This window comes from Pituophis catenifer, unplaced genomic scaffold, assembly GCF_029215685.1.
Source record: "Pituophis catenifer annectens isolate HBS135680 unplaced genomic scaffold, rPitCat1.0.hap2 SCAF_16, whole genome shotgun sequence".
NCBI classification, from domain to species: Eukaryota; Metazoa; Chordata; class Lepidosauria; order Squamata; family Colubridae; genus Pituophis; species Pituophis catenifer.
The window spans coordinates 20,107,366-20,245,792 of NW_027256896.1; the positions used below are offsets into that span (position 1 = coordinate 20,107,366).

Below are 138,427 nucleotides of genomic sequence, written 5' to 3' on the forward strand. Positions count from 1 at the left end.
TCTTGTACAAGTTGGCTAAGATAGATAGATAGATAGATAGATAGATAGATAGATAGATAGATAGATAGATAGATAGATCAATGTAACCGTGGAACAGTTTGCAAGCATTTTCTCAGCTGGAGGGAAAAGCTTCTCAGAAATTTTCTGTATAATAATTTCTGAGCTGGGGGTTGTTTTTTCCCCCCTGAAGAACTGGGTGTTTTTTGGTTCTCTTCTCGCATGACTTATTTCTGTTCCAAAGCACTTCGTCTATGTTTTGCATTAATTTGTGTCTTTCAACCCTTGAGAGCACGGTGGCTCCCTTGCCCCCCCCCCTCGTCCCCCCCCCAGTCCATCAGCCCTTGCAAATAAATCATATCGAAATTAAAGGTCTGCGGTTTTCAGGAAAGAAAATAAGGGCCGTTAATCTCAGCGACATGCCTCCAAGTATGAATCAGTGCTCCTTAAATCAATGGGGTTTAAATTAACATTTGCTATATTGGGCGAATCGGCCGTATTAATTAGGAACATTTTGATCAACTATAAAAAGATGTTGCCAATTAATCACTGGGTCCGTGTATTAAAAGCCCCCCCTTTAATGCATGATTGGGGTTTTTCTTTTTTTTTTAGAAAAGGAGTTCGATTGAATGGTTCTGTTTTGGGGAAGGCCCACTTCCCCATTCAGGGACGCCACCCCCTCCCCAGATTGGTTACGTATGGATGGAAGCGGTGGAAGGACGGAGATTTAAACCCACAAGCTGCATGCACACAATCCATAAACCAGAATGTGGTTTTGCTTGTTTCTCCCTTAGCCTAAAGCAGGCTCTCTCAACCTTGGCAACTTGAAGGTGCAGCAGACTAAAGTGCTGTTAAGTAGCACCAGCTGCCTGCAATTACTGCAAGTTCGAATCTCACCAGGCTCCAGGTTTGATTCAGCCTTCCATCCTTCCGAGGTAGGTAAAATGAGGATTCGGATTGTGGGGGCAATAAGCTGACTTTGTATAAAAAAGAACACCGCTTAGGGGAGGCCGAAAGCCCTACTAAGCAGGGATATACAAAAGTATGAAGGCTATTGGTTAACGCATTGTAAGCCGCCCTGAGTCTCCGGAGAAGGGCGGCATATAAATCGAACCAATAAATAAATAAATAAATAAATAAATAAATAAATAAATAAATAAATAAATAAATAAATAAATAAATAAATAAATAAATAAATAAATAAACTCCCAGAATTCCCCAGCCAGAATAGATGGACTTCAACTCCCAGAATTCCCCAGCCAGCCTTGCTAGAGAATTCTGGGAATTGAAGTCCGCACATCTTAAAGCTGCCAAGGTTGAGAAACACCGGCATAATATATCAACCCAGCCATTCTGGTTTAATGTTTAGCATGTTGTTTGATTCCGGCTTAGTCAATAAACCATGGCTAAGATCTTCCTGCTCCTTAGTGCAGCTCCCTCCGCCCTTCTCCAGCCCGCTGCCCCTCTTCTCTCTTTGGCATCCAGGTTTGCAATGCCAACTTTCGCTTTGGGGCAGCGAGGCGGCCGACGTCTCCCGCTTCGCTTCGACCCAAGGTCCGCTTCCCTCGGGGCCGCGCGGAGTCAAACCGAAGAGGCTCTGCACACGCCCAGAGACTCCAGGGCTTCGGGGAAGCGCTCCGCCCAGCTTGGCGCTCCGCCCGGGAGGAGGGGACGCGAGCAGAAGCTGCTCAGACCGGCGGAGGCGGAGGAAACGATCGCTTGGAAAGTAAGCAGGCAAGGCAGGGCGAGCGAGCGAGCGAGGTCGGAGGAAGCGGGCTGCAAGCGGAGATCCGGGCCGGCCGTAGACAACCGAACCCAGGCGAGCCACGCGCCCTGGAGAGCCGCAGCTGCACCCGCCCGCATCCTGCGCGCACGCCCGGCTGGCTGGAGAGGCGGAGGCCGGGTGAGCGCTGCGCGTTCCCGCTTCTCTCCTCCGGGCAAGGGGGCCCTAACGCCGGACCACCCGCCCACCCCCCCGACCCCTTGGACGGCGCGGCTTGGGAGGGTTTTGCATTCCGGCCTTCTGGCGCGCCTCCGCCGCTTCCACCGGAGAGGGCAGCCTGGCAGCTAAGGCGTCCTCCCTCCCACCCGCCAGCCCTCCAGGCTTGGCACGCGGGTTCCGGGGTTGGCACGAGGCGCCGGTGGTGGTTTGGGGCTGGGGCAGCGAAGCCGAGTCCGTTGGAAAAAGCTTCGCAGGAGAGAAAGTGAACGCAGAGATTTGGGACCCAGGCAAGGGCGACATAAGCGATAGTGAAAGTGGTTTTACCCATTCATTGTTTTTTGCTTTGTGGTTGAGAGAAGGGAGGGAGGGAGGGAGGGAGGGAAGAAACAAAAGAGGGAAGGAAGGAGGGAGGGAGGAAGAAAGGAGGGAGGGAGGAATAGAGGGAAGAATGAAACAAAAGAGGGAAGGAGGAGGGAGGGAGGAAAGGAAGAAGGGAGGAACAGAGGGAGGAAAGAAACAAAAGACGGAAGGAAGGAGGAAGGAAAGGAAAGGAAGGAAGGAATAGAGGGAGGAAAGAAACAAAAGAGGGAAGGAGGAGGGAGGGAGGAAAGGAAGGAAGGAGGGAGGGAGGAATAGAGGGAGGAAAGAAACAAAAGAGGGGAGGAGGAAGGAAGGAAAGGAAGGAAGAAGGGAGGAATAGAGGGAGGAAAGAAACAAAAGAGGGAAGGAGGAGGAAGGAAGGAAAGGAAAGAAGGAAGGAGGGAGGGAGGAATAGAGGGAGGAAAGAAACAAAGGAGGAAGGGAGAAAGGAAGGAAGGTGGGAGGAATAGAGGGAGGAAAGAAACAAAAGAGGGAAGGAAAGAGGGAGGGAGGGAGGAGGAAGGAAGGAAAGGAAGGAAGAAGGGAGGAATAGAGGGAGGAAAGAAACAAAAGACGGAAGGAAGGAGGAAGGAAAGGAAAGGAAGGAAGGAATAGAGGGAGGAAAGAAACAAAAGAGGGAAGGAGGAGGAAGGAAGGAAAGGAAGGAAGGAAGGAGGGAGGGAGGAATAGAGGGAGGAAAGAAACAAAAGAGGGAAGGAAGGAGGAAGGAAAGGAAAGGAAGGAAGGAAGGAGAGGTAGGTGATAGGTGGAAGCAGGAAGGAAGGAAATCCAGATAGACAGACATACTGTGCCACTTAGAGATGGATGCTTGGAACAGTTGGGGCTTAAGGTTAAGATTTCTTTGCCAAGCAAACTTTTCTCTTGGTCTCCTTACTGACAAGTTAACTGTGAAGATCCAGGGTCCAAATCAAGGACCGTCTGCCCAAGGAGCAGGAGCGTAGCCTTCTCTCACGGAGAGAAGTTGGCTTGAAAGCATCTGGAGATGTTGCGTTGTCCTCCTTACTGATGGTTTCCTTTAGGGCAAAGGGCCGATTCCTGCTATGGCGACCGAGCCCATCCCAGTCTCAAAGCAGAGCAGAGAAATCGTGGGTGGCATCCCGACGGAGGTGGTCTGCACCGCCTTTGGAGCCACGATCTTGGTGGTGGTGACCCAGTATGGAAAGATGGGGACGCTGGTCTCGGTGGAGCCTGACGCAGTGCCTGATGGGATCAACAGACCTTTGTGGACCACCAAGGTTCTCCTCGGCAAAGATGAGGTATTCTTCCTCCCATCCCTATCTCAGTTACCGCCAAGTATCTGCCTTGACTTCCTTTCTCCTTTTTTCCTTCCTTTGTTTTCTTGGGAGTCCACCAGCTAGCTTTCTTTCTTTCTTTCTTTCTTTCTTTCTTTCTTTCTTTCTTTCTTTCTTTCTTTCTTTCTTTCTTTCTTTCTTTCTTTCCTTTCTTTCTTTCCTTTCTTTCTTTCTTTCTTGAAAAAGTTTTTTATTTTTATCTCTTATACACATATTGTAAATGTGCATTCTCTTATCCATAATCGATCGTGTATATACATATTTTTTCTAACGAAAGCATAAAAATAAAGACATTTTAATCACATTTGGGGCTGCTCTTCTACCTTCTCTTTTCCCTCTTTTCACAACAAACCTTCTTTTCCTTCTTTCTTTCCCCTCCCTCCCTCTCCTTTCCTCTTCTACTTTCTTCCTCCTCTCCTCCCCTACTTCCCCTTCCTCTTTTTTTTTTTTTAAATTTGATTTATATGCCGCCCTTCTCCGGAGACTCAGGGCGGCTTACAGTGTGTTAAGCAATAGCCTTCATCCTTTTGTATATTTATACAAAGTCAGCTTATTGCCCCCACAAACTGGGTCCTCAATTTACCTACCTTAGAAAGGATGGAAGGCTGAGTCGACCTTGAGCCTTGGTGAGATTCAAACTTACAGTAATTGCAGACAGCTGGTGTTAATCACAATGCTATTAGTCTGCTGAGCCACCAGGCTCTTCCCCACTCCTCCCGTCTTTTCCCCCTTTCTCACCTTCTCTCCTGCTCTTGTCCCCTATCCTTTCTTCCTCTCCTTCCCCTTTCTTCCATTCCTTTCTCTCCCTCTCCTCCTCTATCCCTTTACTCCTCTCTCCTTTCTTTCTCCTTTGTGCAATATTTCCCTTATTTGGTATCCGAGCAACTCCAATTTTCTGATAATATATACTTTCTTTTCAATTTCTTTCCCGTTTTACCCAATCTATCATTTCATATTTGTACATTTATAATCTTCTTTCATAAATGGAAAAGGAGGATGGGGGAAAAAAAAGGACACCAGCTTTCTTGATGGCTTAGCCAGATGACCACACCATGGAGGGAAGAGGTGGAGAAGGCGAAGTTGGGGGAGAAATGTTCTCTTAAGATCTTCTTGGCTTGGTTTCAGCCTCTCGTCCACATCTCCGCCAAGCATCTGGTCAGCTCGGTGTCTCAGGAAGCTGGCAACAAGACTGTTCTACTAGCCATGGCCCTGAAGGACAAAAGCATTGAAGGCATCCGGGCGTTGAAGGAACTCATCCACCAATGCCGAGTGTGGTGATGATGGGCTGGAAGAATTCTTTGGATGCCAGAGATGTCTGGCTGAGGTTAATGTTGGTTTGGATGCAGACTTGATTGTGTACATTGGGGTGTCCAACCTTGGCAACCTTAAGTCTTGTGGACTTCAACTCCCAGAATTCCCCAGCCAGCTGTGCTGGCTGGGGAATTCTGGGAGTTGAAGTCCACAGGTCTCAAAATCAGGTCTTTAAGTCCACAGGTCTTAAAGTTGCCAAGATTGGACTCTCGATGTACGTGTTCACTTTTTTCTTATTTTGAACCTTGATAATGAACATTTGTGGGTAAGCTGACACAACGGGTGTCCATTCAAGTTACACAAACATTCACAAATACCTGTTCCAAAACTTGCTGTAACCATTAAAAACTTTGATGTTGCACCTACCTAGAAATTAGCCTCAGCAAATTTTACATCAGGTTTTCCTTGTAGTTAATTGGATTTTTCTGCGGAAACCCATGGAAGTTTCAAGAGTTGAACAGGAGGCAGCTTTTTCCCAGCTGTAGTATTTAACAAACGCACACACTTCATTTTTTTCCCCTTACATTTCAGTTTTATAGCACATCGGAAGTAGTTCAGATCACATCTTCCTATTGAGAGTTTCCTCTCCATCCTTTCTCATTCCGAAAACAGCCCGAATAAATTCAGAATAGCTTTGCTGCCATCTTCGGAAACTACGGTTATTTTGTTTTTGTTTGAGTAAAACAATAAAGGAATTGCAATATGTTTCCAGTAATGTTGGTCTGTCTAATTGACTCCTTAAAAAAGAAAGTTAAAAAGCATTGTTTCCACCCTAACTTGCTGATGATCATGTCTGGCTGGGAAATTCTGGGAGTTGAAGTCCAAACGTCTTAAAGGGGCCAAGACTGAGAAAGTCTGGAACGGACCGTGAAAGGTGGAAAACATAATAAACTGAAATTTATTTCAGGTGGCGCAGTGGTTAGGGTGCAGTACTGCAGCTACTTCAGCTGACTGCTAGTTCAGCAGATCAGCGGATCAAATCTCACCGGCTCAAGGTTGACTCAGCCTTCCATCCTTCCGAGGTGGGTAAAATGAGGACCCAGATTGTTAGGGGGCAATAGGCTATTTAGTATACTGCCTTTGGTGTAAGCCGCCCAGAGTCCTCGGAGAGTGGGCGGCATAGAAATATGAATAATAAAATAAAAAATAAATGATGACTTTGGTTTCAGAAATTAACACGGGAAGGGGAGGTGACTTAGCTGGGCAAATCCCCGCAGTTTTTCTTGGCAAGATTTCCCAAATGGTTGGTCCTTGCCTGCTTCCTAGGGCTGAGAGAGGGACTGACCAAAGTCACCTAGCTAGTTTCTAGCCTCTGCCCTTAATCGCTACGCTACCTCTAGGTTTTAAATCTTTCAGTCCTATAAGCTTCTATTCCCGGGGCAGGCAATTATGGCAATTTGATGACCTGTGGACTTCAACTCCCAGAATTCCTGAGCCAGCCTGGGAATTCTGGGAGTTGAAGTCCACAGGTTGTAAAGTGGTCACAGTTGCTCTCCCTTGCTCTATTCCTCGCCCCCCCCCCCATAAAGGAATTTGTGGCTTTCTTGGTTATGAGTGACATGATAACTATTTGAGGAGCTGTCACAGAGAAGACGGGTGAACCAGTTGTGGAATTCACATTTTTTTTTACTACCGGTTCTGAGGGCATGGCAGGGGAAAGGATACTGCAAAACTTCCATTCCCACCCCACTCCAGGGGAAGGATACTGCAAAATCCCCATTCCCTCCCCACTCCTGGGGGAAAGATATTGCAAAATCTCCATTCCCACCCCACTCCAGGGGAAGGATATTGCAGAATATCCATTCCCACCCCACTCTGGGGCCAGCCAGAGGTGACATTTGCCAGTTCTCCGAACTGCTCAAAATGTCCGCTACCGGTTCTCCGGAATCTGTCAGAACCTGCTGAAAAGCACCCCTGGGGTGAACCTATTCTCCAAAGCACCAGAAGGCAGGACAAGAAGTAATAGATGGAAAGGAATCAAGCAACCTAGAATTAAGCAGAACTCTCCTGACAGTGAGAACAATTAACCAGTGGAACAGCTTGCCACCAGAAGTTGTGGCTGCTCCAACACTGGAGGTTTTCAAAAAGAGATCGGACAGCCATTTGCCCGAAATGATGTACGATCTCCTGCTCGAGCAGGGTGGGGTTGGACTAGAAGACCTCCAAGGTCCCTTCCGACTCTCTTATTCTGAGCACAAACTCTAGCTTGCAAACGAGATGGGTCGGATTCACACCAGGGTGGAAGTCCTCGAAACCTTAACGCCGAGCCACAGAGCGCAGATTCGGCAGGAGAACGGCGCAAATCCTCCCCGCCCTGTCAGAGATCGCCTGGCACGAGTCCCGGTGCCCGAGAAGGGGCGGGTAAGGTAAGCCTGGCCGCCTCTCCACCCCACTGAGCTGGGCAGGGAGCGGGAAGAGGAGGAGTCTCCGGGGAAGGTGCTGCCGGGCAGCCGGCTGAGAAAGCCAGGAGGAAGCGGCCGGGCGGCGCGCCAGGTGGGACGGCCGCTTCCTGGGCCGGAGATCGGGCAGGTAGCGCAGGTAGGTAGGTAGCCAAGTGGGGGCAGGGAGGAGAAGTTGGCATTGCGAGGCGCTCCGGCCCGAGGGAAGCACGGGAACTCGCGCAAAACCTCCCGGCGCAGATCTCGGGGTTCCCCCCGCCCAGTGAAGAAGAGGAATCGACGGCCGCAACTTTCGCACCCTTCGCCGGCCGGCTTCGGGATGCCAGGCAGGTGAGTTCCAGGCTTGGTTTGGGACCGGGACGTCCGGTGGGGTCGGTGGAGGGAGCGAAGCCGGGAAACGGGGCGAGGTTGGCGGCGGGTTGGGTTGGGTTGGGTCAGGCGAGCAAGAGCCTTAAATCGAATTTGTATCGGTCTGGCAGCAACCGCGTAGGAAGTGTAAGGTAACTTCGCCCACCCAGCGAAGACTCCCACCAGCCTGATCTGCTTTTCAGAACCACGGAGGTCAACGGAGCTCCAGGACCGAGGTAAGCAGGTCTGCGTTCCGATTTTCCAAGGTTTGTTTGAAAGTTTGAATGGATCTTTTTATTTTTAGCTTCTCTGGTTGATTACTAGAGGGTGGGCGTTGACCACGAAGAGAGAAGCGGGTCTTCTTAACACGGAGGACAGAATGAGGCCGTTTGAAAAAGTACTGCAGGCTCTTTTAAGGAAGAGAGAGAGAAAGATACATAGATAGATAGATAGATAGATAGATAGATAGATAGATGATTGATAGATGAGAGATAGATAGATAGATAGATGAGATAGATAGATAGATGAGAGATAGATGATTGATAGATAGATAAGAGATAGATGATTGATAGATAGATGATTGATAGATGAGAGATAGATAGATGAGATAGATAGATAGATAGATAGATAGATAGATAGATAGATAGATAGATAGATAGATAGGATTGAGAGATAGATGATAGATAGATAGATAGATAGATAGATAGATAGATAGATAGATAGATGATAGATAGATAGATAGATAGATGATTGATAGATAGATGAGAGATAGATGATTGATAGATAGATGAGAGATAGATGATTGAGAGATAGAGATAGATAGATGATTGAGAGATAGATAAGATGATTGAGAGATAGATGATAGATGATTGAGAGATAGATGAGAGATAGATATAGATAGATGATTGAGAGATAGATAAATGATTGAGAGATAGATGATAGCTAGATAGCTAGATAGATACTGTAGACAGACAGACAGACAGACAGACAGACAGACAGACAGTGATAGATGATACAGAGATAGAAAAAGAGAGAGAGAGAGATTTAACATTTTAAGCTGCCTATCTTGCTACCAAGAGGGCAAGTAAGGCACAGTAATTTTTTTTTTTTAAAAAAAGTATTATTCCTTACAAAAAAAGCCAAGGACTTTTAATACGGACAGATGTGAGACTCAGGTAGAAGTCACCCATCCAGCCGAGCTCAATCCAGTTTATAGATTGGGTGTCACTCCTGTTTCAGACCTACAGTTGTTTTGAAGCACAGTCTGTGGACCAAGTCACATAAAGGGTTGTTGCAACTTTAAAATCTCAGATGCCAACATAAACAGAGGACAGGCTTCGCATCCCATTTTTAACTCAATTTTTTTTGTTATATGGGTTGCCCAGAGTCACTATATATATATTTAAAAAACTGTACCATGTAGACATGCATAAGAATATGGTGTTAAGGACCCTGGCCAAGTTTTTACAATTAAAGAATGGCCTACGGAATGAATCTAGCAGCAGATCAGTCTGAAAGATAAAATAATCCCAGCGTCTGCCTTCTCACAATAGACTTGAGTCAAGTAAATTACTCTGAGTTTGATAAGGGATGTCCCAAACAAGGACTGAGGATTATGGCATTAGACTGAATCCCAATATTCTGAATTCAGACTTCTGATTCTGTGCCCTCTGGACAAAAGAGCAAATATTTACATTAAGTGACGTCTGTCCACCTCTGCATTCCTGTAGATTTAATTTAATTCTGATACGGTCAAATGAAAAAAAAAAAAAAGCATTGTTTTGAAGTTCCACAGAAAGGCTTTGGAAAATTCAATCAAAGGGAAAATTTCATGCACCTTCGGCTGCCCTTACCTGAGCGCAAGCCCAGTGGGGACTGATAGCAGTTACTTCTGTGTAACTGTGATGTTGGAGATCATGTTGCAAAGTCTCCTGAGGCACCTGGTCTACCCCAGCATGTGGGAGGGAGCATACTGCTTCCCTTTCGCCTTTCAGCTCCAATCCAGGAGCCCTCAAGCAGTCGCATTCACGACAAAGCATTTTATACCAAATTTATATTTATATTTATATTATATATATGGCTAGCTGATGAGAGCTAAATAGCTTGAAATAGATCTATACTAGTCTCCCTTTATTTCTTTCTTTATTATTTCTTTATTTATTTATTAATCAAATTTCTATACCGCCCTACTCCCAAAGGACTCAGGGCAGTGAACAGCCAACATAAAATACAGATAATACAAATATTAAAAAATCCCTTAAAATTATTAAATATTTTGGCCGAAACACAGATTAAAACACCCAATTTATAAAATCACGAATTAAAAATTTAAAAGAGGAGAGTTAGGCCAGGCCAGCCTGCTGAAATAAAAAAGTTTTGAGAACACGATGAAACGTGCGCAGGTCCGGGATCCTCCATATCTCCGTATCAGTGAATTATATATATATAATTTTAGCCAGCCTGATTTTGCCCAAAAGGTTTTGTCCTTGCAATCCTAATGGGCTTAATTCAAATGTTAAACCCCAACTATTTCAAACAGAGCTTTTTTCCCCCAAGGACCTCGGCATTAGCAAAGTAGTTTGAAATCCAGCAAAGAAATCCCAAAATTTTTGTGTAGTTGTGTAGTTAAAGAGGAAGGGCCCTGAAATCTGGAGCTTAGCAGGCACTTGTTTGATTTTAGAAGTCAAACCAGATTGGACCGAGTTAACACTTGAAAGGGAGGCCTCTAGAATATCTTAGAATTTTGTTTGTTTATATCCCGCCTTCATTATTATTTTACAAGTAACTCAGGCAGCAAACATATCAAACACTTCCTCCTCTACAACAACAATCTTGTGAGGTGGGTTGGGCTGAGAGAGAGTGGCTGGCCCAAAGTCACCTAGCCGGCTTTCCTGCCCAAGGTGGGACTAGAATTCCCCGTCTCCTGCTGATTGGCCCAAAGTCACCCAGCTGGGTTTCATGCCTATGGTGGGACTAGAACTTACCATCTCATGGTGATCAGTCTCTAAGGTCATCAAGTGGCTTCATTGCTTAAGACAGGACTAGAACTCACTGTCTCCTGGTGATTGGTCTACGGTTATCTTGCTGGCTTCATTGCTTAAGATAGGACTAGAACTCACTGTCTGCTGGTGATTAGTCTAAGGTTACCTCGCTGGCTTCATTGCTTAAGACAGGACTAGAACTCACCCTCTCCTGTTATCTAGGATGGGAAATACAGATTCCCAGCAACAGTCCCTGCAAATTATATCGTGCTGCTGTTGATCCAAGAAAACCACAGGACCCATTTGAGCCAACCGGAAGGAGGGTTTTTATATTAGCCTACAGGAATCCGGGTTAAGGGCTCCGAGAGGCCAGCCAGTCTCTTGCCCGCCCCACAGAAAACCCTTGAAGAGTTTGCTTGCCGCTGATTAAGCAAGGAGGGGCTAAAACATCAGCCCTGCCCCAGGCTAAAGCAAGTTGAGCTGAGCTGGCTTGTCTGGCCAGTAAGCTCAGCCCATCGCTCCGAATAAACAGAGGCCCTGGGTGGAGTTCAGCCCCACCTGCTTTGCTCACGGGGGAAGAATCCGGCTGACAGTAGGTGAGAAGCGGTTGCTGGGCTTCCAAGGCTCAGCACCGGCTGAGCGGGCTCTCGTGTCGGGCCACGCAGGTTGGCGAAAAGCAACACAACAGGTTTGGTGGGGCCACGAGAGCCAAGGCGAGCGATGCACGCTCCTCCGAAATTCCTCCCCGCCTTGGCACAGGCGGCGTGGCTACCTTGGCGGCGAGAATAATGTCCAGAATACAGGAAGTCCTCGAGTTACGGCCACAACTGAGATCGTGGGTAAGCAAAGCGGTTGCGAATGAGTGAGCCGGCGCCCGGTTGTGATTTAAGAAAAATATTACAGGGAAGTTTGTAGAGGCTGCTTTTGAGCTGCTAGGCTGAAGCTTGCTGGACCGTTTTTTGTTCTTCCAAAGGGAACTCCTGAGATCCAGTTGACACGTTCAAGAATTGCTCGTGTTTCTCCCAGGCAAATTTGATAAGTTCTCTTTATCCAGATGGGTTTCGTGGTCTGGGCTCCCTTAGAATCTCCTGGATTCAGGGGAACAGATAAGAATCCTTTTTAATAGCAGAAAAGGCAGAGGATCTTCTGGGGACTTCACAACTTATAATTTCATTGTATGGGTATACTGTGTATACACGTACAATGACAATAAAGTTATTACTATATTTAAAAGCTTCGATCTTTCTCCGTCCACTTCTTCTAGCGTGGGTCTCTTTGGGTTATTTATTCTTTTAAAGTAGCTTTCAGGTCTTTCCCAGCTGGGTAGGACTACTCTGTGTTCTTGGAAAGCAAACAAGGAAGAAGGGAACGCTATCTGGGCCTCTTGCGACTTCCTTTCCTTGCCTACCAGCTTCTTCACAGGCTGGTTAATGTTTGATGTTGTGATAGTACCAGCGTGTACCTTGCTCCAAAGCTCCCTCCTTGGCAGGCTCTCCAATGGTCAGAGAAGAGCCAAGTGTTGACTGAACAGGGACATCTGAGCCTGGGGAGGACTCTGGTGGTCAGCTGATGGCTGGAATAATCTGCATAAACTCATTGCATCGTCCAATGTTGTGGTTACCGGGGTTGAGCTCCTCTTTTGGTTGAGGAACTGCTCAACCAACCAATCAACCACCCACCTATCAGCTGGAGTTGCTCCTCAGATCCTTGAATCCCTCCACCCTCTGCTTCTCCTTCCCTCCTCCTAGGAGTAGGGAGAGGTGTATTTTTAGGCTCCTGTGTACTTGTAAGCACAAGACCACTGAAACGCTTGCATCGTCTACCACACGGGGGTGAGTAAGCATGTATCCGGCCCTGGAGAGTTTTCTCCCAGCAGCTGAAAAGGACATCAATAAAGCTGGTGGACTCATAACAAAGATTTGTGTGTCTGGAAAGCTCACGAGAGTGCCAATTTATCAACCTGTTCTTCGGTTTGGCAAGAACGCTAGAAGCCTGGATCCATCGAATAGGTAACGGAACATCTAAAAACTTGGGTTAATTGGCAAAGCAAAAAGGGAGAAGGTTGTAAGTAAGGGAGGTGATGGATATTTCAACTGGCCCAGAAAAGGCCTTTCTCTTTTTTTAAGACAAGCGATTGCTTTCATCGGTTGAAATGACAAAGTTTACTAGGGTCATCATGTCACTTGCATTGAAGCCAAATTAAATGTTGGGAATTAAATTTAAAAAAAGAATAATATGAAAAAGAATAAAAAGGATGGCTAGCAGAGATGGCAAAACGAACTGTTTTAATCGGAGATAATCTATCTACTTTTGTTTCTACCTGGAAATCACTTTGAAATTTGTGCTTGAAACATTCAAAAATATTGACTCTAGGATCTGCTGATTAATATGTTGGTACAGAAATACTAAGTATGTAAAAGTAAAAAGTTGAAGCTGTAATTTTATTTTGTACTTTACTGCATTGAAAAAAAAGTTGGAAGTCAATGCTTTTTTTCTTTCCCCCCTTTATCCTACACTTACTTTTTTTCTTTCTTTCTTTCTCTTTCTTTCTTTCCTTCTCTATCTTTCTCTTCATTTGTATTTATGATAATCTTAATTAAGGAAGAAACTATGAAGAGATTTGAGTAGTGGTGATGTCATCAGGTTAACTCAATAGCCCCTTACTCAGTCATGGGCTGATCCATCTTTATAGTATATATTCAGACAGAAGCTGGACTGGGATGTTTTAATTGTTTCCTGCCTTGAGTTGAGAATGGGGCTCCTTTTGTCTTTTAGATTCTAGGATGAATAAATGAATCTTAACCAAAGCATTTCTTAATTACAGATACGCCATAATTGGCTCCTAACAGCTTGATCTCATCACTCTTATGCTGTAGGGAAATGAGGCAACTTTTTAATTAAAAAAGTTGCCTTTGCCCCTTTATTAAAAATGTAATTATTTTTAATAGAAGCCCTTAAAATGGGGCAGGTGACTTAAAACAGTAGTAGTACTGGCGTGTCTTTTCAGGAAGAAATTTGCCATCCTTGCAACGAGAAGAAAATTAGGTTGAGGTTTTCCAAGGGAATAAGGGAAGCGGTGGCTCAGTGGCTAAGATGCTGAGCTTGTCGATCGAAAGGTTGGCAGTTCAGCGGTTCAAATCCCTGGTGCCGAGTAACGGGGTTAGCTCCTGTTACTTGTCCCAGCTTCTGCCAACCTAGTAGTTTGAAAGCATGTAAAAAATGCAAGTAGAAAAATAGGGACCACCTTTGGTGGGAAGGGAATAGTGTTCCTTGGGCCTTTGGCGTTGAGTCATGCCGGCCACATGACCATGGAGACATCTTTGGACAGCGCTGGCTCTTTGGCTTTGAAATGGAGATGAGCACCGTCCCCTAGAGTCAGGAACGACTAGCACATATGTGCGAGGGGAATCTTTACATTTATCTTTTCCAAGGGAATATCTTAGAGCAGGGGTCTCCAACCTTGGCAACTTTAAGACTTGTGGACTTCAACTCCCGAGTTGAAGTCCACAAGTCTTAAAGTTGCCAAGGTTGGAGACCCCTGTCTTAGTGTCCTTTTCTTTTCAAAATACTTTTAGTCACACAAATCTTTCCAGATTTATAGTGCAATCACTGGATGGGGAAATGTCCTAATGGTGCAACTTTTTCTAGATCTGTGCAAGATTGCAGCCTCAAAACTCAAGTGATCCAGTTTGTTTTTCTTACAGAATCGTTATAAAAAGCTATTCTATTCTAATGCTTTCCTAAAGTGAAATGTAGGGACAGTTGACACTGGGAAAGGTTAGAAAAAAATAGGATTGTTTGGGGAGAAGGAGTGATACCTTGGGGCTGTGTTTGGGCTGAAAAAAGCAGATGGCGTAGTAACCCTAAGCCTCTTGCGAAAAGATTTATTCAGATTTACAGAATGTCTATATAGGGGGCTGATGTCATTGGCCAGCTAAGATGGGGGGCAGAATTTACTACAGCTCAACTAAGCAAAGATTAATAAAATGAAGCAGCTGGTCTTTATCCTTAGTTGCTTAGTTGTCTATCATAAAAGTTATTTTTGTAATGAATGCCTTTCTTGGGGGAAAAAAATTGAGTGTGTGTATATGTATGTCTTAATGCCTAGAATAGAAGGTGGGAGAAATGCAAGGCATGGATAGCTAAAGAGGGAAACGTGACAACTCAGGGGGCCCTCTGGACACCCTCCCTAAAAATACAAGTATATTATTAGTTGGATGCTAGGAAAGAGGTCCAGAATATCCCAGAATGTACAAAGCTCCACCCCCATTTAGTCCTGGAAGCTTGGACACATTATTATTTTGCTTTGCTTGGAGTTTGCAAACAAAGAGTTCCCAGCATTAAGAAGAGAAATGAGAGGTGCAGAGTTGAAAAGACTCTGGTGCTTCTAATAGTCACTGGATTATCTTTGTGTGGGTTCTCTCAAGTCAAAAAAAATAAATAAATTGTAGTTTCTATTCTGTCGAATAGAAACTAGGAAGAGGAGGTTTCTCCCTCCCACCCCCTTTTAACCTCAACAATTAGGAAATATAACAGCAATTACTAAACTTTTGAGCAACGTATGACTTTCTAATTTAAAATACATGGTGTACTGTTAATGTAACTGTCAAGGCTCTGCAATGCTTTGGAGTCTTTGTCTGTGGCTCTTTAAAGCAGCTGCATCATCGGTAGCTACAGTAGGCTGTGTGTAAAATATTCGCTGTGTTTTGCTCAGAGTATTAAAGGTAGATACTGTATGTTAAAGCCCTCTCCACAGAGAGAAAAACAGGATGCAAATAGGAGTGTTTCAGCTAAAGCAAATATAATCCAGCACTTGCTAATCAGATGGGCGAAGTATTCTAACAAGGCAAAGATGTCGGATTCTTCAAATCTTTGCCAGACATGTTTTTTTCTTGGATGACAGGATAATTTTAAAGCTTCCAGCTGTTACTTCTGCAATCGTGAGGGCTATCCATATCCGTCACTCAAAGCCAAGAAATTCGCTATATGTAGGAGGGTGATCAAAGTCACTTAGCATCCAGTTTGAGTGGGCTTTCATTTGTTGGGATGTGAATTCTTTCTTGCTGGCGAAGTTTGCTTGTTGAATCTCTTTTGGACCAGCCTGCCCCCCGTAGGCTGGAACTGCCCCATGGAACTCCTTGGAGAAGGGAGAGGACGCTAGCAGGTGGGGGTCAAAAGAGATGAAAAAAAGGATGTAGGAGATGAGCAGGCTGGGCCCGAGGGCGGGGTAAAACACGTCATCAGTTTGGAGGTCTTGCGCAGCCACAAGAGATCGACTCCTTGTCCCTGATCACTTGAGCCTGACAGAAGAACGTACAAGGATATGATGAATAATCTGCTTCTCTTCAGCAATTCACCTTGATCTTTCCTCCCAATCAGGACAGTTTTCCTCGTGCGGTTCTCCTCCCTAATACATTCACCTTTGCTCCCTCCTCTCCAGCAGATGAATACCACGATACACGCCAACCAGTCTTCTCCCGCCCCGGAAAAGCTCCTGACTTCCAGCATGGTGGCTACCTCATTCCATTTCTTCTCTTCGCCGATGGTCTCCAGCCATTTAATTGTTGAGGACGGTTCCCAGCTGAGGGCTGATCAGAATCACTCCCAGGAGACCCAACCCCTCTTTTTGACCACTTCCACGGCAAAAGCCATCTCAGGACTCTTTGTCTGGACGGCCCTGATCCTTACTTTCCACCAGGTGGGTGGTAGCGCTGCACGGGCCTGTTGGGACTCCGTCTTTCCAGGTGGCTGTGCAAGATGGGAGAGGGGGATAGTCCAGATGTGCAGGGCATCAATTTGGGGGAAGATTGTCAGAAGCCATGGCTGTTTGATCAGGTTATGTGGAGTCTTGCTTCCTGTGCCATCGGACAAGGCTATTGTGGTAGAACTTCTCTGTAGCTTCTTACCAAGTGAGGCAGCTCAGCCTTCTGAGTTTAGTAGGGTTTTCTCTGGAGAGAAGTCTTTATAGGCCTGCCAATATTAGCCTAGGATATTTTATTGTTTTTCAATTCTGATTATTTTATAGAAAAATGGGGGAAGTCATTTCCATCGCCCCCCTGGCAAGATCTAATCCTCTTATCATTGCTGGCTGCTTGTTCACTTGTGGTTTCCACCCAGAGAGGAAGGAAGTTACAGAACGGTCACTCCTAGTATCTCACCACCGACCGTACTGGCTGAAGCATTTTTGGAAGGCCAGATTTCCCATGGCTCCTTAGAAGCCAGCAGCTTTGGGAGACCTGAAGCTTCACCTAATGCCAGGTTGTGTCTATGGAGATTCTCAGTCCTTCTTCAGAACTTCTTCAAGGTCTATGGAGATTCTCAGTCATCTAGGTCATGGTTGTCCCAAAGGTGTTTTTTTCAAGAGGCAACTGGATTTTCTGGTTTTTCTTTGAAGACATTTCACTTCTCATCCAAGAAGCTTCTTCAGCTCTGCTTCAGCAAACATCTCTGAAGAAAAACCAGAAAGTCCAGTTGCCTCTTGAAAAAGCACCTTTGGGATTAATTCCAGGTTGAAGGCCACACAAGCAGATATGTGTGGTATTTATGTCCTCCAGCTCCAAAAACTCTCTTTGGCTGGTCTTAAGATGGTCTTTGGACGAGACAAATACAGGCAGCCACATCCCCACAAAAATAGCTACAGCACATTGATCCTTACTGGCTCTGTAGGTTTTTCTGGCTGGAAACGCTGCCTCTGATCCTGTGTTGTGCGTCTTCCCTTCTTTTTCTCTCTCCTTTCAGATCTTCTTGCACCTGAAAAATTACACCATTCCCAATGAGCAGCGTTACATCATCCGGATTCTTTTTATTGTCCCCATTTATGCCTTCGATTCATGGCTTAGCCTCCTGCTAATCGGCAGCCATCAGTACTATGTTTACTTTGACTCGGTGCGGGACTGTTACGAAGGTGAGCTGGGATTCGCGGCTGTCTCTGGAGAACTTAGTACCCCGGATATGTGGGCGTGGTGCGGAGGTTGGCATTCAGTCATAAACTGAGCCGAAGGGTCCAAGTTCAAAGGCAACGTTTTACACAATCCTTCTTCCAGTGTGTGGCTAGGAAGGACAGCCTATTTGCAGGGACTTAAGACACGCATGGATGAAAGGCAGTCCTATTTAAAATCTGGTGGAAATTGGTCACGATTTCCGCCTTCGTATTGAGTTCTGTGTATGTTTGAGAGCCAGTTTGGTGTGGTGGTTAAGGTGCTGGTCTAGAAGCCAGGAGGCTGTGAGTTCTAGTCCCGCCTAAGGTATGGAAGCCAACTGGGTGACTTTGGGCCAATCACTAGGAGACAGTGAATTCTAGTCCCACTTTAGCCATGAAAGCCAGCTGGATGAGACTTTCTAATAAATTATCTCTCCCCTCCCCCCCTTTTTTTGAAGCCTTTGTGATTTACAGCTTCCTCAGCCTCTGCTTTGAATATCTTGGAGGAGAAAGTACCATCATGGCGGAAATCCGAGGGAAGCCCATTGTGTAAGTTGACCATAGCTAATGTATATCTCACTTTTGTTTACAGTTGGGAGTATTTCACACCCAGCATATAGCCCCGTGATGGCGAACTTATGGCATGCGTGTCACAGGTGGCACGTAGAGCCATATCAGTAGGCACGCAACTGTTGCCCTAGTTCAGTTCTGGAGGATTTTCGGGCTGTTTCCGGCCTCCGGAGGGCCTCCGGGGGTGGGATAGGGAAGGCTGTTTTTGCCCTCCCCAGGCTCCTAGAAAGACTCTGGAGCCTGGGGATGATGAAAATCAGGCCTACCGGGCCCACCGTGTGCCAAAAGCGGGGGGAACGCGGTGGTTACGCACACATGGGCGGGGTGGGGTGCATTGAATTATGGGTGTGGGCACACACGCACACGACCCCCTCACACTCCGCCTGCTTTTGGCACACGACGGCAAAAAGGTTAGCCATCACTGATATAGCCTTAAGGCCCCATGCTTGGGCTGATTGATGGATCCGCTTTTTCTTAGTTCTAGTTGTCTCTACGGAACTTGCTGTCTCCGAGGGATGTCTTACTCCATCGGGTTTCTTCGCTTCTGCAAGCAGGTGAGGAACATTTCATAGAATAAGAGCTGCAGCTGATCAGTTCTCCGTCATTCATGGTACTTCCAGGGAGGCCATTATCTTTATTTATTCCTCCCCCAAAACTTGTTTCAGTTAATTTTTCCCAGACAAAAACGTTGCAGGTTCTCTGTTGTGTGAAATATCTGCATTTCTCCTGCCTTTATAGGCATAGAGGGAAATTGGAGACAGTCGTTGCCCAGACGCTCAGGCTGTGGAAATGCGATCTTAGCATGGGAGAATCTGTTGCTTTCCTGGTTGCTGGACACCCAACCAGATTTCATCACTCCTAGTGACAGCCATGGGTGATGAGGGTGTTTGTGGAAGCCGTGGTAGATTGGAGTGTTTGTGGGGGGATCTCAGGTTGCCCATCCTAGATTGGACCCAAACCCTGAAGTCTGGATTAAGGGATTAGGTGACAACGGAGGCACAGAAGCTGGGTGGTTTCAATGGAGCCGTTTCTTGGCTTCCTTCTAGGCCACCCTGCAGTTCTGCATCATCAAACCAGTCATGGCCATCCTCACCATCGTTCTCCAAGCATTTGGGAAGTACCACGATGGCGATTTCAAGTGAGAATGGAAGGGACGGGGAGGAAAAAGGGGAAACTGTGACAGGCTTGGAAAGGGAATGCTTCCTAACGAGGAATTCTGCCTCTTTCGACGCTTTGTTTCCCAGCATCCACAGTGGATACCTCTACATCTCCATCATCTACAACTTCTCGGTCAGCCTGGCCCTCTACGCCCTCTTCCTCTTCTACTTCGCCACCATGGATTTCCTGAGACCTTTTGAGCCAGTCCTGAAGTTTCTCACCATCAAGGCGGTCATCTTCCTCTCCTTTTGGCAAGGCGAGTCGCTCTACTTCCTGTCATGCGGGTGGGGAGGGCTGAAGGCCTGGAATAGGAGACCTAAGTTCTCTATTAATTCTTTCACCCTCCCGGGCAAACTCAATTTGTCAGTATTAAACCCCCCCCGAAAACCTCTCGGTGGGATCTTGTAATTCTGATGAATTCTGGCATGGGACAATTACGTAGGTTCCTTCAGACATTTCCTGGAAACGGTGGGAAATCCACTTGGGAACCCTTGCTCATGTTTTGCAACCACTCCTATTTTGCAGGGATGCTCCTGGCCATCTTGGAGAAATGTGGGGTCATCCCAGAAGTTCAGATCATTGACGGGAAAGCGGTGGGAGCCGGCACTGTTGCGGCCGGCTACCAGAACTTCATCATCTGCATTGAAATGCTGTTTGCTTCCATTGCTCTCCGTTACGCTTTCACCTGCCAGGTGTACCAAGAGAAAAAGGAAAGCGCCACAGGTAACTTGATTCAAGGGAACCTGCTCCTTTCAGTTATACAGAAGGTAGGCAGGGGGGTCTAGGACTTTTCGTCTCGGTCTCTTCGCCTTGCCTGTTTCACCTTAAGGTTTTCGCCTCTGCGTTATTTGCCACTAACTTTTCTCCTCGGCTGACATGCCCCGTCTTTCTCCCCGGCACATTGGCCCGGCCCCTCTGTCCCAGTCCCTTAGCCGGGTCCCATTCGTCGAAGTTCAGTTCACGTCGGGCTTTTGGCCTCCCAGGACAATTCGCATCCAGCCAATCGGTGCAGGGACTCAGGGGCTTTGGAAGTGGAAGAGCAGGGGCTGCAGTTCAGAGGGAGGCTCAGGAGGGGGTGAGCAAGCAGAAAGGTCACCTGGTGTCTTGTTCCTAGGGCCAATGAGCAAGAATTCTGTGTTTATTTCCCTTCCATTTCTCAAATTCGATTAAAAAACATTTTCCCCCCCAGTATCTTTCCAAGTAAAGTAGTAAAAACGAACAATGTTGGGAGTATGTTCTAGCTTATTTAGGGAGAAGACCCTCAAAGCATGGGGCTGGGAATGGCCTGCTTCTATTATAAGATTCTCTCCCCAACAGCCAAGGGCCTCCTTAGTTTCCTACACATCCGTTAAAGTGGGGCGTTCTCTCTTATGAGGCCTGGCCATTCTGGGGCATGATGCAGTTAGGGATATTTCAGTACAATGAAAAATAGTAGCCATGGACCTCAGGCCACCTGCAGAGACAAGTTCAGCTCCAAACAAACTCAAGAGAAACGAGAAAGTTTCAAAGAGTTGGGAGATGACCCTTCAGCAAGAAAATAACTGACCTGTTGAAAATCGTCAAGGCAAATTTATTTTTCTTCTCCCTGGTGCCTTCAATCACTATTGGGTTCCACCTCCCTGGCAGACTGGTTTGTGCAGGTAAACTGACTTCTTAGTGGCTTGCTTGAAGGACGACAACAACAACAACAAAAGTCTGCTGGTCCATTGATTCTCTTCTGGTCTCTTCCCTTTATCTTCTAGCACGCCTGGCCCCATTGCAAAGCATTTCCAGCGGGCTGAAGGAAACGATGAGCCCTCAAGATATTGTCCAAGACGCCATCCACAATTTTTCCCCAACCTACCAACAATACACACAGCAATCCATGCAGGAGACGGAAGGCGGGCTTGGACAGAATGGCCACGTGAGTCCTCCGGCGGAGGCCTCGCAGAGCAAGAAGACAAAGAGTCTTGAGAAACGGATGCTCATTGTCTCCGACGACGAGTTGTGAAGAGGCGCCTGGAAGGAAGGAAGGGTTAGCGGTTTCGAGAGGTCTTCTCGCCTCTCTCCAGCCCAGCAGCTGCCAATTGAATCAGACTGCATTGTCCAACGAAGCAACGGAGGCGTCTCATTCTTGTTCTCGGTGGGCTATTGGGGGAAGAACCCCCCCCCCAGATGTAGGGTTGACTTCCTAAATACAGCCAGATCTGCCCTTCTTATTTGTTGTGGTGGGTGGCAAAAACACCAGGTGCAACACCAGGTGTGGTGGGTGCAAGTTGACACCAGGAGTTTCTGATGCACTTATTGTTGGTCCTGGGTGCAGCCTGAGAAAAACAAAATTTCTCAATGGACGCAGCTCCTCCCATTCCCAATGCATGGAGATAATACTGATTATTGGCAGAGAAGGAACAAGGCAATGTAGGAATGGACGAAATCAGATGAAATCAACATTTTCACTCAGCAATTGCAGCTCAATCCCATTGAAACCGGATTCCCATTATCTTTTTTTTTTTTTGGATCCAATCCACTGGGATGGGAATCAATAGCTCAGAGCCCCAGAGAAATAAAAACACTTTTCTTCTTTCCAACAAGAGGTGCTGCAGCAGGGTGAGGAATTATAGCATCAGGTTCCTTTATGAAATTGCACCGAGGCTGTCAAAGGTGATCTGATCCTAGAACTCACCTTGGATGCCAGAGAAGTTGTGACTTCATCTTGGAAGAAGAGGCATTGCATTACGTTGAAAGTGTGAATGTGTCGATATAATGTACTTCTTCCTTTCTGGAGGGTCCTTTGGGATGGCTATGAATCGCATGTCAATCTGTACATTTCAAAAAAATTTAAATTATAAAAACATTTGTAATACTTTTTCCCAGTGCTGTCTAACGCTGACAAATTTACTTTTGAGAGTATTCCAAGAGTCTTGGCGGCAGTCAGAGAACGCATCAATTCAATGGCCGTTTGGGTTGAATCTGGGATGGCCTGTGGTTCATCATTGGTGCTATAGTTCATAACTGAAAAGAAAGAAAGTAGCACATCGTTGATATAATAAGGTAGAGGATTTTATGGCTTGTCAAATGCTAAAAAGCAGTGAAAAACTTTGGTCTATGCAGCTCCTATTTGTAATTCAGCCTTCCTGATGCAAGGAATGTCATGTTTCTCTCGTCTTCTGCAACCTTGAGATTTGTTTTGCACAACTCAGAATTTGTGGCTGCCTTTCATCTTCAGACAGACAGCAAAATTTTTACTTCCCTTCTGCAAATGGTTGCCTGGATGTTGACCAATTTGATAATCACCCTATGATACTTTTTAAATGGCAGATACAGTGATGTGACACTTATTGCTGCCTGCAAAATTGTATTAAAATGCTCCCTCTATGTCACCCTCCAGAGAGGGTGCAAACTACTGCTAGATTTGGGCCATCTTAAGAAGGTGTGGACTTCAACTCCCAGAATTCCCTTGCTACCATGAAGTCCACTCATCATAAAGCATGCTGGCTGGGGGATGCTGGGAATTGGAGTCCGCTCCTCTTAAAATCTGCCAAGTTAGAAAAAAGAAATACTGTACTAGATCAGGGGTCTCCAAACCTAGCAACTTTGTGGGCTATACTGGCTGAGGAATTCTGGGAGCTGAAGTCCACCAGTCTTAAAAGTTGCCATGTTTGGAAACCCCCGTACTAGATCAAGCTTTGAAATACTACTAATAATAAACTGAATTTATATGACCCCTGACTATCAAAGACTCTGATCAGACAAGATCCAATCTGAAACCAGAAGATGCTTTATTGGAGAGGTTACCAAAAAGCCACAACGGTTGCAGCTCCAAATTTACAGCAATAAATTAACATTGGGGGGAGGGGGGGAAGAGGGTATCAAATGAAAATAGATTGGACAAACACACGGACGGACGGACGGACATCATAGGCCTCATGGGACAGGCACCCCACATTACTTGATATGTCAATAATTTATTTCATAATAAAAAAGCAACACAAAAATAAATACTGAAACAAAATTAAGTTTGCAGAAACCACAGAGTGGAACTGTCTCGTGATTAAAGCTTTTGGATCTGAGCTGCAAAAATCCAGAGGAGAGGGAAAAAAAGAGATAAATAAAACTCTTTTCTGCCATCTGAGGGTTTTTTTTTTTTTTTTGGCAGTCCAGATCTGCAGCCATATATGTGATTTTTTTTAAAAGTATAATTTTATGATGCAAGGAGAGAAATACTAGGATCAGTCAACAGCAACAAAAACATGCTAAATTTCCAAAGCATGTAGTAACGCAAAAAGAAAAGAAAAAGAAAAGAAAAAAAGAGGGGTGGTAGAGAAAAGAAAGCCATCTTACAAGAAAACTTTTCTTTAAAAAAAAATTAAATTCCTCTGATTTTTATATAGGCGAGTGCTTTGCTTTGGTTTTTACATACACCATTAAGATGCAATCCCTTATTTGATTTGACAGAGGCAATTCCAAATCAACTCTGGACAGCTTGCAACTTAAAACAAAAAAATACAATCGGAATAAAAACAAGGAAAGAATTCCCTCCGTCAGGGAGAGTTAAATCACTTGTGTGCTGTGCATTTTTGGTATCCAAATGCATCCTTCCAGGCTAATGTGTAAGCCAGGTTAATCAGCTTTCAATTATCCAAGGATGATCACGTGTCTTGTGAGACAAGAGGCTGAACCAACCGAAGAATTTTCAGTTGTATCATCCATGGGAGAGAGATTTTTTTTTTTTAAAAAAAGAAAAATTAAATCTCTGCTTATAAATAAAAAAAGAAACCCTAGCATCTAAGAGAAGTGCCAAACATTGTTTGCATCTAATATGCTAGTTTATGGTACGCCAGGAAGCTTTCCTTTATCCCCACATTAGCATCGTTTAAATCAGTGTTTTTCAAATTCGGCCGCTTTAAGATGGGTGGACTTCAACTCCCAGAATTCCCCAGCATAGCATGGCTGACTGGGAGATTCTGGGAGGTGAAGTCCCCCCCCCATCTTAAAACAGTCAACTTTGAAAAACGCTAATTTGAAGCCACAGTATTGGGATCCCGCAAAAAACCCCACCCCAAAAAACTTCCCAGGGATTTAAGAAGCAGGAAAGGGAGAAGTGGCAGCTGAACGAAAATGGCATTAAAAAAAACAAACAAACAGAAAAATGTGCATTTTTAACAGGAGGCAGTGGTTTTGCACACAACACGGAGTTGTGTTTCTTCCCAAAGCTTTGTGGTGAGAGGAGTCCCTAAAGACAGGGGGGAAAAAAAAAGGAGGAGGGTGAAAGAAAGGAGATTATCTGCTCTCTGGCTTTCTTGGGGTGATGGACAGGGCGTTCTACTCCCTTTCCGGTCCTTCCATCCTTCTGGAAGGGGAATTGTGGAGAGAAAAACACTTCCAGGCTCCAAGCGTCCATCAACGCAAGCATCTCCAACCTGGGCCAGTTTATGACTTCAACTCCCAGAAGCCCACAAGTCTTAAAAGTGGCCATGGCTGGAGACCTCTGCACAGAAAACAAGCACCAATTCTTAAGTCCCTCCTGTCCCTTTTTTTTTTTTTTTTTTTTGGAAACTGGTAGATAGATTTAAATAAGATAACCAACAATATTACACGTATCTCTTACAAAAAGAACCTGTATGGTAAAATGTATATAATTATTTTATATATATTTATATATATATGTATGTATGTATATATAACCATATATACACGCACACTCACACACACATATATCTGTATCTATATGCATATGTCTCTCAAACATTTCCAAGTGGCCCTTAAATTGATATCCAATATGGATTACCTACCATGACTATGGTATCAACAGCTTTTAATTCTGATTTAAGCCTTCTGATGCCTGATTGCAAGGGAAATGGACACCAACCCAAGGGGGGGGAGGGGGGAGATGCTTTTACCCCACAGAAGCGACTCTCCGTTCTCCAAAAAAAGCAGCAAAGATGGCTACACTTGGAGGTCCAGAGGACTCCTTGCTTTAGAGGTGTTTTCCCCTACCAGAGGGTTAGGTCAACTATCATCTCGTCCTGTGCAACGGCCTCATCGTCCCATGATCAGCCATTGGCTTCCCCTTCCAACGCGCCACCCACATGACAAGGGCGGCCGAGGAGTCCGCAGCTGCTAGGAAGAAAGTGCAGAGAGATTGGTCAATGTGTGAGGGGTCCTAACCGCAGTAGAAAAAAAAATATGGTGCAACTCTCTAGGGCAGAGGTCTTCAAACTTGGCAGCTTTAAGACTTGTGGACTTCAACTCCCAGAATTCTCTGGCTGGAGAATTCTGGGAGTTGAAGTCCACAAGTCTTAAAGTTGCCAAGTTTGAAGACCTCTGCCCTAGGGATAAGCCCACGTGTAGCTTTTACCAACTCAAGGCCACCATAATGGTGTTAACTGGTGCTCTGGTTGGAGCTCCCTTGGATACACTCAAGAATTTCAGTGGGTCTACAGTTGCCAGAATACCTCCCATCGAATTCTTTCTAGGTCCATTATTGCTTGTCCATCTCCTAAAACTATGGGCAAGCTAGGGGAAGACTTCTCAGAAGACTTCTGGAGCTGACCAAGGGTTGCCCATCCAACACCAGAGAGAAGGGGAAACCTCAGCTCGGCGTAGCAAGGGGTGGAACAAAGCTAGAGTCAAGAGGTGCAGGGCAATCAACACACAGCCAATCCAGAAAGAGCATCGTTATAATTTAAGATGGGCGGGGCAGTTTCCTTCATCAATAGTCCATGTCTTCCTCAGCTTTCAACCAGGAGCTAGGAACATCGTGGCCCTTGTTGAAGAAGGGCCAAGGAGAGCTGTAGTGAGATGTATTTGGGGGGACATCAGGTTGGGGAAGGCACCTCTAAACATTTATTCCATCTTTGTGGAGCCCAGTTAACTCGGCCCTCGTTTTCCAGAGCTCAGCTTCCAGCTGGCCGCGGAGGGGAGAGGAGAGGATCCGACATTTCCGACATTCTTATGCCCACTTGGGCCACTGGCATTTATTTTCTGAAACTCAGACAGTGCAATCTAACCCCTTCCTCTGCTTTTAAGGATTCAGGAAGCTTGCAGAGAACCCAGGGTGTTCCAAAGGACATTTTCAGAGAAAAACAACATAAAGCAACTCAATTCGTTTTCTTCCTCAAACTTTTTGTGAGGGAGTCTAAAGTAGCAGGGATAAACGCCAGACGTTAACTGGTCTTCAAGAGGGCTACGGAGACCCTCACATGTGAGTTAATCTGAAGCCAACGAAGTGGACACACAGCCATTAGCTTTGCTCGTTCTTCCTGATCTGGCAGTCAAAATTAGCCCCCTCCTCACCACGAAACTACTAAATGGCACAGAAGAGCATTAAGTGCCAAGAAGTTGGCATATGCTGACGGTGTGACACAAGATCATGCACCCAACTACCACTAGTGCTATATTCACAGTGTTAGTAACTCCACTCAGGATGCAGTTACCCCCAACACCTACACTGAGGTTAAGGGCCTTCGTACTCTTCCTTATTTACTTTCAATTACGTATGCACCCACAGAAGAGAGGTCACAATCTACCTGCAGTATTAGCTGCAAGGGAACGTAAGTGGGAATTTTAAGACACCCCAAGAAAACACCACAAAAGCTAGCATTTGCGGAAGCAAAGACTCCAATTCAAATCCAACCCCAACAGAGGGGATGCGTTTGACAAGACAGAGGATGCAAACATGTAAGGGCGCCTGGGCAACAGGAATCAGTCCTGGATCGCCACATGATGTGGGTGAGGCAGAACAACTGGACGGTGCCACCATGTAAATGTTGCATCCCCGGCTTCCAATAGAAAATTGGAATTTTATCTCTGGTGGGTTGGCTTCAGCTAAGCAGAAGGGGGCAGCAATTTTATTACTGACCCATCTGAAGGGACCTTTATCTGAGGCTTCGGTTCTCAGATTGGAAGTCTGAAACCCCTTTGCTCTAGAAACCTTACAAAACGACACATAAAGGGACTTTGAAAGGGCAACTTACTCGCCTCGCAACTCCAAGTTCCAAGCCTTCTTTCCCTTCTCTTTGTCAGCCCTCACTGGCGACCCAACTCTAACCATCCTTCATTCCTCTGCCTTCTCCGTAAATCCAAAACCCGCTTTCTCTCTTCTCTGCTCTCCATACGGACAACCTTCTCACGTCTGAGCAAACTCAGTACACCTGCACTTCTCATTCTTTGCACATACACACAAACAGCAGCCTACGTCCCTCCTTCTCGCCCTGGTGACGAGCTCTGATTTTCTCCCTATTTCTCAGAACCACGTCCCAATTTAACTTGTCTCCAAAACACCCCCTTCCCCCAAAGTACCAACTTTTAAACCTTCCCGTGTTCCTCTCTGAAATTCGTTATCTTTGAGCTTGCTGAGCGTTATCTTGAGGAGCCCAATTCCCTGTGGGTGTTTAGACCTAATTCTTTCTGCTTTTTACTGCGTGTTCACTTTTGACATCTCTTGATGTTACAGAGCACCAAAACAAGAGAGCAGCGGCAGCAGAAATATTACGGATAAGGCTGTGGCTTGAATTCATATTTCTTTTTGAATCTTCCTTGTCCAAAAAAAATCCCCCCCACTTTTTTTCCCCGGCATGTCTTTGATTTGCAAACCTTTCATGTTTCTAAGTCATGCTGATTCAAAGGCATCATTTTATAGCGCTATCCTTTCCCATAAGTTCCTCTTCTGGCAAATTATCTTTTTTTCTCTCTCACAACCTAGCCACCAAGTCCAGCCCCACACTGCCTGCTCTCCGTATGTTTCCCATTTCCTCCCCCCACCTACGATACTGTAGAACCTGGATGATGACACAGACCAAAATGTATTGTTTGGAAGCCACACCAACACATCAAAAAGGAGACCCAATTCACAGGCACATCATGGGAAGCAGTTTCAGTGACATCTTTGCATTGTAGACGCTGTTCCGTTTTGCTGGACCCCTGACCAAAAGGACCTCCAGCGGGGACGGAGCAGCACCAGGGACTGGACGGCGAGGTGAACATTCCCTCACCAGGGCTTTCTGAATGTGGAGAGAAAAAACCTGGGGCTATGAAAATGTGGATGCAGTAACTGTTCCAAAATCGTGATCACCCGTAGCTATGGAGGAGCTGCTTTTTCCGTTTCTTTTTCCTAACTAGAGGAAGAGAGATATTTTTTTTCCTATGGCTCGATGATTCTACCATGTTATCCACTTGAAATTTTCATTTAGCACACACATCCTTCGATACCTCGTGTCGATTGGGACTTAAAAAGGAGACCACAAGGAAGAGCTGTGCAAGGCGCCTCCTTCGGATTTCTGCAGGGCTAGATACGGAATTTCAATTTCAGCCCCGAAGGGCTTACTGAACGAGGTAAAAGCAGCCGGGTTCAATTTGCCTTCGAAGAGTCTGCCGCTACGTGGCTGGCTGGCTCCTTTTTTGGGGGGAAAAGACGGACGTCTGATTCGAGAGAGAAAGCGGGCTCTGCAAAGTCCTCTCTTCTAGCCAGGCAGGCAGTTCTCTCTCCTCCTTGGACATTACGATGCTGCCGAAAACGGCACGGAGCTGGAGGAGATTTCGGTGGACTTCACAATGGTGATCACGCTGGTGGTGGCTACTTTGGTGGGGGTGATGGGGCCGCGGGCCACGGTGCGGGCAAAGGTCTGCAGGGCTTCGTACTTGGAGCGCAAGGCGTCCAGCTCCAATTTCATGCTGCTGTTCTCCCGAGCCAGCTTCTCCACCTCCTGCTGCAGCTCCACCCGCTGCCTCTCCAGTTCCTCCTTCTGGGTCACCCGCTTGATCCGGCAGCTGGCCGCGTAGCCCCGGTTCTTGAGTGTCCGCCGCCGTTGCTTCAAGCGAATCACCTCCTCTTTGGTGAGACCTCGCAGGTGCTGGTTCAACTCCCGCACAGACATCGACACGAGTTCATCGTCGCTCAGCACCGGGGCGTTTTCTCCTGACTCCTCCTTGACCTAAGAACACCAACAGGACAAAACTCGTGATTATGTCACACTAGGTCAGAGCATGCGCTGGCTGAGGAATTCTGGGACTTGAAGTCCATAAGTCTTCAAGTGGCCAAGGTTGGAGGCCCCTGCTCTACCGATCATGGTTGCCCCTTCGTGACCACCAGATCATCTACTAGGAAGCATTTCGTGTGGGCAGCCCCAAAGCATCTCCAAAAACTCCATGGTGTTCAGCTGTTCAAGGTGCTCACTGTCAAGACCAACCTGTAGGAACGAATTCTGCTATTTTGGGAATTCTGAGTTGGAATCCAAAGGAAACAAAAACCGAACTTAACATTTTTATGTCCGTGAGATGTAGTAACCGTCTTTGACTCAAAACTGCTGTTTTGTGCCTGTAATTACCCTCTTAGCCTCCGTTCGGAATATTTATTTATTTATTTATTTATTTATTTATTTATTTATTTATTTATTTATTATTATTTATTGGTTCGATTTATATGCCGCCCTTCTCCGGAGACTCAGGGCGGCTTACAATGCAATAGCCTTCATACTTTTGTATATACCTGCTTAGTAGGGCTTTCGGGCCCCCCCCTAAGCGGTGTTCTTTTTTTTTTTTTAATACAAAGTCAGCTTATTGCCCCCACAATCTGGGTCCTCATTTTACCTACCTTGGAAGGATGGAAGGCTGAGTCAACCTTAAGCCTGGTGAGATTTGAACTCGCAGTAATTGTAGGCAGCTGGTGCTACTTTAACAGCTGCGCCACCAAGGCTCTTCCTCCTCACTTATAAAGATATTACTCAACGTTACAGTTATTATGACTTTGAAGAAGTTAATGTTATTCCGTAACTGACTTGCTTCTGTAATTAGCACAAGTAGCCAACTGTCAACCCTCTGTAGACCAGACAGGAAACATGACCCCATGAGCTAATTTTAATTTATTAGAAGGCTACGTTAACAGAATCTTGAAAGTAAGAAAGTACGAATCTCCCGCCATCTCTTTTTCAGCCGGAAAAGTTAGGGAGATTCTTTTCTGAGTCTCTTTCCCCGCACGTTATGCAACTCTGGGCTCTGCGCTCTCTTATCCAATTGTTTTCTTAGGTAGCATCTCTTTCTCCCCCTCCTGGGTCTCCAAGGTAATTCCCATGTAACATTACAATACCCCAACTCTCTGATGAGGAATTTGTGTTTAGAGTATTTGTATAACCAAGCCAGAGTTAGAGACATCTTGATTTTGTTAAAAGTGAAGGAGGTTTCTGGTGGCCAAATAAAGCTTTTCATCTTCATGATAGACACCCTCATATTTTACTTTTGAGGCACAGACTGACTTTTGGAAAAGGGATAGACAAGGGCAGCGAGGACCCAAGAGTTGGCATCTTGAACAGTTCACTGAAGATGCCACTTTAAATATATATATATATATATATATATATATATATATATATATATATATATATATATATATATATATATATATATATATATCTCCCCATCTGAGCCTTACCTTAAATGCTTTGTTTGGTTTTGGATTAGTCGTCATAACCTGGACACAGTCACCTGGACAGAATTGCTCAGAAATTGCAACTGGAGAAAAAAGAGGGAAAAGAAGGAGAGAAAAAACAGGCTAAGGATCAGCTCAAGAGAAAAGAATGATGCATTTTCGTTCAAACGGAGACAGGCACCTGTCCTGGCAGTGCTATTTCACACAAGGTTTATTAGAGGTTGCTGTTTTAAAAAATCTGCCTTCTAAACTTTACCTCCCCAGCCACTTAATCCACCACCAATGTCTCAGGATCCTGGACTTCCATAGGAACGTTCTCATCCATTAGGACTACCAGTAGTCCTCAACTTACGACCAGAATGGAGCCCAAAATTTAGGTTGCTGAGTTGTGCCCCATGCTACGACTTCTCTTGCCACCATCGTTAAGTTGTAGTTGTTAAGTTAGTCACCCAGTTTGCTAAGCGAATCTGGCTTCCCCATCAACTTTGTCAGGAGGTCGCAAAAGGGGATCACGTGACACTGCGACCGTCATAAATATGAGTCCTTTGCCAAGGGTCTGAATTGTGATCACGTGACCATGGGGATGCTGCAGTGGTCGCTATGTGGGAAAAACAGTCATAAGTCACTTTTTTCAGCGACATTGTGACTTTGAGTGGTCACTAAATGAACTGTTGTATTACAAGATGCAAACAAGCAAGAGACTTCATCAACCAACTCATAATAATGACGGCGTTTCTTTCTTTCAAAAGCAGCTTCTATGAGAATAACGCTTCTTCCCAGTCTTCCTTATCTCCCATCTGGGGTGCCGTAATGAAGAGAGAAAGGAGGAATGATGGCAGCAGGAGTTTAATGAGATTTCTGCCAAGCTTTCCCCATATCCTCCAGAATTATTCGGCCAGTCTTTCCTGACTTTCACACCGCAAGCTAGGCTAGACTTTCCACACTGTTGAACCTAGAGTCCTCAGATGACTTCCCAGCGTAACGGCACATTTTAACCACCAGCCACCCAGAAAGGCTCTTTCCTCATCCTGGCTTTGAAAACAGATGGCCGTTTGAATCTTGATCCCTCGCCCGGACCCGGAGTTTTAAGAGATGGAATTCCTGGATCCAGAAGAATTCAGTTCATCCAGAGATTTCGGTTCGTTCTGAGCGGCCCCTCCAAAAAGCCAATTTCCCTTTTTTCCAAACCTCTATAAAGCTAGCCCCAAGTTTGCTTTCTGTGCTTTTTTTCTCCAAAGCAGGAGAATGCCACCTCCAAAACCCAACCCCAACTTCACCCTCATCCCATGCCGTCGTTAAAAAAAAGCAAAAACAAACAACCCACCAACATCATTCTCTTCCTGGCTCCTCAAAGACCGAAAAGTCCCCTACCTCTTCCCAGGCCCACCTGTTAAGCTGCTGAGCGACCCGTTCTTTGCAAGGCAGCACGAATCGACAGATGAGAAGGCGAGGATGAAGCGGAGGGGGGGGAGGTTCTCATGAGCAGAGAAAACAAGGCACCCCTTTCCTTACTGGGCTGGCATCGTCTCAGCCCACTGGCTGAAGGAAGGAGCCCCCTCTGGTCTTCCAGCACGGGGAGAAGTGACCCAGCAGCAATGCCCCTCCACGCTCTCCGGCTGCCCTTCACTCTCGCCTCAGGTACTCTCAACTACTTCCGAGACCGACTGTCTAGACTTCAGCGCAGAGCCTTCACCTGCATCACACCGCACGGAGGAGGAGGAGGAGGAAGAGAAGGATGACACCCTTGGAGCAGCTTCAGAGAGCCCTCACCGATGGAGAGGGCAATGCAGCTGTGACATCACAGTGGCTTCCTTCTCCCCGCCAGCTTAGGCCACACCAGCCAGGCTCGAACATGAAAAGCTGACGTGCCTAGGAAGCACAGGCTCCGGGAGGCTGCAGTGCCAGACATGGGAGACCGTCGGACAGGAGGGTCTTCCCTCCCCGGGCTGCCACCCACCCGTCCAAGAAGCAAACAAGGCTGGGCTGGTGGCAATGAAAACCCTGGTTCTCCATGCACGTCTACGGAATGTCACGCGTTCTAATCATTACCAAAAATAAAAAATAAAAAAAAATTAAAAAAAGGAGAAGACGACATCTAGCCAAAGCATCCCAAGCATGATTTCCTTCCGATAGTTGCTATGGTGACCTTGGGAAAGTAGCCAACCCTGAGATGGTAACCATGGAAACAAGAGAAGCCCAAAAGCAAATCATGACTTGGGGTCATCTCTGTGCAAAGGCATTGGGGAGGGGGAGGAGGGGGGGAGACAGAGAGAGACAACAAATCCATGCCTTTTAGGATGCATGGGGGGAGAAAGAGAAAGGGGGGGGAGAGGATGGGGGAGTGGGGTTGTTGTTGGCTGGCTCAGCCCGAGTGGCTCCTGGCTTGACTTGTGGCAATCAGCACCAGTCACCATCCTCATCCTCAAACGATGAGCGCAAAACTGGAACGGGGGGTGTGTGTGTGTCTGTGGCTCTTGCCTTGGGAGGTGGAGGGGCAAGTTTTCTAACGGGCACCGGACATCCCCTCGGCCAGCCCTTCCTCCTCGGCCCCTCAGAGCTGCCCCACCACGCCTCTGCAACGCCCCCCCCCCCCACTTTTTTTAAAAAAGAAACAGAGAAACAATACAACCATCCGAGAAGGGAGAACCTGCCTCCTTTCTGCTTACTAAGCAAAGGAAACCTTGTCCCCACACATTCCCCACACACCAAACCAAGCCAAAGGATCTCAGGGCAGCGTTCTACCATCGTGGCTTGTTTCACTTTCAAAGCTTAACTGTACAGAAACAGAACTAGCAGAAGCTTCCCCCCCCCCCACCCAGCCCCCCACCCCAGATTCTTAACCAAGGTTTGGAGCAGGCAGGCAGAGCGAAGTGAGAATGCAGCAGAAACCCTGTGCGAAGAGAGAGAAGGAAGGCAAAGCAGGACAAGAGAGGTGTGTTGTTGTTTTTTGTTCACCGAAAACTGTCAGGATGCCCACGGCTCCCTGGAGCTGCTCAGCACTTCCTAGAATGCAAACAGCCTGAACTTCACACGTGGAAGGACCACGGCAGGGTGTCATTCAGGGCAAGCACAGCCTGGGAGCATGGGGAGGGTGAAAGGGGGGGGGGGCAAAGGTGGCCACGCCATGCTTGGCTTCCTGCAAAGGAGCCGAGGGCCCTGGGGCCAGGGGCACCAGGTGCGAAAGTTGCAAGGTAGCCACGTAACGGGGAAAAGACGATGAAGCAAGGCAGAGGAGGAGGAGGAGGAGGAGGAGGAGTGGGGGGTGGGCAGCAAGAGAAGGATTACCTTGGACTTGCAAAGCTTTTCCCAGACCCTTGTTCATTCCTTTACAGCTGTCCTCTCCTGCCCTCATGTTTGGAGGCGATTGCCGGGCGTCCCAGGGGCCCGCTCAAGGTTGGGACCCCTCCTCGGGGGGGTGGGGGGAAGGAGGCACCTGCAGGCAGCCGAGGCCAGGGTGCAGGGCAGGGGGGTGGACGGGCAGGGGTCTCTCCGGGAATCCTTTCCAAGAGCCAGGCGGGTGGACACCGTTCTTCCCTATCCTGGGGTAGGCGCACACACGCAGCATGGCTTAGCATACGCATCGCTCCAGTGCCATAGCTATGCAATGAGTCACCAGCTGTTTACAGAGTGGGGGAACAGCTCGCATTCCCAGAGAGCCAGCAACACTTCCTTCTCCTCCCCCTGGTCGGCCTGCCCGCCCCGGCCCTCCCCCCTCCCCAACCCCTAGAAGGCAAAAGGCAAGACGCTCCTCCACCCTCCTCCACCGGACTTGGCGGTTGTGCCAGAAAAGGGAACTTCAAAAACACGTTGAAAAATAAATAAGTTAAAAGGGGGGGGGGAGAAAATGAAGCAAAATTCGGGCCCTATCCCATCCCCAAGCATTAAAACAAAACAAAAAAAATTCCTCCTGATCTTTGACCAGGGAAATCTTCAAAGGCCTGGCTCTCCCCGCAATGTAACCACCCAACCAATGGGAAAAGATGGTGTGTAAACACACTCGGTGTCCGGGAGAAAAGTGCCACTAATGCAGATTGAGTTCCTGTGCTTCCCCCCCCTCCCACGATCCCACCCCATTTGTTCACATTTCTAGGGTCTTTGGACAACGGTCTCCTGCCTTGGGTCCCACCTGTTGCAATTTTAACACACTGAGCTTGATGGATGCTTTTTTGCTCTACCTGCTAGCAAAATCTACTCAAAATTTTGCCCCGAAATAGAAATATCTACAGGTAGCATTCAATAAGGCCAGTCTGAAAGAATGTGATTGCCTTCGGGACAACACAAAGCATTAGCTCTCCTTTGTATTATTTATTTCTATTCCACTTAACAAATATTTCTATAGTATTCTATAGTGCAGGGGTCTCCAACCTTGGCAACTTGAAGCCTGGCTGACTTCAACTCCCAGAATTCTTCAAGTTGCCAAGGTTGGAGACCCCTGCTATAGTGTTCTTGTTTCTGAGCTTCTTTTCTTTAAATTGCTTTGACCTGTTTCCATCTGATTTTAAGCATGCCAGAGAGGTTTTGGACTCAACTGAGGTCATAAGCCAAGGACTACCTGTATATGCATAAACAGGAGCGGGGAAATTCGAACAGCAGGCGAGTCACAGAGGGTGAAAGTGGATTCATCCGGACAGCCTGTGTCCTCCCTGTGATCAGAGCCAGCAGGGGAAGAAACCCACCACAGAGGGAGGGTCAGGGACCACCAGACTGAAAGGGACTTTTGCCAAGGCGCAGTTCTCTCTCTTGTGATTTCTGGACAATGATCGGAGAGCCTTCCGTGGGGAAAAGCTATGCCGATGCTGCAGCCACTTTGGATAACAAGGACGGCGAAGCAGTGAAGGAAGGAAGGAGGAACGGCTGTGCTTCAGGCAAACGGAGATCGGGGAAGGCTACTGCACAACCGTCGTTTAGGCAATTAACCTGACTACCTGGATTCACAGGTGATGCATTAGCCACACAAGGCGCACCACCAACAGAGGTGTTTCGAAGCTCCCTTTGCCAAAGGGGAAACAAGCTGCAGATTCTACAAATATCCAAATGAAATCCTGCTGGCTAATGTGTCCTTAGTAACGCAGGCTCCCATTAACTCCACCTCTCATAACCTCTTGTGTCAGGAGCGAGGGGCTATTTCTTCTCTCTCAATCCTCGACCGAGATTGCAAAAGGATGAAAACCTAAAGCACGTTTTATGCATTGGAGACCTTTCCGGCATTCCCGCTTTAAATGAGCTTTCCTGGATCTTTCACATGTAAAAACTAACTTGAACCAACTCTCGCTCCCAGCAGGGGCCAATGGAAACTGTAGTCCCAAATGAGTACGAAACACATTGAGCTGGGAAAGGATGAGCAAGAACCTGTACCAAGATCCACCTTGCCCTGCCCCCAAGTAGCCTTCCCAAAACATCTTTTTTCCAAAGCTTCCATCTATGGTAAAGGCAAGTGTATTATTATTATTATTATTATTATTATTATTATTATTATTATTATTATTATTTCATTAAACATGAAACTCAACTGAACATTTACAAATGTATCACACTGACTGGTGCTGATGGTTGGATACGGGTTGCTGCCAGCGTCCTAGGTATCAACCAAGTATCTTCTTAAAATATGCGATCTTCCAAGTAGCACAGTTTTTTGCAGTTCCGCTGGTGTTATTGCACGAAGCTGCAATTTCTTGAAGTGTTTTATAAAATTCTTGAATAAAGATTATATTATTATTATTGTTGTTGTTGTTGTTATTATTATTATTATTTTATTCATTAAACATGAAACTCACTCAATTGAACATTTAAAAATGTACCCATTGTCATCGGGGCACTTGGTACCATGTCCAAGAATTTTACAAAACACATCAAGAAATCGCAGCTTCCTGCAATAACACCAGCGGAACTGCAAAAAATTGCGCTACTTGGAACATCGTATATTTTAAGAAAATACTTGGTTGATACCTCGGACGCTGGCAGCAACCCTTATCAACCATTAGAACCAGTCAATGGTATTATTATTATATACTTTATTCATTAAACATGAAACTCAAGTCAACTGAACATTCAAAAATGCATTGCAAATACCATTGACTGGTAGTATTATTATTGTTGTTTCTGTTCCAAGCAGAGCTCCACTTTTCTCTGCTCAGGCTCTCTCCAAAGTACAAAACAGGGTTAATTATAATTTGCGCAAAGCCCTGCTGATACCGCCAGCTGCCGCTGGGTAACATCCGGTCCATCATGTTTAGGAAGTGACTGCAAGGAGGAAGATTTCTCGGGCGTTGAGAAAACACAGGGAACAAAACAAGCAAGCTGCAGCTTTCACCAGTGCCGAGGCAGAAAGGTAAATGAATTCAATATTACATCCCAGCAGGCTGGCTGGGGTCAGTCGTTTGAACGGGACTGCAGAGGACCTTAAAATTTTCTTTTTTCACGTAAAAGAAAAAAGGAAGCTGTTCCAAACTTCCCACCCCGAGAGGTTGTGAAATGCTCGATAGTTGTGTTTCTATCTTCTTCTGAGCCCCCCCCCTTTATTTTGATAAGGCAGCAAAAACACAGTTTTCCTCTCTGGTATCTACTGCTTGTCCTTGCCATAGAGAAGTTTGGGCTAATTATATATTCAAACAGTCTCTACTGGGCCCCTTTCTTAGCTTTGAAAGGAGAGAGACAAGAGGAGGAGGAGGGAGAAGGTAAAGACATCAGAACTGAGATGATTTCATCTTTGGAAGCGATTCATCTCACAAGCTGGGGAATTCCTCCCTCTCAGGGCGCCTGATCTCTCAGAATTCATGGCATTGTGTTTTTTTTGCACCGTGTGGATTTAGCTCCCTTCCCCCCCCCCAAATTGTGCTGCAGACACACACACGGTCTCAATTCCTTATAGAGAGCAACCCCCTCCCAATTGCTGAGGGTCTTCAATGGGAAGCCAGATTGACAACCGGGATACTAACTGAACTGCAATGATTCACTTAACAACCGTGGCGAGAAAAGTCGTAATATGGGGCAAAGCTCACTTAACGGATGTCTCGTTTAGCAACATCGATTTTGGTCTCAACTGCGATCGTATGTTGAGGACTTCCTATACTTTATTTCCATTCAATCTGGAGAAAGTAGAAGGGGAGCCTTTGGCTTAATTGGCCTGTAAGGAGGTTACGAGAAGTAACTTGGTTTGAGCAAAAACATCAAAGAAGCAGGCAAGTTTCTCTCTGAGCAAACTAGGCATTGACGGGTCTCTTGTGGGGGCCACTAAGATGCCCACCTCTAGCCCAGTCTAACCAGTGAGCCCATCTCCCAGTTTGGAGAAGCATCTTTCATCGTTAACCATGAAATCAAGACCTTGTGAGAACTTGGATAGCCTCATAGGTGGCCACACGGAAGCCGAGAATTAAGCATCGGTTCCTCCGTTAGAATTCAGAGTTGAGCTGTTTTTTGTGAAAGTACCTCCAGTTGCTAATATCGAGAGTGACGAATTCCTTTGGAGAACAGGAAAGGCCCTGCTATTTTTGCAACCGGCCACTCCGCTGCAGCATCCAGTTCAAGCAACTGCCCCCCCCACCCACAACCCCATACCTGCTGCATGTCTTCTCCGAATGCCCGATGCCTGCTGATGCATGTTGGTAGGGAGCATGGAGGTAGAATGCACTGAATGGCTTCTTGAAGCAGTTGGGTGGAATAGAGACAGAAGCGTGCATGTATGTGCCAAACGAAAAGTAAAAATACAATGACTCAGAAGCGTCTCCTACCACGAATATGATGCTCTGCTGATTCATTCAACATGTGTAAAATTCCCTTCTGAGGGCAACCCCTCAAACTTTCCAAATCAATTCCTAATCGTTCAAATCTTGCCAGCCAATTACGCACTAGAAAACCACCAATTTTACAACTTCTAGAATAGATCTATCTACGTCTATCTGGAGACGTAAGACCTTTCTTAGCTCAGGCGGCCACTGGTCAACACAGACTTTGCAGTGTTGCAACCATCACAGCCTTATGCAATCTAGCCCCCTTCCCTTACAGATTGGGAGGGGGGACCAACTTCCCAGAAGCCTCAGGAATGGTGGTATTTTGGGAGCCAGTACAGGTAGCCCTCGACTTACAATGGTCCATTTAATAATCGTTCAAAGTTACAACAGCACCGAAAAAAGTGACTTAGGCTATGACCTTTGCAGCATTCCCATGATCATGCCATCAAAATTCAGGTGCTTGGCAACAGGTTCCTATTTATGATGGTTGCAATGTCCCCTTTTGTGACCTCCTGACAAGCAAGGTCAACGGGGAAGCCGGATTCACTTAACAACAGTGGCAAGAAAGGTCGTAAAATGGAGCAAAACACACTTAAGAGCAGAAATTTTAGTCTCAATTATGGTCGTAAGTCACTATCTTATAAGGACTATCTGTCCACACAAATGGAAAGGTTGAAAAATCCCATTGCAACCCCAGCCACCCAGACCCCTTCTTTGTGGGAAGGTGGTTATTCCCCCCCCCCTCTTCATATTACGGCAGTTCTTTAAGGTGGTTTTATTGGGTGTTATTTTTGCAGGACGGAGGTGAGGTTTGAAGCCAGGGGCTTCCCAGGTTTTAACTGATTTTGTCCCGAGGAGAGGGAAATTCCAGTAGCAACAGATAAGGGCAAAAAAGCATAAATTAAGTTTATGGCTCTTAAATGCAGGCCTAGGCTTGCTCTGGAAAATAATACCAGCAGTCTAGATTCATGTGCTACAAAAGGAGTGACAGTTAAGTGTTTGTTTATGGAAGCAGGTAGCATCCTGACACAAAGTAGTATTAGTGTATATCATTGTAGATAAACACAGACTGTTACAAGAAAAACACAGATCTGGCTGCCAATTCAGCCATGCTTTTACTGGAGGGGAAATCCTTCTCTCAGACCAACCAAATTTGCAAGCCGACTGCATTTCCCTCCAGAATTTATGTTGCTAAGGGAAAAATTTGTTAAGCGGGTTTTGCCCCATTTAACCACCATCCTTGTCACATTTCCTACGGGAATCACTGCAGTCGGTAAATTAGTTAACCCGGTTATGAAGTGAACCTGGCTTCCCCATTGGCTGTGCTTGTCAAAAGGTCGCAAAAGGTGATCACATGACCCCGGGACACGGCCACCGTCCTAAATGTGAGTCAAGCAGCCAAATGCAAATCACATGACCATGGGGATGCCGCAAAGGTCACAAGTGTGAAAACGGTCATCAGTCACTTTTTTCAGTGACGCCGTTACTTTGAATGTCACTAAATGAGCGGATGTAAATCGAGAACTACCTGTAATTAATCATTAGGTGCTTAAGGATGCATTTTCCTGCATGTACAATGTCCCGAGACAAAGCAGGGTTGCATATATTTATATATAAATGAAGAAATACCCTCTAGATGTCAGGTAGATACCGAAGGAGGGGGGAAAGTGCCTCTAACGCTCGGTAAGGTGCAGGGCTGGCCTGGCCCTTTGGGAAGGGGCGGGGGGGAGAGGGGTCGCTTTTGGAAAGTTATTAAAGCAGGGGTCTTCAACCAGGAGTTGAAGCCCACAAGTCTTAAAGTTGCCAAGTATAAAGACCCCTGTATTAAAGAAAAGAGCAGTTTCCTCGCCCCTCCTTGTCCAAAGAAACTTCCTTTCCAAGGAGGGACCCTGACCCGCAGGAGCCCCGTTCACACAACACCCCTCCCCCACTTCGCCGGAAAAGCTGCTCCCCCCACCCACCAGTGACGCCCCCAAAGTCCCCCTCACAGATACCAGGTCACCCAAACCGGCTCCCCACATATTATTATTATTATTATTAGTTCAATTTATATGCCGCCCTCCTCCGAAGACTCAGGGCAGCTTACAATGCACTTATAGCAATAGCCTTCATTCTTTTGTATATACCTGTTTATTAGGGCTTTTGCCCGCCCCCTAAGCAGTGTTTCTACAAAGTCAGCTTATTGCCCCCACAATCCGGGTCCTCAATTTATCTACCTCGGAAGGATGGGAAGGCTGAGTCAACCTTGAGCCTGGTGAGATTTGAACTCGCACTAATTGCAGGCAGCTAAGTGCTACTTAATAGCACTTAGTCCGCTGCACCACCAAGGCTCTATATCTATACACACCCGCAAACGACACAAGCCCCCCCCCCGCACAGGGTCGCAACTGCCCCTCCCCCCCCGCCTGCTTCTGACACGCGAGAGCCGTATTCCCACCACCCTTCCTCCAGCAGGTCGGACACGCCAAGCCCGGTTAGGCTCGGGGCTCCGCTTTCCCCGCGGGGGCTGACCAGGTGGCTGGGAGGGGGGGGCTCCGTCCACCCCCCAGGTCTCCACTAGGTGCCCAGATGCCCCGCAGGGGATTGACATCAAAAAGGAGGCTCATCTTTTGCTTCCCCCCCCCCCCCTGGAAGCCGCTTCCAAAATAGGTTTAATTCGATTCCATGGGGGGGGGGGAGAAAAAGTGATGCGGAAATAAGACTAGCAAATTCGACTTCGCCTCCGCCACGTGCGGGACAAGAAAACCCCGCCCCCTCCGCTCCGCCCACCCTTAGGCCCCGCCCTCGCGTGTCTGCGCAAGCGCGCGCGTCCAAAGAGGAGGCGGCGCCGCCCAGGCCGCTTTGCTTCCCCTCAGCGGAGAGTGTTCGCTTTCCTTCCTTCCCTCACACTCTTTTCCCTCCCCTCCACCCCGCCCCGTTTCCTCTTCGGCTTTCCCTCCCCCGTTCCCGCCGTCGCCTCACCTGGAGCGCTCGGGCCCTCAGCCGGCGACCAGCCGTTGCCCGGCGGGGCTTCTGAGGCGACGGAGGCGGGAAAGCCCCGCCAACGGGCGAGTCAGCGGGGTGGGGGTGGGGCAATGAGGGGGGAACTGCGCGCGCCGCCTCCTCCTCCTCCTTTTCCCCCCTCCCTTTCGGGCAGCAGCCTCGCCTCCCGCCGCCTCCTTGGCGCGCGTGCGGCGAATGAGCGGAGGAACCACAACAGGAGGGAAAAAAAAAAAAAGTGAGGGGGAGAAAAGAACCAATCACACACGCGCGCGCGAAACCCCTCCTCCTCCACCCCCTCGGTTTTTTTTCCCTTTTTTCCCGCCCAGACTTTTGATTTTGAACGCTCCCAACCAATCGGAGCTCTCCGTCTGGTTTCGGGGTGGGAGCTTCCTCACGTCCGAGGTGGAGAGAGAGAGAGAGAGAGGAGGCCACGCCTCCATCGCGAGTCGTTCTCTTTTAGCCACGCCCCTGGCCACGCCCACAGCATTTCATTCTTAGGGGGGGAAAGAGAAAGCGTGGGAATGCGTGGTCGAAAGGCATGAATGAACTCGGGAGGGTCTCCCTGGTTTAAAAAATTAAAAAAAAGGGAGGGGGATTCTTTCTCTTGCTTGGATGCCCATGTTGCCTGGAGCCCTAAATTCCACCCTCCCCAGGGAGTTTTGCCCAGCCTATCTGAAGATCCTTGCAGATTTTAATTGATGGCAAGTGTCTAATTGCAGTTATTATTTTTAAAATAATTATATATGTATATATTTAGTGGTCTGTATAACAATCCGAGGATATGACAATGTACAAGCAATAATATAGCAGTGCAAATAAAGTCAGAAAAAAAACAGGTAGAATAATGAATAGATAAGTACTAAAAATATACCCTTAAAAGAACAGTTAATAAAGATCAGTTTCTGGAACTTTTAAGAAGTCTGCACTCCCCCAATTTACAGAATTCCAGTTTCGGAGGTTGAAAAACACAGAGATAGACACTAACTCAATCCTTTTAACATATTAAATCTAGTCCAATAGACCTTCTGTTGCTCCATCTTCTCAGTTTTGGTGCAATGTGTTATTTTGGTATTGCACTTACCAATACCAAATGTATGTGCATCTTCTATGTGCATCACAGATTTTTAAAAAAATAAAAAAAGACACCCCCCCTCATACCTTGTAAGAAAACAGTCTCCAGAAGGGGAAAGACACATAAAGAAATGACAATTGTGCCAGTTTCCAATTCAAACCATAACAAGCAGTCCGGTATTTCTTGTTGCAACATAGAAGTGATGTGACTATTACTTCAATGTATCATTTCCTCATTCAATTTTCATTTCAATGTATTTATGTGTGTGTGTGTGTGTGTATGCATGTAAAGATTCCCCTCGCACATACGTGCTAGTCGTTCCCGACTGCAGGGGGCGGTGCTTATCTCCGTTTCAAAGCCAAAGAGCCAGCGCTGTCCGAAGACGTCTCTGTGGTCATGTGGCCGGCATGACTCAATGCCAAAGGCGCACCGAACGCTCTTACCTTCCCACCAAAGGTGGTCCCTATTTTTCTACTTGCATTTTTTACCTGCTTTCGAACTGCTGGGTTGGCAGAAGCTGGGACAAGTCATGGGAGCTCACCCCCTTATGCGGCACTAGGGATTCGAACCGCTGAACTGCCGACCTTTCCATCGACAAGGTCAGCATCTTAGCCAATGAGCCACCGTGTATATGTATGTACATATGTGTGTGTGTGTGCGTGTGTGTGTATGTGTCTGGGGATTGTCATATGTGTTGGGCTTGGTCTCTGGGTGTTACGTGAATTTCATTGTATGAGTATTCTGTGTATATACGTACAATGACAAACTTTATATATATATATATATATATATATATATATATATATATATATATATATATATATATATATATATGGGTCTTTGGTTATTCGGGTCTTCTCCCACGTAAAATTGGAAGTGTCTTGGCGATGTTTCGACGAAGTCTCATTCGTCATCTTCAGGCTGGTGGAAGCACGAAGCTGAGAACACCAGCCTGAAGATGACGAATGAGATTTCGTCGAAACGTCGCCAAGACACTTCCAATTTTACGTGGGAGAAGACCCGAATAACCAAAGACCTACATACAAACACCCGCGAAAACCTGAGAAAACAAATACATATACATATACATATACATATACATATACATATACATATACTTACATACATACATACATTATATATATATATATATATATATATATATAAAACTTTAAGCTCTACCTATGCCTGAACTGTTGCAGTATTAAAATGTAGGGAAAGTGATAAATACACCAAAACAAAAACCGGTGGCCAAAGATTTTGAACCTCAAGCTTCCCTTATATTTCTGACCTTCTAAAATACAGACCCCGAAATCCCCAGGGGCCAGTTGCGAATGTCCTTTATATATACCTTTTTCATGTGAGATCTCTCGGCTCCTTTCCTACATGTGAAATGAAGGGGACCCTCTGCCAATCTTGAGGAAAAAAAAAACCCCTCAAGATTAATCGGCCCGTGTTGGGTAAGGCCAGGTACGGAAGGGAAGGGAAGGGGTTGGAGTAGAATGTTGTTTAAAAACAAGAACAAGAACCCCAGAGTTTAAGAATGATGGCCATGCTCTGTTGGGAGGGCAAGAAGAATTCCTTTTAAGCGGGCGCTTATTGTAGAAGGTTTACTGTTGTCTTTTGCAAGTAATGCTCGCTGGGCGGCTCTCTTCCCCTTCCCCTTCCCGGCTGTTGCTCTATCAAGAGGAGAGACACACACACACACAGAGGTATGATTTGTTTTGCTTCTTTTTTTTTTTAGTTCTGGCCTGGCCTTCCTCTTGACCTCACCCAGGTAACTTAGTAAGCCCTGAAGGGGGGACTTGTCCAGTGTCAGAAACCCTTAAAAAGGTTTGTTTGTGGCTTGAATAAACTTTCCTTTCTGCACCCGCTCTCTCCCAGGGTTCTCTCCTCTTCCTTGATTTCTTAACCATTGTGACCCTAAGGGCTTCTTAGACGCTCCAAGGATTGTGCGTTGTGGTTGTGTCCACCCACGGCGCAGCCTGATCCAGTGACTGCATATCGCAGGGAGAGTTGGGATTTCTATGATCCCTCCTCACGAGCAACATGGCTAGCAGGAGTCAAGTAGAAAGCGGGGCTGGCCAGAGAGCAGAAAACAGCTGACCATGATCTCAGATATAAGGCCCTTGGTGACTCTGCTTCAAAGCCTCCAGGCTCCTGAATTAAAATGTTTTCATGTTCTAATCTTGGGGTTTGGAGCCAAACTAGTAGGCAGTTGAGGCATTGAAGCCATGATGGGATCTTCTCCGTCGCTTCAATCAGTTGAGTTCACTCAGTTGGAGCCCCTTTCAGATCAACTTCAGAGGGTGCCGTTATCGCCCTACCTTGCAGGAATGTGATCTGGAGATCCCTGCAGTGTAAATAACTTTGCTCGTTCTCACTCCCTGTCATTGAGTCTGTCATCTGCACCTCCATAACTGTCTGGATTGGCTCTGCAACCCAACAAGACAGACACAGACTTCGGAGGATGATTAGAACTGCAGAGAAAACAATGGCTACCAGCCTGCCTTCCATGGAGGACCTGCATACTGCACGAGTCAAAAAGAGGGCTGTGGAAATATTTACAGACCCCTCGCATCCTGGACATAAACTGTTTCAACTCCTACCCTCAAAACAAGGCTGCACACCAGAACAACTAGACACAAGGACAGTTTTTTTCCCCGAACGCCATCACTCTGCTAAACAAATAATTCCCTCAACACTGTCAAACTATTTACTAAATCTGCACTACTATTAATCTCATTCTTCCTATCACCCATCTCCTCCCACTTATAACTGCACGGCCGAAACTTTGTTGCTTGTATCCTTATGATTTATATTGATATTGATATTGTTTCCTAGTATGATTTGATTGCTTATTTGTACCCTTTGACTATCATTAAGTGTTGTACTTTATGATTCTTGACGAATGTATCTTTTCTTTTATGTACACTGAGAGCGTATGCACCAAGACTAATTCCTTGTGTGTCCAATCACACTTGGCCAATAAAATTCTATTCTATTCTATTCTATTCTATTCTATTCTATTCTATTCTATTCTATTCTATTCCCGAGAACCACGGATAAAGTCACATTTCTTTTATTTTCCTTCCGCAGCGGCCACCATGAAGTCCTATCAGAAGCTGAGCACGGATGTCTCTCGGATCAGCGAGGCGGAGGAGGAAGGTGCCGATGGAAAACCATTGTGCCATCAGAAGTTGTCGGCTTGGTGGCTAGGTGGGGGCCTCTTGACGGTAGCCGCCCTCCTGAGCGGGGTGACCGTTTGGGTTCTCGGCCAGATTTGGTGGGATCAGCACGGGATTTCCTACTGGTCCAAATGCACCTCCGTGCCAGAGAACCGTCGTTTTGACTGTTACCCAGAGAAAAATGTGGTTGTGACGCGAGAACTTTGTGAGAGCCGGGGGTGCTGTTTTGCGGACGGCGAGACGCCCCTCGATAGAATCAACGGGGTTCCCTGGTGCTTTTATCCCCCTGATTTCCCCAGCTACACCTTGGGGAGCACGAATGAGACCGACCTGGGGCTGGTGGGTTTTCTAACCAGAGAAACAAAGACTTATTATCCGAAAGATCTTGAGAAGCTGCAGCTCAGGGTGGAGTTTGAAACAGATTCTCGGTTGCACGTCAAGGTGAGGCATCTGTTAAATGTTCTTGCTGCCCCTTCAGATTGTTGTGGCCCGCTGGCAGCAGAGTTGGACAGTGAGGAGGTTGGGGAGGAACTTGGGCCAGTCCTGGGGGCTGGAGAAAGCTCCGACGAGGGCTCTGCGTTGGAGGCAGAGAGGGAGCTAGACAGCAGTGAGGCAGAGGAACAGCTGGAGCCTGTTCCCAGTGTGCGCATGCACAGAGCTGCCAGAACACAAGAACAACTCAGAAAGCAGGGTCAACTTGGGAGTAAAGCCACACCTTGGAGGTGATTGGCCCCTCCCATAGAAAACAAAAGAGGAGCGAACGGGGAGGGGGCTTTAGTGGGGAAGATCTGTCCGTGAATCCCAGAGACTCTGTGCCAAGTTTGGCCTTGCCCTGTGTTTGGAAACTACTGACATGGCAGCTTTCCAAGCGAGATAAGGTCTGTGTTGATAAGTATTCCTCTGAAAGACTGTTTGCCAGGCCTTGCTGACTGTGAATGAAAGGAATTCACAGTCGTGCAAATAAAAACGGGGTTTGCCAAGACCAAGACTCTGCTTCGTGCTTTTTAGGGAAGCCTAGGCCAGAACAGCGATGTAGTCTTTGTTTCCATGCGATGCGTGTTTGTGCTTCTCTTGCTCTGTGCAGATCACCGATGCCACCGATCCCCGGTACGAGGTGCCTCTTGACGTTCCCCAAGCTACCAAGAGGGCAGAGAACCCTCTCTATTCCGTTGAGTTCTGCAAGGAGCCTTTTGGCCTGATCGTGAAGCGAAGACTCTCAGGGACAGTTCTGTAAGCATTTTTGTCTCCTCTAGGTTGGTGGTTTTCTCCTGCTGCCTCGCCAGAAAAATGATGTTGCCTGATTGCCCCCCCCGCCCCCCCGTCCGATCAGTAAGAGCCAAGAGGTTGCGCAACAGCTCCGTACTCTGAAATCAGCATTTTTTTTTTTAAAAAAAAAGAGGAATCCAGATATCATGATTGCCACATGGCTGCGTTTCCTGCATTGCCCTCCAGTCGTTTCGATTTATTTATTTATTTATTTATTTATTTATTTATTTATTTATTTATTTATTTATTTATTTATTTATTTATTGGTTCGATTTATATGCCGCCCCTTTTCCAGAGACTCAGGGTGGCTTACAATGCGTTAAGCAATAGCCTTCATACTTTTGTATATACCTGCTTAGTAGGGCTTTCGGGGCCCCCCCAAGCGGTGTTCTATTTTATACAAAGTCAGCTTATTGCCCCCACAAACCGGGTCCTCATTTTACCTACCTCGGAAGGATGGAAGGCTGAGTCAACCTTGAGCCTGGTGAGATTTGAACTCGCAGTAATTGCAGGCAGCTGGTGTTACTTAACAGTGCTTTAGTCTGCTGCGCCACCAAGGCTCTTTCAATGCCCTCATGAAGGACAGCTAGTCAGGGACCATAGATGATCTGAATGCCTCCTGCTCAACATTTAAAGGTTTTTTTTAAGAAAAGGCAGGAAGCTTTCCCTGGGGGTCCCCTCTGCTTCATCTCACATTAGTGGTCTTTAGGATATGTCACCGTAGGATATGTAGCATCCGTTCGTTGTTTCTCAGCCTGGACCAAGATGCTTGGCAGAATTTCGGGGCTTCATACTAATTTCCTCAAATTGAGGAAATTCTTTTCAGTTCACAAGCCTTCACGTTTACTGATGTATTTTCCTGGGCTCATCAGCCACTTCGGTCATGAACGATTAGGGATCCAGTTGCTAGCTGAATGATCCGTTGCTGCTGTTGATTTCCAATATTTCTTTGCTGTCACCCTAAAATGCTCTTCTTAAGTCACAAAAATTTATAAAACAAGAAAAGAAAATATGTTATCTTTCCCAAGAGACGAGGTGGCGCAGTGGTTAGAGTGCAGTATTGCAGGCTACTTCAGCTGACTGCTAGCTGCAGTTTGGCAGTTCAAATATCTCTGGCTCAAGGCTGACTCAGCTTTCCGTCCTTCCGAGGTCGGTAAAATGAGGACCCAGATTGTTGGGGACCAAAGGCTGACTCTGTAAATCGCTTAGAGAGGGCTGGAAAGCAGTGTGAAGCGGTATATAAGTCTAAGTCTATTAATCGGGATGTTTCCTCTCGTAGGTTGAACACAACAGTGGCTCCCTTGTTTTTCGCGGATCAGTTTCTCCAGATTTCCACCGTTCTGCCTTCTACGTTTCTTTACGGGTTGGGGGAACATCAGAGCAACTTCCTACATAACCTGGAGTGGAACACGCTGCCTCTCTGGGCCCGAGACGTCCCTCCTATGGTAGGTTTTTATGTTGGGTTTACGAGTCAGTTTTGAGTTGAACTGATTTATTTTCAGTGGGGTTACATTTTTTTTTCTTGGTCCCCTCCAGTGGTGGGATTCAAATAATTTAACAACCGGTTCTCTGCCCTAATGACTGGCTGGGTGGGCGTGGCCATGGTGGGTGTAGCCAGGAGGTGTGACAGGCGGCACTTGGCTTTCTGCAACCACCTGGGAACAAAAATGGGCCGTGGGGCGGGGGGGGGGACACGTGCCATCCCCCTGCGCCCCATTTTGGGCCTACGAGGCCTCTTTGCACTTACCTGGGAGCCAAAATGGCATGTGTGGGGACTCCTGGAAGGGGCGAGGAGGGGAGGGGCCAGCCAGCAATTTAACTATCGGTTCGCTCAAATCGGCCCGAACCGGCTGAATCCCACCTCTGCTCCTTCTCTGGATATCCATGTGCCAGAATGGACACTCTGGGTGGTAACGACTTATGATGTCTTGTAACAGTGATTGTATACTTGTTCGGTTCAAACTATCATGTCTCTGTACATAATGAAACGGCAGTAAGAAACTGGGCTTCCTCCACGTTTGGTCAGTAGCCTTCCTGGAGGCCTCTGGTCCACAGCTGTGAAACCCAAGGGGCTGGGCTGGATGCAAGAGAGTTCCCCTCTGTTCTTCTGTGTCTCTGTCTCAGTTTCAAATCACCCCGATGATTGGCTGTGGAAAGAAAAAAACCCGATACAGGTTTTTTTCCTCTCTATTATTGTTTTCAGGAGTCCTACAATCTCTACGGCGTCCACCCGTTCTATCTTCTCATGGAGAAAGGCGGAGCTTCCCACGGGGTTTTCCTCCTGAACAGCAACTTGATGGGTGTGTGTGTGTTTCCTTTATTCCCTTCTGGAGGTGTTTAATACGGAACCCAAATATCTTGGGTGAACAAACGTAGCTACTGTGAGAGCCTATTTTGGGCCATTCCTTTATTTTCATGTACAGTTCAAGTCCCACAGGCTGAACGTTGACTCAGCTTTCCGTCTTTCCGAGGTGGGTAAAATGAGGACCCAGATTGTTGGAGCAATTTGCTGACTCTGTAAACCGCTTAGAGAGGGCTGTAAAAGGACTATGAAGCGGTATATAAGTCTAAGTGCTATTGCTAAGTAGGGAAGGAAGGAAGGAGGGAGGGAGGGCCATGGTGGCGCAGTGGTTAGAATGCAGCACTGCAGGCAAATTCTGCCCACTGCCAGAAGTTTGATCCTGACCATCTCAGCCTTCCCTCCTTCCAAGGTCGGTAAAATGAGGACCCAGATTGTTGGGGGACAATATGCTGACTCTACAGACTGCTCAGAGAGGTCTGTAAAAAACCCTGTGAAGCGGTATATAAGTCTTAAGGGCTACGGCTATTGCTATTTACTCCGTTCATGAGCATCCGTAGGACCGCTGCTTTCTAATGTCTAGTCTGAGAAGCCAAGTCAAAGTCAACTTCATCTCCTTGGGAAAAGAAAACTTACAGTTGTTCCTCGATTTACGACCCCAATCGAGGCCAGATTATCCATTCCCAAGCAAGTTAGTTGTTAAATGAGCCATGCCCGATTTTGCACCATTGTGCAGGTGCTACAACATGCAAGGATTAGTTGTGAGTCACCCTTTTCAGCACCATTGTAAATTCAGACATTCCCTAATTGGGTGATTGTAAGTCAAAGGCTCCCATTCCTCTTCCTTTTTAATTACTTGAACGGATGTACAATTCTGCCAGAGGACGCTTTGAGACGGTACTTCAGGATCGAGACGTAACGAGGGGAAAATGCGGTCATGAAGGCGTTTTCTGGAGCCAAGACATCTGTTTCCTGGCTCAGGATGGCCTCTTTAGCAACTGCTGAGCGTTTAACCGCACCTTTGTCAGCTGCAGGCCTCTCTCTCACAGCTGCCTCTTCTGAACTTCTGTCCTTGGCCCTTTGCATGCAGAGCCCGGCTAATGAAAGATGGATCCGATGACCTGAATTACCTGAGATTGCAGGCAAAACTGGCTTCCTTTCTATTTAGGTCGAAGTGGGCAAACTTTTTTGACTTTTGTCTGTTCCCGAGGGCAAGGAAGAAGGAGAGCAGTAGAGTTTTGTCTTGACCTCCTCTAGGATGCTTCTGAAGGCCAGGGCTTCTGTGAAGACAGGCTGTTGGGGACTGAGGTTTTTTTCTCTGCATCAGTTTTGTTTTGTCCAGAACTGCTAGGTAAAGGTAAAGGTTCCCCTCGCACATAGGTGCTAGTCGTTCCCGACTCTAGGGGGCAGTGCTCATCTCTGTTTCAAAGCCGAAGAGCCAGCACTGTCCGAAGACGTCTCCGTGGTCATGTGGCCGGCATGACTCAACGCCAAAGGCGCACAGAACGCTGTTCCCTTCCCACCAAAGGTGGTCCCTATTTTTTTCTACTTGCATTTTTTACGGGCTTTCGAACTGCTAGGTTGGCAGAAGCTGGGACAAGTCACAGGAGCTCACCCCGTTATGCGGCACGAGGGATTCGAACCGCTGAACTGCCGACCATTCGAACGACAAGCTCGGCGTCTTAGCCACTGAGCCACCCCATCCTGTCCCAGAACTGCTAGACAAAAATAAATGAGCATCAAACACAACTCATGTGGAAAAGTATGAACAACTGTAGCCCCCAACCCTCCCTATGCCCTTTCTTTCTTCAGAAATCCTCCCAAATCACAGCTTGCTAGCGAATTTATGCTGAAGTTAAGCCAAAAGTCATTCATAAGGGAATGGAGCAGAAAGGCACAGGAGTTGATTGAAACTTACCGTTCAGTTATTGATTCTATTCTTGCATCTTCAAGAGAAATCAAAGACACAGTAGATAGAGTTGAAGGCTGTTTGCCTGGCTAATTTTTTTTTTCTTGGTATGTATGAAAATGGAAAAGGTTTTGAAAGTCGTAAGGGTGCACTTCAGTGGTGAAATCTAAAATTTATTACTACCGGTTCTGTGGGCGTGGCTTGGTGGCGGTGGTGGGATAATGTGACTGGGTGGGCGTGGCCAATTTTTTTTTACTTTTAAAACCATTTTTTCTACAACCTCTTCCGGGGAAGAGGTTGTAAAAAAATGCTTTCAAAAGTCTCTGACGATCCCAGCTGAGTTGCCTGATCTGCAGAGGCTTTTTTTCTTTTAAATGCCTTTGCCGATCAGGCAACTCAGCTTGGATCGTTAGAGGCATTTAAAAGAAAAAAAAGGTTTTTTTTTCTTTTAAAAGCCTTTGACGATCCCAGCTGAGCCGCGCGATCATCAGAGGCTTTTTTTTTTTTACTTTTAAAAGCATTTTTTGCCCGAAGAGGTTGTAGAAAAAAAAAGGCTCTGATGATTGTGCAGCTCGGCTGGGCATGGTGGGGGTCGGGGGGGCCCGCAGGGATTTTTACTACCGATACTCCGAACCACCTGCCTCCATCGCTTCATAAAAACGTGGACAACTTTTGCATGTGGGAATGGTGGTCCCCCAAGCAGAAGTGCTGGGATAGCAAGTCCTTTTGAGAACGCGTAGAGTTGTAGAAAAAAAATATATTGATGCTTTTGAAGTGAGTAAGCATTTCCCTCTTCATGGTGCCACAGCCCAGCCTGTCTAACTCAAAGGCTTGATTTGATATTCCCTTCTTTTCTTCTTTCTTTTTTTTCCCGTGGACCAGAGGTGGCCCTTCAGCCTGCTCCTGCCCTAACATGGAGGACCACCGGGGGAATTTTAGATTTTTACATCTTTTTAGGACCGGATCCCAACTTGGTGGTCCAGCAATACCAGCAAGTGATCGGTGAGTATCTCAAGAATCAGAAGCACCGTGGGAAAAGCTTTTTCATCTCTTCAGAACTGGCTGGAAACTTCCGACAGGAGCCAAGAAAGTTTGGCTGATTGGGGGGGGCGGGGGGCAGAGGGAGTGGTGCAAGCATCAGTGGTGGGTTTCAAATTTTTTTACTACTAGTTCTGTGGGTGTGGCTTGGTGGGCGTGCCAGGGGAAGGATACTGTAAAATCTCCATTCCCACCTCTCTCCAGGGGAAGGATACTGTAAAATCTCCATTCCCTCCCCAATTCAGGGGAAGGATATTGTAAAATCTCCATTCCCACCCCACTCCAGGGGAAGGATACTGCAAAATCCCCATTCCCTCCCGATCAGCTGGGACTTGTGAGGCAGAGAATAGATGGGGGTGGGGCCAGTCAGAATTTTTACTACCGGTTCTCCAAACTACTCAAAATTTCCGCTACCGGTTCTCCAGAACTGGTCAAAACCTGCTGAAACCCACCTCTGAAGCATACAGTATGTAGGTTGCCTAGTTGGGGAAGGCTGTGGCCCAGAGACTTACCCACGGGCACCTGGTGCCCATAAGGAGAAGTTTATTTACTCATGCTTGGAGCCTAAGCCTGCCTTCCAGTTTTGACTTCATTTGTGTTTTGGGTTCTTATCTGAGAAACCTTCCAAAGCAAAATGCAATTCAGAGATCATCGTTCAGGAACATCTGCGCTGTTTTTGTTGGCTTTTCTTTTTTCTCTGCCAAGAGAACCTTCATAAATGACATTTCTTCTTTTGTCACTTTTAAAATAACGACAGAGAAACGGGGGGGGGAAGCCCCACCACGATAAAAAATACATGCCGCGTCAAAGAAAAAAACACACAGAAAGAAAACGACATTAATTTATGACAAAAGAGATAGTCACGTAGGCCCAGCAGAATCCGGTCCGACTAGAGAGGCTGATGTGTCGAATTTCCACCACTTCCGTTTCAGGGTTTCCGGCCATGCCCCCCTTTTGGGGACTGGGGTTCCATCTCTGCCGTTGGGGGTACGGGACCAGCAACAAGACGTGGGAGACAGTCAAGGCGATGCGGAATTTTCAGATCCCTCAGGTAAGAAACAACAGGAGCCTACCAAAAAAGGAAGAGAAGAGAAATCCAGCCTGCCCTCTCCTTGCTCTGCCCTACTACTACTTGGGGTGACGGCAATTGTAGCCCCACAAAATTGTCTCCTCTGTCTTGCAATGAAGCCTCAAATCTACCGTGTAACAAACGAGGCCCACGGAATGGTTCTTCGCGTCCTTCAGAGGAGCCATCTCCTGTTCTGACCCAGCTCCCCAAACACGACAAACCCTCTGATGTGAACTCAAAAGATTCCTTTAATTAGGAATGCCGGCAGCCCCGGCAAAAAGTTTATCTCGCAGGCTAACAAGTCCGTCCGGCAGGGAGATGAATAGTTGTCTGCCACACCTATTCATCTCTGCCCCCTGCCTTTGATCCCCAGAGCTAGGGTGGAGCCTTGCTAGCAGCGGTGGCTCTTTCATCCCAAGGACCGGCCCATAGATTTCCGCTGCTCTCCTCTCCTCTGCCTTCTGTGCATCCGTGCATCAGGCACTGGACCCAGCTGTTCCTTCTCAGAGCTCTCAGGTTGCCTTGATGCTGACTCTGACTCCCACCCCTCCGCCTCCTCTGATTTGGCTGCTGGAGAGACTGGCAGCTGACAAACCACAACATCTCCAAACTGGTTTGTTCTGTACCAGATTTGGATTCCTCCACCAGCTTGGAGAGGCTTCCCTTGAATCCTCTCTTGTGTTCCGCTTGCAGGATGTTCAGTGGAATGACATCGATTATATGAACGGCTCTCGAGACTTCGCTGTGGACTCTGAGAAATTTGCCAGCCTCCCCCAAATGGTGGAAGATCTTCATAAGCACGGACAATACTACGTGCCCATTCTGGTAGGAACCTTTCTTCTGCGAATGCTTCGGTGGAGGTTGTGTGAGCGTGTGTTTGTATGCAAGATGGATTTCTCTTTCCAGCCAACATGTCTCTATGCTGTGTATAAATACAAACACGTGGAGAAACAATCTTTTTAGGTCAGGGGTGGGCAAATATGGCCCCTTTATGACCTGTGGACTTCAACTCCCAGAATTCTTGGGAATTCTTGGCTGTCTCAGGAATTCTGGGAGTTGAAGTCCACAGGTTGTAAAAGGGACACATTCGCCCACCCCTGTTTTAGGTGGTTAGAACAAGCAGTGGCAATTCTAGCAAACTGCAGTTGAAATAGCTTAGAATAACAGAGTTGGAAGGGACCTTGGAGGTCTTCTAGTCCAACCCCCTGCTTAGGCAGGAAACCCTACATCACTTCAGACAAATGGTTATCCAACATCTTCTTTCTTTTCTTTTCTTTTTTTTTTTGAAATTTTTTTTTATTTAAAACAAAACAAAACATAAAACCACCATCATTCAATACAATCACAGAAAGTGTGTCAATCGGTTAAGATTCTTTTGTGCATAATCCCCTATCCAAAATTACAAATTATTTAGTTTCTCTTATTTGACAGTTTTTATATATCCCTTGATATTTTAATTCTCATTTAGCAATTATTTAACAAAGAAAGGCTTAACTCTCATAAGAAAACACTTCATATATTTTATCATTACCTTAATTTCATATTTCATATTTCATATTTCATACTTCATGCTTTGTTATCTAGCCATTGGTAAAACAAATCCCATATCAAATAATATTGCTTGTCTTCCTGTTCTCTAATTTCAAATGTCAATTTACTCATTATTATTGATGTTATGAATATTATTATTGTTATTATTATTATTACTATTTCTCAAAAATCAACTGTACTCAAAGAACACACTGTTTATATAGACATCGAATTTTTATATTTAATATTTAAAAAATAATAATAAAAGAAAGAAAGGATTCTTTGGAGCCGGTCCTGGAAAGCTGGCCTTCAAAATGTTTGTTCTCCAGATGTGTAGACTTTAACGTGCAGATTTTGCCAGCTGCTGTGGCCATTTCTGAGAATTCTAGCCCCACATCTGGAAGTTGCCCAGCTGGGGAAAACTTGTATAAAACAGCTGGTTCTCATGTTATTTTCTCTCAGGATCCCGGAATCAGTAGCGTTCAGCCTCTGGGCTCTTACTGGCCTTACGACGAAGGGCTGAAGCGTGGCGTGTTCATCAACAACACCGAAGGGAAACCTCTGATTGGAATGGTGAGTGTCTGCTTTCCTCCTTCAGTTGGCATGGATGCTCTGCTCGAAGGGAATTGTTGTGGCCCACTGGAAGCCAGCAGAGCTGGCAGCAGAGTCGGACAGTGAGGAGGTTGGGGAGGAACATGGGCCAGTCCTGAGGGCTGGGGAAAGCTTGGATGAGGGCTCTGCATTGGAGACAGAGAGGGGGCCAAGGCCATCTGATAGTTATGTGCAGCCTCTGGAGTCTGACAGCAGTGCGGCAAAAGAGCAGCATGAACCTGTCCCCAGTATGCACATGTGCAGAACTGCCAGAAGACAGGAACAATTAAGGAAACAGGGTCGACTTGGGAGTAAGGCTTGGAGATGATTGGCTCCTCCCATAAGACATAAAAGAGAAGCGAACGGGACGTGAGCTTTTGCAGGAAGCAATTAGTTCATCTGGTGGGTAAAAACTTTGGGAAAGTCCTGTTTGACTCTGTGCTAAGTTTGGCCTTGCCCTGCGTGTAGCAATTAGTTCTCTGGCAGCATTCCAAGGGAGATAAGGTGGGTGTTTGTGAACACTCCCCTGCATGACTGTTTGGTAAGCCTTTTGGACTGGAAAGGACAATAATTCACAGCCGTCTGAATTAAAGAGGTTTGCTGGGATTGTGCTGTATACTTTCTTAGGAAGCCTGGGTCAGAACAGGAATTTCTTTAAAGCCCATCACCCACCTTGTCAGTCAAGGAGCAGGATTATAGCCGAATAAGAAGCATCTTTAGGGCAGAAGTCCCAGTGGTTCAGCTCTTGAGGTTTCCCAAACAGAGAACAGGACAAGATTGCTAGAATTCCTTTAGCCTGGGATGCAGACTTGTGTTTTCCTGAAATATGAATGAATGGGTGCTATTTTAATCTTTTCCCTGGCCCAGGGGTCTGCAACCTTAAACACTCAAAGAGCCATTTGGGCCCGTTTCCCACAGAAAAGAAAACACCGGGAGCCACAAAACCCTTCTCGTGCCTGACTATTTCTTGAGCGGCCACAAAACTAGAAGATGTAGTTGAATTAAACGTTCTGTTTTCTTCTGAAACTTTTCTTTTCTTGGATTTATCCATGGTTGGCCTACCGGGGGTTGAAAAGCTCAATAAATCGCGTGCTGGCAGGTGTCGCACATTGGCGGTTGTGATGCATATTTTGAGTGACAGGGAGCCGCAGCAGAGGGGTGAAAGAGCCACATGCGGCTCCAGAGCCACAGGTTGCTGACTCCTGCCCTAGCCCTAAAACAAAATAATAACTAAGCTTTGGATGCAAGTTTTTCTATCATAAACTCTATATGGGCCATTGTCACTGGCCTAGCTATTTTCAAATGAATCTAGTATTATTATTTTTTTAAATTTCATTTTTTCACCAGGTCTGGCCCGGCTTCACTGCTTATCCTGACTTTTCCAACCCAACCACTCACGAATGGTGGCTAGAAAATCTGAAACATCTCCATGCTCAAGTTCCTTTCGACGGCCTTTGGCTCGTAGGTCTCCTTCTTAACTCCTCTTGGTTTCTGGGTGGCAAGACGTGGGTGACTCTGAACTAGACGTTAGTAAAAATAGAAAATAGATATAATGCCAACGGCTCCCAAGTGCCAAGCCAGGAACCCCATTTGGAAGAGAAATCGGGCTTGTGTCTGTGCCTGTGTGTGTCTAGCACCACATTTTCTGATTAATACACTTTATTAAAAGAGATCAGTCTTCTTGAGCTGGTGAACATCTATTTTATTAACAGCATCGGCTTTTGTGACTTACAGCTTACTTCAGCTGATGCCATTGTGTATTCACAGCTCCGTGTAACTCACAAAAACTGTTGTATTGTAAAAAAAAAATTGTTAGTAAAGGTGTTGCCAAACTCCTGGGTGGGTTTTTTTTTGGGGGGGGGGGTAACATGGCTCTCTATCTACAATTTGGGAGTGAGACATTGAATTGAATTTTAATTCCACCCAAGTTTGACCTTGAAGTCAGTTTTCTGGATAATTGTTAAGCTTAGAATATCCCTGATATTTTTTTCAAGAGGCAACTGGACTTTGTTTTTGTTTGAAGACTTTTCGCTTCTCCTCTTAAGAAGCTTCTTCAGTTCTGGCTGGATAGTGGAGAATGGAAGGATTTAGACTCCTTGCAGACAGCTGGTCATTCGCATCCTTGTAGAGGCTCTTTGAAGCCCTTGGAGGTTTATCTGTGTCCCCAGGGTCACCTGAGTGGTGCAAATAGTTCCTGTAGTCTGCCATTTTTTCCCCTCTGGAAATCCATTCCTACTCCTACACCATCCAGAGGGTGTCCATCCCAAATTGTATAGCAAAAAGTCTAGAGATTCTCAGACATCCATCAAGCTTCTTGGCTGAGAAGTGAAATGTTTTCAAAGAAAAAACAAGTAAGTCCAGTTGCCTCCTGAAAAAAACACCTTTGGGACAACCATGACCTGGAGGACTGAGAATCTCTACAGAATATCCCTGACAGATTACTCCTGGTTGTAGAAGGCCAGTGTAGATTGAGTTCAGCAGCCAGACTTTGAAGGGGTCTACTTAACTTCATCCAGATTTCTATGCTTTAGGACATGAATGAACCATCCAACTTTATTGATGGCTCAACAGAAGGGTGCTCCAAAGGAGATCTAGACAACCCACCTTACATGCCTGGTAAGAAACACCATCACTTAAAATCTGCAACAGCAAAACTGGCACCAACCCTTTCATGAACCTCCAGGTCTGCTGAAGCTAGCAAGGAACTCATTGGAGATGACATTACGTACCACACACCAACTAGGGCTTCAGAAGTTGAGGGAGCTCCTTCGGGAAGGTTCCAGAACTGCTTCCAGAAGATGGGAGTCACCAGCCCAAGTGCTATTTTGAAGCTCCAAAATCTTGCCCTTCTTGTAAAGCTGGGGTGGGAATCTGGGTTTTTGAAGTTTGCAAAAACCCACGTTCCAGTTGTTGAAGGATGCTGGGAGCTGTAGCTCAACAACATCTAGGAAGGTCATGGTTCCTGATCTTGGTTCTAGAACCTCCTTTTCAGTTCTTACTCCTTTTCCATAGAGCATTGCTTGCCCCCACAAAGAGAAGTCCGTGATAGATCTGTATATCTGCGCAAGGATGAACTCCTGCCTTAGCATCCCACTGGCTGGGTTTGGAAGTGCAACACCTGAGCAGACACGACTCGCTGAGAAGACATCCATGCACAGTCTTTCTTCTCCTCACCTCCCTTTCTCTGCCTCCATTAGGGATCCTGGGAGGTTCTCTTTCGGCAAGGACTATTTGCGCTTCGGGCAAGCAGAGTCTCTCCGTGCATTACAATCTCCACAACCTCTATGGGCTGATGGAAGCCAAGGCCACCTCAAGGTAGGTCAAGTTCCCCTGCCTTTCTTCTTCTTCTTCTCCTTCTCCTTCTCCTTCTCCTTCTCCTTCTCCTTCTCCTTCTCCTTCTCCTTCTCCTTCTCCTTCTCCTTCTCCTTCTCCTTCTCCTTCTCCTTCTCTTTCTTCTTCTTCTTCTTCTTCTTCTTCTTCTCCTTCTCCTTCTCCTTCTCCTTCTCCTTCTCCTTCTTTTTCTTCTTCCTCCTCCTTCTCCTTCTTTTTCTTCCTCCTCCTCCTCCTCCTCCTCTTCTTCTTCTCCTCCCTCTCCTCCCTCTCCTTCTTCCTCCCCCTCCTCCCCTTCTCCCCCTTCCCCCTCCTTCCTTTGCCATGTTGAGGATTCATCAGCCTTGCAAATAAGCCCATTATTCTTTTTTTTTTTAATTGAAAAAGTTTTCAAATACAAATTTTCCCCCTTTTCCCCCCCCTCCCCCTCCCTAACCCCCCCTTACCCCCCCCTCCCCCCTGTGACTTCTTCATAACAAAAAACCTAATTCATAACAGATTACTTATTCCCTCCTCTAAATACTGACCTTTACTTACTAGAAATATTAACATCCCTTTTTAACCATACATTTCAAAAAAGAAAAAAAAAAGAAAAAGAAAAAAAAGAAAAAGAGAAAGAAAAAAGATTCTACTATGACATTATATGATGACTTCTAATTTAACATATTTTTATAACCCCCAATTTAACAATAATCTGCCCTTTTTTCCCTCTTCCAAACTTTTATCTATATATTATTTTACAACATTTCAAAACCACCTTCCGCTTTAAAAATATATAGTAAATCCTGCTTTAACATTTAGTCTTTTGTGTATATTAATATAACATTTTAAAGCGGCCTTCCCCATAAATCCTAATTTAACATTTATTCAACTCTGTCCATTTCCTCCACTCCCCTAAATATATCACTTAAACATCCCTTTTCTTAAACTAATCAGTCTGTAAACTAGCTTATTCACCCACAATAAGCCCATTATTCTTGACTAGGTTTCTTTTTTTATTTTCCTTGCAGGGCTCTGGTTGAAATCCGAGGGAAGAGACCCTTCATTATTTCACGTTCCACTTTCCCAAGCCAGGGCAAGTATTCCGGACACTGGCTGGGAGACAACCAGAGCAAATGGAAGGATATGTTTTGGTCCATTCCAGGTACCCCTCAACTGCTTCCGGATGTAATTTTGAATATCTGCTGCTCCTGTCATACACCGACTGTTAAGCCCCTCATTATCTGTATGGATAAAGTCCAGCTTCGTATGGACTTTTATAAAGTCCATACGAAGCTGTCCCACAGGCATGGCTGGAAGTGGGTGCCGAAATTTGTAAATGGGAAACTTACAAGTAATTTGCCAGTAGAGCAATAACCTACCAGAGCTACTGGCATTCTGAATATTTCCAAACCTAGTTCAAGGCCCTTTATCTTGTATTTTGAACAATAAATACCATATTTTTTAGAGTATAAGACACACAAGACTATAAGACGCACCTTAGTTTTTGGGGAGGAAAATAAGAAAAAAGCTGATTGGCAGGTGGATCAGCCTCCCGGAATATCCCCAATCAGCTCTTCCCAGAGGTGAATTTTAGCAACAGGTTCCATGGTTGTGAGCTCTGTGCCTTGATATATATATATATATATATTTGCTTTTTTTCCTGCCTCTGAAAGCCTCCGAAACAGCTTCAGAAAAAAAGCCTCTGAACCTCTGTTTGGAGGCTTTTTTCCTGAAGCTTCGTTTCTGATGCTTTTTTCAGCCTCTGAAACTTCCGTTTGAGAACCTGGGCAGGGCTATATTCGGAGTATAAGACGCACCCAGATTTTCACCCTCTTTTTTGGGGGGAAAAAGTGTGTCTTATACTCCGAAAAATACGGTACACGGCTTGCCAAAATACCTGGGACATCCTTCCATAGTTAGGAGATCTCATCCTGGTCACTCCAGTGACCTCTGTGGCCAGAGGTTGACCTCATTTGGCCTCTCTGTCTAAATCCCCAGGCCTGCTGAGTTTCAGTCTCTTCGGAGTCCCGTTGGTTGGGGCCGACATCTGCGGCTTTTTCAGCTCCACCTCGGAAGAGCTCTGCGTTCGCTGGATGCAGCTGGGAGCCTTCTATCCCTTTTCACGCAATCACAACACTCAGTCTGAGAAGGTGAGGGAGGGGAGGCATGGGGTGGGGTCGGGGGGATCATTTCCCTGCTTCTCACGTTCCTTTCCCCAAATCTCTACTTTCACCTCCCGACTAGCGTTAAAACAGAAGGCTTGGCTTTTCCATCTGTTGTTTCTGTAAATCAAAGGGCAGAATTGGAGCCGGACTTCACGCAAAGGAAGTTTTCCTTTCCGCGTGAAAAGCGCGAAGGACTAATTTATCTTTGGAAGAACCCACCGTTACAGCCATCACTCACGCTCTCCCTTCCCCTCTCAACAGGCTCAGGATCCCACAGCCTTTAGCCCAGCAGCCCGGACAGCCATGAAGGCAGCTCTAGAACTCCGTTACACCCTGTTGCCCCTGCTGTATTCTCTCTTCCATCGGGCTCATCTTCAAGGGGACACGGTCGCCCGCCCCCTGTTTTTTGAGTAAGTCAAAAAGGGGAGGGAGGGAGGGAGGAAACAGGAGATCAAAACATGACCCAGACATCAAGATGTCCATGTGAGAGCCAAGGGCACTTCAGCAGGTGTTTACAAAAGCCAGAGAGACTTTCCCACAACAATATCCGGAGAATGTATTGGCCAATCTGACCTGAGCTAATTGGGTGTGTGTGTGTGTAAGAATGTGAGCTTTAACTATGGGGCTTAGGGCGGGAAAGATCTAGATCCGGTTTTGCCTTCGATCGTGCTGATGTGATGTACTCAATAAAGTTTTGCATAAAGAGATTGGATCGCCTCGATGGCGCTTGCATCAAGGTTGGGATTTGTCCGTTGGAACCTTGGCGCTAGGCTTACGAAGTGAAAGATCTTTTCAATGGATGGTTGTGGGTCTTCTTAACAGGACACAGGCAGGTATGGCAATGATTTCCTCTTGTGGTAGGTTCCCAAAGGATGAGGCCACCTACGCAGTAGAGAAGCAGTTTCTTTGGGGCCGAGTCCTGCTGGTGACGCCCGTTCTGGAACCTGGCGCAGATTCAGTGATCGGTTACTTCCCCAAAGGCGTTTGGTACGATTACTACACGGTAAGGACCCGGCCAGGGATGGGCTTCAGATCCTTTAGCAACGGGTTCGCTGTCCCGTTGCTGGGTGGGCGTGGCTATGGTGGGTGTGGCCTACTTGGCCACCTGCACCACAGCAGAGGGGGACATTTTTCAGCCTCCGAAGGCTCCGAAGGCTTTTTTCGAGCCTCTGGGAGGCCAAAAACTGGTTCGCCCGGGGTCTGGAGGCCTCTTTCCAGATTTCTGGAGCCTCTGGTAGGCCCATTTTTTTGCCCTCCCAGACCCTCCGCGCGGCCCCTGCACTTACCTGGAATGATGAATGGGCCGCGTGGAGACTCCTGGGAGGGGTGGGGCGGGATGGGCGTGGCCAGCCAGGAGTGGCATTTGGGGGTTTGCCAAACCCCGGCGATCCTTGGGTAGAGGATCGCCCGAACCCTGACAAACCCCCGGGAGCCCATCCCTGGACCCAGCCCCTGAGTTCCTGTCATGGTCCTCCCACCTCTCTGGAGTCCAGGAGAACCCCATTTCTGAGACTCCGAGGGGGAGCGTCATCCTCCAAAAGCTTCATGCCCATCTGAGGCCTTCCCCTCATCCTCTTCAGGGGTCTTCGGTGAACAGCAGCGGGGAGAGCTTGAAAATGGCGGCCCCTCTGGATCACATCAACGTCCATCTGCGAGAGGGCACCATCCTGCCGACTCAGGTGAGACCAGAAGATGCTCTTACTCGCTCTTTGCCGCCCCCCCCCCACTGATTTTGGATAAACTTCTGCGGGTTCTCTAGGCAAGCTTGTACACAAGCAACCTGACCCTCTCTCCCTCCGTAGGATCAGAGGTGGGATTCAGCTGGTTCCGACCAGTTCAGGTGAGCCGGATGCTAATTTTAATCTGGGTCACTGAACCGGTAGTTGCAAGGACTGTTTTAGCCCTCCCAGAGGCTCGAGGAAAGCCTCCGGAGCCTGGGGAGGGTGAAAATGCCCCCCCCCCTATGGTGCAGGAGGCCGAGTAGCTCATGTCCACCATGTCCACAGCCACCCAGCAACTGGCCAGAGAACCGGTTGCTAAAATGTTTGAATCCCACCCCTGCATAGGATCCCAAAGCTTGGGTTTAAAAGAGACTCTTAAGATCTGATTTCTGTCCCATTTCTGGTTTTAATGCCATTTGTTATGTCAACAACAATCACTTTTCAGCCCAGAGATATTTCCCACTACAGCTCAGAACACTGTTTCTCAACCTTGGCCGCATTAAGATGGTGGACTTCATTTCCCAGAATTCCCCAGCCCCAACCATCAGAATTCGAGCTGGAAGGGACCTTGGAGGTCAACTAGTCCAGCCCGCTGCTCAAGCAGGAGATCTTATACTATTTCAGACGAGTGACCGTCCAGTTTCTTCTTAAAAAACCTCCAGTGATGAAGCACCCACAATTTCTGGAGGCAACTTCTATTCCACTGGCTAATTGTCCTCACTGTTAGGAAGGTTCCCCTCAATTCCAATTTGTTTCTTTTCTTGATTTAAAGGAGCACCTTCCTAACAGTGAGGACAAATAACTCAGGAAGTTGAAGTACAGACCTGGAAAATAAAAGGGAAAGCTACTTCCAAGGGAAGAATAGCTTTTTCTTCATCAGTCTTGAGTTTGCAAAACTTTTGTTCATCACATCACAGTCTCTACCAGGAAAATGCAGCTTCTGGGCTACAAGCAGAAGGCAAAGACAGGGTTGCATAGACGAAAACCTTTTACTCAGATTGTCCCAAGTGACATCCTCTCCTCTCCTTCCCTCCCTCTGCTGATGTGTCTCAGAAACCCGGAGGCACCACTTGGCTAACACGCCGAAACCCTCTGACCCTGGTTGCAGCCTTATCCCAGACCTCCAATGCCTGGGGAGACCTGTTCTGGGACGATGGTGACAGCCTGGACACCTTTGAAAAAGGCGACTATTCCTACCTGGTGTTCAATGTCACACAGGTAAGAAGCTCCCACCTGGGAGCCGTGAGGAGGAAGGAGCTTCTTCTGCTCGGTTCTCTTTCAAGTAGGACTTCTATTTATTTATTTATATTTATTTATTTATTTGTTTGTTTACTTTAATTTATATGCCGCCCTTCTCCGGAGACCAGGGCGGCTTACAATGCGCTAAGCAATAGCCTTCATACTTTTGTATATTTTATACAAAGTCAACTTATTGCCCCCACAATCTGGGTCCTCATTTTACTTACCTTTGAAAGGATGGAAGGCTGAGTCAACCTTGAGCCTGGTGAGATTTGAACTTGCAGTAATTGCAGACAGCTTGATGTTAATAACAGTGCTTTAGTCCACTGTGCTACCAAGGCTACCAATTGAGTTTGTCGAACAGGTATGAGATAACAGGTATAAGTATAAACATGAATATGAATAGAGGAAATGGATATGAATAAATGGGAAATGGGGACAGTAGGACAGGGAGGGTAGGAATGCTGGTGCGCTTATGCCTTCCCCTTACAGACCTCTTAGGAATGGGGTGAGATCAACAGGCCTCATTTTGAGGGTAGGAGTTGAAAGGGTTTATGTCCAGGATGTGAGGGGTCTGTAGATATTTTCACAGCCCTCTTTTTGACTCGTGCAGTATACAGGTCCTCCATGGAAGGCAGGTTGGTAGCCATTGTTTTCTCTGCAGTTCTAATTATTCTAATTATTAGCAGTGAGGGAAGGTCATTGTAGCAGCCGTTTATCATGTCTCTCTGTTTAGGAAACATGAACCCTCCTTCTTCTTCTTCTCCTTCTTCCAGAACACCTTCAGCTCCACCGTCCTGCATTCCAATACCGAAGCCACCTACATCACAGTGGATAAACTCAGTGTCTACGGAGTCCGGGAAGAGCCGAAAACGGTTACCGTCAGTGGCAAAAACTGGCCATTCACTTATTTAGCCAATCAGGTAATTAACCAATTGGTTATTCAGGCCGGGGGGTCTCCAAACTTGGCAACTTTAAGGACTTGTGACTTCAACTCCCAGAATCGTTCAGCCAGCAGGGAGAAAGGCTCCGTCTGTTTGGTTCTTGCTACATGAAAAGTAACCCAAGTTGGTTTACTAGTTGATAATCTTCATCATCATAAGTTTATTTGTCAAGCATATGTAAGATAACAGGTAAAAATATAAACATAATTTGAATACATGAAAAGAGTAAGAGTAAAAAGGAATATTAGGTCAGGGACGCTGGTGCGCTTATGCACGCCTCTTCCAGACCTCTTAGGAATGGGGTGAGGTCAACAGTAGACAGTTTAAGGTTAAAGTTTTGCGGGTTTGGGGAAGAAACCAGAGTCAGGTAGTGCATTCCAGGCATTGACCACTCTGTTGCTGAAGTCGTATTTTCTGCAGTCGAGTTTGGAGCGGTTTACCTTGAGTTTGTATCTATTATTTGTTCGTGTATTGTTGTGGTTGAAGCTGAAGTAGTCGTTGACAGGAAGGACATTGTGGCAGATAATTTTATGTACTATGCTTAGGTCAGACCGAAGTCAGCATAGTTCTAAGTTGTCTAAGCCCAAAATTTGAAGTCTGATGGCTGAGGAATTCTGGGAGTTGAAGTCCACTAATCTTAAAAGTGGCCAAGGTTGGAGACCCCTGCCATAAAACAATGGTGCCACCCACTCACGTGGCAATCTTTTGCGTTCATCCCCACAGGTTCTCTACGTGAACAACCTGCAGCTTCCCCTCAGCCAGGGTTTCTCCGTTCGGTGGATGTGAGTGAGACCAGGAGAATTTCCTCTGCACCGGTTGCATGACGAACCTACCGCCACGAGGAGACAAGCCGCTGCCTGTGGGGAACCTCGGCGTGGGATCCGCACGTACCTCTGTGGCTGTGCCTCCCCAGCTGAGCCGTGCCATGGCCTCCTCGCATCTTCTTGGGAAAAGGCCCTCCTGCTTGGCCAATGGCCTCCTTCTGCTTCTTGGAAAAGGCCTTTCTTTTCTACAGCTTCTGCTCCATGCTTTCCGGCACACAGACCTCTCATCGTCTTCCGTGTTTCGCTCCGTCGCATGTTGCCAAACGTGTCCCACTCCGCGAGTGGCGCTTTGCAGCTTTCCTGGAAAAGGAGAACTTCGAGTCAAAGACATTGGAATTGAGTTTTCCTGATGAGTTCACTGGCATTTGGGTCAGCAGCTTGGAGTTTCCGGAGATTCCCTCTCCACCGTTGTGTGAACTTGGGCAGTGGGCACACCGAACATTCTCAGTTCTCTGCAGTTTAATTAAGAAAGTCCAATGGCCTCTTGAAAAAAGCACTTTCGGGGAAGAAGGAAAGGAAAGGAAGGAAAAGAAGGGAAGGGAAGAAAGGAAGAGAAAGGGAGGAAAGGAAAGGAAGAAAAAGGGAGAAAAGGAAAGGAATGGAGAAGGGAGGGGAGGGGGGAGAGGACAGGAAGAAAAGAGAAGGAAAGGAAAGGAAAGAAAAGGAAAGGGGAAGGAAAGGAGGAAAGGAAAATGTCTATGGAGATTCTCAGTCCTCCAGGTCATGGTTGTTCTGAAGATGCTTTTTTTCCAAGAGGCAAATTGGACTTTCTGGTTTTTTCTTTGAAGACGTTTCGCTTCTCATCCAAGAAGCTTCTTCAACTCTGACTGGCTCCATCCCTCCACCATCCAGTTAGAGCTGAACAGAGGTGAAGGGCGATATTTCACCCTGTAATTAACCTGCTTCACTCCTGACAGGTAACTTAACACTTCTGAAAGCACCTTGCACCGAGAACCGAGCCCAAATGCTCAGCCCTTACTATTATTAGCCAGCCTTGATCCTCTCTACCATTGGATGGCCAAGTCATGGAAGCTTATTTAACCAATAACGTTTATTTAAACCAAGATGGCAACTTTACCAAGGGTAATCTGTTGCACGGAACAACTTTTTGCTTTTAAATTTTGAGATTCGGAAGGGTTTGCTGCAGAACCGTTGCCAATGGGGCAGGGTTAGCTCTTTTTGCACGCTAGTGTGAGAACGTGGGGGTGTATTTCTCAGCATTAACACACACACCCCCCCCAAATAGGAAGGGCACCTCGTCTTGCCCCGTACTCACCCTCAGAATGAATGTCTATCCTGTGCTAAAATGCATAGATTTCTACTTCAGAAAAATCCAGTTTGCACTGTTTTCTCGCCCACAGTTTTCCCAACTGCTGGGGTTTGGAGAATTTTGTTTTCCCTTTAAGATGGCATTTAATTTATGGTGCAATAAAACTACAAAGCAGGGGGGTTTCTTCCTTGCTCAACCTGTCCAAAATTCCTAGCACTGGTCAAGAGCCACAGCAGTTTTTGTAGTGCTACCACCAGTAAAAGCACGATAGGGTTAGCTAAGCCTGTTTTTGTGGCGTACTCATTTTCTGTGAAGTCAACCTTGGTGTGAGCAAAGGGTTTATAGACCATCACCAGAAAGATGTCCGGGACAATTTCTCATTTAGATGTCCTGTGTCTTTTTTTCTTTTTTTTTACCAGAACGGCAAGGGTAGCCAGAAAAATCAACAAATATAATGTATAGCAGTGCTGATTAAATGTGACAATTTGAAGACATGTGGACTTCAAGTCCCAGAATTCTGGGAGTTGAAGTCCGCATGTTTCAAAGTTGTCAGGCTTCACCTACACTGCTGTACATCAACATCTGTGCAATTTTGTGGTGCGTTAGGAAGACTAAGGAAAAAGAAACATGAGCTTTATCCCTTTGGAGTGGTTGCTTTATTATTATTTTTGGAATATATATATATTTCTAAACTCTGCTTGATTCTTTTTCCCCAAGTTTCTGTACCAAGAAAGAAATAAAATACAATGTGATGTGTTCTTGATCTGTGGTCTGGCTGTTTCACCTTCCCCCACACCAAATTTATCCCCCTCGTCATGGCAGGTGAAGATGGGCTCCTTTCCAGGTGCAGAGGGTTCCCAGCGCTGCGTTTCTCTAATCCTGTGACTCCGAAACACCCCCCATCAATTGAATGCGCATTCTGACGTTTGCAACAGAAACATCCAGGAACTTTAACAGCTATGGTGGTGCAGTGGTTAGAATGCAGAATTGCAGGCTGATTCTGCCTACTGCTTGGAGTTCGATCCTTAACAAATTTCTCACTTAGCAACATAAATTTTGGGCTCAATTGTGGTTGTAATTCAAGGACTACCTGTATAACTTCCTTCCTTCCTTCCTTCCTTCCTTCCTTCCTTCCTTCCTTCCTTCCTTCCTTCCTTCCCTCCCTCTCTCCCTCCCTCCCTCCCTCCCTCCTTCCTTCTTCCTTCCCAGAGGTTAGAATGCAGAATTGCAGGCTAATTCTGCCTACTGCTTGGAGTTTGATCCTTAACAAATTTCTCACTTAGCAACATAAATTTTGGCCTCAATTGTGGTTGTAATTCTTAGTTAGTTAGTTAGTTAGTTAGTTAGTTCCTTCCTTCCTTCCTTCCTTCCTTCCTTCCTTCCTTCCTTCCTTCCTTCCTTCCTTCCTTCCTTCCCAGAGGTTAGAATGCAGTATTGCAGGCTAACTCTGTCCACCGCAAGCAGTTCGATCCTGACCGGCTCAAGGATTGACTCAGCCTTCCCTCCTTCCACCGTTGGTCAAATGAGGACCCAGATTTTTTGGGAAGTGGGGGCAAGAGGCTGACTCTAAAAACCGCTTAGAGAAAGCTGTAAAGCACTGTGAAGCGGGATATAAGTCTAAGACGCTCTTGCTATGGTTAGAAATGCGGTTATCCCTTTCGGCCGCGCGGGGGCGCAAGCGCTCATCCCCTTTCCAAGCAACCAGATTACTTGTCCGACTCGGCTCCGTTTAAAAGCGAAGAGGCTGCAGTTCCACCTCCTGGCCGCCGGTGGCAGCCGAAAAACAAACAAACAAAAAAACACCCTCCTTCCTAGAGGGGCCGCTTTCCGGTCCAACGAGCGGAACTTCCGGTTTCCTTCCCATCTCCGCTGCCTAAATCGGAGAAACCGGCAGCTTCCCCCTCCCTTCCAGGGACGACCCCTCCCCCCCTCTCAAACCCCCCTCTTTGTGTGGGGGGAGGGGAGAACGAGCCCCCCTCCCCCGCCGCAGGATGAACAGGGCGAAGCCCGCGGCCGCGCGCCGCCCTAGCGCCGCCGCCAAGCCCTCCGGTAAAAGGGGGGGAGGGGCTGGTGAAAGGGACCCCTCCCCCTCCCCGTCTGTGGGGGAGGGGCGTCTCCTCGCGAGGAAGGGGGGGTTTGGGGTCCCCCCCCGCAGAAGAAGCGTGTCGGGGGGGGCACGTGGGGAAGGGCAAAAAATGGGCGGGTCTCCAAATTGGAAAGGGGGGGAGGGTCGCCTCCAAGACCCCTCCCCCACCTTCCCCTCAAAGAGAGGAACGTTTCTCTTTTCAATAAAAAAAATAAATAAATAAACCTGATCCTAACAGTAATTTTGTCTCCTTGGGCTGGTCTACCTCGCAGGGCTGGTGTTTTTTTTTCTTCTTCTTTCCCCCCCCATTCCCCCCCTCTTTTCTCTCCTCCTTTCTTTCCTGTTACAGGCGGTCCTCGACGTTAAGACAGCCACAAACGGAGCCCCCCCCCCCGCATTTCTGTTCGGTTCAGTGAGTTTTGCCCCCGTTTTAGGACCTTCCTTGAACGCCGTCGTTAAGCGAATTGCCACCGTGGGATAGGTTCGTCATGCGGCCATTAAGTGACTCTGGCTTCGCCGTTGGGATTTTGCTCGTCAGAAGGTCGCTGAAGGGATCGCAGGACAAGCGTCGTAAATACGAGTCAAGTCGCCAAGCGTCTGAATTTTGATCACGTGACTGCTGGGGGGGGGAAGGCTACCCTGGTCGTTAAGTGTGGAAAAATGGTCATAAGTCACTTTTTTTTAGTGCTGTTGTAGCTTTGAAGGGGTCACTAAATGAACTGTTGTAAGTCGAGGACTACAGCAAGGAGGGGAGGCTTTCTCGGCTGGTCAGTTTCTGCATGGTAGAATGGCTGCATGTAGTCCCCGAGTTACAGTGTTTCATTTAACGACCGTTCAAAGTTAACAAATGGTGCTGAAAAAAAGTGGCTTAAGAACATTTTTCACACGGTCCCATGATCAAAATTTGGACGCTTGGCAACTGATTCCTCTTTATGACGGTTGCTGTGTCTTGAGGGATCAGGTGATCCCCTTTGGCGGCCTTCTGACAAGCCAAGTCAAAGGGGAAGCCTGATTCGCTTAACCGTGTGACTAACTTAACAAACGCAACAATTCACTTAATGACTGTGGCAAGAGAAGTCGTAAAATGGGGGCAAAGCTCGCTCAACCAACGTCTTGCTCGGCGACAGAAATTTTGGACTCTGTTGTGGTCGTAAGTCGAGGACTACCTGTATTCTTATTTATTTTTTTATTAAGAAAATTGATATGACATCCACAACTCACAGTGACTCCGGGCAGCCTACAGAAATAAGACCCCCTATACCCCCCTACCCCCAAATCTGCATGCCTTTAGCGACAACAATCAAACCAGCCACTTGAGGGGCTCTTTATCCCCCTGGGGGTCCTCAGCCCCACTGGCAAAGCTTTGTCTCCCGTGCCCAAGTCACTTACATTACGGCCAATGGAGATTTCTCTGGGTCTTTCAGAAGGAGGCGTCATGGGGCTCCCCACAACCTTACCTAATCATCTTCTTTCATTTCCCCATCTTAGGCCACCCTCCTCCGGGAGACTTCATCGCTTTGGGCTCCAAAGGCCAGGTGGGAGAGTCCAAGACAGCCGCCACCTTGCTCAAGCCCACATCATCTGGGTTGCCCTCCGAGCGGAAGCGCGAGGCGGCGACGTCCGCTTTGTCCAGCACCTCCGGACTGACCAAGCGCCCCAAACTTTCCTCCACACCCCCTCTCAGCGCTCTGGGACGTTTGGCCGAGGCCGCCGTGGCTGAGAAGCGAGCCATTTCGCCTTCCATCAAAGAACCGTCGGTCATTCCTATTGAAGGTAAAGTCTATAACAGAATGGGGGGGGGGGCAGCATTTCCCCTTCCCAAATTGGGGGCAGGATATTTATCAATGTATTTTACCAGATAGGTATTGAATGTTTTTCTCTTCACAATCAGGAGGCTGTGAGTTCGATCCTAGGTAGAGGCAGATATTTCTCTCTCTGGGTACAATGAGAATATATCTGCTGAACAAAATTCCTCATTGGTGACAGGAAGGGCATCCGGCCATTAAAACACTCAGCTCCATTTAGTTGCCCAAGACTCCACCTCGCAAGGGATTACAGGGTCTTTAAAAGAAGATGATGATGTATTGAATGATTTTCTGATAGCTTGAGATGCCTTTTAAAAAAGAATATATTGGAGCTTCTGTCTGGAACCCAATAAATGTTGTTCTTGCAGTTGTTTAAAATACCCAACTGTGCTGTAGTGGGTGTTTTAGTGGGAGTTTGGGCTGCCAAACAGCTGCCGTGATTTCCCTTTGCTGACAGTGGCCCCCAACGCTCTGCTGGACGAGATCGAGGCTGCCGAAGCTGAAGGCAATGATGACCGCATCGAAGGGGTGTTGTGCGGAGCCGTGAAGCAGCTGAAAATGAATCGGGCCAAGCCTGACATCACCCTCTACCTGACCTTGATGTACCTGGCGAAAATGAAGCCAAATATCTTCGCCACAGAAGGAGTGATTGAGGTGAGGGGCGGGCAGAATCAGAATAAGAGAATAACCTCATTGGAAGGGACCATGGAGGTCTTCTAGTCCAGCCCCCTGCTCAAGCAGGTGACCCTATACCATTTCAAACAGTTGGCTGTCCAGTCTCTTTTTAAAAACCTCCAGTGCTGAATGGAATGGAATGGAATGGAACGGAACGGAACGGAACGGAACGGAACGGAACGGAACGGAAGGAGAGGAATGGAATGGAATGGAATGGAATGGAATGGAATGGAATAGAATAGAATAGAATAGAATAGAATAGAATAGAATAACACGAGTTGGAAGGGACCTTGAAGGTCTTCTAGTCCAACCCCCTGCTTAGGCAGGAAACCCTACACCACTTCAGACAAATGGTTATCCAACCTCTTCTTAAAAACTTCCAGTGTCGGAGCATTCACAACTTCTTGGAGGCCAGTCGTTCCACTGATTAATTTTTGTCAGGAAGTTTCTCCTTAGTTCCAGGTTGCTTCTCTCCTTGATTAGTTTCCACCCGTTGCTTCTTGTCCTGCCCTCAGGGGCTTTGGAGAATAGCTTGACCCCCTCTTCTTTGGGGCAGCCCAACCTTGCGCATGGTTTCTTAATCCCTGAGCCCCACACAGATTCTTTAAAAAATGGAAATACAATCTACCCATCCCTGTTGAAGCGTGGCCCAACTCTGCTTAGCTGTCCGGGCCCGTTCTAAAGTTTCTCCAGCAGGACTGGCATTCCGACTACTTTTTCTCACATGCTCAGGAACCCTTTGCTTCCCCAGGCGCTGTGCAGCCTCCTCCGCCGAGATGCCTCCATCAACTTCAAAGCCAAAGGGAACAGCCTGGTGTCCGTCTTGGCCTGCAACCTCCTCATGGCGGCTTATGAGGAAGACGAAAACTGGCCTGAGATATTTGTCAAGGTGGGCTGACATGGAGGTGGCGGTTTTCATAGGATTGAAGGGAACTCTGGGCACTTCAGGGAAGAGATGAAGGGGTCTCCCTCTTCTCTAGGTTTACATGGAGGATTCGCTGGGGGAACGGATCTGGGTGGACAGCCCTCACTGCAAGACCTTCGTGGAAAATATCCAGACGGCTTTTGGCACCAAGATGCCCCCCAAAAATATTTTGTCGCACGGAGAGGTTGGACGCGGTGGAGGAGACCTCAGTGCTGGTAAGAGGGCTTCTTGAGAGCAGATGAAGTAGGTGTCGAGAAGGGAGGGAGGGAGGGGAGGAAGGAAGGAAATAAAAATGAGGGAGAAATGAAGGAGAGAAAGGAACGAAGGGAGGGAGAGAAAGGAAAGGGAGGGAAGGAAGGAAAGAAAATAAAGAGGAAGGGAGGGAGAGAAAGGAAGGAGGGAAGGAAGGCAGGAGAAAATAAAAATGAAAGGAAGGAGAGAAAGAGGAACAGAGGGAGGGAAAGGAAAGGAAGGGAAGGAAGGAGAAAATAAAAATGAATAAGGAAGGAGAGAAAGGAACAAAGGGAGGGAAGGAAAGGAAAGGGAAGGAAGGAAGGAGAAAATAAAGAGAAAGGAACAAAGGGAGGGAGGGAAAGGAAGGAGAAAATAAAGAGAAAGGAAGAAGAGAAAGAGGAACAAAGGGAGGGAGGGAAAGAGGAAAAGGAAGGAAGGAAGTTGGATTTGAGGATTTGACAATATTAGGGGGACACCATAGTGCTTAACCCTTGCTACAGTTGATTTAATAGATGCAACATTAAACTGTGGTTAAGACGAGGCAGGGCCAAAGCCCTCCAGGAGCCTACAACTATACCCGCAGAGAGTGGGTGGACAGAGGTTCAAAGCCAAGTGTAAAGATAATTGTTTTCCCTGAAAACTATAGGTCCTTGTGACCTTTGAGGACAGGCTGTGATTCACTGCAATGACTGTCGTTCCCGTTTGTGGACTTTCTAGGAAACAGCCCTCATCCTTCGGTTCCAGAGGAAGAAGACAGTCAGAGCGAATTGTTGATAGCTGAGGACAAAATGAGCCCTGAGCAGGAAGCCCACCTAATGCCCAGGTAGCACCTTTCTCTCTGCTGTATCCCCGGGAAAGTTCCCTACAGATTTTTAAAATGTTTCTGGGTTGAGACGTTCCAACCTTGAGCACTTCCTATGAGGCATCTCCGGGACATTTCAGTCTTACTTTTCTGCATATCTTTAGAGAATCTTTTTGTTGAACCCAGATTTTCCCAGTGCTGTATCCGTCACCTAGGAAGACAAGTTTTCTTGCTATGGGGGAATTCTGCTTTTTTTCTAGTCTCAGAGCTGTCAGATCAGAGATGCTGTCATTGAAGCCAAAAACAGTCCTTCATTCAAATCTGCCCTCAGCCATGCTTAAGGCCAAGATTAAGAGCCAGTCCCTTCATCTCAGCCCAGTCTAGGATTGTTGTGGTAGAGAAGAATTGGCGGAGACGGTGCTATGGGTTTTGGAAGAAATAAAATAAACCAATTACCATATTTTTCGGAGTATAAGACGCACCTTAGTTTTGGGGGAGGAAAATAAGGGGAAAAAAATTCTTCCTCTGCCTACCAGCGTCCATCGATATTCATCTGGCTAGCGTCCTGTCAGTGTGTGAGACTGTTTGGAAACTGAAACAGTATTTGCTGTGTGAGCAACAAAGAAGGAGACAGGAAGGAGCCTGGGCGTGGCTTAGGTCAATTGTTCTAAAGCTGCATGCTGTGCTGATCTCTGAAACTAAAACTGAAACTCCTCTCCTCTGCTTGTGTTTTGCTTGCGGCTGCAAACTCTGACAGTCCTTGCAGCAAATAGCAAACAGCTGTTCCAGGCTGCAGGAATTGTCATAGACCATTGCCTCCTCCGTGCCTCACGTTTTTGGCTACATTCAGTGTATAAGATGCACCCAAATTTTCACCTCCTTTTAGGGGGGGTTGAAGTGTGTTTTATACTCTGAAAAATACGGTATGTCAATATTCAATGAAAATTCTCATGAAAATCAAGTCCCCTTTTCCTTTAATTAAACATAGCTGAATATGTCTTTGAGCTGTCCTTCAAGAATTATTTCTCCTCCTCCACTTTGATGCATTGATATACCCACTCTGAATCCTGGACTAAGGTGGGAGCTCCTCCTAGAAGCACCAGGTAAATTTGTAAAAGTGCCACTCTTTTGGCCCAGGTATGACGACCTCGCCGAGAGTGTGGAGGAATACGTTCTGGACATGTTGCGGGACCAGCTGAACAGGCGCCAGCCGATGGACAACGTCTCCCGGAATCTGTTGCGCCTTCTGACCGCTACCTGTGGCTACAAAGAGATCCGGCAGATGGCTGTGCAGAGGCTGGAAATGTGGCTGCAGAATCCCAAGGTAGGGAGGTTTTTGAAAGGATCTCATCCAGCTGAATGACTCAGTGAGTGTTTCTGGTGAAGGATCTCACGTGGCTTTCCCCATCCTACCTGGGTAAGGTTTATCGCAGGTCCCAGGTATCCCACTCAAATTCCTCTTTTTTGCAGCTCACTCGGCCAGCCCAGGACTTGCTCATGTCTGTCTGCATGAACTGCAACACCCACAGCTCCGAGGACGTGGAAGTGGTCTCCAACCTCATCAAGATCCGCCTGAAGCCCAAAGTCCTTCTCAATCACTACATGCTCTGCGTGAGGTAGGCAGACAGAAATGGGGCAGGGGTGTGTGTCATTGAATGAATGCTCCAGGCGGAACCCTACGTGATGGAGGAGACCTAACGGGTGCTGGTGGAGAAACACATCAGGGTTCTCTACACCAGGACTGTCCAACCTTGAAACTTTTGAAGACCTGTGGATTTCAGTTCCCAGAATTCCCCAGCCAACCATGCTGGTTGGGGGGATTCTGGGAGTTGAAGTCCACCACAACAAAAGATGTGGAGAGTCTGGAAAGAGTGCAGAGAAGAGCAACAAAGATGATTAAACCTATGAACGGTTGCTGGAATTGGGCATGTCTAGTTGAATGAAAAGAAGAACTAGGGAGGACATGATTGCAGTCTTCCAATATCTCAGGGGTTGCCCCAAAGAAGAGGGAGTCAAGCTATTCTCCAAAGCATCTGAGGGCAGAAAAAGAAGCAATGGGTAGAAACTAATCAAGGAGAGAAGCAACTTAGAACTAAGGAGAAATTTACTGACAGTGAGGACAATAGCAATGTGCTATTGCTGAGCACATTGTAAGCCGCCCTGAGTCTTCGGAGAAGGGCGGCATATAAATCAAATTAAAAAAAAAAAAAAAATTAACCAATGGAACAACTTGCCCCCAGAAGTTGTAAATGCTCCAACACTGGAAGTTTTTAAGAAGAGATTGGCTAACCATTTGTATGAAATGGTTTAGGGTTTCCTGCCTAAAGTTAGGGGGTTGGACTAGAAGACCTCCAAGGTCCCTTCCAACTCTGTTAATCTATATTCTAAGCCTTAAAAATTGCAAAGGTTGGACCATCTTTGGGAGGCACATCTTCCATCTGGTAGCTGGCTGGGATAGGGGAGTAGTCTCACCTCTTAAGTATGGTGCTTCTTCTGAGCCTGAGCATCTTCCAGGGAGCTACTGAACGCTCACCGGGACAACTTGGGCACTGTGGTCAAATCGGTGATTTTCAACGAACTGTCCAACGCCAGAAACCCCAACAATATGCAGATCCTGTATACGGTCCTTCAACACAGCCCGGAACTAGCGCCAAAGGTATGTTGGATGTCCAGCCTCAGATTCGGCCAGCGCCAAGAGATGGATGACCAATCCCAAGGAAGGGAAGGAGGACTCCCTTGTTTCCCCTTCCTTCCTTCAGCTCCCAACACTTCTGGGGTTTTGCGCTCATCCAGTCTCATCTGACCGCTCCATTTGGGAAGAACCTGGGGAGGGACAAGCTGGGTTCACACTCTGTTGAATTTTGTTGATAACTCAGGGCCACTGCTCTTGTGAGGAAGGGGCGGATTTATCCCATGGGGTCCCAGCAGCCAACCCCTCTGGAGGACTTGTCAATCTTTGTCATAAAAGAGAGCTATAATTTTTGTAAGAAAACTTTTTTGAAATCACTTCTGGATGATTTTCGTTGCATGACCGCCCCTCACTGTCATCACAAAATCAGCTTGCTTGATCTGGCATTTTGTCCTGCCACTGATTGTCATGAAGCACTCTTCTCTTCTCTTCTCCTCTTCTCTTCTTCTCTTCCCTTCCCTTCCCTTCCCTTCCCTTCCCTTCCCTTCCCTTCCCTTCCCTTCCCTTCCCTTCCCTTCCCTTCCCTTCCCTTCCCTCCCCTTCCCCTCCCCTTCCCTTTCTTCCTCTTCTTTCTTCCTCTCCCTCCTCCTCTCCTTTTCTATTTCCCCTCCCCTCCTCTCCTCCCTTCCCTCTTTCCTCCCCTCAGTTCCTGGCCATGGTCTTCCAAGACTTGCTGACCAACAAAGACGACTACCTGAGAGCTTCCCGGGCTCTCCTGCGGGAGATCATCAAGCAGACCAAGCACGAGATCAACTTCCAGGCTTTCTGCCTGGGACTCATGCAGGAACGGAAGGAGCCTCAGTACGCTGACATGGAGTTCAAGGTGAGGAACGCGATACGATCTTAAAACAAGGACCACCCAGCTTCCCGTCCTCACGAGATCCGCTCCCACTGTTCTCCTTCCGTCAGGGCTCCGCGGGCGTCTTAACCCTCTTTCCCTCACCCTTGCTCTCTCAGGACCGCTTCGTCATCCACATTACAGACCTGCTGGCCGTCTCCATGATGCTGAGCATCACCGCCCAGGTGAAGGAAGCCGGTGTGGCCTGGGACAAAGGCGAGAAGAAAAGTGAGAAGAAAAGTGTCGCTTTATGGCTTGGTTGGGGGTTGAGAGTCCCCAACCCTCACCAATGGGTGGACAGCAAGGGCACTTAGACGTACCGTATATATTACCCCATAGTGCAGGAGTGGGCAGCTGTGGCCCTTTTACAACCTGTGGACTTCAACTCCCAGAATTCCTGAGACAGCCAAGCGGGAATTAACTAGAGCTGGTTTTGCTTTCATGCGTGCCAAAATGATGTATTCGACAAAGCAATTCTTTTTAAAAAAAACAACATTGGACACAGTCACAGTGTGACCATCCTGGTCAGTGGGACCAATGTTTTTAATGTTTATTTAATAAAACATTTTTTAAAATTAAAAAAAGAAAACAAAGCAATTCTTAAAGAGATCTGACTGTCTCGGAGTGCTGGCTCAGTTGGGTTCGTCAGTTGGAACCTTAACAGGATGGGCGTGAGCGCACATGCGCTGGCCGGCTATTTCCGTGGCCCGCTTGCAAAACCCTTATGGTCCATTCGTGGGCCGCGGCCCACAGATTGGGGATCCCTGATTTACAGCACTCTCTGGGTAGTTTGCAACGTCAGCATAATTTGCATGTTGCCCCCAACCATCTGGGTCCTCGTTTTACCGACCCCGGAAGGATGGAAGGCCGATTGAGCCCCATTGTCAGGATCGAACTGCTGGCTGTGGGAATGCAGAGTCAGCCTGCAGTGCTGCATTCTAACCACTCCCATCACCGGGGTTTCTCAATCCTTCCTGGATCTTGGGAGTAGAAGGAGTCGGTGTGAGAGATGAGCTCCGATTTGGGGTTAATCCAACCCAGATTCGGTCCTAAGAAGAGCTGGAAACCTCTTTCCTCCCCAGATTTGGAAGGGCTGCGGGCTTTCCAGAACCAGATCGCAGCCATCCAGCGGGATGCTGTCTGGTGGCTGCACACGGTGGTGCCGTCCATCACCAAGCTGGCTCCCAAGGAATACATACACTGGTAAGAGAAGGGACCAGTGGGGGTCAGGGAAACCCTCCTTGCAAGGGGGATCCCCGAGAACTTACCTCATCCACATTTGTCCCCTCTCTCTCTCTTTATTTTTAAAACAGCCTCCACAAAGTCCTGTTCACAGAGCAACCCGAGACCTACTACAAATGGGATAATTGGCCCCCAGAGAGTGACCGCAAGTAAATCTGGTGCTTGACTTGAACCTAGAACCCTGCTGTGGTGGGGGTGGGGCGCCAAGGGTTTGGGGTAGAATGTCCCTAGTTCTAGATCATAGACATTCAACTGAGTGTAGCCGACGCTAGTTTGCTGCTTGTGGCTGCTGAAACTCAGCCTTGTGACTCGGAAAGCATAATCAGTGGCTTGGCCTGGTACCCAAACCACCATTGGTGGTTTGTTGAAAGCATTGGAAGCCGTGTTAGAGGCCCCACTCCAGGCTCTGTTTCTGTTGCTCCCCTCTGGGAATCTATAGCAGGACAACTAGATTCTGGGACAGCTTTGTTCCTTAGGCCGGCCGTTTTGTAAACTCGCAATATTCTGGTTTTTTTCTGCCATGAGTATGTATACATCCTATGATGTTTCTCTGTGTCATATATGTGTGTATATGTGGCTATATGCATAGTGGTTTCTCTTTTGAGAGCTGAGTGCAACGAAATCTCACTTTAACGTACGCTGATTAGTCTAGATTTAAAGTGACAATAAAGTTTTATTCTGTTATTCTTTTGGGAAGTCGGTCTCTCCTCTGTTGTTCTGGGTGTGAACCCACTAAGCATCTCCCCACCCCCCTTCTCTTCCTGGCCAGCTTCTTCCTCCGCCTTTGCTCCGAAGTGCCAATCCTTGAGGACACCCTCATGCGCATCCTGGTCATTGGTCTGTCGCGAGATCTTCCCCTCGGCCCCGCCGATGCCATGGAGCTGGCCGACCACCTGGTGAAACGGGCAGCAGCCGTGCAGGCAGACGGTGAGCCTCCTTTGAGCCATTCGTGGCCTCTGCTTCTTTGCCGCTGCTGAAGCAGCAGCTGCTGATCACCTCAGCTTATGCCATGTCCTCTGAGAAGATCAGAAACGGTGACTCACACCATCATAAATACCTGCTGGTCGCAATCAAACAACTGCAGGGATGCAGAATGGTCATAAGTGTGAGCATTGGTTGCAAGTCATTTTTCCCAGAACCTTCGTAACTTCGAATGGTTGTTAAGAGGAATGGTTATAGGTTGAGGATTACCTATCCTCCTTCCATAATAGGCATAGCACTTGGACTTATATACCGCTTCCCAGGGCTTCACAGCCCTCTCTACGAGGTTTACAGAGTCAGCCTCTTGCCCCCAACAATCTGGGTCCTCATTTACCCTCGGAAGGATGGAAGGCTGAGTCAACCTTGAGCCGGTCAGGATTGAACTCCTACCAGTGGGCAGAGTCAGCCTACAATATTGCATTCTAACCGTTACATCATCATGGCAAGGAAGGAGGGAGGGAGGGAGGGAGGAAGATAGCACTTAAAGATATCCTGCTTCACAGTTCTTCGCAGCCCTCTCTAAGCGGTTTACTGAGTCAGCCTCTTGCCCCCAACAATCTGGGTCCTCATTTTACCGACCTTGGAAGGTTGGAAGGCTGAGTCGACCTTGAACAGTCAGGATCGAACTGGTAGTGGGCAGAATTAGCCTGCAATACTGCATTCTCACCACTGCGCCCCCAGGGCTCCTCTCCTTGGTCCCCTGTGCTGGCTGAATGAAGAATCTCTGTTGGCTGTTAGCTACCCCTGTACAAACCGAGCACAATCTCGTGCAGATTATCTATGTTTTTATACCTTGCTGCTCCCGTTTTGGGTTTCAGATCTCGAAGTCTTGAGAGTGGAGAGGATTCAACTGATCGATGCCGTCTTGAACCTCTGTACTTACCACCATCCTGAGAACATCCAGCTGCCTCCGGGGTAATTGTGGAGAGATTCTTCCTTCTTTCTTCTCCTCCTCCTCCTCCTCCTCCTCCTCCTCCTCCTCCTCCTCCTCCTCCTCCTCCTCCTCCTCCTCCTCCTCCTCCTCCTCCTCCTCTTCTTCCTTTTTCAACGGCGAACATGGGACAATAAAGCCTATTCTGTCCTGATTTGTTTTTTCTTTTGTATGTTGCATTATTTTGTTTAAACAGGATCCTATATCCTTGACTCTCCCGCAGGTACCAGCCTCCAAATCTGGCTATTTCAACCCTTTACTGGAAGGCTTGGCCTCTGTTGCTCGTGGTGGCTGCATTCAATCCGGAAAACATTGGTGAGTCTTACAGTAGGAATCCTTTCGTACAGGGCCAGGGGTGGCACGGCTGAAGGTAGCTGTTTTCCCTCCCTGTGTCTGCACAGAAACAACATCTGCACGCATGCACACACACACAAAGCAGTGGGAGGTGGGGCTTCCCCATGGACTTTTGCTCGTCAGAAGTTGCCTTGCAAAAGGGATCACATGACCTTGGGACACTGCGACCGTCATAAATACCAGCCAGTTGCCAAGAATCAAAATTTTGATCAGTGGGATGCTGCAGAGGTCATAACTGTGAGAAACTATCGTTAAGTCACTTTTTTCCAGTGTCATCGTAACTTTGGTCACTAAATGAACTGTTGTAAGTCGAGGACTACCTGTATTTCCCTGGTATAAGATTGTTTTTTTTAAGTCCGCTTTTCAAATTGTTTTTAGTTTATAGTGACCCTAATGATCCTAATAATCTGTGACTTTGCAGAGATTTTGTTTGAGGAATTTTGCCGGCACTCTGATTACTTTATGCGATGTTTCTGATTTCCTTTCCCCCTTCCCCTCCCTGTCCTCCTCTGGTTTGATTGGCAGGTCTCACCGCTTGGGAGGACTACCCCACACTAAAGATGCTGATGGAGATGGTGATGACCAAGTAGGTTCAAACTTGGGAAAGTCCGTCCCAAATCTCTCTCTCTCTTTCCCATCTTAAAAGTTGGGAGTGTCAACCCTGAAGCTAGCCTCCCCAAGGCCATTTTTTTTAAGTTTCAGCGTTGCCACACTGGAGTTGAGGGAAAGAGCGGGGAGTAGAGATAGCTGGGCTTTTGTAGCTAAAACAAAATGGTTTCTCCTGGGAACCAAGGACACTCCCAACAGCTGGCTGGAGAGAGGAGGAGGAGGAGAGAAGTACCGTATTTTTTGGAGTATAAGACGCACCGGAGTATATGACATACCTTAGTTTTTGGGGAGGAAAATAGGGGGAAAAAATTCTGCCTACCAGGTATTCATCTGGCTAGCATCCTTAGCCTGGTCAGCTTCAGCGCATTAGTTCGCTCGCTGGTTTTGAGGTTGGGGCTGATTGGGGCTAAAAAAACAGCTTCTAAAGCACAGCTGATTGTCGGAGGGAGCAGCAATTAGAAAAGCAGGCAAAGCGCGGAAGATTACTTCACTCACAAGTGCCACATTGGGGCTGAAAAATAGCTTCAAAAGCACAGCTGATCATCTGAGGGAGCTCCAGTGATTAAAGCAGGCAAAGCGCGGAAGGGGTAAGAGAAGGCAGCAGCTGTTCCGGGTAGCCATTTTGGGCACCGTTATAATTGGAGTATAAGACGCAACCAAATTTTCAGCCTCTCTTAGGAGGGAAAAAAGTGTGTGTTATAAGCCGAAACATACGGTAACCAGGCGACCGGCCGGCACCTCAATTGGATTGTTTGGGGCAAAGGGAAACTTTCACTTTATAATTAGGTGAAAAGCGTGGGAACTCTCAGAGTCGGTTTTCACCAGTCTGTGCCGATAATGATCTCTCCAAATAAAAACTGTTCTTTGAGGAATCTACTTGCCTCGGAGTTCTGTTTGCTGTGGGCGTGTGACTTGGAATGCTGACATTGAGGTTATTTCGAGTTTTATTTATATAGCGTAACGTCAAGTCACAAGCCACTGCCTCATTAAAACTGCTTCCCCTTCCTTTCGCCAGCAATTACTCCTACCCTCCTTGCACGCTGACCGACGAAGAAACCCGTACGGAGATGATCAGCCGCGAACTGCAGATCTCTCAGCGGGAGAAGCAGGAGATCCTCGCCTTTGAGGGTCATCTGGCTGCGGCCTCCACCAAGCAGACCATCACAGAGAGCAGCAGCCTCCTGCTGTCCCAGCTGACCAGCTTGGATCCCCAGTAAGAAGCCCTGGTGATCTTCCAAGAAGGAGACTCAACAGCTGCAGAGTCTGAAGCTGGGGTAGGATGCTGTCCTGCCTTTCTTCTTCTTCTTCTTCACCACTTTTGTTCCTTTCGCAGGGGGCCTCCCCGCAGGCCGCCTCAGCCCGTCCTGGATCAGGTGAAAAGCCTCAACCAGTCCCTGCGCCTGGGGCACCTCTTGTGTCGTAGCCGGCACCCCGACTTCCTGCTCAACATCATCCAGAGGCAGGTGAGTAGCATGAAGAGCTGGGAGGCTCTTCGTCGATTAATCTCAGCCTAGAAAGGTACATTTTTCAGAATGTTCAGAAAGTAGGAATTTCCAGGAAAATGTCCGGAGGTGGAAGGACCAGTGATGTTTGTAGAATTTTGAGTGAGCTCTCCTCAGTCTTGGAAGAGGATTCAGTAGATTCTTGAAAAGGTGGTCAGGTGTTGGTGAATGGAACCTTCCTAACTAGAGCCAGTCTACCACTGAATATCAGTCCTAAAGAGAAGAAAGAACAACAGTACCGTATTTTTCGGAATGTTAAGACGCTCCGGACTATATGACGCACCTAGCTTTTAGAGAGGAAAACAAGGGGGGGAAAAATCAGATTTTGCAGAGCTCCTGTCAGGCCCAAAGAACCAAGAAGGAGATGCAGAGTTACTTCTGAGTAGTTCCTTGCTGGGTTTTCTGGGAAGGAGCCCCTCCTTTCTGCAAACTCCAGACTGCATTCTGCCCCCCAAAATTGCAAGCCTCTTTTCTCAAATGCAACAGGCACCCCCTTCCCACCCACCCGAGTCATCCTTTCTCTGTGCCCTCCGTAGTTTTCCAGTCCCCAAAACTAGAAGTTTCTTCTGCTCAAGTCCACTCTCTCTGCTTCTCTCCTCCTTCACTGACTCCTGTCTCCTTCCTCTCCCTCATCCTTAGGCTTCTTCGCAGTCCATGCCGTGGCTGGCAGACCTCGTCCAGTCCAGCGAAGGCTCGCTGGACGTCCTCCCGGTCCAGTGCCTTTGCGAATTCCTTCTGCACGACGCGGCGGATGAGTCGGCCTCTGGAGAGGAGGAAGAGGAAGGAGAAAGCAAAGAGCAGCGGGCCAAGAAACGGCAGGTAAGCGGTTTTCTGGTTTTCCATTATTTGAAAAGCAAAACAGCCAACCTTTTTAGAATGGAATGGAATAGGAATAGGAATAGGAATAGGAATAGGAATAGGAATAGGAATGGAATGGAATTCTTTATTGGCCAAGTGTGATTGGACACACAAGGAATTTGTCTTGGTGCATACTCTCTCAGTGTAGATAAATGAAAAGATACGTTTGTCAAGAATTATAAGGTACAACACTTGATAGTCATAGGGAAACAGTCAATATAAATCGTAAGGATACAAGCAACAAAGTTACAGTCATACAGTCATAAGTGGGAGGAGATGGGTGATGGGAACGATGAGAAGACTAATAGTAGTGCAGACTTAGTAAATAGTTTGACAGTGTTGAGGGAATTAGTTGTTAAGCAGAGTGATGGCATTCGGGAAAAAACTGCTGGCAGTGGGCAGAGTTTGCCTACAATACTGCATTCTAACCACTGCATCACCATGGCAAGGATGCACTCAGATATAACCCCCCACCCCCAGAATTGCTGAGTGCATTTTTACAACAAGTAGGGAAGTGCACCCCAAGTGCCTAACCTCGTGCTGCTTCTCCGCAGAGGCAGCAAAAACAGAGGCAGCTGCTTGGACGTCTGCAAGACATGCTGCTCGGACCCACCGCCGACGAGCAGACCACGTGCGAGGTGCTGGACTACTTCCTGAGGCGCCTCAGCTCATCCCAGGTGGCCTCGCGGGTGCTGGCCATGAAGGTAAGGAACACCAGGCCCCATAAGTCAGTGCCCGCTTTAAAGCAGAGAAGGGCACGATACAAATTCTTAGCCAGGCAGAACAGGATAAAGTACTGCAATGCAACCTCGTTTTTGGTGCACCGTCAGCCCTTTCCCCAGAGTGCCATCAACTTTTTGTTGAGGGGTGTGTATGAGGGGCTTCGGGGGGCTTCGGGCCTGGAGTTTCTGCTCCCTGCTTGCAATTCCTTCAGTCCTGAGGCTTGAAAACATCCATATTCGTCTCTGGTAGATTTGAGAGGGCATAGAGTTCGCTTTTTAAAATATTTTTCTTGTATTTCTGCAAACTCCCATCTGTGCCAGAAGTCAGTCTCTTCCCCCATCCTCCCTCTCTCCCTCCCCCCACCAAAAACAATAAGCAAAACACTGTTGCTTATTCTGGTTTTTAGGCTTTTATCTGTGTCAAAGAAAGTGGAATGTTTTTCCTATCATTGCTTTTTTTGTTTGGATATTTGCAGTTGCCCGTTTCCCCTTTTTCCTTTCTTTTCAACTCCTTTTTTTTTTCCCTATGCTTGTTTGTATTCTAATACTTTTTGGAAATGTAATAATTTTTTTTAGAGGGGAAAATGTGGTTTGCCAGCCACCAGATCAGCCAGGAGCTCAGAGGCAGGTCAGGGTGGATGCGACCCCCGTGTTCTCCTCCCCCCCTGCAGGGCCTGTCCTTGGTGCTTTCCGAAGGGGCCCTCCACGAGAAGGAGGAGAAGGAGCACCCGATGGAGGAAGACTCCTGGGACTTCGAGCTGCTTCAGAGCTACCAGTGGCTTCTGCGAGACCTCCCCAAGCTGCCCTTGTTCGACAGCGTCCGGACCACCACGGCGGTGGCTTTGCAGCAGGTGAATGGCGCGGAGAACCCTTGGAAGGTTCTCCAGACACAGGACCTGGATTGTGTAACGTTGCGTTTCTCTTTGCTTCCCGTTCCAGGCCATCCACATGGAGACAGACCCGCAGACCATCAGTGCTTACCTGGTGTATCTGTCCCAGCATGCTCCAGTGGAGGAACAAGGCCAGCACAACGACTTGGCTTTGGTGAGAGAAGTCAAGGGTTGGGTGGATGGAGGAGGAGGAGGAGAAGGTCTGTGAGATGCCTCCTCATTTAGCAATCAAAGCAAACTCCGTCTCCCAACAGATTGCAGAGCATTCCCCTTGGTGCCCCAAAATTTGCTGATTATTTATTCGTTTATGTCCCACCTTTGTTCATTTTAATAAATAACTCCAGGTGGCAGACACATTTAATACTCCTTCCTCCTCCTCCTCTTTCCCCCCACCCCCCAATAACAACCCTGTGAGGTGAGTTGGGCTGAGAGAGAGGCATTTGCCCAAAGTCACCCAGCCAGCTTTCATGCCTAAGGCGGAACTAGAACTCACCATCTCCTGGTGACTGGCCCAAAATCACTCAATTGACTTTCATGCCTAAGGCGGAACTAGAACTCACCATCTCCTGGTGACTGGCCCAAAGTCACCTAGCCGGCTTTTATGCCTAAAGCAGAACTAGAACTCACCATCTCCTGGTGATTGGCCCAAAATCACCCAATTGACTTTCATGCCTAAGGCGGAACTAGAACTCTCCATCTCCTGGTGATTGGCCCAAAATCACTCAATTGACTTTCATGCCTAAGGCGGAACTAGAACTCACCATCTCCTGGTGACTGGCCCAAAGTCACCTAGCCGGCTTTTATGCCTAAAGCAGAACTAGAACTCACCATCTCCTGGTGATTGGCCCAAAATCACCCAATTGACTTTCATGCCTAAGGCGGAACTAGAACTCTCCATCTCCTGGTGATTGGCCCAAAATCACTCAATTGACTTTCATGCCTAAGGCGGAACTAGAACTCACCATCTCCTGGTGACTGGCCCAAAGTCACCTAGCCGGCTTTTATGCCTAAAGCAGAACTAGAACTCACCATCTCCTGGTGATTGGCCCAAAATCACCCAATTGACTTTCATGCCTAAGGCGGAACTAGAACTCACCATCTCCTGGTGATTGGCCCAAAGTCACCCAGCCAGCTTTCATGCCCAAATTGGGACTAGAACTCACCATCTCCTGGTTTCCAGTCTGGTGCTTTAACTGCTAGATCAAACTGCTAACCTCCTCTTATCTACCCGCTGCAGGATGTGTCCCCTTCTCTTTCTAGTTTTGATTTATCTTCTCTCCCTTTCTAAATTGGTGCCGCCAGCGATAGAGAGCGGGAGGTCTTCTCTGGGAAAGAGCTGGGGTGGGTTGGCTGTCCATGCCTCACGAGATGGACGGAGAAGCGACTTTGGCCTCAGACGAGCCAGAAGGAAAACCCAAATTCCAGTCTTTTGCTGATCTCAGAGTTTGAGGCCCTCATTGCGCAGCTGCTCTACGTTTCTTCCTCTTCTCCTCTGCAGGACGTGGCCAGGCTGATTGTGGAGCGTTCCACCATCATGTCTCACCTCTTCTCGAAGCTCTCCTACTGCTCAGAGTCCGACTCCGTGTTGGTGGCTCTGCTCTCCATCTTCTCGCGCTACATCAAACGGATGCGCCAGACCAAAGAAGGAGACGAGGTTTACAACTGGGTGCGTGTCCCTCTCCCCTCCTCCCTCTTGGTCCTATTTTTCCCTTTGCCTTCCAGGGCAGTATTTCGCAGCCTCTGCAACTTTAAGAAGGGTGGACTTCAACTCCCAGAATTCCCCCGGGGCTAGCATGCTTACCTCAGGAATTCTGGGAGCTGAAGTCCACACATCTTAGTTGAATGGGGAACTCTGGAAGTTGAAGTTATTCTTTTTAAAGTTGCTGAGCTCAAGAAATTCTGTTTTGGATGGAAGCGTATGATTGCAAAAAATTAAAAGTAAGAATCAGTGGAAAGGTTTGCCTTCAGAAGTTGTGGGGGCTCCATCACTGGAAGTTTTCAAGAAGAGACTGGACAGCCATTTCTCTGGAGCAGTACGGGGTCTCTTGCTTGAGCAGGAGGGTGGACTGGAAGACCTCCAAGGTCCCATCCAACTCTACTATTCCGTTAAGATCGCCGTGGGATCATAATATGAAACTTTTTATTTTCCAAGAAGGAGTCAGTTGGATTAAGTGGTGGGGAGCAGCTTCTGCAACGAATGTCCTTCCTCGCTAATTGTTTGCCCCGTTTCTGTTCTAGTCGGAGTCCCAAGATCAAGTCTTCCTTCGCTGGAGCGGTGGAGAAACCGCCACGATGCACATCCTAGTGGTCCACGCCATGGTGATTCTTCTGACCCTCGGACCCCCTCAAGGTGAAGGAAAGCCTGCTGTGAAAGCGACCGACGGGGGAGGGTGTTTCTGTGGGTCACAGGTGCTTCTAGATCAGTGGTATCCAACTTTCAGCTGGAAGACATGTGGACTTCAACTCCCAGAATTCCCCAGCCAGCTTCTGGGCGCTGACGTCCACAAGTCTTCCAGTTGACAAGGTTGGACATCTCCGCTCTCCATGTTGCTTTAAAGCGGACGACGGCGACTTCTACGCACTGCTGGACATTTGGTTCCCCGAGAAGAAGTCGCTCCCCACAGCTTTCCTGGTGGACACCTCCGAAGAGGCCCTGCTTCTCCCCGACTGGCTGAAGCTGCGCATGATTCGTTCGGAGGTGCCTCGCTTGGTGGATGCAGGTAAGACTAGAAAAGAATGCAAGAATAAGAATAATCGTTTTATTGTCACTTTGAATGGACACTAATCGGCATTTGTTAAAGTGAAATTTCGTTGCATACAGCTCTCAAAGGGTCACCGCCTCCAATGTACGTGACATAATATAACAGAATAAATAACTAAATACTGAGTTATGCCTATAAGCAGGTTGGAAAAAGGTACGTCTGTCTGTCTAGCACAGGGGTATCGAACTCGATAGCCTTGAATTTTGACACCCCTGGTCTAACACGTCAGTTGAAGAAATAATTGCAGGACGGCTTGTAAATACGGATTGAGAAAGGAAGCCCCCTCCTGTTTTTGCTTCGGCGGGTGTTGAATTTGGGGGTGTTTTTTTTTTTTAATTCCAGCGTTGCAAGACCTCGAACCCCAACAGCTGCTGCTCTTCGTCCAGTCCTTCGGCATCCCGGTTTCCAGCATGAGCAAACTTCTGCAGTATCTGGATCAAACCGTCTCTCACGACCCACAGACCCTGGAGCAGAACATCATGGACAAGAGTAAGAGGTTTTCGGATCGGATTTTTTCCCTCGCTCGCCCCGAGAGTCTCTTCCGGGCGTTTTGGGATTTTGCCGAAGCTCTAGGACGCTTCTCTGATGGAGGCCTCCTCTCTCTCTCTCTCTCTCTCTCTCTCTCTCTCTCTCTCTCTCTCTCTCTCTCTCTCTCTCTCCCCCCTGACAGATTACATGGCCCACCTGGTGGAGGTGCAGCATGAAAGAGGAGCCACGGGAGGGCAAACCTTCCACTCCCTTCTCACCGCCTCCCTGCCATCTCACCCAGGTTCAGCATTTAGCTTTCGACAGTCATTTATTTGTTGCTTTGACTTCCACAGCCACCTAACTCATAATTAGAACATAGAACAATAGAGTTAGACGGGACCTCGGAGGTATTCTAGTCAGTGGTGGGTTTCAAATTTTTTTACTACCGGTTCTGTGGGCGTGGCTTGGTGGGCGTGGCAGGGGAAGGATACTGCAAAATCTCCATTCCCTCCCCAATCCAGGGGAAGGTTACTGTAAAATCCCCATTTCCTCCCGATCAGCTGGGACTCAGGAGGCAGAGAATAGATGGGGCTGGGGCCAGTCAGAGGTTTTACTACCGGTTCTCCAAACTACTCAAAATTTCCGCTACCGGTTCTCCAGAACCTGCTGAAACCCACCTCTGGTTCTAGTCCAAACTCCAGCAGGAGACCCAATATAATTTCAGACAGACGGTTGTCCAGTCTCTTCTTAAAAACCTCCAGTGATGGAGCAATATCTGAAGGCAAACAATTTCTTGGGTCAACTGCTCTCCCAGTTAGGAAATTTCTCCTTAGTTCTAGGTTGCTTCTCTCCTTGGTTAGTTTCTATCCGTTGCTTCTCGTCCTGCCTTTTGGAAAACAATTTAACCCACACACACACCTGCCCCTTTGTCTTTGTAGGAGCGTCTTGCAGTTCAAAACCTAGATTGCAATTAAAATTTTTAAAAGTATTTTAAAACAATAAAAAGCATTGCAAAGCATTAAAAACAGCAGAAAGCATGAAGGCACCTAACTCGAAGAACACAGAATCTCCATAGACATTGATCTGGGGGAAACTCTGTGTGTGTGTGTGTGTCTGTCTGTCTGTCTTTCTGTCTGTCTTGTCTGTCTCTGTGTGTGTGTGTGTGTGTGTGTGTGTGTGTGTGTGTGTGAGTGAGAAGAAAGGGGAGGGGGGCTTTAGACCCCCAGGGCTTTGAAACCGTCCCATTGACAAGATTTCGTCTGCCTCTCTGTTCAGAGAGCGACGATGCCCCACGCATCAAATCCAGCCTGGAGGTTCCTGAAGGGCAAGGAAGGAGCCGAGCTTTAGCCCAGTTCCCGATCATCGATCCCGAGGCCGACTTGGCGAGTATCCTTCTCCAGGTAACGGGCTTTTTGCCTTTTCTCCTTTTGGGGTGATGGGGCTCCCCAGTTTTCCCCTTGCTTCCAGGCAGGTAGGTCCAACCAAATTTAGGATTGCTCGCACTGTGTCAGATTGGAGACTACAATCGACAACGTTTGACAATGTTTTGCTGAAGGTCTGTGTTTGCTTCCAGTTTGGGGCACAAAATGCCCAGTGAACCATGGGTTCTGTCTCTTAATGGGCCCTGGATTCACTTTTAACGATCACGGTGATTTGTTTAATGATTGCTGCAAAAAAACAACCACAAAAAAACCGCTGAATAAAATCAGGTTCGGTTATGTGGGTCTTCTGCTTTAAAGCCGTCGCCACTTCTGACGTAAAGGGCAGGAACCATTATGGTCATAAATCGAGGTCAGCCTATAAGAGACTCCTCTGGAGCAGGGATCTCCAACCTTGGTAACTTTAAGCCTGGGGGACTTCAACTCCCAGAATTCCCCAGCCAGCAAAGCTGGCTGGGGAATTCTGGGAGTTAAAGTCCGCCAGGCTTAAAGTTGCCAAGGTTGGAGACTCCTACTCTGGAGTGATGTTACCTCTGAACTGTAGAAATGCACGTGGCATTTTAGGAACGAGCACTCCGAATTTAGCGGAGAGCCGAAATGGGTTCCGCCTTTCTGACCACCTCTCTTTCCTCCGGTCTGCTCAGTTGTTCCCGCTGGCTCCAGATCCCCGCTGGCAGAACTCGAACCCGCGGCCGCTCGCCCTGGCTTTGCAGCAGACCCTCGGCCAGGAGCTGGCCCACCTGCGCCGAGGAGGCGGCTCGTCATCGCCCAAGACGGCAGCGCGGCTTCTAAAAGCTCTGGCGAGCCCCTTGAACTCGCCCCACGGAGGAGCCCTGGTGAGGGCCATGCACCACAACCACGTCGTGGCTTGCCCGCTCCTGCGCCTGCTGTGGCAGCACCAGGTGAGGCTGCCAGATCCCTCTCGGCCAGGGCCAAAGTCAGATCCTTGGGGTGGGGGTGGGGGGGAAGACCCAGAGATAAGGGTTTTTGATCTATCCTCGACTTACGACCCGTTGCCGCATCCCCAGGGTCGCACGATCTAAATTCAGACTGACTCGGATTTATGACGGTGGGGGCGTCCCGGGGTTACGTGTTCCCGTTTTTGGGCCGGAGCAATGCTCTGGAGTTCTCAGTTATTGGTCTGGTGGCCCTGCAGTTGAGATTAGTAAGGCTATGAAGGGTGAGGAACAGTGGTGAAATCCTCCGCGGATTGCCACTAGTTCGCAGCCCCCGCATGCGCAATGCGCACCAAATGCACGCTTCACACAGAAAAGGCTTAACAAGGTAAGTAGAACAGCGAGGGGGGAAGAGCGATTTAGATTCGCTAGAAAGCAGGAAACCGGTAGGATTTCCCCCCTGGTCAGGAACACTCTCCTTCTTATGGGGAGGAGAAGGGGCTCGTGTTGGGAGGGGCTCCTTGCCAAAGGTTGACGGATTGGAAGGTGCAAATGAGAATCTGCCCCCACAACCCCATCAAACTTTGCCAAAGGGATGAGGAATAGGAAACTTTGAATAATCCGGAATATTTGGTTGGTTTTTAAAATTTGATATTGATTTTAATTGAAATGTTTTAAATTATGGGCCAAACTTTATTTAATTATTTTAAATTTATTTTAACTTTTTCTGTACAAATGTTTTATTTTGGCTGTTCACCGCCCTGAGTCCGAAAGGAGAAGGGCGGTATAGAAATCTGAAAAATAAATAAATAAATAAATAAATAAATAAATAAATGAATGAATGAATGAATGAATGAATGAATGAATGAATGAATGAAGAGAGTCTATGTGAGCCTTGCCTGGAATAAGGTTGAGGCGGAAAGACCGAGGGGAGAGGAGGGGGCAGGCAGAGCCAGGGAGGGCCGTAATTAAGTGGCATACAGTGGTTTTGTTTTTTATTTTATTTTATTTTATTATTTTAATCTCATTTGATTTGCTTTTATTAATTTGATTATTTGCTTTCATTTTTTTTATTTGCTTTCATTATTTGATTGTATTGTTCTATTTTATTTTTGATTTCATTTCGTTACTTGCTTTGATTTTTAAAAATGCATATGCCACCCACCTCACTGCCAAGCGACTCTGTGCAGGTCCTGTGACCAAACGTCCCATTTCAAAGCCCCGTGGTCTGTAAAGGTGATTTTTTTTGTTTCCTGGTAGTGGAGGAACCTCAGCTGTTGGCATCTTCACCCTGGGGAGGCTTAGCAAGAAGTAGAACTCTCTTCTAACCCCTCTTTTGGAGGTCAACGGTTCTGCCTGTAACCCCACCTCTTCTTCCTCCTCCTCTTCCTCCTCTCAGCGCCATGCTCCCCAAGACGAGGCCTTCTCCTCGCTGTTTTTCCAAGTCCTCATGCAGATGTTGCAGTGGTTGGAGAAATCAGGGGTGGAAGACAGTCTTCTCTGGACCCAGCTCAAGTCCTTTGCGGTTCAGTTTTCATCCCAACACAGGATCACCGATGGTAGGAAGAACATGGAGAGAATTCGGGGGAGGGGCAGGGGTGAAAGGGAGGAGGCTCCAACTGGTCCAGAATGCAGCCACGCGGGTGATTATGCGGGCGACATGGCGCTCCCATGTAACACCTCTCCTGCGCAAGCTGCACTGGCTCCCGGTGGTCTTCCGGGTGCGCTTCAAGGTTTTGGTTCTCACCTTTAAAGCGCTCCATGGCTTAGGGCCTGGGTATTTACGAGACCACCTTCTGCCACCAATAACCTCCCACCAGCCAATACGCTCCCACAGAGAGGGTCTCCTCAGGGTGCTGTCAGTCAAGCACTGTCGACTGGCAACCCCCAGGGGGAGAGCCTTCTGTGGGGGCACCCGCCCTCTGGAATGAGCTACCCCCAGGGATACGACTGATCCCGGACCGATCATGCATTCCTCAAAGCATCTCCCCAATGCTTTGTCCGACATATATGCAATCCGACATACATGTTGGATTGCAGAGCCAAACCAGACAGTTATAGAGGTGCAGATGACAGACTCAATAATCAAGATCTGTGGACTTCAATTCCCAGAATTCCCCAGCCAGCTGGGAGTTGAAGTCCACACAAATGTAACAACTCTGACCCTGTTTAGCAGGCATGAAACTAGGGGTCTTTCCCAAGCGGAACCCCTCTTCCCTCCGTGCCGTTTCACAGCCCTTTCCTTTCTGTAACTGCAGCCCAGGCGGGGTTCTTGCACCTGGCGGATGCTCTGGCCTTCTGCCACAACTCTGAAGTCATCGGCTCCACCGTCCACGCCATTGTGGCCACCTTGAAGTCCAGCAAAACTTGGAATGTGGAACCAGAGCTTGTCAGCAAAGGTAGGGTTGCCCCCATTCCCATTTCTCCTGCCCTGCCTGTCCTTCTCCTTTGAGTCTCAGAACGGTTTTGTTTCTCCCCTTCCAGTCCTCGAAAGCCTGACCAAAACGCACTCGCCGTATCTGGAGGAGTTGTTGGTGACCCTCTTCTCTGTGGCCACGGAGATGACGCCCCATTTCCCTACCTCTGGGCCCATCTCAGTGGTGACCTCCCTGCTGCTCCAGTGCAGAGAGGAAAGTCGCATTAAGAAAGAAGCGGAGAGCTCCAGGTTGGGTTGACTCTTCCGGTTGGGTTCTTGGTCTTCCTTTCCTTCCCGTCACCTCTGGGGACCTTGTTCCATCGTTCCACCCCCCTGCTGTTTTCTCCCTTCAGTGTCGAAAGCGCCTCTGGTCTCTTCATCGATTGGTTGGAGTTGCTGGATCCAGAAGTCGTCAGCAGCTGCCCTGATCTCCAGCAGAAGTTGCTGTTCTCCTGGGATAAGGTGAGGATTGGCCTGGAACATCAGTCAACATTGACAAATGGCCATTCCCCCAAGAGCTGGGAAGCCCTACACGGTCTGGGCTCCTTGCAATTTTGAGGATCTGCAAGTAGAATATGCATGGCCTGTACAACCCTCTCTGGGAGCAGATGCTGCAGAAGTCCGTAGGGAGATCAGCGTAGGCGAAGAAGAGGTAGATCCTGGTGGCGGAGTCAAGCAAGTCATCAGCCTAGAATCCTTAAGGTTCTCACAAGCGAACATATTTTGGATCTAAAGCAAGTTTAGGAAGGAAGAATTGGAGAGCCCAATGCAGATTCTTTCAGAAAACATAGGAAGAAACTTAGTTCCACACATGCACACAGAACTGAAGGTGCAGGAACAATTCTGAGTGTTGAGTTGTGATCAGTTCTAGAGATTTAATCTTTGCTTTGCCTCATTGACGCTTCTGCTAGCCTGTTGGTGCCCCTTTTCTAACCTTTCCTTTTCCCTCCTCAGGGTAAAGATTCATCTGAATCGGAGCCTCTCTCCTTCCGCCCCTACCTTCTGGCCCTCCTGACTCATCAGTCCAGCTGGACCACGCTTCACGGTTGCATCAGAACTCTGCTCTGCAGAAGCCAAGAGTGCAGGTAAGGCTGCCAGGATCACCTATTTGTAGAAGACCCGGCCAATAATCCACAATCTAGTCCAGTGAGCTGGTAGAAAGTTCTATTTCGTAAAGGCCAGGTTCAGGAGACTCCATTGTGTTTGGCCCACCGGCAGTCAGCGGAGCTGGCAGCAGAGTCGAAGAGTGGGGAGGTTGGGGAGGAACAATTGGCCAGTCCTGGGGGCTGGAGAAAGCTCGGACGAGGGCTCTGTGTCAGAGGCGGAGAGGGAGCTAGGCAGCAGTGAGGCAGAGGAACAGCTGGAGCCTGTTCCCAGTATGCGCATGCGCAGAGCTGCCAGAATACAAGAACAACTCAAAAAGCAGGGTCGACTTGGGAGTAAAGCCACACCTTGGCCCCTCCCATAGGAAATAAAAGAGGAGTGAACAGAGAGGGGGCTTTTGCAGGAAACAATTCATTAATTCCGTGACTTCGAGAGACTCTTTGCCAAAGTTTTGTACTGCGGTTGGAAACGAGTTACGTGGCAGCTTGCCAAACAAGATAAGGTGTGTTGAGAAATATTTCTTCTAAAAACTGTTTGGACAAACACTGCTGACTGTGAATGAACGTAATTCACCGTCGTGTAAATAAAAGAGGTTTTGCCTTCCTGCTTTTTAAGGGAGCCTAAGTCAGAACACGTTCTAGCTGACGTTCGCTCTACGGTGGGGCCACCGTGAAGAAGGGTCTTGTTGCAGGTTAGGAAAGCTGACAGGTTCTGAACTTCATTCCGCCTTCTTCTGTTTCATTTTCCAAGTTGGCCTTTGATTTCTGAGCTTTCTCCAAAGTTTGGAGAAAGCTTTTGTGTTTTGCTGCCTAAGCTTTGATGTCTGACTTACAGCCCTGTGGTAGACATTACCTTAGGCCACAATTGTTGCCTTGATCCTGAAGGTGCCAGCAGAATAGATCTTTGTGTCAAGCTTCGATGCTATCGCAAAATAAATGACTTTCCAAACTGCCAATCTTTAAGGAAATTTTCTCTTTATTCGAGTACAGCAACCGGATCCTGGCTCTTTCGCGGTCAGTACTGACCTTTGCCCCCCAATCCCTCCCTTTCCGATCCCCAATTCTCTGCTTCTCATTGGCTATCTTCCAAGTCACTTTCCTGATTCCTTCTTCGTCAGATCACAGGAATGTCTCCCCCCTCTCCCATCTCCGAGGAGACAGAATCTTCAAAGGGATTTAGCAGGCAAAAGTTCAGGCTTCTCCTCCCTTTTCTATGTCAGTGCTGAGACGCTGACACTTTGATTCTTTTCTGCAACTGACAATTGTAGCTACGGCTGCTTTTTGGAAAGACAGGTTGACAAGAGGTGACTGAGAGAGCAAACAGGAAGTTGCGGATTTCATGGGAGAGATTGGGTTTAAGAAACCCGAGCCTTTGGATGCTGCATCCTCACTTTGATCTCTCCAAACAGTGTTGACCCAACGGCTTCCTTGGATTTCTTGTGGGCCTGCATTCATATGCCCCGGATCTGGCAAGGGAGAGACCAAAGGATCCCACAGGTATGTTTCTGCCCATCGAGATCCAGCTCATGGGATCATGCATTTCCTCAAAGCATCTCCCCAAGCCACGTATTTGAGGCTTCTCTATGACGGGCCACCATGTTGGAATGGAGAAGGTGTGGGATTGCACCGGTCAAGGAGAAGACACATTTTGAAATAAAAGGATGCCAGGTGACGTCTCTTGTCAACCTTGCGTGGTGGGGAGAACTAATTTCAGTCCCACATTCTTCACCATCCCACCACTGTAGAGCTCCCTAGATATGAATCTTAACACATGAAATTAAAGGCCAGAAAAAGATCATGGTTGATGGGAGCTTTGAGGCCAGCATGACACCTACACCAGGTACAGAAGATGCTGAGTACAAAGGATGTCAGGTGATGTCTCCTGTCAGCCTTGCTTGGGTTGGGAGAATATCTTGGCTCTTTTTAATCCAGTGTTTCTCAACCTTGGTAGCTTGAAGATGGGTGGACTTCAAATCCCAGAATCCCCCAGCCAGCAGCGCTGGCTGGGGGATTCTGGGAGTTGAAGTCCACCCATCTTCAAGCTTCCAAGGTTGAGAAACACTGTTTTAATCCATCTGTTTTAGCAGCGTTCAAACCCAGGTAGTCCTCGACTTAACGACTACAATCGAGCCCAGAATTTCTGCCGCAGAGTGAGGCAGTTGTTAAGTGAGTTTTGTGCCTCATTTTACGACCTTTCTTGTCACCGTTGTTAAGTGAATCACTTCCGTTGTTAAGTTGGTGGCACGGTTGTTAAGCGAATCCGGCTTGTCAGAAGGTCCCAAAAGGGGATCACGTGACACACACACACACACACACACACCCCGGGACAACCGTCATATAGACGAGTCACTTGCCAAACGTCTTGAGTTCTGATCACGCGACCAAGCGGGGGATACGGCAAGGGTTGTAAGGGTGGAAAACGGCCATAAGTCACTTTTTTCAATGCCGCCGTAACTCCGCAAACGGTCACTAAACAAAGGGCTGTTGTAAGTCAAGGACTACCTGTCGTTAAACCTTTGAATTGATCCCTGCAAAGATTCGGTTGAATTGATTCCAGCCAGTTTGAACCAGCCAATCGGTTTGATTTACGGGAACTGACTGGATCTGTGCCGTGGATCGTTTCCGAGTCAATTCGGATGTTCTTTTGCATGAACCCTGCTTTTTAAAGATCTGGATCCAATTCGGTGACTTGTTTTGATCTGAACTGAGTCTTCGATGGATCAGTTTCGATCTTTCCGGACCGATCCGGCCCTTGAAATCGGCTCCCCTTTTGCACCTGCCTGATCCGTTTCTTCTGGCCGCTGACAGAAACGCCGCGAGGAGTTCGTCCTACGCCTGAAGACCCCCGAACTGCTGAGCTTGGTGGAGCTCATCCTGGCGGAATCGGAGAGCAGGACACCCAACCCCAGAGAGTCCGGCTGCTTGGTCACCCAGTCCCGGCTGCCGCTTCTCCTGAGTTGCTGCCATGGGAACATGCAGAGGATCCAAAAAGTCACCGAGCACCTGATCTCCTCCATCCAGAAGTGGGGGAAGAGGTGGGCCTGCCTTGAATGGAGATCGATCAAAAAATAAAAGGGGTTTTATTTGTTTTTTGCTCTTTAACCACTAGCATGTCGAGAGACCAGAACAGGAAATCAGTTCTGCAGAAAGTTTAAAATTTTTGAGATGGGCAACAGTAACTGAATCTTGCAAGTCTGATTGAGCTGATTCTCCTGTTTCTCCTCCTTCCTCCTCCTCTTCCTTTTCTTCCTCCTCCTCCCCTTCCTCCTCCTCTTCCTCCTCCTTTCTCCTCTCCTCCTCCTTTCCCCTCACCTCTTCCTCCTCCATTTCTTTATCCTCCTCCTCCTTTCCCCTCACCTCCTCCTCCTCCTCCATTTCTTCATCATCCTTCCCGTCTCCTCTTCTTCTTCCCCCCTTCCTCTGCATCCTTCTTCTCCCCCTCTCCTCCTCCTCCTTTCCCTCTCCTCCTTCTCCTCCCCTTCTTCCTCCTCCTCCTCCTCCCCCTAGTATCTACCTGAGTACTTGTGAATGTTATCTGGACTCAGTGACTCTCTACCTATCTCTTGTCTCTGTGAAATCCTTTCTGGGGTGGCGTATTCTGGGCTGCAGCTGATTTATCCCAAAACTGCTTTCTGATCCTTCTGTGGTCCATCTTCCAGATGTGCCTGGGATCCCTTCTTTGGCATCCAAGGGAATAAATGGCCCATCTTTTTGCAAATCCCAGCACCAAAACTCGACCTTGGATGGGAATGCTAAAATCTTGCAAGCTCCGTTTTGATTTGCCGGAAGCGCTCCATCAAATCTTCACCTCTGTTTCAGCTCCATGGGAAAACACTGCCAAGATCTCCTCCTACAAATGTACCTTCAGCTGCCGGAGCTCTTGGTACCGATGCCCGAGACTTTGTTGTCCTGCGAAGGAGCCACCGACAGCAGCCCCTGCAAGGTAACATTTCTCTGGTTTGTCACAGAAATTTGTCACGGATTCCCGCGGGGAGGTTGTGTTGCTTTCCCAAGTTTAGAAGTCCTCGTCTCTTCCACAGCTGCTCATGTGTTCATTCAGCATTTCCTCTTTTCCTTATTGATTGATTCTTCCTTTCTTCTTTATTGGCCAAGTGTGGTTGGACACACAAGGACTTTGTCTTCGGTGCATAAGCTCTCAGTGTACCTAAAAGATAATAAGTGATAAACCATGATCCTATCCTTTCCGAAGTGGCATATTCTGGGCTGCAGCTGATTTGTCCCAAAACTGCTTTCTGAGCTTTCTGTGGTCCATCATCCAGATGTGCCTGGAATCCCTTCTTTGGCATCCAAGGGAATAAATGGCATTTTATTTTATTTGAGGGAGAGAGAGATTTATATATAATAAAATAAATTTATTTTCTTTATTAAATTGGCTTGCCATCCATCTTGCCACAAGGTGACTCTGGGAGGCCTTTTATAACTGGCTTTCTTTTATTCAAGAAAAACCACTTTGGTGTCGTAACGAAGAAGGCACCAGGCTAGAAAACCAGGAGATTGTGAGTTCTAGTTCTGCCTTAGGCACAAAGCTGGTTGGGTGTCCTTGGGCCACCTCCTCTCATCCTAGGAATGCAAACAGACAGCCCTGCTGCTGACAGCTTCGAGTCCCTCCTTGTTTCATTCTCGCTTCGCCCGAATCAGACCCTTGACTACAGTCAGTGATCTGATGTAAGAACAATTCAGCCACAATTTTATCAAGAGGACAAGGAGGGTATTCCTGTTGTTGTTGTTGTTAGTTGTGAAGTCGTGTCCGACCCATCGCAACCCCATGGACAACGTTCCTCCAGGGCTTCCTGTCCTCTACCATCCTCTGGAGTCCATTTAAACTCACGCCGACTGCTTCAGTGACTCCATCCAGCCACCTCGTTCTCTGCCGTCCCCTTCTTCTTTTGCCCTCAATCGTTCCCAGCATTAGGCTCTTCTCCAGGGAGTCCTTCCTTCTCATTAGGTGGCCAAAGGATTTGAGTTTCCTCTTCAGGATCTGGCCTTCTAAAGAGCAGTCAGGGTTGATCTCCTCTAGGACTGACCGGTTTGATCACCTTGCAGTCCAAGGGACTCGCAGGAGTCTTGTCCAGCACCAGAGTTCAAAGGCCTCCATTCTTTGGCACTCACTCAACCTTCCTTTGTTGTGGTTGTTAGTTGCAAAGTCGTGTTGTCCGACCCGTCGCTACCCCATGGACAACATTCCTCCAGGCCTTCCTGTCCTCTACCATCCCCCAGAGTCCATTTAAGTTCACGCTGACTGCTTCAGTGACTCCATCCAGCCACCTCGTTCTCTGTCGTCCCCTTCTTCTTTTGCCCTCCATCGTTCCCAGCATTAGGCTCTTCTCCAGTGAGTCCTTCCTTCTCATTAGGTGGCCAAAGCATTTGAGTTTCCTCTTCAGGATCTGGCCTGTATTCCTGTTAGATCTTTCAATTCACCCAAAAGAGAGGAGAAAAAGGATGAAAAGCAGAATCAGTAAAAGCTGAAGAAGCAGCCTTGGTTTAGATAAGGTAATGGGAATTGCAAGATAGAGTTAGCTCAGGAGTGTCCAACCTTGGCGACTTTTTAAGACTTGCGAACTTCAACTCCCAGAGTCCTCCGTGCTGGCTGGGGAATTCTGGGAGTTGAAGTTCACAAGCCTTAAAAGTCTCCATGGTTGGATTTCCCTGGGTTACCTGTTCAATACGTCCATGTCTCTCTGCAGTTGGACAGCCTGATCCACCGGTTCATCACCCTCCTTGCCGACGCCGGTGATGTGAAGATGAACGAAGGCCGGCTCTGGGATGCCAATATGGCATGTCGGAAGCTGGCCGTGGCTCACCCCATCCTCCTGCTCAGGTGCGAGGCCCCTTGGCTCATTTGGGGGTTGTTTTTTTCAAGAGCTTATGGCCCGCAAAGACTGGGGGGGGGATTAAATCTGCTTCCAGAGTTGCACCCCCATTCAGCCTTGTTAGCATCTTCAAGCTGCAGGTATATGTGTGAGTGTGTGACTTTGTCCTTTCTGCTCTAGAGCAGAGCCCTCCCCTTTCCCCTTTTCTCGGATCTTGGAATGGGTGAAAGAGCAGCAAAGCTCAAAAAAAGAGCTCCTGCCCCTCCCCCCCACCTTTTATGACTACAATTGGTTGCACAGCCAGCCAGATGTTTAGACTGGATTTTGGATATTTTTATCCATGTATCGAGTCCTTGCCAAGGGCCTGGGTTAGGCAGATGTAGAAGTTTGATGGGGTTAAAGGGTCTCATCGTAGGATGTAAGCTGTTCCAAGTCAAGCTGCCATTTGCAATTGACCGATGGGGATTTTGTCAATGCCGGCGGTGTCAAATTGCTGCTGTTATGGTTTGTCACACAGCCAGCCAGGTGTTTAGACTGGATTTGGCATTATTATCTACCTACAGAGTCTTTCCCAAGAACCTGGGATAGGCAGGTGTGGATGCTTGGATAGCGCTAAAGGTTTCATCGCAGGATGTAAGCTGTTCCGAGTTCAGCTGCCTTTTGCAATTGACCGATGGGGATTTTGTCAATGCCGATGGCATTCAAGTGGTGCTCCAGATATTTTGAGATTGCAATTTTTTTAATTATCAAACTTATTTAGCCACCCAACTCCACGGCACAGTGTGCCCCGCCCTCCCTGCCAGAAACCCCTCCTAAGATGGCTCCTCTTCCTCCCGTGTCCCTTCCCAGGCACCTGCCGATGATCGCCGCTCTGCTGCATGGCCGGATCCACCTCAATTTCCAGGAATTCCGCCAGCAGAAGCATCTCGCCTTCTTCCTCCATGTGCTGGGCATTCTGGAGCTTCTGCAGCCTCAAGTTTTCCAGAACGAGCACCAGGGGGCGCTGTGGGACTGTCTCCTTTCCTTCATTCAGTTGCTTCTGGTAGGGGAGGAGCTGCGGCTTTGGGGAAGGGGGGGGTGCTGTGTCCTTCAGACAGACAGACACAGACAGACAGACACAGACAGACAAACGCACGCCCCAGGGTAGCAAAGAGTCCCTTCACAGCAGTCTACTTCAGATAAGGACGTCACCCAGAAGGTTGCATCGTCTCCCGTAGGGTTGGGTGATAGCTCAGAGCAAGTCCAGTTGCGAAGTATCTGGTTGCCATTCTAAGAACGACATTTGGAAGAGAATCCGTGGGGCTCAAGGTTGAATTTTGGGGTCCTTGGTGCTCTCTGAGCTTGGTGGTTTTCTTGCAGACGTTTCATGACCCAACTTGGAAACTTCATCAGTGGTAAAAGGGAGGGGGGTTGTGGAATGATGGAGGAGGAAGAGGAGAAGGAAGAGAATGACTATGGGGTCCTTAGTGCTTTCTGAACTTAGTGGTTTTCTTGCAGATGTTTCTTGATCCAACTAAGCAGCAACATAGAGCAGGGCTCTCCAACCTTGGCAACTTTAAGACTTGTGGACTTCAACTCCCAGAATTCCTCAGCCGGCTGAGGAATTCTGGGAGTTGAAGCCCACAAGTCTTAAAGTTGCCAAGGTTGGAGAGCCCTGCCATAGAGCATAGAAATCACATGAACCAAGCTGAGATAGCACCCTAGGGCTCTCCAGAATGACGCCTGGCCTGGCCTCCCACAGTTCTTCTAACTTCTTAGGCAAGTTCTTCTTACTTCTGAGCAGGACTTGGGACAGCTCTCTTTGCAGAAACGGGGTTCAATCTTCACCCATCCTGCAGGTCCCCCATAACTCAAAAATGATCCGAGCCAAACCCAGGTTGTCTGTCTTGGTGGGGTCAGTCCTAAGAAGATCCTAGAAGCTGTGGCCTCCCCAGTCTGCTTCAGAGGCCTCACCTGTGCTCGGTTCTTCTTTGCTCCAGAGCTACCGGAAGTCTTCTCGCCACCTGGCCTGCTTCATCACCAAATTCGTGCAGTTCATTCACAAGTACATCACCTCCAACGCTCCGGCCGCCGTCTCCTTCCTGCAGAAGCACTCTGATCCCCTCCAGTAGGTCTCTTTTCTCGGTCCCAGTTGGGCGCTGATGGCTGGGTCAGTGTTTTCTCACGGCCTCCACGCTTACCTTTGGCTTCTCTGCAGTGATCTTTCCTCGGACAACAATGACCTGGCGATGCTGAAATCTCTTCTGGCCGGCCTCAGCTTGCCCAGCCGGGCTGGCGCTTCAGATCGGGGAGCTGAAGATGAAAAGAATGGTGAGTCTCAAGAGTCTTCGTTGGCAGATGGTTGGGAGGTGACTCACCTGGTTGGTCCTAAAGCAGATCACCTCGGTGGATTTGCCAGTGGAGCTTTTGAATAATCAGAGGATATGTTGTTTGTGTACAAATCAGATTCCTCAACAGAACAATGGAGTGGAAGTTAGCTGCTCTGGAAAGTATCTAGCACTTAGACTTACCGTAGGTTTTGGAGTATAAGACGCAACTTAGTTTTTGGGGAGGAAAATAGGAAAAAAAAATCTGCCTACCAAGTATTCATCTGGCTAGCGTCTTTAGTCTGGTCAGCTCCAGCACATTAGTTTGCTGGTTTTGATCCCCTGTTTGGGGATAAAAAACAGCTTCTAAAGCACAACTGATCTTTGGAGAGAGAAGCAATGAGAAAAGCAGGCAAAGCACGGAGATCGCTTCACTCACTAGTGCCTCGTTAGGGCTGAAAAAAAGCTTCACAGCTGTGAGTCGGAGCAGGCAAAGCACGGAAGATGCTTCACTGAAAAAAAGCTTCGAAAAAGCTACGTTCGGAGTATAAGACACACCCAAATTTTCAGCTCTTTTTAGGAGGGAAAAAAGTGCATCTTATACTCTGAGAAATATGGTATATACCGCTTCACAGTTCTTTGCAGCCCTCTCTAAGCGGTTTACAGAGTCAGCCTCTTGCCCCCAACAATCTGGGTCCTCATTTTACCGACTCAGAAGGATGTAAGGCTGAGTCAACCTTGAGCTGGTCAGAATCAAACTGCTGGCTGTGGGCAGAATTAGCCTGCAATACTGCATTCTAACTACTGCACAACCACAGCTCTTAAAAGAGAGCAATACAGCCCTCTCTAAACGGTTTACAGAGTCTTTTGCCCCCAACAATCCGGGTCCTCATTTTACTGACCTCGGAAGGACGGAAGGCTGAGTCAACCTTGAGCCTGTCAGGATCAAACCGTCGACAGTCGGCAGAGCCAGCCTGCAATAGGAATAGCACTTAAACTTATACACCGTTGTCTGGTTTCAGATGAGGCCGCAGCCGGATCTTTGCCCCTGGTCAGCGTCTCCCTCTTCACGCCACTCACCCCCGCTGAAATGGCCCCCTACATGAAGAGCCTGTCCAGGGGGCAGAACGTTGAAGGTAAGTAAAAGACTCGGAAGTTGTACACCCAGAGATTCTTCAACTTTCAGGGTATCCAGCAAGCTGGGGAATTCTGGGAGTTGAAGTCCACCCCTCTTCAGTGGCCGAGGTCGAAAAACACTGCCTTAACGAAGTCTATTTACAGCCAATAAAAGCTGCCAACATATGGGGGAGCCCCATTGTAAAATGGCACTTTTTTGGTATCAGAACGAGGTCTGTGAATGGACAGCTTCCCCCTTCCTGCCATTTTCTTTATTTTTTTTATTGGTTTCAAATTCTTCCCTTCTTCTCTGTCTTCCATTTCTCAGATATCTTGGAGGTGTTGACCGACATCGACGAGATGGCTCGGCGGAGGCCGGAAATCCTTGCTTTTTTTTCTGTAGGTTAACTCTCCTCTTCCTCCTCTACTGTGTTTTTGTTGGGGGTCTCTCCGGTGGCATTTTCCCTCCTGCCAGTTTTGGTAGGGGTGTTGTTTTCCCTTTGGTAGCGCCTTGATTAGAGTATTGTATTCTGCTTGATTGTTTGTCTGGGGTTAATCCCTGCTTATCTGTTGGTTGCTGGATAAGACGATGTCTTTTTGTTCCCTTTTTAGCTTTTTATTGTCTCTTCTGAATGGCATGTAAATGTAGTTTATGGGTCTGTTTAAAATTTTACATTCAAACAGAATTTGAGTTAAGGTTAGGGTTAGAAAATCACACACATCAGTTCTGATAGGGCAAGCCACTTGTATAAAGAGAGCAAAGCCCACTCCCGTCTAACACTGATAATATCACCTAGATGGGTAATGAAATGTCTGCAAGAAAATAACCAAGGGCCCTCCTTCTCTTCTTCTTCTTCTTCCTCTTCCCCTTCTTCCTCTTCTCCTCCTCCTTCCTCTTCTTCTTCCCCCCTCCCCCTCCTCCCCCCTCCTCCTCCTCTTTCTTCTTCTTCTCCTTCTCCTTCTCCTTCTCCTTCTCCTTCTCCTTCTCCTTCTCCTTCTCCTTCTTCTTCTCTGCAAACCCCCTTCCCTTCTAGCACTGATGATGTTCCCTAGTTGGGTCATGAAACACGTGCAAACGATCAAAGAATCGAACTCGGCACAAGTACTCCCTACCCATGCCTTCTCTGGTGAAGCTCACCAGATGTTTCCTTCCTTCCTCCCCTTCTCAGACTCACTTGCAAAAACTGATGAACTCTGAAGAGGAAACTTGCCGGAATCTGGCTTTCAACCTCGCTCTACGCTCCGTTCAGAATAATCCCAGGTACCGGGATGGAAATCACCTCCCCCACCCTACTTCTGACCATCCTGATTTAGCAGAGGTTACCTTTGCTTCGTACTCTCCTCAGTTCTTTTTGTGTGTGTGTGTGTGTCTTTTTTTTCTCTCCTCCTTTCCTTTTTTCAAACCTGCAGCATCGCAGCTGATTTCCTGCCCACCTTCATGTACTGTCTCGGCAGCTGCGACTTCGAAGTCGTCCAGACAGCCCTGAGAAACCTGCCTGAATACACCCTCCTCTGCCAAGGTGAGGCCCGACACTCGTCTGACGTGGCACCCAAGCCCCAGCCATGTACCTACAATGCCCCATAATCCCTCACCATCATCTATCTGGGTAATGGGAATTGTTGTCTAGAATTTTGGAAGATTTGAAGTGTGTGTGTGGGGGGGGGGGAATGCTGAAATATAGCATTGGGATAAACCATGCATCAGTTAATAAAGGCAGGTCTGTCATAACATGTGATCCCTAACCTTTCCTTTCCCCTCCACCGCCTCCCTTCCCCTTACAGAACATGCGGCAGCCCTGTTGCAGAGAGCTTTCCTTGTAGGTATGTATGGACAGATGGACACCAGCACCCAGATCTCGGAAGCCTTGAAGATTTTGCACATGGAGGCCATGATGTGAAGGGTGGCAGCAGATCTGAAGATGGACCTTGTCCAAGGTAGCTGGGCCAGCAACTCTTGAGAGGAGAAGAGAAGAATTCTGTGGAGGAGACCAAAATCCACCTGCTGGAACGTTTCCGATAGAAGAAGAGACTTGGAGGATCCTAGGATTTATTCCATTCTGGATCCTGGTTTGATTGAGAAGGAAAATGTTTCCCCGTCCTCATCTGTGGTCATAAGCAAAGCAGGAGGGATCATTTTATTTTGAGGATACAGAGCTTTAAAAAAAAAAATTAGGGCGCTTCATTAAACTCTTCCGGGGGGGATCAAATCCCATCCCGCAGAACAAGGGTATCAAACCTTGGCAGCTTTTTAAGACTTTTGAGCTTCAACTCCCAGAATTCAGGGAATTGGAAGTCCAAAAGTCTTAACGTTGCCAAGGTTGGACACTTCGGCAGTAGAGTGTCAAAACCACCTCCTGAGAAACGATCCGGCTGTTTTTCTTACCCTTTTTAAATTAAAACATTGTGTTTCATGTTCTTTCCCTTCGTTTTGGATTTCCGTTGTTTTTTGGTTTTGCTCCCATCACAGCCAAATAATACAGATATTCCTCAACTTACAACAACCACAAATTCCGAGAATTTCTGTTCGTTAAGTGAGACATTTGCTAAGTGAGTTGCGCCCCGTTTTACGTGCTGTTAAGCGAATCACGGCAGTCGATAAAAGTCAGTAACCCGGCTGTTACGTGAATCGAGCTTCCCCCCCCCCCCCCACCATCGACTTCGCATGTCAGAAGGTCTCAAAAGAGGATCGGCGTGACTTTGGGGGACACGGCAACGGTCGCAAGTATGAGTCGGTGAGTTTTGATCACGCGGCCATGGGGACGCCGCAAAGGTCATAAACTGAGAAACGGTCCTTAAGTCGCTTCCTTCAGGCCAACTTTGAGGAACCGTTGTTAAGTCGAGGACTGTATAAAAAGTAAATTGGGAAGAATGATTCGTAACCATCCGTTGTGCCAAAAGTAAAACCTGCGCGCTCCAAAGAGACGGAATTAGCCAACTGTCACCATAAGCCGGCGGAGCACCCATATTTAGGGGCACTCTGCCTTAGAAGAGAATCACAGAGTTGGAAGGGACCTTGGGAGATCTTCTAGTCCAACCCCCTGCTTAGGCAGGAAACCCTAGACCAGTGTTTCTCAACCTTTGGTAGCTTGAAGATGGGTGGACTTCAACTCCCAGAAACCCCCAGCCAGCAGCGCTGGCTGGGGGATTCTGGGAGTTGAAGTCCACCCATCTTCAAGCTTCCAAGGTTGAGAAACACTGCCTTAGACGGCTATTTCGGAACAAATGGTTATCCAATCTCTTCCACCGGACAAGCAAACTGCCTGCCCTGGAAGCATCTTGGGGAAGGCCAGGTGAAGATCCCAGGAGGATCTGCTCTGCCTTCCCAGCCTCCCTCTCTGTCTCCATCTCCACCTCGGCCGCAGCTTCAAATCCCCTTCAAGCCACCAGCCTTCTCAACTCAGAAATTGCTTCCGCCTCCGGAGAGAGAGAAAAAAAAACCCCGAACCGTTTATATTCGGCCGCATCAGGCTTCGGCCCGTGGCTTTAGTGGTCACAGAGGGCCTGAAATGAAATCCGAGGCTAATCACGGAGTGGTTTCCCCGGGCAGCTTAAGGATGATGAATTTGGCTTACCAGCCACCAAGTGGCTTTTAAGCACTGACTCGGGCCAGCCACCGACCAGATTTGTGAGAGCTGCTGCTGTCTCAGTGCCTGGCTTGGTTTGCTTTCCGAGAAATTGGAGGGGGGGGGGAGAAAAAATAAGCTGGAATTCAGCTGCTTCGTTTCTCTCTCTCCTCCCCACCCCCTTTGAAGAATTCCTGAGGAAAACAGTTCCAAGTTGGAAGCATCAGTGAAGAATTCCAAATATGGTAAAAAAAAATTTATTCAGGGCTTCTTAATTGATTCCAATTGCAGAGTACAATACAGTACAATAGAAAAGAATATAGAATAGAACAGAACAGAACAGAATTATTCGAGAATAGAATAGAATGGAAAAGAATATAGAATAGCATAGTATAGAATAGAATAAAGAAAGGAGAAGAATAGAATAGAATAGAATAGAATAGAATAGAATAGAATAGAATAGAATAGAGAAAGAAGAAGAATAGAGAGAATAGAATAGAAGAAAGGAAGAATAGAATAGAAAGGAGAATAGAATAGACTAGAGAAAGAAGAATAGAATAGAATAGAATAAAGAAAGGAGAAGAATAGAGAAAGGAGAATAGAATAGAAAGAAGAATAGAATAGAGAAAATAGAATAGAATAGAGAAAGGAGAATAGAGAATAGAATAAAGAAAGGAGAAGAATATAATAGAATAGAGAAAGAAGAATAGAATAGAGAACAGAAAGGAGAAGAATAGAGAAATAGAATAGAATAAAGGAGAAGAATAGAATAGAGAAAGGAGAAGAATAGAGAAAATAGAATAGAATAAAGAAAGGAGAATAGAATAGAATAGAATAGAGAAAGGAGAAGAATAGAATAGAGAAAGGAATAGAATAGAATAGAAATTAAAGTAGAATAGAATTAGGGTAGAGCAGAGTAGAAAAGAAAAAACAATAGGAATAGGAACAGAATTCAGAATGGAATAGAATATTTTTATTATTTAGAATAATATTGTTGTATTCTTTATTATTTATAATATTTTTGATTCTTTAGAAGATTCAGAGTGTAGAATTTAAAGTAAGGTAACAACGCTTTTCAAGACTTCCCCAGGCGTAATTTATTCCCATTGCAGAACTTGTCTTCCAGGATTTGAGTTGCATCTGTGATGGGGGGTTTTTTGGGGGTGGGGGTGTTGTGGGCCCCCACAGCTCACACGCATTTGCATCTGCGAAGCCCTGCACGAAAGCAGTCTCTCTCTCTCTGCATTAGATGGCTTCCTTGCAGGGTTTTATTAGCACATTTATTTTGCAAATTTATTGATTTATTTGCTGAAGCGAAACAGGGCGCCCAGTGAATCCGGAGGGGCTCATAAATGCAGCCTCACCCGCTCATACCGTTTGGCGACACAACACAAAAAACAGCCAGAGCTTCGATTATCTCTTCTTGGGACTGCCATCTTGACTTTTTTGACCATCCTGAGCAGATCCTTCTGCCTCCAAGCTAAGAGAGGGACCCTAGGGATGCCCGAAAAGGTACCAAGTAGGCAACTTAATGCAAAAAAAACCCAAAACCCATCAATAATTTAAAAACAGGAGTTGGCAACCCGTGACTTTTTGGGATGCTTGGACCCCATGAGTTTCTCCCGGTGCAATGATATCAAAAGAATATGGGAATTGTAGTCCAAAACATGGAGAAGGTATCAGAAGAAGAATAGGATAGGATGACGGCGTGTGTGTGTGTGTCTCTCCTTTTCGGAGACTCGGGAGCTTCCGGTATTTATTTATTAATGAAATATTAGCACCTTATTTGAAAATTTGCAGGGGATCCCTGCTGTGTCAAAAAAGGGAGCGCCAGTTTGCTGGAAAGGAGGAGGCTGCCTGTTGTCCCTCTGCTTAACTCTGTGTTCTGCCTACTTTCCTGCTGAAAATGCATCCGAGTGCTTCATTTATTCGGGCAGAATTCGGAGCAGGAAGTGGGGCTCCAGATAACTGGCCCAGCGCAAAAATCCCAAGCACATGATCATCTGAGGCTTAATGTGGCTGCTTTTACCCTTGCTCTCTGTCCCCTCCCGCCAAAGCCCCCTGCCCACCCACCCCCACCCCCGGGACCGCCCGGTGCTTGGTTTGGCTCCTGAGCAATTTCCAATAAAACTCCCAAAGAGCAAAACGGCCATCACCACCGCAATCTGCAATCTCTTTTTATTAGTGTAAAAATAAAAGGAGCCATTTTATTGCTATTACAGCCTGTTTGCCCTTATTTGCATAATTGTTAAATGCTAATAAGACAATTAGCAATTATGGCTTAATAATTATGCTGGTGTAATAACTGTCCTATTGTATCATAATGAAATTCTTAATTGTTGCTAGGCATTTTTCTTTTTTCCTTGCAGGGCTCTGGTTCCTGGAAAAGGAGCAGAAGAAAGAGAGAAGGAAGGACGGAAGAGGAGGAGGAAGAGAAAAAAGGGGTGAGAAGGAGGGGGAAAAACCAAGGGCCTAAAGAAAGAGAATTGAGGTTTTTGCCAACAAATTTAGTGCAAAGAGGCAGGGACCTTACACACCATTTGAACTCGTGTGCAAGTTGAAGAAAAGGTTTTGCTCCATGAGAATCAGCTAAATAATACAGGTAACTCCTCAACTTACAGCCACAATTGAGCTCAACATCTCCGTGGCTAAGCGAGACCGTTGTTAAATGAGCTTTGCCCCATTTTATGACACTTTCTTGCCACAGTCACTAAGTGAATCGCCACAGATGTTAAGTTAGCGACACAGTTGTTAGGTGAATCTGGCTTCCCCAGTAACTTCACTCATCAGAAAGTCGCCAAAGAAAATCACATGACCCCGGGACATTTATGCGGCCCGTCGTAAATATGAGTTGGTGGCCAAGCATCCAAATTTGGATCATATTATGACCATGGGGATCCTGCAACAGTCGTTAAGTGTGAAAGAAGTCACGAGTCACTTTTTGTCTAACTCAGCCTTCTCGGTTAAGAATTAAAGCCCAGAAATTAGGAATTGTGGTCTGGATCCTCTTTTTTTTTCTTTTTTTTTTCTTTTAAAGGATTGTAGCTGGAAACCTCACCTAACTTTTCACCAGGGAGTTGTGCTGAATGTAACCTCCTTGTAAAAGAAACCGATTTGGAGAAATCAAGACCAGATGCCCAGTTAAAAGGTTTTGGAATTTTGGAGCAAAGGGAAGAGGCTCCATTTCCAAGCGGGAGTTCTGCTTATTTTTAAAAAGGCTTCATTCCCTTTTCTAAAAAAGGGAACGAAGGAAAAAATATTTTTTTGAACAAACGAAAAAATATATTTTAAAAAATTTAAAGTTAAAATTTGGACCTTGATCTGCCCCAAAGAGGTTCCTCTTTATCAAAGAAGACAAATTGAACTAAAGTTTGGTCCATTTTGGGGGCTCAGGAAGGATCCAAGGCGATTCTCCTTCAAAATTGCGAGGCCAGGCAGGATGACATTTTCTCCAAAATAAACCTTTTCCTCTCGCAAAGCCTTGATCTCGTCTTTGGCAAAAGCCGTCAGCTGCCAGCCGGCTCTTTGGCCTCATCATATTAATTTAGCTCTCGCATCAGAGCAGAAGAGGTTAATGGGTTCATATTTGAGGGTGATCTGAAGCCGAGCAGCCACTAAATAACGATTCTGGTTTATTACTGGCCCACAATTACACACACATACACAGGGTTTTAATTGCCATTTCCTTGATCATGATTTGCAAAGCAAATTTGAGAGGGGGGGCTAATCTTGAAGAAGGGAGGCAAAGCCCGTTTTTTACAAGAATTGCCGGGAGGAATCAATTTTTTTTTTAACATTAACAGAGTTGGAAGGGACCTTATAGGTCATCTAGTCCAGCCCCCCACGGGCTGTAAAAGCACCGTGAAGCGGTATATAAGTCTAAGTGCTATTGCTATTCTGCCCGTCCTGTCTGGTTACAAGCTTCAGGAAGTGAGGTGTCTAGTCTAAGGAAGAGAAGGATTAGGGGTGACATGCTAGCAGCCTTCCAATATGCTTTGCCTATTTTCTAATGTCTGTGGCAGGTACAAACAACAGGTGGACTCCAATGGCTCTGTTGCGATGGTCATCTTGACTTTTCTGACCGGTGCTCAGTCCTGGATTCTCCCATAGCTCGAATTGGCTCTTAACCTTTTGGCTAAGGGAGACTTCCTTTCAAAAGATCTTCACAGCTTTGCACATTAACAGATTCACGGAGTTGGAAGGGATCTTATAGGTCATCTAGTCCAACCCCCCGCTCAAGCAGGAGATCCTACACCATTTCTGGCAAATGGCAGCCCAAGCTTTTCTTGAAAGTCTCAAGTGATGAAGCTCCCACAACTTCCGATGGCAACTTCTGTTCCACTGGTTGATTGTTCTCACTGTCAGGAAATTTCGCCTTATTTCCAGGCTGAATCTCTCTTTGTTCAGCTTCCATCCATTGTTCCTTGTCTGGCCTTCGGGGGCTTTGGAAAATAGCTTGACCCCCTTCCTCCTCTCTGTGGCAGCCCCTCCAATATTGGAAGACTGCTATCCTGTCTCCCCTGGTCCTTCTCTTCACTAGACTAGCCATGCTTGGTTCCTGCAACTATTCTTCGTTATGTTTTGGCCTCCAGTCCCCTCATCATCCTCGTTGCTCTTCTCTGCAAGTCTCAACGTCTTTTTTATAGTGTGGTGAGTAAAACTGGATGCAAGATGCTGGATGTGGTCTTACTAAGGCTTTATAGAGGGGTATTAGTACCTCATTTGATCTTGATTGAATCCCTCCGTTCATGCAACGTCAGGATTTTCAGGTGGGCTTCAGAGTAGTACCTTCCAGGTAGCCCTTGATTTACAACTGTTCGTTTACTGACTGTTTGAAGTTACAACGGCATGGAAAAAAAAGAGACTTAATGACTGGTCCTCGCACTTATGACCATCACAGGATTCCCCGCGATCATGTGATCAAAATTCACCCCCTGACGTGTTCACAACAGTTTTAGTGTCCTGGGAACATGTGATCTCCACTTGCGACCTTCCCAGCTGGCTTCCGACAAGCAAAGTCCATAGAGGAAGCTGGATTCACTTAACGACACTGTGATCCACTTAACGACTGCCGTGATTTACGTACAAAGCTTGGCAAAAAAAAAAGTGGTAAGATTGGACACGAACTACGTCACAACTGTCTTGCTTAGCAACGGAAATTCTGGCCTCGTATGTCAAGGGGTCCCCGTATCTCTCTCCCGAGACACCCCAGAATCCTCCTTTTCAGAATATGGAAGAACGGAATTATTTTCAGTGTTTTATCAGATATTATGAGACGTTTTACACAACGCCATGTGAAATGCAACCGCCGCATTGCCAGCCTTGCAAAACAGAACACAACTATTCCAGAGCTGATGTCCTCCTTTTATTCGCATTGAATGTGCCTGGAGAATATTTGCGCATATTTATAAGGCATAGGGGACATGGTGGCTCAGTGGCTAAGGCGCTGAGCTTGTCAATCAAAAGGTTGGCAGTTCAGCGGTTCGAATCCCTAGTGCCGCGTAACGGGGTGAGCTCCCGTGACTTGTCCCAGCTTCTGCCAACCTAGCAGTTCGAAAGGATGTAAAAAAATGCAAGTAGAGAAACAGGGACCACCTTTGGTGGGAAGGTAACAGTGTTCCGTGCGCCTTTGGCATTGAGTCATGCCAGCCACATGACCACGGAGACGTCTTCGGACAGCGCTGGCTCTTCGGCTTTGAAACGGAGATGAGCACCGTCCCCTAGAGTCGGGAACGACTAGCACACATGTGCAAGGGGAACCTTTACCTTTACCTATAAGGCTTAGATGAAGAAGAGAAGGGACAACAGCAAACAGCAGTAGAGTCAACGCCGGGAAGGAGGAAGACTCCCACGAATGCATAGATGCCTTGAACCCAGGGCCAAATGCTAGGCTGGAGCAGGCCTTTTAAAGCAACCCAAAACTTACAAAGTTTTATTGGTTAAGGCCAGTCCTGAGCTAAAACCTCTGGTGAGCTTTCCTCCCAGGTCTTCTGCCCAGCTCTCTGGATTTCTGAGGTTTTATCTAAACGCCGGCAGATGTGACCGTGGCTTCCTTCCCTCGGCCAGAAGGAGAAAGTCTTGGGCGTCCATCTCTTTTCCGTCAGCTGCCGACATCCTATTTATTATCCCTGGTGTAGAGCAACATATGGTAAATCCTTATTACAAGAGATTCCTATAAACGGCGTGGAGGATTAATAATGCATTTATAACACAACTTTGCTTTGGTATGAAGTGATCTATAAACACATAATAAATGTTTTATCGTGTTTTTGCAGCCTGTTATAAATGATGAATGGGCCGGCTCTGGATGGCCCATCAAATATTCATGCCGCATTGTTTGCGCCGGGACTGTTTGGGAATCCATTAATAATCCAATGAATGGGGCTGCTTTACAAAAAAGGAAGGAAGGAAGGGAAAAAAGGAAAAGGAAAGGAAGGAAAAGAAGGAAAAATAGAGGGAGGGAAGAGGAAGGTAGAGAAAGAAGAACAGAGAAAGAAATGTATGAAAGGAAGGAATAGAAAGGAAGGAAAGGGAGGAAAAGGAAGGAAGGAAGGAAAAGAAATGAAAGGAAGAGAGGAAGGAAAGAAAGGAAGGAAGTTTGGGATGGGGCCCAACAGCCATTAAATGCCTTTCCTAAACCTTACCATGAAGTAAATAGGCTGCCCGGTGTCCAGTAATTAGAAGGAAGAGAACACGGTGAATTATTTGTAAGGCTGGTTATATATTAATGCATATTATCCATAGCATGCCCATAGAACAATCATGAATATATTATATGGCATGTATTATTAATCCTTTCCACCCAATTTATAGTCAGCCGCTTTTCAGAAGGGAGAGGGGACAGGCCCCTCGTGTCATGTCGCCTGCCACAGCCCAGGCAGGAGCCGAGGCTGGGCTTCAACCATCTATTTCTGGGCTTTTTCTGACATTTTCTCTGAATTGCAAAAATCGAGTTTTTTCCCCTTCGTTGTGTGGCTCTGGGAAGGCTCCTTGGCTGGGAGCAGAGAAATGGACCTAAGAGAGAAACGAGGAGAGGAGCCCCTTTTTGTTATTCTCCATAAATTATTTTTTATTTATTAAATTTATATGGCGCCTGTCAAGAGACTCCGGCTGGCTGATTTATATATTGGGCATATCTATCTCTCTCCCTCTTTCTCTATCCCTCTCTTCCTTTCTCTCTCTTTCTTTCTCTCCCTCTCCCTTTCTCTCCTTCTTTCCCTTTCTCCCTCTCTCTCCCCCCTCTCCTCTTTCTCTCCCCCTCTCCCTCCTTTTCTCTATCTCCCTCTGCCTTTCTCTCCCTCTTTCTCTCCCTCACCTTCCCTCTCTCCCTCTCTTTCTCTCCACCACTCCCTCTCCCTCCCTTTCCCTCTCTTCCTTTCTCTCCCTCCCTTTCTCTCTCTCCCTTTCTCCTCTCCTTCCCTCTCTCTCTCCTTTCTCTCCCCCACTCCCTCCCTCCCTCTCCCTCCCTCCCTTTCCCTCTTTTCCTTTCTCTCTCTCCCTCTCCCTTTCTCTCCTTTCCCTTTCTCACTCTCTCCATACCTCTCCCCTCTCTCTCTCCCTCTCCCTTTCTCTCCTTCTTTCCCTTTCTCCCTCTCCCTCCCTCCCTCCCTTTCCCTCTCTTCCTTTCTCTCCCTCCCTTTCCCTCTCTTCCTTTCTCTCTCTCCCTTTCTCTCCTTTCCCTTTCTCACTCTCTCCATACCTCCCCCCCCTCTCCCTTTCTCTCCTTCTGTTTCTCCCCTCCCACTCCCTCCCTCTCTCCCCATAGTAAGACATGGACTGTGCCAGCAATATATCCTACATAAAAAACAGCTGATTGCAAAGATCAGTATCCAGACAGGCGAAGGGAACTAACATGTCTAGAAGCTCTTTTTTTTTTTTTTTTGCCATGAAATTGATGGCAATTCATGAATCCTCTCAATGGAAAAAGGAAATTTTACTTTCCCAGAGAATAAGCACAGATAGTTTTCAACTTAACGACCATTAATTCAGTGACTGTTTGAAGTTACAATGGCATTGAAAAAAGAGCCACTTGAGAACGGTCCTCACACTTATGACCATCGAATGCAAGGAACCACCAGCTTATGGCCATTCATTTTCAGCTTGAGCCAATGAACTTTCTGCTAAAACTTTTCACCCCAAAGTTCTTGATGGCCTGTTCACACCAGGTCACTCATTGTGCGATCACGGCTTCCTTGTGCGATTGGGACACAACAACTGACATGACAGTTGGAGTCTCCAATCTTGGCAACTTTAAGCCTGGCGGACTTCAACTCCCAGAATTTCCCAGCCAGCTTTGCAGGAATTCTGGGAGTTGAAGTCCGCCAGGCTTAAAGTTGCCAAGATTGGAGACCCCTGCTTTAGGAAACATTTTCCAAGTGCTTCACACGTGTGTCTATATTAGCCAGTTCCGTCTAGTGGTTCGGGTTAGGCTAGGAACCAGTAGGCCGTGAGTTCTAATCCTGCCCTAGACATGAAAGCTGGCTGGGTGACTTTGGGCCAGCCTCTCTCGCTCATCCCAAGCCACTTCACAGGGTTGTTCTGGAGAAAAGAAGGGGAGGCAGAAAGGGTATTAGATACCTTCGCTTCTTTGCGTAGTTTAGAAAAACAACAAAAGCAGGATGTGAAATAAATAATCCATTCCACCAAGGGCTAGCTACCCCCAAGCAACTAAGAGAAGAGCAACTGGGACTAAATATTTGCATGAACTTTCCCAAATCTTTTCTTTCCAGAAATTCCCTGTTCCTCCTCCTCTGGAGTCCCATGTCCACTTGGGGCTCAGCCGCAGGAGAATTGGGATGCACCAAATTAACTCCTCCTCCTCTCCACAATCCCCTTTCCCTTCTAGCACAGATAATGTTACCTAGTTGGGTCATGAAATGTTTGGAAGAAAACTTCCAAACAGAGAGAGAGCATCAAAGACCCCACAATAATCTTCTTCTTCTTCTTCTTCTTCTTCTTCTTCTTCTTCTTCTTCTTCTTCTTCTTCTTCTTCTTCTTCTTCTTCTTCTTCTTCTTCTTCTTCTTCTTCTTCTTCTTCTTCTTCTTCTCCTTCTCCTTCTCCTTCTCCTCCTTCCTCTTCCTCTCCTTCTCCTTCTCCTCCTCCTCCTCCTTCCTCTTCCCCTCCTTCTCTTCCTCCTCCTTCCTCTTCCTCTCCTTCTCCTTCTCCTCCTCCTCCTCCTTCCTCTTCCCCTCCTTCTCTTCCTCCTCCTCCTTCCTCTTCCTCTCCTTCTCCTTCTCCTTCTCCTCCTCCTCCTTCCTCCTCCTCCTCCTCTCCCTCTCCCTTTCCTTCTTCTCCTCCTCCTCCCCCCCTCCTCCTCCCCCAAAAGGGCCTGGGTCAGAGCAGGACTTCATGCAGAATCCCAACGGCGGGTTTTTAAATGCATCTTTTTAACTGGGAAGTGACCAGCAGCACCAGCAGCTCCCCACTAGGCTGGAGTCGCTCCGGGATCCTTTTTGCGAAGTGTTCCGTTCGGGGAGGGCAGGGGGGCTCGCCAAGTTGCTTTGGGCTCCCCCTTTGCGGACGGGAGGGCCCCTCCCCAATCTGCCTCTTGGCCTCTTTTGGCCCCCGGACCTTGCAAAGCCATTGTTACAGCTGCGCTCCAGCAAACTGGGCCAAACTGGTCTGACCCTCCCTTCCCCCACCCCCGGGCTCCCCCTCCAGCTTCAGAGAGTCCGGGGCTCGTCTGGATGCCCTCCAGGAGACCCAGGCCGGGTCCGGCTCGTGCGAAGGCGGCTCGCCTGCCTGCTGCGCCCTTCCCCGCGTCGGAAGGCGGAGCCGGCGCTTCTCGGCCGGGCCCGGTCGGTCGCTCCCGCCCCGCCGCGGCCATTGGCGGCTCTCCTTTCCCGGCTCGGCCGGCCCGCAGATCCGGAGCCTGCGGGGCTCCGCTTGGACAGCAGCGCCGGGCTGGGCGTTTGGAGAGCTCCGCGCCGCTCCGGCCGCCCGTTGAACGCCGCTGGCTTCGGTGCTCCTGCTCGGGACTGCGGGGGATCCTCCTGCCGAGGGAGATGCGCGCTGGCCGGCTGGATGGCGGCCGGGGCTGGGCCGGGGGAGCCTCCCAGCTGTGCGGCGGCCCCTCCGGCCGGGAGGCGAGGCGAGGCGAGGCGGGGGCGGCGACTTGTAGGAGGCGTGAAGATCCCGGCGGAAAGTAAAGTTCGCGCTGCCCGCGGAGGAAAAGTTCTTGTTCTTCTTGTTCTTTTTTTTTTTCTTTCCCTTTTTCCTTTCTTTTTTTGGAAAGAGGGAGAGAGAGACCCGGGGAAAGGGCCGCAGCCCCCTCCTCTCTTTCCCAACTCTGCCTTTTCCTCTCCAGAAAGAACAGCCCGGCGCCTCTCGCTGCCGTGTTCCCCACTCCTCCTTCCTGCTTTTCTCCCCTTCCCTTTTTCCTGCTCTACCCTCCCCACTCCTCCTTCCTGCTTTTCTTTCCATCCCTCTTTCCTGCTCGACCCTCCCCATTTCTCCTTCCTGCTTTTCTTTCCATCCCTCTTTCCTGCTCGACCCTCCCCATTTCTCCTTCCTGCTTTTCTTTCCATCCCTCTTTCTTGCTCGACCCTCCCCATTTCTCCTTCCTGCTTTTCTTTCCATCCCTCTTTCCTGCTCGACCCTCCCCACTCCTCCTTCCTGCTTTTTTCCCCATCCCTCTTTCCTGCTCGATTTCAGCCCCCGCTTCCCCCGCCCTCCCCCCCTCCGCAATTCAGGATGTCGCCCACCCAAGCCCTGCAACTCTGGTGCAAACAACAGTGCGAAGGCTACAAGGACGTCTCCGTCACCAACATGACCACTTCGTTCCGGGACGGGCTGGCCTTTTGCGCCATTCTGCACCGCCACAGGCCGGACCTCATGTGAGTGACGCCGGGGTGGTGGTGGTCCCCTCCCTGGGTGGGGTGGGGGAAGCGTGGAAGGAGGGGAGGAGGAGGACCGCTCGTTTTTCCCACGCGGAAGTTAAGGGGAGCTTCCAGCTCCCGAGGCAGTCTACCCCTAGAACCTCAAAAGCTGCAGATTCTTGGTCCCTCATTCTCTGTCTTGGCAGGACCGATGCCCAGGCTGTAGGGCATCTCCCAGAGGGTACAACCACCGCCCCATCCCACGCCCTTCGGAATTAAGTGTGTGTATGTGGGGGGAGCTCCCAGTTTGGGATAAACCTTTGCAGAAAAGGGTGTGTATGTGTGTGTTTGTTTAGGTGTGGTTTGATGCCCCAAAGCTGCACCAAAGAACCATCTTGGGGGTGGAGGGTGTATTTAGGAAGGAGTTTGCATTGGATGTATGCATTTCTTCCATTTTATTTGAATCTCACCTTTATTATTTTTGAAAAGGATGCATTGAAAAGATTTGCCCTGACATTTTCCTCAAAGGGTGGTGGCATTTCTATGTGTGGCTTCAATGTTTGCGTTGGCTTTATTTTGCTTTCTGAAATGGCCAAGGATGAAAGGAGTTGCTCCAATATTACAGGACGTACCAAAAGCCAGGTCCCATAAACAGTTTATTACAGCATATAAATTCCATTAAATGTTCAAATAGGTTTCTCTTTTCTGATATATATATATATAAAAGCTTCCTTACGCATGTGATCCCTGACCTTTGAACATTGCTATGTGCAGCAGCAGCATTTTCTCTGGGGAAAACATAATTAATTAATTAATTAATAAAGCAGACTGGGATTGGCCTATCGGACCTGACCTGTAGTGAACTCCATATATGTGTGAATTTTATACATATATAAAATAAGATTGTATTAGATGGATGGATGGATGGATGGATAGAGAGACAGATAGACAGATGATAGAGAGAGAGATATGAGAGAAAGAGATATAGATAATAGAGAGATATGAGAGAGATAGACAGACAGACAGACATAAGAGAGAGAGAGAGGAGAGAGGGGGGGGATTCTGAACTGTTCTGACCCCACTCTTGTAAAACAGACCAATCAGATTATTACTTGATCCAAATATCCCCTTTGAATCCAGGGTGAACTTTGAGTTTTCCCAGTTAGAACCAAGTCCAGTATAATAACACCCATTATATGGAATAGTATTTTTCCCCCCTAAATAATAATTTTTAAAAAATAAGTTTAAGGGCTAGCAAGTATTTGTCATTTCTTTACACATTCTACGTGTGTCCCCTTTGCAGTAAGAACCAGACAAAAAAGTCATTTATTTCCCAATTTTCCCCACCAAATTTCACCCGTCTGACGTCATTCTCAGTGCAACCACAGAATCAAGAGTTTGTGAGCAACAGGGAAACTCGTTGTGGCTGGACACATATTTGTCATTTCCTTCCATGTGACTGACCCCAGTGAAGAAAGGACCATCCCCCATGGAATGCTAAGACCGCTGGGAACAAAGCAATCATTCTTATCTCTGGTTTGTATCTCCTTAAGAGAGCCATAGACTTTCTTTCTTTCTTTCTTTCTTTCTTTCTTTCTTTCTTTCTTTCTTTCTTTCTTTCTTTCTTTCTTTCTTTCTTCCTTCCTTCCTTCCTTCCTTCCTTTCCTTTCCTTTCCTTCCTTTCTCTTTCTCTCTTTCTTTCTTTCTTTCTTTCTCTCTTTCTCTCTCTTTTTTCTTTCCTTCCTTCCGTTCCTTCCTTCTTTTCTCTCTCTCTTTCTTTTTCTTTCTTTCTCTTTTTCTGTTTTTCTTTCTTTCCTTCCTTCCTTTCTCCCTTCCTTCCTTCCTTCCTTCCTTCCTTCCTTCCTTTCTTTCTTTCTTTCTTTCTTTCTTTCTTTCTTTCTTTCTTTCTTTCTTTCTTTCCTTCTTTCCTTCCTTCCTTTTTCTCTCTCTCTTTTTCTTTCTTTCTCTTTCTTTTTCATACAAAAAAGGAGTAAGAAAAAAAGAGAGAGAGTTAAAAGAAACAACAGACCTAACACACAAAAACACACATTAACTATGGGGAAAGAACATAATATTTATCCCAATGGGGAAATCATTAAACTCGGACGCCATAAAATAACATTTAATCACGGTTGATGTGGTTGAATGCGTCTTATCTAGAACAACCTTTGGCAGATAGAAAGGCAGCTGCCAGCTTCTGGTTCTGGCTTGGGCAGGGCCTGAATCAATTAAAATTAAATTAAATCCCCAGCAGAATTCTGACGGAGTGTTTTCCCTTGATGTGCTAAGTTTCTGCATGCAGGGATGGATTAGAGTCACCTGGTGGGAAGATAGGCAGCAAAGAAATTTAATATATACATAAATAAAATGTATCTCCCATGAAACTTCTGGAAGATTAGAAAATTGGCAGAAAACTAAACCAGGACAACTTGCTGGTCCTTTTCAAAATGCAATTCGTAATATTTGGGTCGAGATGTGATCTGGAGAAAGTCCATTGCCCTGTTGATCAAATGTGGCACCTTCTAAATAATTTTGGGTTCAGTTATGGTGAATTTTTCTAGCTCATCTTCAGCCCAAATAAAAGCAAAGTAACTTCCAGAGATGGGAAGGTGGAGAGGAGAAAAGGGAGAAAATTAGAGGAAGCCAAGCATGGCAGCCAACATTTCTTTAAAAAAAAAGTTTGATTTGTTTTATAACTTTAAAATTATAAGATGTCCAGAGTCACTTGGTGGCTTGCTACAGAAAATGAATAAATAAATAAAAATGAATTTTCACATATCTTCGAGGTTATTTTGTGGTTGTTCCAAGGAGATCCAAAAATTCAACATGGCTGCTACGACGGTCTGATCCAAGCCCCGCCCACTTTTTATGGGCATCGCAGACGCCATCTTGATGTTTTTGACTTCTCGGCCATCCCTTGGGAGGCCACGCGGTCCTTAACGCTTCAGACCATCACTGCCTGTCTCAGCTCAATGAAAAATACCCGGAAAGCCCCTCGTTCTTGTTTGTCTTGAAATAAAAACATTAATTTCAGAACAGATGTTTGCAATGACACTTGGAATGGCGGGTTTAAAACAAACAAGGGTTTGTCGGGGATGGGAACGCTCTGCGTCTCCCAGCTGATGTTTAGACGTCTTCCGCTAACAGGCCTGACAACTGTTACATTTAGATGTGACAACGTTTGTGAGCGAAGCAGGCGAGGCAGAGGGGGGCGTGGGGCAGGAATGGAGATGATCAGTGGGGAGGGCTTCCTCCTCTCCTTAAGATCTCATCGCTGTCATGTCTGGGGCGAGTGAGACCAGAGGGAGCCCACTCCCCTCATGTCTTCCCAAGAGTTTTGTGGATCAAACCGGAGCGATATTTTCAGCAACCGGTTCAGGTCTCAACACGATGGGTCTGCCCCAGAGGTGGGTTTCAGCAGGTTCTGACCAGTTCTGGAGAACCGGCAGCAGAAATGTTGAGTAGTTCGGAGAACCGGTAGTAAAAATTCTGACTGGCCCCGCCCCCATCTATTCTCTGCCTCCCGAGTCCCAGCTGATCAGGAGGAAATGGGGATTTTGCAGTAACCTTCCCCTGCCATGCCCACCAAGCCACACCCATAGAACTGGTATTAAAAAATTTTGAAACCCACAACTAGTCTGCCCCATGCATCACTGGACTTGAAGGTCAGACCACCTCCTGGGCTAAAGCTCCTGTGGACAGAAGATTTGGTTGTGAAGATAATGTTGTGGTGCCAACACCTTTTGTGGGTGGAAACTAATCAAGGAGAGAAGCAACTTAGAACTAAGGAGAAATTTCCTGACAGTGAGAACAATTAATCAGTGGAACAACTTGCCTCCAGAAGTTGTGAATGCTCCAACACTGGGAAGTTTTAAGAAGATGTTGGATAACCATTTGTCTGAAGTGGTGTAGGGTTTCCTGCCTAAGCAGGGGGTTGGACTAGAAGATCTCCAAGGTCCCTTCCAACTCTGTTATTCTATTCTATTCTATTCTATTCTGTTCTATTCTGTTCTGTTCTATTCTATTCTATTCTATTCTATTCTATTCTATTCTATTCTATTCTATTCTATTCTATTCTATTCTATTCTATTCTATTCTATTCTATTCTATTCTACCTCTTGGATGTTGGGGTGTCACCTTTTGATATTTAGCTCCTGTGTGTTGGGAAGTTACAGGCATGTGCATAAGTAACTCAAGAATATTGGGTTTGTTTTCCTGATTTTCCTTACCTGGAGCAACCTGAGGTTGGTAGAAGACCAAAAGGGCAATGGTTTCAATCTTCCAAATTCTTTCTGGTGAATTTCTGACAGATGTGAGATTTAAATCAGGGCTTCAGGGCCCAACTTGGCTCATTGCCAGGTCGTAGTGATGGGCCAACTCCTTTCAACAGAATAGCTGGCTTACTCCTTCTGTATTGGCAGAACTGCCCTGAATCTGGGCTGAATGGCTACGCTTGAAAATCAGAATATTATTCACATTTGGACTGGGTCTCCTTGTAAAATCCTGAGCCCCAAGAATTCAGTAAGATGTTCTTTCATTGATATGTACGTTTGTTCCCTGTTTCCTTAGATTTATTGTTTACATCGCCAAAACCCAAACTGGAAATTCCATCTCTCTCCAATTCCTTCTCACCCGTCTTCCGGGTGTACCTTCCTGGTTGTTACCCAAGAGATGTGACTGTTCAAACCTCCTGCAGGCGTTTAGTTTAAATTCTGTTGAATTGTTTTCTGCCCTCTTAACAGCCTGTGTTTAATTTTTATTTACACGAATGCTGTTGCAGTAAAAAACAAACAAACAAAAAAACAACACCCTGTATTGTCCAAACAAAACTATATATTAACACAAGGAGAGTTTAATGCCACAGGAGGCGGGTTTTCTTGGTTCCAGGTGGTTTAAATAACTCGATTCACACTACGGAGAATGCCAGCCAGTTCAGTTTCTGCCTGCATGATGAGATTTAGGATGCTTGCAAAAGCACCCCTTTTAGACAGCTGTGAATATAAGATTTCTTTGTGGATGGATGAGATTTTCCAGAAGGTAGATCTGGACCTTAGAAACTTGCAGCAGGCATGTGGAATTGTTAATTAGAAGTTCACACTGGATCTTTTTTCTTGAAATAGTCGTGTAAGGGCAGGTAGATTCCTGCAGGATGAAATAGCTGAACTGAATCACGACTGTTACGGGAAATTTTTTCACGTGGTTACAAAGACTGTTTAGACAACTGACCGATCCATTGATTCATTGTTCTCATAGTTAGGAAATTTCTCCTTAATTCTAGGTTGGACTTTTTTCTTCCATCCGTTACTTCTTGTCCTGCCTTCAGGTGCTTTAGAGAATAGGTTGACTCCAGTGGTGAAATCCAAATTTTTTTACTACCGATTCTGTGGACGTGGCTTGGTAGGCGTGGTGTGGCTTGGTGGGCATGGCAGGGGAAGGATACTGCAAAATCGCCATTCCTACCCCACTCCAGGGGAAGGATACTGCAAAATCTCCATTCCCTCCCCACTCCAGGAGAAGGATACTGCAAAATCTCCATTCCCACCCCACTCCAGGGGAAGGATACTGGAAAATCTCCATTCCCACCCCACTCTGGGGCCAGCCAGAGGTGGTATTTGCCGGTTCTCCGAACTACTCAAAATTTCCGCTACCGGTTCTCCAGAACCTGTCAGAACCTGCTAGATTTCCCCCCCCAGTTGACCCCCTCTTCTTTGGGGCAGCCCCTCAAATATTGGAAGGCGGCTATCATTTCCCTCCTAGTCCTTCTCTTCCTTAGACTAGACATACCCAGTTCCTGCAACCATTCATCGTATGTGTTATCCTCCAGTCCCCTAACCGTCTTTGTTGACTGAGTCTGTCTTCCATCATCATAAGGAATGTAAATTCCAGGAAAGGAAGATTTCATGGAGAATGTTAGGGGAAAACATCCTAAAACTAAGAATATGCTGCATGCTTTGATGGTGGAAAAGCTGGCTTGTGAGGTGTAGGGAGAAAGTTTGGCCTGGCCGGCACCATGGTGGAGCAAGGGATCCTGGCTTGTTGTTACTTGCTTCTCTATAACTTTTGTTTTTCTTTCTGTTTCAGAGATTTCACTTCCCTGAACAAGGAAAACGTCTTTGAGAACAATGCACTGGTAAGGTGGTTTTTCCCTTCTCTTTTGCTTCCTCTTCATTTCCCTCGAGGCTGCTTTTCTTCCCGTCTCTTTTTCCTGCGTGCCTTGACCTCAAGTAGATTTGATCAGAACAAGCAGATCATAAAACAAATACTTAACACCATTAACTTTCCTTTAAAAAAAAAAAAGAAAGAAAGAAATAGCAGTTTGCTTGCCCTGCGTAGGAATTACTCAATTTTTCCCTGGGCCTTTTTCTGTTTGTTTGCAGCGTTCATGAGCTGCGTTGGTGGAAGAGATTAAATATCTGATTCAGGGCACTTGAGATACCTGAATATGGATGGGCTCCAGGTTGGAGGTCTGGAGGGAACCCCAAAGTCTATCTGGAAGAGGTCAAACCTTAAAAATAAGGGGGAGATCAGGTGGATTAATCTTGAAAGTGAACTCACATTCTCCTTCAGTTCAAGGCAGAGTCTAGAAAAACCAGTTTGGCAGGATTTCCAGCACCGTCAATTTGCATGGAAGGAAAGTTGTCCTAGGGTGAGGACTTTTTATCAATGTCTGCACCGCCCAAAGCACCAACAGCCGCTGCCATCCTGAACCCCATTTTGGCAACAGCGTGGCTGCTAGGGTTGGTTATTGATCGGGGTCGGACCAAGTTGACGTGGAATGATGGCTGATGATTTACCTTATGCTAGCTTAGTTTTGAGTTGTGCGCCTGGCGTTTTGTGGTTCTGCGGCGTAGCTTTGCTCCAGCCAGGTTGGCCCCAAACCACAAATAAATAAAAAAATGTAATTTGAAGTGGACGGGAAGATTGTGAAATATGGTGGTATGAATGTAGGTATGTATTTATGGAAGTTTAAATTCTTGAATGCAAGTTTTACAAGGGGAGAGAGTCTTGATGCATCTATCTATCTATCTATCTGTCTGTCTGTCTGTCTGTCTGTCTGTCTGTCTGTCTGTCTATCTATCTATCTATCTATCATCATTTAGCAACCCCATAATCCCTTGCTGGGGGGGTGGAGTCTGGGCAACTGAATGGAGCTAGCAGAGTGTTTACTGGCCGGATGCCCTTCCTGTCACCAATGAGGAGGTTTTTTTTCTGCAGATCTATTCTCATTGTGCCCAGAGAGAGAAATATCTGCTTCTACCAAGGATCGAACTCATAGCCTCCTGATTGTGAGGCGAGAGCTCCACCTCTCAGCCACTGCACCACTCCGTCTGTCCATCCATTCATCCATCCATCCATCCATCCATCCATCCATCCATCCATCCATCCATCTATCTATCTATCTCTTAATCTATTTCTCTATCCATTTTTAATCTCTCTATTTCCATCTATCCACTTCCCTCCATTTTTCTTTCTCAGTCTATGCTTCAGGTTCTCCATCCCCCGTCTCCATCTCACCATCTTCCATTCTTCTCCCATCTCCATCGCCTATTTCCCTCTCCATCTCTCTCTCCTTCTCCATCTCCCTCTCTCTCTCTCTGTCCCAGTCTCTCCATCTCCATCCCCTTCTGCTCTTGTCCCAAGGACAACAGGTCAACCTTAGTCATTTCCCCTCCCTTTATTTTGCCCCTCACAACCCTGTAAAGCAGATCAGATTTCCAATCATCCGAGGAACCTCCTTGAAAACCAAACATCAGATTTATGTATCCTTTCACCCCTGGCCTCTTGCCAGTCCGTTGGACTCCCTTGTCCCGATCTGGCTGCCTCCTGAAATACATTCCCCCTTCCGTCTGGAAACCAGATCCCCCTCCGTCCCCCTTCCTTACTCTGTCTTTGGAAACCTGAGATCCTCGGATGTGGAGTGCCTGGGAAAGCCAATTGTTGTGAGGAAGAAAAGGCTCCCAGATGTGTTTGTGAGAAGGAAGGACCACCCATAGTGTCTGTGCCGGGTCCAACCCTCCAAGCGTGGGTCGAGGGCTGGAGGAATGGAATGTCCTGGGGAAGGAGCTGGGCCTCCACGTTGAGTTTCTGTGGCCTGGCCAGCCTTCAACTCCTTGGAGCCAAGCTTGGAAATGAGATTCTTTTCCGACCGCACCAAAGAGCCTTTTTAATGAGGACTAGAAGACTTCACAGACTGTCGTCTCGGTCGCTGGATTCAATTTGCACGTGCCGGCTTCTCTTTCGCTCCCGGTAGATGGAGGCTTCCACCCGTTTGGTGGAGCGCAGTGTTTAACTCTGCGGTGAAAACTCTCCTTCACATCAGGGTTGACTTCTGGGGTGTCCTTCCCAGGCCGGGTCAATCCACTGTTCTTGGCAAAAGTGTGGGAACTTGACAGAAAGTGTGAAGTTGATGGAGAACAGTTTGCAAACCGCTTTCTTGGTTTCTTCAGCCTGCCAAGAGGACACGAACGGGTTCCGGTGGAAGGAGGCTGTTCCCGGGTGATGGTTTTCCCTCAGGAGACCAGGTGTCAACAACCTTGAAGCTGGCCTGGCTGAAGCCATCTTGGAGCTTCGGTGTTGCCACACCGGAGCTGAGGGATAGGGAGGGGGGATTAGAGACAGCTGGGGTTGTGTAGCCAAAATAAAATACTTTCTCTTGGGAACCAAGGTTGTTCTTCACACCTGACCCAAGGAAGGAGGAGTGAGGTCACCAGGCCACCAGACAGAGCCTTGATTGGTCCATGTGACTGATTGATTGATTGGGGTTGAGGAAAAAACGTTTACTTTTAATTAGGTGAAAACCGCGGGAATCTTCAGAGTCGGTTTTCACCAGATCTGTGCCAATATGATATATCATTTATATCTCGGAGGACCTCTCATGGACTATGAATGCTGACATGCTTGTGAAGAAGGCACAGAAGAGGCTGTACTTCCTGAGAATGCTATCTATCTATCTCAGCATCTACTTCTGTCCTACTATGGCAGCACCATTGAGAGTGTCCTGACATACGGCATTCTTGCATGGTATGGGAGCAGCTCTGTAGCGGACAAAAAAGCTACAGAGAATCATTAAAACTGCCCAGAATATCATCAAACTCCAGCTACCAGCCCTGGAAGACATCTTCGAATCTCGCTGTTTGAGGAAGTTGCACAACATTCTCAGAGACTCTTCCCGTCCTGCTTACAATCTTTTTGGACTGTTGCCTTCTGGCAGAAGATACAGAACAATTAAAACTCAAAGCGCACGCCTTCTGAATAGTTTTTATCCCAGAGCTATAATTGCACTCAACAACGAACTAAAGGGCCTCCATCAGTGAGCTGTTGGACAGCATTACTTGGTCTGTTGTGTGGATGTTTGGGTGGTTTAGGGGTGGGAAATTGTGGTGGGTGGGTGGGTGTTTGGGGATTGTTATGTATGTTGGACCTGATCTTTGGGTGTTAAGTGAATTTTGTTGTATGGGTATACTGTGTATACACGCACAATGACAATAAAGTTATTTATTTTATTTATTTATCCAATAAAACTGTTCTTTGAGGGAATCATCTGCCTTGGAGTTCTGCTTTGTATGGGTGTATTACAGGACTGGGGACCTCAAGTCGTGCGTGGATTTGGCTATCCTACAAAATAATTTGGCCACGGATCTCCGCTCGGTTATAGAGAAGGGACATCATCTCAACTTCTCTGTTCGCATCTCACAGGCTTTCCAAGTTGCGGAGAAGGAGCTGGGCATCCCGGCTTTGTTGGACGCTGAAGATATGGTAGCCCTCAGAGTGCCTGACCGGCTGAGCATCCTCACTTATGTCTCCCAATATTACAATTACTTCCACGGCAAGTCACCCAGTGAGTATCTCTCTCTCTCCCTCTCCCTCCCTCCCTCTCTCTCTCTCTTTCTCGCTCCCTCCTTCCAGGTTTTGGACTGATGGGAAGTCCTGTCCATGCTGGGATGGCTCTTAAGAAGCCTCTGAAAAATTTTAGAGGATAGGAAGGATTAAACAAGAACAACGACAACAAAGGAAAACACCCAAGATGCAGCTAGCTTGACATAAGCCATGGAATGGTCCTTTTCAACCAGGATAGCTAGAGATGGAGCTTCCATGGGTAGAGGCAGTGTTACCTCCAAGCAAAACTGGAGTAGTAATGGCTGAGAACGTTGGAGAGGAAGGGAAGGGAAGGGGAGAAAAGGAAGGGAGGGAGGGAGGAAAAAAGAGGGAAGGAAGGAAGGAAAAAAGAGGGAAGGAAGAAAAACAAAGAGGGATGGAAGGAGGGATGAGTGGAAGGAAGGCCTCTTTAAATTGGGAAAAGAAATATTGATTAAAAAAAAACCCAGATGATTATCTCAAGCAAGCAACCATCAGCCTTGATGATAAAAGGCAGGTCAATCAGATCGCATTTGGTACCAGTTTCGTGGACTAAGATACCCAATTGTGCCCTGGATGTGTCTTTTATATGCCCGCTCTGAGCTTTGGTGTCCTTGGCATCTCAATTCTGTTTCTTTACCCGCAGTTGGAGGGATGGCTGGAATCAAACGCCCGGCTTCCCAACCCAGTGAGCAGCCGACCGAGAAAAAAGTGCTTCCTGAGCCGAAGGCCCCGAGTTCAACGCAACCAGCCAGGCGATCTCATCATCTTGAACCCAAAGCAGAGCCAGCTGTGGTGGGGCGTAGGCTGGGGATGGATACCTGTCCGACAGCCGAAGTACGTAACACCGTCCTTTTCTCCTGGAGGCTGATTCTCTCTCTCTGTGTATATTTATGACAGCTGGATATTTCAGAATAGAACCTCCATGGATCAACAGAGTGTATCTTAGGTCTTTTTTTTTTTAATCGGAAATTGGCAAAAAAAAACAGCCCTTGCAAATTGTGATGATATGATTGCAGGATGATACTGCCGGTCATAAATGCGAGGCTAAACTAATCAGAACAGAGAATGCTTGGGGAGCTGCTTAGAAATCTCTTAGTAAAACAGAGGAGGGTCTTTGGCTTGATGGAGTGGGGGGAGGGCTCCTTTTGAATCCCTGTTTTTTCCTGCCTCCCAGAGACGGGTCTTAGCCGAGAAGAACAATGCCCAACCGAGCAACTGTGCCATCTGCGGAACTCATGTCCACTTGGTGCAACGCCTCCTGATGGACGGGAAGCTGTATCACAGGAATTGCTTTAGGTATGGGTCTCCGGAGGACTTGATCAGGGGCTGCGAACCGGTAGCATTTCACCACTGATCTGATCCCCTCTTCATTGGTCGCAATTTGTCCCAAATTTCGCTTCCAGGTGCCAAAAATGCTCCAGCACTTTACAGAGTGGAAACTACAAAGCCGGACTTAACCCGGGAACCTTCCTTTGCAACCGCCACGCGGGAGCTGACCTCCCTCAGGGTCCTCCTGCCCAGGAGAGCCGGACGGAGAAGAAGACCGTCACTTCCAAAAGCCCTGCAGGGAATTGTGGGAAGGGGCTGGAACCAACGCAGGCAGCCTCGCCGGTGCCCAAACCGCGTAGGACCTTCCAAAACAATGTGACTCCCCAACCGCCAGCCACTCAGGAACCGTCCAGTTCCCGGAGTCCTGAAACCAGCAGGGTCTCCACGAGTCCGAATTTCCCTCGGTTGCGCCCTCCTGCCCCAACCCCAGACCCACCCGTGGCTTCCTCTTCGACGGAGGCGCGCTCCAGAATCCAGCAGGCTCGGGAGAAGTTTTTCCAGGCTGATCCAGGCTCTTCCGGCTTCCCGGCGAGAAAACTGGAACCGGCGAGAAATCACAGCTCTCTTATCCAGCCTGCCCAAGTCCCTGAGAAAACCCCCTTCTCTCGAACTCAGGTCCCCATCAGCAGCAGCGACAGCAAGAAAGACGAAGCCCGGAGCATCCTTCAGCGCGTCTTACCAGGACCGCAGCCCTCGACCAGCCAGCCGGGAGGGGTTGGCGCTGCGGTGCCCCGATCTTTGGCATACAACAGGTGAGCCACCAGCAAATACTTACTAAGATTATTTTTTACAACTAACTCCAGGCAGCGAACATATCCAACACACCTTCCTCCTCCTATTTTTCCCATAACAACATCCTTGTGAGGTGGGTTGGGCTGAAAGAGAATGATTGGCCCAATATCACCCAGGTGGCTTTCATGGCTAAGGCGGGACTAGAACTCACCTTCTCCTAGTGACTGGCTTAAAGTCACCCAGTCAGCTTTCCTGGCTACGGCTAGAACTAGATTAGACTAGAACTCACCATCTCCTGGTGATTGGCTCAAGGCACCCAGCTGGCTTTCATGGCTAAGGCGATACTAGAACTCACCTTCTCCTAGTGACTGGCTTAAAGTCACCCAGTCAGCTTTCCTGGCTACGGCTAGAACTAGATTAGACTAGAACTCACCATCTCCTGGTGATTGACTCAAAGTCACCCAGCCGGCTTTCACAGTTAAGGGCGGACTACAATTCACCATCTCCTGCTTTTAAACCTGGTGCCTTCACCATTAGACCAAACTGGGTTTCCTTAAATTGCAGGTTTAAATTTGCAAAGAGGGGTGTTGGTGGGGTGCGGTGGGGTGGGGTGGGGGCAACCTACCCTGGAATGGACAAGAATGCAACTTTACCTCTTATGGATTGATTGATTGATTGATTGATTGATTGATTTTATTTTATTTATATACCGCCCTTCTCCCGAAGGACTCAGGGCAGTGAACAGCCATAATAAAAACAATGTACAAAATAGAATTTAAAAGCAGATTAAAATAATTAAATCATAGGCCAAATTTAAAACTCTCATTGGATTTGGTATGGGATCTGTTGGTTATAATTTTATTTCTTTATTACATTGATATGCTAGAAGAGGGCAGTTTTGGAACTCGCTTCCCATGTTTTGCAAGGGTTCTGTCTATTCTTCGCTCAACCAAGAAGCTAATAATCGTCCTTTGCTTCCAGCAGCCCATCTTCTCCTGCCCTCTCTGGTTCACGGAGTCTTCAACTCCAGAATCCCCCAACCAGCAAACCCTTTAACAAGCCAGCTTTTGCAGACACACCAAAAGGGGCAGAAACATCACATCTGGTTGTGAATCTCCCCAAGGATCCTGGCCACAAACGGGGGGTCGGAGCTGAACCCCAGAACCAAATCAAGGATGGGTCCATCCGCACATCGGCCGACGCTGGACATAAATCAGACACCAAGGTGGTTAAAGGTAGGAAGCAGTCATCCCTGTGCTGTGATGGGTTGGGTTCAACTCACGATTTAAATCCCCGATCAAAGAGAGTCCATTGAATGGTTTCAATCTTAGTTAATAACTCAAATGAGCTTTTTTTTTTTTTCCAAGAGGCAAATTGGACTTTCTGGTTTTTCTTTGAAGACGTTTCGCTTCTCATCCAAGAAGCTTCTTCAACTCTGACTGGCTCCCTCCCTCCACCATCCAGTCAGAGCCGAAGAAGCTTCTTGGATGAGAAGCGAAATGTCTTCAAAGAAAAAGCAGAAAGTCCAACTTGCCTCTTGGGAAAAACACTTTGGGGAAAAGAAGGAAAGGAGAAAAGAAGGAAAGGAGAAGGAAAAGAGGAAAGGAAGGAAGGGGAAGGGAAGGGAAGGGAAGGGAAGGAAAATGTCTTCTCAGTCCTCCAGCTCATCCAAGAAGCTTCTTCAGCTCTGACTGGATGGTGGGGAAGGAACAAAGGAAGTGAGAAAGAGAAGGAGGGAGGGAAGGAGGGAAGGAGGGAAGGAAGGAAGGAAGGAAGGAAGGAAGGAAGAAAGAAGAAACGGAAGTCTATGGAGATTCTCAATCCTCCAAGTCATGGTTGTCCCAATGGTGCTGTTTTTTTCAAGAGGGAAACTGGACTTATCTGGTTTTTCTCTGAAGACGTTTCGCTTCTCATCCAAGAAGCTTCTTCAACTCTGACTGGGTCCCTCCCTCCACCATCCAGTCAGAGCCGAAGAAGCTTCTTGGACGAGAAGTGAAATGTCTTCAAAGAAAAAGCAGAAAGTCCAACTTGCCTCTTGGGAAAAACACTTTGGGGAAAAGAAGGAAAAGAGAAAAGAAGGAAAGGAGAAGGAAAAGAGGAAAGGAAGGAAGGGGAAGGGAAGAGAAGAGAAGGGAAGGAAAATGTCTTCTCAGTCCTCCAGCTCATCCAAGAAGCTTCTTCAGCTCTGACTGGATGGTGGGGAAGGAACAAAGGAAGTGAGAAAGAGAAGGAGGGAGGGAAGGAGGGAAGGAGGGAAGGAAGGAAGGAAGGAAGGAAGGAAGGAAGGAAGGAAGGAAGAAAGAAAGAAAGAAGAAACGGAAGTCTATGGAGATTCTCAATCCTCCAAGTCATGGTTGTCCCAATGGTGCTGTTTTTTTCAAGAGGGAAACTGGACTTATCTGGTTTTTCTTTGAAGACATTTCGCTTCTCATCCAAGAAGCTTCTTCAGCTCTGACTGGGTCCCTCCCTCCACCATCCAGTCAGAGCCGAAGAAGCTTCTTGGATGAGAAGCGAAACGTCTTCAAAGAAAAACCAGATAAGTCCAGTTTCCCTCTTGGGAAAAACACTTTGGGGAAAAGAAGGAAAGGAGAAAAGAAGGAAAGGAGAAGGAAAAGAGGAAAGGAAGGAAGGGGAAGGGAAGGGAAGAGAAGAGAAGGGAAGGAAAATGTCTTCTCAGTCCTCCAGCTCATCCAAGAAGCTTCTTCAGCTCTGACTGGATGGTGGGGAAGGAACAAAGGAAGTGAGAAAGAGAAGGAGGGAGGGAAGGAGGGAAGGAAGGAAGGAAGGAAGGAAGGAAGGAAGGAAGAAAGAAGGAAGAAACGGAAGTCTATAGAGATTCTCAATCCTCCAAGTCATGGTTGTCCCAATGGTGCTGTTTTTTTCAAGAGGGAAACTGGATTTATCTGGTTTTTCTTTGAAGACATTTCGCTTCTCGTCCAAGAAGCTTCTTCAGCTCTGACTGGATGGTGGAGTTGAAGAAGCTTTTTGGATGAGAAGCGAAACGTCTTCAAAGAAAAACCAGGTAAGTCCAGTTTCCCTCTTGAAAAAAACAGCACCATTGGGACAACCATGACTTGGATAACTGAGACTCTCCATAAATCCTAGTTAATGTTTCAACCGATGATTCTCAACCTGGGCGACTTTAAAATGGGTGGACTTCAACTCCCAAAATTCCCCAGCCAGCTGTGAGACGGGATGGATGGAAGCAGCGCTCAAACCCAATTCTACCCGTTTTGAAAGCAATAAATCTCGGTTTATTGACCAAGAAGACTTCGGTTCTGTAAACTGCATACTTTTTTTGCAGTATCAGCATGTTTGTACATCCGCCCCGTAATTTCACATCACTCCGCATGGTGGTTGGGACTTGGGAGGAAGAGGAGGAGTGCAAACCTTGAATGCTGGTTTACGCTTCACCCTCCTTTGTGTGTTTCTCATTCAGTGAAAGGTGTCCGGGGGCCAGAAGAGAAGTTGGAGAGCCCGGAAGACTGGAGATCGAGGCTGAAACCAGTCAAGTGAGTGCTAAAAAAGAGGGAAGGTAAAAGAAGTTTTTAAGAAGATATTATCCAACATCTTCTTAAAAACTTCCAGTGTTGGAGCATTCACAACTTCTGGAGGCTTCACACGGTTTTGATTCTATTTGATTTGCAAAGTCCGATATGGATCTGCCCAATTCTGCCTTCCTGGGCACAAAATGTTGGTTGGTTTGGGGGGGGTGTCGGTGCCAACAGCTTCTCTCCTTTCCTGCAGACCCCCCTGCCAGGACGAAGCCAAGCTTTCCCCAAAAACTACGGATGTTCACAAGGTGGAGATCAACGTACAGGTGAAACCGGGACAAAACGACCACAAGCCGTCTCTTTCTGTCATCTCCCCAGCAGTTCCCAATTCTGGTACGACTAGACCCTGCTTTGACAGGATCTGGGGGATCCTGGCGGTTTATTTCCCCTTTGGGCTTCCAAAACCTTTCAAGCAAGGCGCTAGTCCTCATGAAGGGGAGAGAACTCTTGATAGCTCAGTTTCTTCTATTTTGGCCTGCCTGTTTGGCCCCTATCTGGGGTAACTTTGTCCAGTCCTGGCCACGCCCTCCATGAGAAGGATCTCGCCCATCGGGATAGCTGAAAGCTGAATTTGAACTCAAGTCCACGCTCATACGTTGGGTTTTCTCTCTCTTTTTTTCCCCTTCTTCCCATAATAGCACCGCTGGCTGTTCAACCCCAGAAGAAGAAGTTGTTGGTGGCACATCTGGATATCTCCAGCGGTTGGCCGAAAGGGAAGGTGTCATGGGAATCTCAGCCAGCCACTGCCAAAGCAGAGAAATGGAGCTCGTCAAAAACAGTGATTGCGCCCGGTCAGTTTCTCTCATCGCTTCCATTAGAAACTGAGCATCTGACATTGCTGAACTACAGTTCTCATCAGACCCAGCTAGGAGAGCCATTGCTGAGGGATGCTGGGAATTGTAGTTCGGCAACATCTGGGAGGCCCTCGGACAGCAAGTGAATCTTTCCTTCTTTGTTTTCAGCCCAGCCGTCCTCTCCTGGAACCTTCTGGAAGCCTCCGAGCGATCAAGTGATGTCTCCCACCAAGGTAGGCTCTGGATTCCAGCCGAGCTGCCGGCCTACCTTGCAATATTGTCGGGAGGCCAAACTTTTGCTTTCTGCCGTGAGCCTCAGGGTGGTGAATCCCGTGTCTTTGACGCCTTTCAGCTCCACCCGGATTACGTCCCCGAGGAAGAGATCCAGAAGGAAATCCGGCAGATTGGAAGAGATCTGGACAAGCTGGAGCAGAAGGGGATTTCCTTGGAGAAACAGCTGCGGGCTTGCGAGGGAGGTGAGGGGGTCCTACCCAAACTGTTGCTTTCCAGTCTTCTTTTGAAAAGAGGTTTGAAAACATCCAAGTTTCTAGTCCTCATGGAGGCCTGGAAAGCGGAAAAACGTGGCTTCTGCTTTTTCCTTCTTTAATAACGAACAAGATTAAGAGAAGTTTTCCAAATTGGGCAATTTTTCCAGCTGCAGAGGAGCAGGTGCTGGGTTCTTTTCCCACCTGGCCTACCTCACAGGGTCTGTCTGAGGTTCTTTGGGATGGAGAAGGCCTCGTTTGACTTTTTCCTTGGGTCTTGTGTACAGATGATTCCGAAGATGCCCTGATGGTGGAGTGGTTCAAACTGATCCACGAGAAGCAGATCTTGCTGAGACGGGAATCCGAGCTGATGCACAAGTGAGTGAAACTGGCCGGTTCATGGCCGGTTCTGGGCAGCCAGTCGCCGACTATATAGGATTTGGGCTCACTTTTTAAACCCAACAGAGCAGGACTAGGGATCATTACTCATTACGGGTAGTCCTCGTTTAGTGACTGCCTTGTTTAGCGACTATTTACACTCCTCATTTAGCGACCGCCTTATTTAGCGACCATTTGCAGTGATGACAATGAAAAAAAGTAGTTTTACAACCAGTTCTCTCTTTTTAAAAAGGGCTCCCTTTTTAAACCCAACAGACCATAACTAGGGATCATTACTCATTACAGGTAGTCCTCAAGTAGCGATTGCCTTATTTAGCGACCATTTGCAGTGAGGACAGTGAAAAAAAGTAGCTTTGCAACCAGGCCTCTCTTTTATGACTTTTGCAGGTCATTGCTGCAAAGAAAAAGGAAAGCTAAAGTCAAAAATTTTGCTTAGCAACCATTTCGCTTAATGACCAAGTTGCCAGTCCCTTGTGGCCGCTAAACGAGCACATTCGCTCTTTCTTTTCCTTTCTTAGCCCCTCCCTCCCTCTTTGACAGAAAGTTTTTTTTTGAAATGGGAATATTTTTTTTCCTTTTCCCCCCCACTTTTTAAAACTCTTTTCTTATTTGTTCTCTTTTCTTCTGCCCTGTATTTTTTTTCTTTCCTTTTTTGAAATTACTTTTATTGCATGATAAAATTCTACTAAAAATATTTTTTTTTAAAAAAGGAGGAAGAAGAAGAAAAAGATGTAGTAGAATCCTTCCAGCAATCAGTTCAGGAGGCTGCAAAACTTTGGACCGGCCTCATGTGCGAATCTGGATCCTTTAAAGCAGGGGTCTCCAATCTTTGCTGGCTGAGGAATTCTGGGAGTTGAAGTCCACAAGTCTTAAAGTTGCCAAGATTGGAGACCCCTGCCTTAAAGTGCCATTTCTCTCCTGCAGGATAAACCAGCAGAAACTGGAAGTAAAACAGTGGGATATTGAGACCGAACTACGGACTCTCATTGGCAAAGCCGGTGAGTATCCCATCCATTCTCTTCTTGGCATGATTCAACCTATTTTGTAACACAGCAAAAATGTCAGAAAACTCGGTGGAGAACGAGGAAGGAGAAAGAGAGATACAGGTCCCATCCTGGTTCTAAGCCCATTATCCTGAAGGAAAAATTGAGGCCCCATGGAGAAAGCAAGCTTGCCTTCCACCAACTATGATGCCCAGAACTTCAGAACTTCTTCTGTCCTCCTTTCCCTAACAGTTCCTGGATCTTCTTCCCAAGGACACCCATGGTTCCCGACACAACTCTTGGGGGAGAGCCTTTCGCCGTTTTATGTCGGGATTACTATTTTTTTTAAACATATCATTCTGGTTCTTCCCCCCCCCCCACTCCGTCCAGATTACTTGAAGACCTCGAAGGAGAAAGCTCGAGAGAAGGAACTCCTTGACTCGTACTTGGACACAGTCAACAATCGGAACAAAATTGTAGAAAACCTGGATGAGGACAGACTCAGGTACGAAGGGGTGGAGGAGGGCAGGAGGACTAGAGGGACAAGGGCCCTTGGTCTCCCAGCAAGGTTGGCTGGGAAATTCCGGGAGTTGGAAGTCCGCACGTCCTAAAGTTACCAAAGTTGGGAAATTGGGCGGAAAGAAGCCATCGCTTGCCCTGCGGTTTCGCAATTTCCCCATTTCTTCAGAAGTGGCTACTTTGAAAAAGGAACTTCCTGGCCTGATGCCTTTCGTAGGGAAGGTCAACAGCCCTCCTGAGAAGCTTTAGAAGCTCCTTCTGCCAAACAGGAGTCACAGGTCTGACTTTTTGGCAAGAGCCTTGGAGTAATTAGGGATGATTGTCGGTAGTTTCTGGCTGCGGTTGCGTTGCTAATTGTGAGGATGAGTTCCACTGGGCAGATGAAGCTGTGAATACTGTACAAGGAAGCTGTTTGCTCATCCGGCAGGGGCGGGGCTCTTCCTTCTCCTAAAACTCTTAACTAGCTTTGTTTACATTTATTTGTGTGTGTGTGTGTGTGTGTGTGTGTGTGTGTGTGTGTGTTAAAATGAGCAGCGTCTTCAGGTCTGCTTTTTGAACGGGTGAAGAAGGAAGTGTAGTGGAATGTAGTCTGGATTCCCAGCAGGGAGGGGCCACGTGCCAGAGGACCAAGAGACAGCAAAGTTTAGAGCATTTGTGTGAGAGAACGGGGATGAAGACGGTTCCTCCTCAATAGTTCCCAGAGTATATATATATATATATTTAATGGTGAAAGTCATCTGCTGTAGTTTGTCTATGGGTGAGGAACAGTAAAAAAAAAAAAAATCAATAAAAAATTCGGTTCAGAGAGTTTGTGTGAGAGAAAGAAGGTGAAGACAGTTCCTCCTTAATAGCTCCCATGTTTTAGATTCCATGTTTTATGCAAATAATCTCTTTTAATTTGGCAAAAATTCTGTCTGTAGGTAAGGGACCTTAAAGGAAACTCTTTAGATGAATCTCAGCGCACCTATCTTGGTTTTGGGGGCCTGACAGAGGAAGTAAGATTGAGCATCCTTTTGGTGATTGTAGGATGCTTTTAAATGAGGAGGAGCATTTAATACAGGATGGCAACCAACAGCCTCCTTTAGAGACAAGTCTTTCCACATCTCTGAATGGTCCATGAACGTAATCCAGAATTACACTCCTCAGAAGCTTTTGATTGAATGTAGCCCACTGAGGTTCACCAGTCTTTTTTCAGGGCGGCCCCCAAATCCATAAATGGCTTTGTTTTTGTTTTTTCCAAGGCAGAATTTTGGGGAATTGATGTCTTGAAACCTTGAACCAAGGGGGCAGGTTTGAGAAAGATAGTGTGCTCTTGTCGTTGCTTGGAAGTGACTTCCCTTGAGTGGACATTTTGGGTATGGAGCTCAATATAGATCCGGTGGACCTTAAAAGGAACTCCAGCGCTGGCCACTCATGGCCACGGTGAGGGATTTTGGGGATGTCTAGTTCAACATCTGGAGTGCTAGCACTGCTCCAGGGGTTGGACTATCTACTCTGCTTCCTTCTCTAGGGAACTGGAAGAAGATGAGATTTTCGTTGACATGATCAAAAAGTTTGGTAAGTCTCAACCTTACAAAGCCATTTGGGTCAAGACGACTTTTATCATACCTTTTTTTCACGGCTGCTGTAAGTTCAAACGGTTGCTAATTGTAAGTCGAGAACTATCTGAATAGAATATAGAATAACAGAGTTGGAAGGGATCCTGTAGGTCATCTAGTCCAACCCCCCGCCCAAGCAGGAGACCCTACACCAAGAGGGCAGTCCAGTCTCGAAAGCTTCCAGTGATGAAGCTCCCACAACTTCCGAAGGCAACTTCTGTTCCATTGGTTGATTGCTCTCACTGTCAGGAAATTCCTCCTTATTTCTAGGTTAAATCTCTCCTTGTTGAGTTTCCATCCATTATTCCTTGCCTGGCCTTCAGGTGCTTTGGAAAACAGCTTGACCCCCTTCCTCCTCTCTGTGGCAGCCCCTCAAATATTGGAAGACTGGTATCCTGTCTCCCCTGGTCCTTCTCTTCACTAGACTAGCCAGGCCCAGTTCCTGCAACCGTTCATCGTATGTTTTAGCC

General features: G+C 47.2%; 6 protein-coding genes across 8 annotated transcripts in view; 5 read left to right on the forward strand and 1 right to left on the reverse strand.

Moving 5' to 3' along the window:
- Positions 1 to 1,668: 1,668 nt before the first annotated feature.
- Positions 1,669 to 5,638, forward strand: PSMG3 (proteasome assembly chaperone 3). 2 transcript variants are annotated; one of them, XM_070954911.1, is made up of 3 exons: positions 1,669 to 1,723; positions 3,340 to 3,576; positions 4,738 to 5,638. In XM_070954911.1, exons 2-3 carry the CDS (start codon positions 3,361 to 3,363, stop codon positions 4,888 to 4,890), a joined length of 369 nt encoding a protein of 122 aa, XP_070811012.1. In that variant the 5' UTR covers positions 1,669 to 1,723; positions 3,340 to 3,360; the 3' UTR covers positions 4,891 to 5,638. The 2 variants fall into 2 exon arrangements, with proteins under 2 accessions (XP_070811012.1, XP_070811014.1); XM_070954913.1 differs by lacking the exon at positions 1,669 to 1,723 and adding an exon at positions 1,733 to 1,900.
- A 2,253-nt stretch (positions 5,639 to 7,891) lies between these two features.
- TMEM184A (transmembrane protein 184A) lies at positions 7,892 to 23,506 on the forward strand. Of its 2 annotated transcripts, none has more exons than XM_070954909.1 (9): positions 7,892 to 7,906; positions 16,095 to 16,349; positions 17,390 to 17,555; positions 18,029 to 18,119; positions 18,619 to 18,694; positions 19,187 to 19,278; positions 19,385 to 19,554; positions 19,824 to 20,021; positions 21,041 to 23,506. In XM_070954909.1, the coding sequence occupies exons 2-9, from the start codon at positions 16,095 to 16,097 to the stop codon at positions 21,286 to 21,288; spliced, it is 1,296 nt and encodes a 431-aa protein (XP_070811010.1). In that variant the 5' UTR covers positions 7,892 to 7,906; the 3' UTR covers positions 21,289 to 23,506. The 2 variants fall into 2 exon arrangements, with proteins under 2 accessions (XP_070811010.1, XP_070811009.1); XM_070954908.1 differs by lacking the exon at positions 7,892 to 7,906 and adding an exon at positions 12,441 to 12,660 and having other exon boundaries at positions 16,092 to 16,349.
- Positions 23,507 to 25,590: 2,084 nt separating this feature from the next.
- MAFK (MAF bZIP transcription factor K) lies at positions 25,591 to 34,064 on the reverse strand. Its single transcript, XM_070954910.1, has 3 exons — positions 33,985 to 34,064; positions 30,703 to 30,782; positions 25,591 to 29,209 (listed from the first exon to the last, which is right to left on the reverse strand). Exons 1-3 carry the CDS (start codon positions 34,049 to 34,051, stop codon positions 28,775 to 28,777), a joined length of 582 nt encoding a protein of 193 aa, XP_070811011.1. The 5' UTR covers positions 34,052 to 34,064; the 3' UTR covers positions 25,591 to 28,774.
- A 2,928-nt stretch (positions 34,065 to 36,992) lies between these two features.
- LOC139325148 (lysosomal alpha-glucosidase-like) lies at positions 36,993 to 67,603 on the forward strand. Its single transcript, XM_070954906.1, has 20 exons — positions 36,993 to 37,027; positions 45,580 to 46,109; positions 46,753 to 46,898; positions 48,214 to 48,379; positions 49,138 to 49,234; positions 52,025 to 52,144; positions 53,113 to 53,231; positions 53,943 to 54,074; positions 55,242 to 55,352; positions 56,718 to 56,831; positions 57,902 to 57,986; positions 58,568 to 58,685; positions 59,711 to 59,844; positions 60,681 to 60,832; positions 61,109 to 61,257; positions 61,709 to 61,850; positions 62,428 to 62,526; positions 63,622 to 63,786; positions 64,584 to 64,730; positions 65,475 to 67,603. Exons 2-20 carry the CDS (start codon positions 45,588 to 45,590, stop codon positions 65,535 to 65,537), a joined length of 2,781 nt encoding a protein of 926 aa, XP_070811007.1. The 5' UTR covers positions 36,993 to 37,027; positions 45,580 to 45,587; the 3' UTR covers positions 65,538 to 67,603.
- A 1,222-nt stretch (positions 67,604 to 68,825) lies between these two features.
- INTS1 (integrator complex subunit 1) lies at positions 68,826 to 105,745 on the forward strand. Its single transcript, XM_070954905.1, has 47 exons — positions 68,826 to 68,894; positions 70,420 to 70,704; positions 71,194 to 71,390; positions 72,163 to 72,300; positions 72,392 to 72,551; positions 73,288 to 73,393; positions 74,510 to 74,696; positions 74,843 to 74,988; positions 75,887 to 76,028; positions 76,708 to 76,884; positions 77,019 to 77,127; positions 77,982 to 78,102; positions 78,213 to 78,290; positions 78,911 to 79,068; positions 79,941 to 80,037; positions 80,277 to 80,368; positions 80,933 to 80,993; positions 82,032 to 82,229; positions 82,350 to 82,479; positions 83,158 to 83,337; positions 83,931 to 84,080; positions 84,770 to 84,949; positions 85,038 to 85,142; positions 86,487 to 86,654; positions 87,227 to 87,338; positions 87,547 to 87,708; positions 88,093 to 88,239; positions 88,421 to 88,519; positions 89,494 to 89,618; positions 90,302 to 90,559; positions 91,953 to 92,112; positions 92,812 to 92,952; positions 93,038 to 93,218; positions 93,323 to 93,431; positions 93,924 to 94,054; positions 95,482 to 95,569; positions 96,881 to 97,107; positions 97,892 to 98,015; positions 99,778 to 99,911; positions 100,753 to 100,945; positions 101,883 to 102,010; positions 102,101 to 102,213; positions 103,232 to 103,345; positions 103,654 to 103,724; positions 104,495 to 104,586; positions 104,736 to 104,845; positions 105,108 to 105,745. Exons 1-47 carry the CDS (start codon positions 68,837 to 68,839, stop codon positions 105,221 to 105,223), a joined length of 6,558 nt encoding a protein of 2,185 aa, XP_070811006.1. The 5' UTR covers positions 68,826 to 68,836; the 3' UTR covers positions 105,224 to 105,745.
- An 11,836-nt stretch (positions 105,746 to 117,581) lies between these two features.
- MICALL2 (MICAL like 2) overlaps positions 117,582 to 138,427 on the forward strand; it is a 21,685-nt gene continuing 839 nt past the window's right edge. The window contains exons 1-16 of the mRNA XM_070954907.1: positions 117,582 to 117,724; positions 123,788 to 123,836; positions 127,403 to 127,544; positions 128,208 to 128,398; positions 128,739 to 128,860; positions 128,968 to 129,645; positions 130,607 to 130,860; positions 133,065 to 133,137; positions 133,373 to 133,512; positions 133,818 to 133,970; positions 134,142 to 134,206; positions 134,326 to 134,449; positions 134,746 to 134,836; positions 135,782 to 135,855; positions 136,231 to 136,345; positions 137,870 to 137,916. Coding sequence (XP_070811008.1) covers positions 117,582 to 117,724; positions 123,788 to 123,836; positions 127,403 to 127,544; positions 128,208 to 128,398; positions 128,739 to 128,860; positions 128,968 to 129,645; positions 130,607 to 130,860; positions 133,065 to 133,137; positions 133,373 to 133,512; positions 133,818 to 133,970; positions 134,142 to 134,206; positions 134,326 to 134,449; positions 134,746 to 134,836; positions 135,782 to 135,855; positions 136,231 to 136,345; positions 137,870 to 137,916 — 2,461 coding nt within the window. The remainder of the gene's footprint in view (positions 117,725 to 123,787; positions 123,837 to 127,402; positions 127,545 to 128,207; positions 128,399 to 128,738; positions 128,861 to 128,967; positions 129,646 to 130,606; positions 130,861 to 133,064; positions 133,138 to 133,372; positions 133,513 to 133,817; positions 133,971 to 134,141; positions 134,207 to 134,325; positions 134,450 to 134,745; positions 134,837 to 135,781; positions 135,856 to 136,230; positions 136,346 to 137,869; positions 137,917 to 138,427) is intronic.

Bases quoted from the DNA above. Each gene is read 5' to 3' on its own strand.
- PSMG3 (XM_070954911.1), top strand. From the start codon at position 3,361: ATGGCGACCGAGCCCATCCCAGTCTCAAAGCAGAGCAGAGAAATCGTG. The intron at 3,577-4,737 runs GTATTCTTCCTC...GCTTGGTTTCAG, and splicing joins TTCTCCTCGGCAAAGATGAG to CCTCTCGTCCACATCTCCGC.
- TMEM184A (XM_070954909.1), top strand. From the start codon at position 16,095: ATGAATACCACGATACACGCCAACCAGTCTTCTCCCGCCCCGGAAAAG. The intron at 16,350-17,389 runs GTGGGTGGTAGC...CTCTCCTTTCAG, and splicing joins TGATCCTTACTTTCCACCAG to ATCTTCTTGCACCTGAAAAA. The intron at 19,555-19,823 runs GCGAGTCGCTCT...CCTATTTTGCAG, and splicing joins CTTCCTCTCCTTTTGGCAAG to GGATGCTCCTGGCCATCTTG.
- MAFK (XM_070954910.1), bottom strand. From the start codon at position 34,051: ATGAGGGCAGGAGAGGACAGCTGTAAAGGAATGAACAAGGGTCTGGGA. The intron at 30,783-33,984 runs GTAATCCTTCTC...TTTTTTCTCCAG, and splicing joins AAAAGCTTTGCAAGTCCAAG to TTGCAATTTCTGAGCAATTC. The intron at 29,210-30,702 runs GTAAGGCTCAGA...TGGTGTTCTTAG, and splicing joins AACCAAACAAAGCATTTAAG to GTCAAGGAGGAGTCAGGAGA.
- LOC139325148 (XM_070954906.1), top strand. From the start codon at position 45,588: ATGAAGTCCTATCAGAAGCTGAGCACGGATGTCTCTCGGATCAGCGAG. The intron at 46,899-48,213 runs GTAAGCATTTTT...TTCCTCTCGTAG, and splicing joins AGACTCTCAGGGACAGTTCT to GTTGAACACAACAGTGGCTC. The intron at 61,851-62,427 runs GTAAGGACCCGG...CATCCTCTTCAG, and splicing joins TTTGGTACGATTACTACACG to GGGTCTTCGGTGAACAGCAG.
- INTS1 (XM_070954905.1), top strand. From the start codon at position 68,837: ATGAACAGGGCGAAGCCCGCGGCCGCGCGCCGCCCTAGCGCCGCCGCC. The intron at 82,480-83,157 runs GTGAGTAGCATG...CCTCATCCTTAG, and splicing joins TCAACATCATCCAGAGGCAG to GCTTCTTCGCAGTCCATGCC. The intron at 90,560-91,952 runs GTGAGGCTGCCA...TCCTCCTCTCAG, and splicing joins GCCTGCTGTGGCAGCACCAG to CGCCATGCTCCCCAAGACGA.